Source organism: Carya illinoinensis, chromosome 10, assembly GCF_018687715.1.
Source record: "Carya illinoinensis cultivar Pawnee chromosome 10, C.illinoinensisPawnee_v1, whole genome shotgun sequence".
NCBI lineage: Eukaryota > Viridiplantae > Streptophyta > Magnoliopsida > Fagales > Juglandaceae > Carya > Carya illinoinensis.
In genome coordinates, this window is record NC_056761.1 from 13,181,768 (window position 1) to 13,307,969 (window position 126,202).

A 126,202-nucleotide genomic window follows, 5' to 3' on the forward strand; every position below is an offset into this window, starting at 1 on the left:
GGTAATTGGTTTGCAACACTTTGCAAATGAATAATCTTTTGAACCTCTAGATTACATTCTTTTGTACGAGGATCAAATTGGGAAAGAGCTTTATTTTCCCAAGTAATTTCTTGTCGTGCTTCAGGCACCGACTTCTCATTACACAATGTTTGTCATGCTTCAGGCACCGACTTCTCATTACCCATTGTTGGAAAAATGGATTCGTCAAAATGACAATCCTCAAAATGTGCCTTAAACATATCCCCTGTAAGAGGCTCAAGGTATCTGATAATAGATGGAGAATCAAACCCAACATATATCCCAAGTCTACGTTGAGGGCCCATCTTTGTACGTTGTGGAGGTGCAATTGGAACATATACAGTACATCCAAAAGTACGAAGATGAGAAATATTTGGTTGCTGACCAAATGCAAGCTGTAATGGTGAATATTTGTGATATGCTGATGGTCTAACTCGAATTAATGATGCTGCATGAATTATAGCATGTCCCCAAGCAGAAATAGGAAGATTTGATTTCATGAGTAAAGGTCTAGCGATTAGCTGAAGCCTTTTAATCAATGATTCAGCTAAACCATTTTGAGTATGTGTGTGGGCAACTGGATGTTCAACATCTATTCCTATTGACATGCAATAATTATCAAAAGCTTGAGATGTAAATTCTCCTGCATTATCCAATCGAATAGTTTTAATTGGATAGTCAGGGAATTGTGCTCGTAGCTTAATTATTTGTGCAAGAAGTTTAGCAAATGCAGCATTTCTAGTGGAAAGTAAACAAACATGTGACCATCGACTTGATGCATCAATTAAAACCATAAAATATCTGAACGGTCCACTTGATGGTTGAATAGGCCCACATATATCTCCATGAATCCTTTGTAAAAAAGATGGAGATTCAAAACCAACCTTTGAGATAGATGGTTTGATAATCAATTTACCTTGAGAACATGCAAAGCATGGATATTCATTGGGTAAGATAATCTTCTGATTCTTTAGGGGATGCCCATACGAATTATCAATTATTCGTCTCATCATTATTGATCCCGGATGTCCAAGGCGATCATGCCAAGTCATAAATATTTTGGAATCAATGCACTTCTGGTGCATTACAACATATGATTCAATTGTTCTCATTTTTGTATAATACAATCCAGATGAGAGGGCAGACAGTTTTTCTAATACGAGCTTCTGGCTCGAAATTATTTTAGTAATGAGAAGATACTCTTTATCGTCTTCGTTAATGGTTTCAATATGACAACCATTACGACGTATATCTTTAAAACTTAATAAATTTCTTCTGGATTGTGAAGAAAATAGAGCATCATCAATGCAAAATTTGGTGCCATTAGGCAACACAATATAAGCTCTTCCGGAGCCTTCAATTAGATTCGATGAACCGGAGATGGTATGAACATAGGCTTTACTCAATGTTAGATTTTGAAAATATTTTTTATCCTTAAGAATTGTGTGAGTTGTAGCACTGTCAGCCAGACATACATCTTTATTATTCATCTCGGAGATAGAAAGTTCATCAATAAGACTCATGATTCTACAAAATATATAAAACTTTCATTACTAAAAAAAAACATTACAGAATAAAAATATTTTACAATAATATAAAGGAAATACATTAATTAAAAAGGAACACTTCCATGATCAACTCTACCACTAGAATCCTCAAAGAAATCAGAAACATCAAGACTTGTAATATCTTCTCCATCTATAGAATTTAAAGCATATGATGGTTCAGCAAAATTTGTTTCAAATTTCTTTGTTTTTTCTTTTATGGAAGATTGGTATAAGTCAACCAAGTGTTTAGCTGTACGACAGGTACGAGACCAATGTCCAGTCATACCACATCTATGGCATTCATCTTCATATTTCTTTACAAATTTATTTTGAGGACCTTTGCCCTTTTCTGAGTTGAACCACTTCTGGTGGTACGGTGTATATCTATTATTTTCCCTTTTAGTGTGGTCACTTCTAGGACCTCCACTTCTATAGTTTTTCTTACCACGTCCACGCCCTCTTTTTCTTTGAAAAGATGCACCATTCGCTTCTGGGAATGATGTAAATCTAGTACCATTCACTTCAGGGAATGATATAGAACCAGTAGGACGTGACCGGTGATTTCTTAATAAAAGCTCATTATTTTGCTCAGCTAATAGAAGACAAGATATAAGTTCAGAATATTTCTTGAACTTTCGCTCTCGATACTGCTACTGCAGGAGCACATTCGAGGCATGAAAAATAGTATATGTCTTATCTAACAAGTCATCATCAGTGACTTTTTCACCACATAATTTCAATAGCGAGCTAATTTTAAAGAGTGCAGAGTTATACTCACTAACACTCTTGAAGTCTTGCAACCTCAGGTGCATCCAATCATGACGAGCTTTTGGGAGGATTACAGTTTTCTGGTGTTCATATCTCTCCCTTAAATCATTCCACAAAATAAGTGGATCTTTCACCGTTAGATACTCAGTTTTTAATTCTTCATGAAGATGGTGCCGAAGGAAAATCATTGCCCTAGCACGGTCCTGCAGGGACCCTTGATTTCCTTCTTTAATTGTATCTCCCAGGTTCATTGCATCCAGATGGATCTCAACATCAAGGATCCAAGATAAATAATTTTTCCCAGAAATGTCAAGAGCAACGAATTCCAATTTTGTAAGATTTGACATTTTCTACATATATAAATCAAGAACATAAGTATGTTTAGTATTTCATATTCATTTTGAAAACTATAAAAAAATATATTGAAAGACTTACTTGAAGTAGAGGACTATTAGCTTCAAGATCGTCAGAACTCTCGTGCTGATAACGTGTTATAAAACTATCGAAAGGTGAGAGAGAGAGAGAGAGAGAGAGAGAGAGAGAGAGAGATAAAACTCAGAGAAGTTATGAAACTTATGAATTTCTTAAAGAATTCAACGATATATATAGGCGTACAAAGGGAACTATGCAAGTTACTATGCAGTACTATGCTGGTACTGTGCATATTTACTATGCAGTACTATGCTGGTACTATGCACTGTGCGATGTCGGCCATTTACTATGCCAGTTACTATGCAGTACTATGCTGGCACTATGCGCACTGTGCGATGTCGGCCATTTACTATGCCAGTTACTATGCAGTACTATGCTGGCACTATGCACACTGTGTGATGTCGGCCATTTACTATGCTAGTTACTATGCAGTACTATGCTGGCACTATGCACTGTATATTTGACGACTAGCTCAAGGTGGTCATACAATTTTACAATGTTATTTTACAACAAATATGAAATTTTTAAACAACTTAACTATAGTTAGCTAACATTTAACTTTGGAATAAGCAAATCCAAATTTTACTCTAACACGGTTAACATGAAGGCGGCTTTTAGTAAAATGACACCGCCATATTCCTGTTCACATGCATCTTATTGGCGTGCTACCACTTATGGCATGTTTGGCTAGATAACCCTTTTGACCTTTTGTGTTTCTGTTGTGAATTTGGGAACGACGGAATTGTGAATTTGGGAACGATGGAATCCTGATCCTACTACTTACTTTACAGCACTAGCGGGATATTATCATCAACAGTATTATTTTCAACCAAACATGGCAGACGCTGTGCCACCGACCAAACATTGAGAATCAATACTAAAGTGGGGGATATTCGATTCGGACTCTTCACCTCACTTTCAGCACCATATATGAAAACAAATTAGGCAATAGCCATGCGTTTAAAATCATGGGGCTGACTCATATACGGTCCACATATCAGCACGCCACTATCGTGAATCTTTGGTACTCCCACAACCATGCACGCGGCTACGAACATTGGAATGAGTGGTGCTGTATCTTCCGAGGGTCACACATTCCAAAACAAGAATCTTTTAAAGAATCTATACATATTTATTATTTAAATATTTTAAAAAAATTAATTTATAATATTTAAATTTTAAAATTTTTTATATCTAATTATACCATACAAATATTTGACGAAATATATTATCAGTTCCGCTGCGGAGCGGTCCGACTGTTATACCCAAAATAGCAGCCTTCCACTCACAAGGCAACACGTAGGTAAAAACACAATAAAACAGTTACACCTTATCATATAGAATCACCTCTTTTCCATCACAGAAATCGTCTTCCCAATTCTAATTTCTATCGGTTTTATTTCCAAAACAGACAAAGAAAGCGTGTTCTCCATAATCAAGCCTGTCTCTTTGCGCCGCCGCCCAAGACAAAGCTCAGTTCCACCGCTGCCATCCCAGCCTGACGCCGACCATCCATTGTCTAGCTTGGCTGTGTAGACCACCTGACCCACACGAATTGAGCACCATCTCACCCACACGTATTTCAAACCACCATCACACCATTCCAGTCGGCAATTAAAAACCAGTGACCTTGGTGTTGTAGCTAGAGGCTGGTTGCAACGTTGATAGTTGGGTTGTGGCAAACTGGCAGCAAATGGTTGAACAGCTTGCCGAGAAGTTCCATGAGGTGCTGCTCTATTTCAGTTGGTATAAACAGGGCTCTCGGTGGTGGTGAGGCAGCTTTACAGCATTGGACGGTTGAGGAGCACGGGGCTGGAGGCTTAAGGGCAGTGGTTGCGGAGTTGAGAGGGAGGGTAGGCAGCGTGAGGTGATGACGATGTCGTTTGCTTCCTTTGGCCGTGTCGTGAGGAGATGTGGATAACTAGCTTTTCTAGAGTTGCTCTGTTTCAGGAATAGAAAAACAGAGAATAATTGTTGGGGTGGTGTGGGTCTATGGTTGGTGGAGAAAAGGCAATAATGAGCAAGGACAAAGTGGTTGGTCTGGGTTCACTTGTTGTCTCTTGGACGCTGGGAAAAACATGCAACACTGTTGCTGCCGTGTGGTAAAGCTGGACAATGAACCTTGGTGTTTAATGGTTCACGGCTAGGTGATAGAAAGGCTAAGGGCCCGAGTTGGCTGGTGACAGGGTGGAGGTCTTGGAGGTGAAAGGCTCAATAGCTGCATAATAACGAATAAGATAAAAGAATGAGAGAGAGAGCGAGAAAGATAGAATTGGTGAGGGAAACATAGAGGAGTTTGAGGGTTGCATAAAGAAAACAAAAACAACGTGAAATAAGAAGTAGAATAAGGACGAGAAAGTACCAAAAAGAAAATGAATTTTAGAGAGAGAGAGAGAGAGAGAGAGTACCATTTGGTCGAGCTTCATCCTTGCCACCGTCTGGGTCAAGCGCCGTCGGGGATGAGTGTGGTGTGAGATTTCGTTTGGATTAGGATGGTATGGAAGACAAAGGAGTGAGAGAACGTGGGTCTCTAATCAAGTGTATACAAGTGCATACTAAATATTATAAATTGCTTATGTGGCGTACAGCCATTGGAGGGCTGTTTAATGAGGGGGAGCAGCCGGACCGCTCCCCAGGTTTTCTCATATATTATACATACCGTTTTATTGATAACAATTTTGATAAATTGGTATTAAGCAAAAATCGGAAGGACAAAAGGATCCACTAGCTCGATGTTGATCATGAAGTGTTTTTAATATATTGACTAATTTTAATATTATGACTAGAAGTTCAAATTAATGCAGTTGCGCCTTGCCTAATCATGCCAGAAAATTAGTATTTTTTAAAAAAGTACTGCTATATACAGTCGTGAAATGCATAATTGTCGTGCAGTCATTTTAAAAAAGATTATAGTTTTATCATGTGAATCTCGTATTTATTCACTTTTTTCAAAATAATTATATGGCATTTACATAATCACAATTTCAATTACTCACACGCATGCATTATATTCCATTCAATTAAAGAGCCAGATCATTATAATCAATATTGGGGCCTATTAATGTTAAGCAATGCTAGGTATAGTTGTCAAGTCTCACGAACTTTTTTTTTAATAGTAATATATATATATATATTTATATTGATGAATTTCTTGTCTCAATTCCGTTAGAGAAATTAAATTTGTAGTTGTAAAAAGTAAAAATATTGCGTAATGAGTTTAAAAAAGTGAATAAATATAAAATCCACATAAAAAAATAATTTTCAAAGTGATTATGTAACACTTACGCACTTTACGACTACATGTAGTATTATTCATTCGGCCACTAATTGTACTTTCATCCATAGGGTATAAGACTAGTTCTTAATTAACTGACCACGGAGAAATAAGCCGCATTACAAATTTTTGCCTCCTTCCTTAGCTCATGTATTCGAAGGCATACATACGATACTACATATCCAACTCCTCTAAAAAAAAAAAAAAAAAAAAAAAAATTACTACATATCCAACAATATTCTTCTGTTTTAAGACAAATTTGTTTCAACGTAAATAATGAATAAATTCCATTCACGACATCTTAAAACTAATACATTCTTCCGTTAATTATACACCAGTTTTCCTATATATTTGCAAGCATCATATGTCAATATATACAGTGTATTTATTATGAAACCTATATAATTATAAAAATTTAAAATATTAATATTTTTTCATCTTTATAAGACCGACTATTTCAATACATGTTGAGTGCATAATAATTATTTTGTAAAATATAAAGTATTTTTTGTAACATCATCACTTATCTAAAAAATTTAAATGTATGAGTTTGAAATCATATAAAGATGTAGATTTAATTATTTATATCATAATCTTAACACTTCATCTTGTGTGTGGGGTCAGACTCTTCTTCAATGAGTGGTTGGCGCAATAGATCCTTGTATCAGAATTGATACCAATTAAGTGGCAACCACTCCCTATTCATACATATAAATTAAACTGGGATGCAGCTGCAGATAGGATTCAGTCTAGAATTGGGATTGGAGTTGTGGTATGAGACTATGATAGGAGGATCGATCATTGCAACTTTGAGGAAGAACAAGTGCCTATTTCCTGATCCTTTGTTGGCTGAATCATAATATGGTCCATTACAAGCAACAATTTTTGGTTTGGACTTAGGATTAAACAAGATGATACTTGAAGGAGACTCACTTCAAACCATTCAAGCTTTCAAGAAAGAGGATGTCCAGTGGACCTGTGTAGCAATGTATGTGTCTGAAGCCAAGAAGCAGCTTAGGAACTTTGTTAAATGGGATGTTTTTCATGTAAGAAGAGATGGAAATGTTATTGCACATGTTTTGGCAAAAGATGTCTTAGTCATTTATGATGTAATTGTTACTATGAAGGACTCTCCTCCATGTATTTCAGAATTGATTTAATGGAATGAGCTCCAAAGTTTTCGTTCAAAAAAAAAAAAACAAAATGAATGTGTCAAGCTCCATTTGGAATTGTAGTTGGAGCTAGCTATTTCATCACGTGGGAGAACTATAATGAATTAATAAACATGCATGTACTTTAGTCAAGTCATGACCAAGACTTGTATCTAAATTAATATTCTTTGCCTAGCTAATGCCTATCCCAAAAGGCCAAAAGTAAGTACAAGTGTCCAAAATTTCTGAAGATTATCCATCCCCTTGCACCTGTCCTTGTTGCGTGATGGTTTAATGTTTTCATGAACCACATATACTACTCCTCCATGTGACCATGTATTCTTCTTCCAATCATATAATTAATGCAAATCAAAACGTGCTTAAATCCCTATTTTCTTTTGTGAAAGTTGATGAGTATGGTTTGACGTATTTGCAACTTATGAGTTTAGTAATATTCGAAAAAACCAACCACTTTTTCTGATTAAGATTACCTTCAACTTAACTTCTTTTAATGGTAGAATTCCCAAGGTTTAGTACAAATTCAAACTTCTTTTAATAGTATAATCTTCGTCAATAATGCATATTGATTGTTGATATTATTTATCTCCACGTATGCCACTATCAGTTGTCGACCAAGTGGATCGTATCATGTGGCATCAAGGTTAGGGCTATAAATTATAAATAAAACCAATCGACAAGTTGTTTAAAGATTCAAGTTCGGCTCGACCATGCAATGATCGATGAGCCATTTGTATACACAAAATTAAGAATGATTATCATTATATAAATGCTACAGTTCATATAAAAGTACTCAACATGCATGACTTGTATATACTTGAATAATTTCAAATTTCTTACTATAAATATGTGTCCCACCACCACCTATGACCATTCATATGCAACTAGTAATGTTAGTGGTACTGTATGCCTGAGACACATCTGATGCTTAAGTTAGCAAAAAATGAATTATAGTAGTTTAAGAATACTCAATCAGATGATTAGAGGGACGTTATCCGTTATCTTTATATATAGACGTGAAAAATATTGGATGATTACTATTAATTGATCAAGTTGGTATAAGACTTAGCCATATAAGGCCTATCCCTGATATCACGGAATTATCTAGTCATCGTTCTATTGATCATATGCACAATGCAGAGGTCTATCCGTCCTAATAAATTAACAGGACGACTAGAGTCCATTCACGATCAACAACTCCTTTTAGCAGTTGTCTTTTACTGAAGATGGGCATTGGGATGTTCCTAGCTCGGGCCAAATCAATATTGACTCCTCCACTTACATATTATTATTTTTAAGTTTACAATGAAAATATTTGATATATTAACAAAGATAAGACAAAATCATGTTTCGACTAGCTAGTATTACACTTGCTAAACTCCATTCACGATTGACAACTCCTTTTAGCAGTTATCTTTTATTGAAGATGGGCATTGGGACATCCCTAGCTCAGGCCAAATCAATTGACTCCTCTACTTACATATTATTATTTTTAAGTTTATAATAAAAATATTTGATATATTAACAAAGATAAGACAAAATCATGTTTCGACTAGTATTACACTTGTTGTCCGAGTCCTCACCATGAGTGTAATCATTTATATAGAATAGCTAGTTATATAAGAGATAGATATATATATATATATATATATATATATATACACAAAAATACAAAGATTGTTTATCAAAAAACTTAGAAAAGGTTACAAAATATATATAATATAAATAGTTTATTTTATGAAAATTAAATAGAGGTTGAAAAGGGTTAAATTATCTCAAAAAATAAACTCCTTGATATGCCTTCGAATAAAAGTTAAAAAAAAAATAGATCAAATTTAGCTATCCACTAGAGTCTCAAATTCGACTCATCTATATATAGCCCTAGCTAGAGTACTCGAAGGCAGACAGCTGATCGGCGGGGCTGTTTAATAGAAAAGATTTTTTTTTTTATATAAATAATTAGACCGTATTTGAGTATATGTTTCTTTTTAATAAATATAAATTCTGATATAAAAAAGAAAAACATAGAAATAGCTCAAGAAAAAGAAGAAAACATCAAGTAATTCTATCATATCACTTTCATAAATCTACCACTAAAACATATTATTATTATTAATATTATTAAGTTGGTTTGAAATTGAATCTACTTATGAGTAGCTGCGTGCCCACGCAATTGTTCTTAATTAACGAAATACTAAATTGCGTGATCTGTGCCTTTGCTTGATATATTGTTTAGCGCCACAGACGTACATTGACTTGGTTTCTCCTTATAAATTACATCACTTTTATATAAAAATGGAGGAATCACTAGAAAGAGAAGTGTTATATTTATAAAGAAAAATGACATTTATAAAAATATCTCATAAATTAACGTGATTGATGCGATCTACTTTACAAGAAAATGAATTTTATATTAATCTAACCTAACTACCACGTTAAATTAGGTTATTTTTTTGTTTGGTTTTATAAGATTCATTTATAGGTAAAGTATATGCATGATATGATCCTCTACAAAATGTTCAGAACGGATACCATGCATTATCATGATGGCCGTAGTTACAATCTATAAGACAACGCATGCAAAGGATCGATCGAGCTTATCGGAATGGCAGTTCAACTAAATTTAGCTTAATTTCTGTAAAGGACTCAATATGTCTGCCCAAATATCTCAAGATGCCACACAACTCCATAGCACATGACAACTTGTCTCAATCTCCTATTGACATATTAGACATTGCCCATCCTCAGTGATCTTCCTTTTTAACAGATTCCCTTTAGTAGGTAGAGTTTCCCCTATTGCTTTCTATATGAAAACTTTCACCATATTTGGAACTAATAAGGCCCAATGCTGCTTCCACATCCTAGAATTACCATCTCTACTTGAATTGCCACTAGCTTTTGTCCTTTTTTCATCACAAAGTAGGAAATAAGATGACTTAATTGAGAACTTTCATCTTTGGAATGACCCCATATAAGTTTGTCTTCAAATTGTCTTCCACTCACTATTAGGCCCTTAATTACCCCTGCCTCATCAAACTTGAACACCCTACCAATGATCTCATGCTTCCACTCCCCCTTCTCATCAATCAATGCATTCACTTTAGCATCCTGATGCAATACAGTAATAGGAGATTGAATGGTATAAGTTATGGGATTTGGGATCCATTTATCTCCCCATAACTTTATCTTACCCTCATTCCCTACTCTCCACCTCAAACCCGTCCTCACCAAATCTCCTGCTTGCCATATGCTTTTCAAAATTAAAGAAGAACCTACCCCATTTTTATCTCTCAAGATGTCACCATGCTTAAAATACTTTTTAGACATAACCCTTGCAATTAGACAATAGGGATTAATCAAAAGTCACCAAAACTGTTTAGCCAACATAGCTTGATTAAAGTTGCCCTTATCCCAAAAACTCATCCCTCCTAACCCCTTAGGGAGACCCACATCACTCCATTTTTTCCAATGTACTTTCTTATTATTATCCAAATGTCTCTACCAAAAGCCTTCTAGTAATTGTAAGATCTCACCACACAGTTTATTAGGCAACTTAAACACTGACATTGAATAAGATGGAATAGCTTGCAGCACCGATTTGATAAGCATTTCCTTGCTTGCCTAAGTAAGAAACTTATTATGCCAACATTTAATTCTAATGCTGATTCTATCCTTCAAACTTTTGAAAGCTTTACACTTAGCCCTTCCAACCATAGTAGGTAGACATAAATATTTCTCAGCTACACTACACTCCCTTGCTCCTATCACTCTAACTAGTTCTTCCTTTACTTACTCATTAGTATTTGTGCCAAAAAGTAAGGAAGTCTTGTTCATATTCAGTTGTTGACCAGAGGCCTTTTCATACACTGATACCCTTGTAAAACTTTCCATTGACTCAATTTAGCCTTACAACAAATTACAGTATCATCAGCAAACATTAAATGGCTTATACTAGTGCCCCCTGCTCACTTCCACTCCCTTAACAGCCACTCTAATCTCATCCTCTTGAAGTACAAAAGTGATTCCCTCAGCACATAATAAAAATAGGTAAGGAGATATGGGATCACCTTGCATTAAGCCTCTAGTTGGTACAAATTCTTTGCCATTTCTTCCATTAACCAGAACTAAGTATGTAACAGTAGTCATAGAGGACATGATTAACTGAATCCACTTATTACTGAAACCCATTTTCTCCATAACTAATTTCAAATATGCACATTCAACTCTATATATGCCTTAGATATATCTAGTTTTATAGCCACCGTACCCCATTTTCCTTTTAATCTATGTTTCATCGTATGAAGAGCTTCATAAGCTATCATAATATTGTCTAAAATCAATCTATCGGGAATAAAAGTACTTTGGTTCAAAGAAATTATCTCAGGTAGCACCCTTTGCAGTCTATTTGTAAGCACCTTTGCAATAATCTCATATACCACGTTACAAAGACTAATAGGCCTGAAATGTGTCACATTCTCAAAATTTTCAGTTTTAGAGATCAACACTATATTAGTCTTATTGATCCCCTCTACAAAAGTACCCCCATTTAAGAACCCAAGCACTGCCTCAGACACTAAATTCCCCACCACCTGCCAATTATCCTGGAAAAAGCATTGTCCAAAACCATCAAGCCGAGGAGATTTTAAAGGGCCCATCTAAGCAAGTTCCAAATCTAATTCAAGCCTTGTAAATTCCTTATCTAGTTCACAGTTTCTAACATCACTGACCCTCTTCTACATGTTCTTCAACACCTCCTCAAGATCATAATTAGTAGGATTTGTCGAATTAAAAAACCCTCTGAAATGCTCTACAAAAGCTTGATGCACTCCTCTTTGTCAAGACTAGATTGTAGAAGTCCCATCTTTAACTACGTAAATCTGACTTTTCCTCTTCTTCTGGGTTGCACAGCGATAGAAAAACCTGGTATTACGATCTCCTGATTTATACCAGTTTTGCTTAGCCCTCTGCCGCAATTTTAGGTCCTCTTAGTCAAGTAACATATTTACTTCATCATTTAGATCTCTCATTTCCTGACTATGTTTCCCCCCCTCCCAACATCTTCTAATCTACTTAGTTGTTTAGTGAGCTCAGAAATTATTTTCTCCCCTCCAGATTGTTTGTTCCTACTCCGAACAGGTAAGTGTTTACTACATCTCCTAAGACCCCCTTGAATCCTCTCCATAATATGGCGGGATTTAATTTGGTAGATGAAATGAGATCTGATATAATCATTACAATTTTCTCAAACTCCACACAAAATATAATAAACAATTCAATTTTTTGCAATCTCAAAATGAAATTAATATTAAAAAAATCTATTCTAATAATATTTTGTTTAACTTTCGACTTTTATTTCCTTTCAATTCATCTCTATAACCAAATGAGTTCTAAGTCAATAGAACTTTAGCTAGTCATTGCTCTTTCAACTTCCATCGTTAACTCTCCATTGTGTTTGTTGCCATTTTGTGAACGTAAACGTTTTTAGTCCTTAACATAACTTATATGGTTATTCGCAACTATGTTGTATTGGATAAATAGTATAAATAAATTGCAATGACCTTTGAAGTTCAGTGTTAGTTTTTATTTTAAATATTTTAATAACCAAACTGATAAATTAAATTGGCAGCAAATCTATTATAATAAATTTATAATTAATAAAATATTCATAAATCTATTTGTAAATAGTAATACTTTATATATTTTTTAAAGAGAAAAGCTTTCCACCAGTCAGTTATCCCTTAAATAATAGCCCTCCAATAGGTGTTTGCTACGTAGCTTTTCCATTTCACTCTTATATCCCTGCATATAGTTGATAACTCCTAGTAACTCCCGTAAGTCTTCCCCTTCCCCTCTTCTATCGAAGCCCCCTACCCTCTACCTCTCCTGTGTGACCCACTCCTCTTTTCCCAAAACAAATGTTAGCGAGCTCCCTTGACCCCATGCTGCATTGAGCACTGATAGGTTGCATTTCAAGCTCTATTTTTAAAATTGGGGAATTTTTCAAGGTCTAATAGTATTATTTTAAAAAAAATATGAACCCACAAATCTGACACCTTAATGTGGATTTAATCTCATTGGTCTGGGACTAGAATGAAAGAGAAGGCTCATGGATTGGTGAAAGGCAATGAATTACAAAATATTAAGTAAGCAACACTATATTACATTTTCTCCTACAGAACCTTTACAAGAGATGTTCTAATAAATCAATATTTTATATTCACCACTCACTTCATACCTACAAAAATTCAAGCACATTGGTGAAGATCCTAAAACTTTTAGTAGCATGAAAGAATAGCTATGTTCAAGTTTTCGGCCTCATATTACAGCTATGATTCATGGTCAGTTACATGATGATTTGAAATAGTGCCCTCATATCCTTACCATCAGGCTGTTCAATCCGAAGGGGATCTAATTGAATTTTGCTAGAATCTCCACTTTCAGGACAGTCTCGTAATTTCTCTCCCGGACTTGAACTTCATACATTAAAAAGGTAACTCTGTGCAGCTTTCCTATTATCAAATCCTAAGCACGAGAGAAGTTGCTTCAATTTCCTCACAAAATCAATGACTCCTCCAATAATAGAAGCTTGATCTCCCTACTAATTATAGTACCGAGTACTTATGCATAAGATAATGAAGAAACATGTGTAAAATGGAGTCTTTGTTTAATTATATCTTTTATACAATTCAATACTCTTTGTACGTATGGGCCAGGCATAAGGGACCTTAGCACGCAAAGATGTTAATTCATTTGCTTCATTTTGCATCTTTCAACAGTGATGTGAGTCATCCACTAGCTCTCCACTTTCTCACTTGTCATGATTGTTCTTGGTCTTTTCCTCTTGTTCTTTGCTTCGAGTGTAGGGTTCTTTTGTAGATCTTTATCCAGAAACCTGAGTAGCGTGCACCGAGGAATTTCTGAGAAAAAACGTAAATTTTAAGAACTTCTGTTGGTTTTATCAAATGAGGCCAGATATATTATATCTAGTGTAGAATTGCATACGTGGCTTGTTTTGATTGGGAGCTGTTAAACGTGAAGTAACAACCAGACTGTTCCAAAGAGGAATTGTTTTTTAAATGAATTATACCATATATAAATTTTTTAGATGAAATAAAATCTTTAAACACAAAATATTAAGATTCGTAAAATATGAATATCTTCGTATGTACATATCGTACGTATTCTCACATCGTGTTTATTATATGAATAAAAAAAGAATAATGCTAGGCTTCTCGTTGTGGGCTCTTGCTAGAACTGTTTTTATTTTTTTCTACTTCGTGATTAAATTTTTGTTCAATGATATTGTGAATTAAAAAAAATATATATTTAAAAGTGATATAAAATACTTCTAGAAAAAAAACACTTAAAAATGTACTAACGGCTTCCCCGAGAGCTTCGGAGTAGCACCACCCATGAAAAAACTTAGGGATAAAATATATTCTTTTTGGATGACTCCCACGAGACCATCGGTCAGCTCAAACTTGCGTCGTCAACTCAAAATTGTCAGTATTTGGGAAGCTAGAAATCACAAGGTAAGACAAGGTCTCAACTATGGACCTAACAAAAGGCTTGGTTTTGCTTCAAGAGTACAAGTTAACTTCAGAAAATCCATCAAAGTACCTAGTGTTCAGGAGCTAGCCAAGGAACCCATCTCCAACATCCCACCCAACTACGTCCTAGATGATTAGGACCTTTCATTCCTCTCCTCTGAGTCATCACTTCCATCGGTGCTGGTCATCGATCATGAGAGGTTGGCTATTGAAGATTCCTCCAGTTCTGAATTGGAGAGGCTACACTCTACACTTAGCAACCTTAGATGCCGAGGGATATTCATCTTATATCTCAAACTAACAAACGTGAACATTGCATCCTCCAACAAACACGAATCCTTTATTAAGATCCAATTATCAGTATTGTGCCAACACATCGCAAGTTCTTGGAAGTGGGAAAGATCAATATGCCATTTTTTTTTATATGGTAGTTGGGGATGCAAGGTGTAGAATCCCTTGTGGTTTTTGGGGAAAAGTATATTATTGATAGTTGCCATATTTTCCAGATTCTCCAACTCTAGCAAATTAGTCACCTTAATTCTAGGAATTTGTCTAATTTGTCTAATTAGTCTACTTACCTTTTATACATGTTTTCATACTTAGTCTCCTGCACATCTATATATTTGTAAAGTGATACACAAATGAATATACATTTTTGAATGAAAATACTCTCCCTCTCACTTTTTAACATGGTATTAGCTTAACCGATCTGTACCCCTTGCCAATATGGCCAATTCTTTGCTTGCCTTGCTCGTGCCTTCGTTCCCCACCACCTCCTCAAATCCTTCAACCCACTTCCTTGGTAACACACTTTCCCCAGCTTCCTTCATTGGTTTTTCTTTTGATCAACACCACCACTGGGTGGTGGACAGCGGCGCAAGCCACCATATGTGCCACCGACATGATGCCTTCGTTGACTTGAAGAGTATTGTCTCCAAGCACAATGTGTAACTCCCTAATGGCCAATTGTTCCCATCAAAGGGATGGGAGCCTGTGTTCTCTCTCCCTCTCTCATATTACAAAATGTCTATTTTGTCTCTAATTTCTCTTTTAACCTTTTGTCAATTTTTCAAATTACCCTTCATAACTCTTGTGTCATTTTATTATCATCTAATACTTGTTTATCTCAAGACCCACAATCGAAGAGGCTGATTGGAGTGGGTGATCTTTGCAATGGGCTCTATTGGCTTGAATCTTCTCTTGCTTTAGCTACTCAATCTATTGTCATTAAGACCTTATGGCATCAACGTCTAGGTCATCCTTCCACTTTTATTATTTCCAGTCTTTTTAATTATTTTGTATTCTCTCTGATTGTGATGTTTATGCTCGATCTAAATACACAAGATTACCCTTTTCTATTCCTGCAACTAAAATTGTTTCTCCTTTTAATCGCATTTTTGGTGATATTTAGGGTGGCTATCATACTTCTCTATGTAGGGCTCATTATTTCCTCACAATCATTGATGACTTTTCTTGCATGACTTGGATATATCTTATGCGTTTTAAATCTAAAGCTTTTACTCATTTAACACATTTTTTTGCTCTTGTCCAAAATTATTTTAATACTACTGTTAAAATCATTCGTACTGATAATGGACAATAATTACTTTCTTATCAAATTCAAACATATCTTCAAACTCATGGCGTCATTCATGAATGTACCTGTGTTGAAACTCTGCAACAAAATAGCATTGCAGAACGTAAACATAGGCACCTTCTAAATGTTGCCCATGGTCTCTATTTCCAAGCACATCTACCTTTAAAATTTTGGAGAGATTGTGTCCTCACCGCTACATATCTTATTAATCGTACCTTCAGTTGCATTTTCCATAATAAGTCCACTTTTGAAGTTCTTTTCACTAAAACACACAGCTATAATCATCTTCGAATATTAGGGTGTCTTTGCTATGCACACACCCTTAGTGCTCACCACGATAAATTTTCTCCTCGTGCCACTATGTGTTTTTCTTGGCTATCCCAGCACTCGTAAAGTGTACAAACTCTATAATCTCGACACTCATTCCATCTTTTATTCTCATGATGTCACTTTCCACGAACACCACTTCCCTTTCCAACATATTCCTACTTCCTCTCCTTCTCATCTTGTCCTTTCACTATCTATCCCTAAACCTCCTATATCATCTCCTTCATCTCCAAAAACTCCTTCTCCAGACTCACCCAAGCGTCATCTCTCCTCACCTATGACTCCTCCTCTCTCTCATCCTCACCGCACCTTCACTCGGCCCGCCTATCTTCATGACTACATTTGTCCTACACTCCACACAGAGCCCACGACATCTTCACCTGCTACACAGGCCTCAAGTACTACTCACCCCCTGTCTGCTTTTCTTTCATATTCTTATTTTTCTCCCTCTCATCTCATTTTTTAACTGCTTTAACCACTTGTGTTAATCCCTCTTTTTATTCTGATGCTATCCGCCACTCTCATTGGCATGAAGTAATGTCTTCTGAAATTCGTGCTTTGGAGGATAAGTCCACTTGGACTGTTGAGACACATCCCCTGGGTAAAAAAACCTAGTGGTTGTAAATGGGTTTTCGAAACTCAGCTTAAGGCCGATGGCTCCATTGAAAGGTACAAAACTCGGCTGGTTGCCAAGGATTATACTCAGGTTGAAGGCCTTGACTATCATGAGACATTTGCACTAGTTGTCAAAATGACCACTATTGATGTCAACAATATCTTCTTACACGACGATCTTGATGAAGAACTCTACATGACACCACCTCCCGAATATTGCATAAAGGGGGAGACTCATGTCTGTTAGCTACGAAAATCTCTCTATGGCCTTAAACAAGCCTCCCGCATGTGTAGCCAAATAAATTAATTGTGGGTTTACTATTGTGTAATCTCTGTATGTGTAGCATTCACTTCTCTAGTTAGAGATCAATAATTCTTAGTAATCACTACTTTAAAATGTCATTACAATTAATTTCTTTTATGTTTTTATCACTTCATAGATTTGCAAATTAAGAGTTCAAGAAGTAGAACACTGTCCCAGATATTTAATCAATTGCTATTTAATTACCGGTAGATATTATAAAATGTCGCTCAGAGTCAAAGATCGTAATCTACATAGGATTATTATGTTAAATTAATTGAGTAGTTTTATAGTATATTGGATATTATAGTATACTTTCATCTTATTATCAAATGATGTCATGTTCATTAAAATTTGTCATGTGTATGCTAGTACTTTTATTTATACAATACGTTGTAATAAAATGTCACAGCTTGTATATGCACAAAAGCAGCTTAAGATTTTCATTAAAATATATGGCACTTTAACTAACCCATTATTAGGGCACTTCAATTAGCAGGCACCACATGGAATTTGGCTTTTTGCAGTGCTCAAAAACGTTGCAAATACTGCTTAAAAACGCTGCAATATCTCAATTGCAGCGTTTTTTAGTTCTTTGCAAGTTCGACACTATAATCCTTTTTTTTTTATTAAGTGCAATGAATATGAAAAAACGCTACAAATACTACTATTTGCAGTGAAATATTTTCGCTGTAAATTCCAAATTATCACGATGGGAATAGTCTACATCATTCCAAGTTGGATCGCTGCAAAAGACTTATTGCAGCGATATCAATTTTTGGAAAAGCCACACATTTCACTGCAAATACTTAAATAAAAGCAGCGTTATTTCTTTCGCTGCTTTGAATATTTTTGCAACGCACTTAAATCACTGCAAATACTAAAAAGCGTTGCAAATACTTAATATCAAAAGCAACAATTGCTTCTTTCGTTGTTGTTAGGATTATTTTCGATGAGTTTTGATCCTATTGTTTCCAGCAATATTTAGTTGCCGCAAATAATAAATTACAAAATTAAAAAAAAAATTACTACTGAAACATATAGTTTCAGTAGTAATTTTTTTTCTTGATGCTAGAAGATCATGAATTGTGAAGTCATTTGCAAAATTGTATGCCTAATAGATTAATATATTTAGGGTTGAACAAAAAAGCCGTATACCAATTCCATTCGAATTTTTGACCCAACTCGAATCGAAAAACATGAACCGTTTAGGTGAAAACGGAACCGGAATTAACCACAACCCATTTGCTTCCTAATCGGGTAACACCCAATACCCTTTTTAGCCGATTATATCCCTCACAGATCACTCTCATTCTCTTCCTCGCGGCTCTCACTCTCTCCAGAGAACCCTAGCGTCGTCCACTCCTACCATGTTCTCTGAGAACATCTCTTGGAGCTGTAGCCTACATTTCAATATGTAAGCTTGCTTGGTCAAAGTTATATTTTCTCCTTCTGTTTCCTGCATTTCACTTTTATCTGGGTTGTCCTCGATTCAAGAAGGAAACCAAAACTAAGCCACTAAACTAGCTCGTGCCAATGAAACTTCTTCATGTTCCCACACTATTCTGCAGATACTTAGAGATTTAATGGCCTTTAATGTTCTTGAAACTTATAGTTTTATGAGTTCTAATTCAAGTTGGCATCTTTGACTTAGTACTCAAACTCTTTAATTTGGGGCCGCCACAAGGTTGGATGTGTGGGTTGTTGTTGGACTTTGACAACTCAAAAGTGATTTTTCCATTGTCTTTTTATGCTTTGTTTGGTTCACTTTTCACCCACTCTGTTTTTTGTTTTAATGAAATTTGGGATGCAATATTTGGAATTGGGGGTTTCAAGGCTAGCTTAAGATGATTTGGACATATATATAAATAAAATATATATCTATATAGATTCCACTCTGTATATGTATCTTTTATAGATTCCAATGGTAAAATTTAGATTGCAAAGTACCTTATAAATAAATTAAAAAAAAAAAAAAAAGATTGCAAAGTATGCTGCATCCACCACTGTATCAAAGACATTAGAGTAATGGAGAAGAGTATTAGCATCGACCGCTTCTTTATTTGAAGGGAGAGGCTTGAAGAGTGCATAATCTAAGGGAATTACTCTATTTGATATGGTTGTGATATTGGTGGATGAGTAATGTGCTACAACATTGTGGGAGACCCAGTTAGCTGTAGTGGAATTTGATTGGCCAATTTCAAGGAGCCATTGTAAAAACGTTGAACATTTCCCTTCTTTATTTTGATGATGGGCCATTCAAGTAATGATTAATTTCCATTTGCAGTATTAGTATTAGAAGAAAGCTAAAGTTAGGAAGTAGTTTGGAACATGAACAAACAGATTTGTTTTTTGTTTCTTGTCTGTGTTCTAATGGATAAAACATGGGTTTTATTTTTTCAAATTGATTGCAACATCATATGACAGCGAATATATACCTTGTGGAGGACGTTCCTAGTTTTGCATGCTTGCTGGAGTTTGTTGTTTTGCTTCCTAGTTGGAGTTGTGCTCTCTTTGATGTTTGCAGTCTGTTAATGGTATTGTTAACCCATTGAAGCGCCATTTTGTTTTACATAAACCACATTTTCTACTAATTTAAATCTTTTCATGAAACTGTTGAAGAAGACCTATTAATATGCTTGAAGTCGAGTTTGAGATAAACCTTTGATCTACCTCGCCAAAATTATCTAAATGGTATAAACAATTAATCTTTGCTCCTGATTTCATTTCTGCCACTCTAGCTTCTTTTTAACAATTTTATTGATTTATGATAGAGACATGGCAGTGTCAAGGAACTAATACTGGAGCTACATTTTAACTCAATAAACTGCTTTGCATATATATAATGCTGCCATTTCAAAAAAAAAAAAAATCGGGTCGGAAACCCAAAAATTTTTCGAGACTGCGTCGAGCTAGGTAATCGGTACACCTTTATTTCGGGTCGGGTCGGGAGGGAAGCTTTTCGGGTTGGTTGAACAGTCGTGAATACATAAACCTATAATTCTTTATATTCCATTGCTATATGGCACTTTTAGTGTTTATCCAACACCCAATATTAAGTACTTAGAAATAGGAAACAGAAAAGACAACCCTGGAACAATCATTACACGCACTAATGAACATGTAGGTGAAAGTCTTTGAGCACCATTTTCATCTAATATAATAAATCAAACACATTCATTCATCCAAATCCAGTTGAAAATTCACATTAATGTAGTTATGGGCTATACATTGGGGTGGACCAATTGAAACCCAGAATCTACAAGTTACAAACTACTAAATATATATAACACATTGTTACTTCTAAACTATTTGAAAATGTGCTCATGCATTCAAATTGTTCAACTGTCCTGCTCCTCTATATTTAAAAATTATATCTAGTCAGCTATAACAATGTGCACCTGGGCATTGTGGGTTGGGTAAAACAGCATCATGTGGGAGGAATTCATTGTCGCTTTTTTTATATTTCGATCTCTCCAACTCTAATCTGGCAATGATAAATAAAAAGAGCCATTAAGTAAGCCGATTAATTCAATAGAGCATATAATCTGATAAACAAGAAAATAATACTCAAATGGTCGATACCTAACAAGAAAATTAATTAAAGAATGGTCAGTACCTAACTAGTTCAGCAAAAATTACTGCATGATTATTGTGACACTATTGTTTTTCTCCCCGATTTCATTTAAGAGGATGAAATGGTCAGTACCTTAATTAGTTCTATCTTCTTGTCAAGCTCATATTTCACCATACTTCCCTTTGTGATCTCAACAACCTGTATCATTCCAATTAGTAATACAACAAAGAGATACATTAGAAAATGTGCCTGAAGGTGGTAATGCCATAATCCTTATGTAGTCTGATATTGTTGCAGCCAAGATTATATACAAATCACTCTAGAAGCAAATGGCAGTCAGATAAAATACATTTCCTTTTTGTGAAAATAGAATTAAGGTGATATCATGGATCAAGAGCCCATGACAATACATGTGTTTCTTCCAAAGTTTCAAGAGGACTCAAATATAAACAATAGTCATTTCCAAACTTAGTGCAAAAATAAAACATAACATTATAATACAAAACATGTAATCTTCAAACTTAGTGCAAATACAAAACTTATACATGCCTTTTTCAAACTCAGTGCAAATATGGACTCAATGAAAATGTAAATCCAACCCACTATACATACCATTTCCAAATTTAACATTAGAAAACAAAAAGTGTCACTTTGGCTTGAAATATTGCAAATACAAAATCTGTCCAATTGTAGTATTTAACCAAAAGAAAGTCTATCAAATTTTTTAGGTTACCGAGAACTCACTTTACATGAAACTTGCATGTGTTTTATGAGTATTTGAAATACTAATGATATAAATGTGGTCCTTGGTAAATTGAAAAGAAGCTTATGTGTGTCCCTTATGCGTTTTAAGGTCAGGTGGCACAACCGATCACTTCATTAACAAATAGAAAGTATCAATTTAAAAAAGAAGCTTACGTGTGTGACTTATTATTCCAAACATCCCACAAACTTGGCCCAAGCATATCCATGACCTGTGTATGCTTGGGCCTCAGGTAGTTGGGCTAGGCACGGAGGAGAAGGGGGCTCTGTAGAGGATTGGTAATACCGTCGACGTGTGAGTGGTGACGAAAGGCGCCCCAAGAGATAGCGATACAGAGAAATTTGAGAGAGAGAGAGAGAGAGAGAGAGAGAGAGAGAGGTGAGGTGAGATTTGGAGAAAAGGAAATTTCCAGCATGGGGTTTGGGAGAGAAGGAGGGGGCGGACATCGAGGTGAGGTGGCAGTGACTTGGTGGGGTCGCTGGCGATGGGCTGTGTGCGGTAGGGTGGGTCGAGGGAGAAGATCGCTTGGGATCGAGAGGGGGGCGGGGGGCGGGGGAGAGGCTACTGGAGGGAAAAGAAAAGATGAAATCAAGGGAAAAAAAATGAAATTTGGCGCTCAGACTCAATTCCAACTATTATTTAAGCACTGCAATCATATTTTTACAAATATAGCGATCAAAATCGCTACAAATATTATATTTTTCACTATAAATATAAATATCATGAATCCTCTCAATTTTGAGGAAAAAATGAGCGACGATTTAACAAAACACTGTAATAGATGACCTTTTGCAGCGATTATTATTATTTTTTTTTTGCAACAATATAAAAATCGCTACAATAGGCCAAATTTCTTATAGTGAGGAAGCTTGCTTTAACTTTTGAGTTTTGTCAAACCATGTGGACGGACAATTTCAAGGTGATCGATCTTTGGGAGAAAGCTACTCATATTTCCCTAGGGATATATATGGAATATAAATATTTTTTTATTCAACATCTACAATTTTTAACCCATAATATTATAATATATTAATATTGGAATTGGATCGTATTATCAATTAATAATTGTTTTTTTGGGAGGGAGGGGGGGGGGGGGGGGGGGGAACTATATATATATATGCATGGACGTTACCATTAAATTTGTGGGGAAAACAAGACATGTTATCATGATTCTTAATTTTAGTGTTTAATTACATGCATCGTGAACATGACTTATGATTAATATATATGGATGGAAGAACCATTCTTTTTTTATTAACATACGAAACCCGATGATGATCAGTACTTTTCCTAGATATGATACTTTTTGGAATCTAAGAACTTTTCTCATTATGGCGTCAAAATTAGTTACCTTATGCTCGAATCATTGTTTGACCAACTTGGGGAGACAAAAAAAAATTGCAAAAGTGAATGCATGCATGTGTTCACTATCTGTTAAAGATAATATCAAATCAAGGATTTGATTGAATTATTACCTTAATTTAATTAATTGTTTTAAGATAAATGTTGATTTCACATGATATCATAGTAGAGGTTTTGAATTCGAATTTTAAATCTACACTATCAAGTTTAATAAAATATTCCACGTGTTAGATTCACTCATTGAATGAGAGTCTGGCCCACACGTGTAAAGATATTTTAATAATATAACAACTAAATCTACAATTTTCCATTAGATTAAACTTTTAGGATAAATGGTAATTTCACACTATTCATATTCCTTTTTCTCAAGATTGCATTTGTTTGAACCATCTCAACTATCTTCAAAGAAAAATTCTTCATGAAAACTTATTTACACCTGGCACATCCACCTACTCAACATGTAAGTTTTTTTTTTTTTCATTTTTATCTTAATGCTTAAAGAAAAATTCTATTCAATAGCCATACACTAAACACTTACATTTTATTTTATTTTTTATCATTTTATGTTTTTTTCTTCAGCGGATGTGTGCTATTGAGTTGTTGAGCATAATAACTCTATATGTGTGTTTAAATGAAAGAGTACAAATGACAAATCGCATGTTGGTTAGGTGGAGGTGTGTGGTGTAAGGTTTCCTTGTAATATTTCTCATCTTCAAAATAACAACTTTGGCATTCAATTCCTCTAGTTTTTCTTAAAAGTGGTAAAATAATTACTACAAGAAAAACAGATGTATGTGACCAACTATATGTGATCAAAATAACTATTTTTCATTAAACTGAATTTGTTCCTATCATAAATAATCATTTCATATCATGAATTAATGTTGTGTATTGTGAAGTCGTAAGATGTGATGATAAATGCATAAACTGAATTCCTCTTTTTAAACATGTGATGATAAATGCATAAATCTCGTGAGAAGAATCACAATAATTAATTACTCTGCTAATTTTCCACTTTATAAAAGCTTTGTACATGAGAACACAGTTCATTCATACTTAACCAAGCTGGATCGTGCCTAATGTTACAACTGTGGCAAAGACGACAGAATAATAATATTACGGTACGTCTGCCGGCCCTTTGACCACTACTATATACATGATATGATAATCATAGACAGAAGAGTAGTAGTACCTCTACTTCTAATTATTTGACACACCGTATGACTACCCATGAATTGCCATATTTCTTTTTTATTATTTATTTATGCTATAAACTATATATCAAAATTGGTAATTTATGCATACCGTAAACTATCAAGCTTTAGCAATTTGCATCCTCAGTTAAAATATGACCACTGAGATAATGTCACGCTCGAGCCTTAACGTTTTTCACGGATTCTTAATTAATTGGGATGCAAATTGCTACAATTCAATAGTACTTTAGGGTCTGTAAACTATCAATTTTGGGCATTGAAAATATGGTAATTCATGGGTGCAACTATATATACATACATATATATATATAGCTACATGACACGCGCATTATAATGTGATAGTCATTTAATCAGTATTACCTTCCCCAGTTTTTATCCTTAAATACTCCAAATTTGTCTTTCCTTTGAGATCACGAGAGAAGAAATCTTTGTGAAAATCTTCCACGGAAATCCTTCTAAATAGAGGTGGGCTTTGTGTAGTGTTCAACTGACATTTCAAAGGCTCAATCTCTGCCTTGGACTTGGGGTTGAAGAACACAGCGATCGATATCCTTTCTTTCTCTAAATTTACTGCTGCCCTGTGCTCAGCGCTGGTATAGGCCCCATTGCTCAAGATCTGCAAAGTGGTACATGCAGTAGTACTACATGACAACATATATACGGCACGCAACTGTACATGCTTTAGGTGTCTGATTTTTTCTACCATGAATATTTATTTAATTATTAGGTGACAACGCGTACATGTGGTTGTGATGTGTCTGTACTTTAGTGTCAATTTAATATCCTAGCTAGCTAAGGAATATAATTAGTCAAACGAGTTCACAATAAGTAAGTTTTGTCTTGATAATGTTTGTCATCTTGCCGGGATACGTAACTGGAGAGGGACAGCCCAAAGAAGTAAGTGTCTGTTTCATAATGATTTTAGATACCCAATGTTCCCACTTGGGCAAGCTTGGTCACGAACCAGAAATTGTTTCAGTCCAAAGCTGTTTAGTAATATTGGAGCTGTTGTACTTGCGACAGTACAAAAGATGGTATCTTTGTCCATCTGTCGTTTATAATAATCCCAACAAAATTTGTACACTAGGTCAACACCAGTAGTACTAACGCTACACATATCCTAACTTTTTTTTATTTATTTTTATATATAGGGAGGAGAATTTGATCCTTGTTTCTTTTAATGAAAAATTAAGATGTTTCTAATTGATCCAAATGATATTTTTACCACCCTCAAGTTAAATATTAAAAATAATAATAGTAAAACTTAAAAAATATATAACATAATATTTTCTTAAATTAACGTGATTTGATAGTATCTTTTATCTGAAAATTTATAAATTATTTTTATTATAAAGTTGTCATATATATAACAAATAACGTTAATATAAAAATTTTTTACGTAGACTAAGCACCTACCATATATAAAAACTAAAAGAATTGAGGATCAAAGAGATCGGAGTACCCTTCCGGCCGGCCCTTTGCCTCGCTAGCTATAACACTGTTGGGACTGCCACCTCTTGCACCAACAGAGGCAGCCCGAACGAAAATAGTTCGCTACACCATTGCGCACGGTTACCACTAGGGCTACGTACTTGTTGGCAACCCTTCCGTACAGGTGGGTGGCAACTCTACGGCCTGCATTAATGGCCACATATATTGTTGGGTAGGTCGAACTTCTGTCTCCTTTTTAGTTTTTCTAGATTTTTAGGTTTGACAAATATAGCTTGTTATTTTTTTATTAAAAAAAGAAAAGAAAAAAATATCATTTTTTTTAATTAATCTTACTATTTAGGTACCGCTTTCTAATATTTTATTTTATTTTTCTCAAAAATAGCTTTTCTAGTTCTCTTATAAATTCTACATGTGACATAATGTAATTAAGCAAAATATATATTGTATTTTTATTGGTACTAGCCGGCGTCATGATTTAATCCATTAATTAGGCTATGGATGTATGTATATTTGTGCGTTACTAGCTAATTAAAATCAGTATAGCATATAAATATATATATATATATATATGCACACACATGCATGCCACACACACACACATATAGATAGTACTACATATGTGCGTTCAATATATTATATACTACGTGCTTTTCTTTTAAAAGACGTTCTTAATTTCTAAAAGAGTCGGGAGAATCAATTAGAGGCAGACGATCTAGAAAGGTACGATATGACAAACCTCCATGATGTCTCCTACGTTGACAACAAAGGCACGAGGAAGGAAGCTCACAGGAATCCAAACCCCATCTTTCTTAATCTGGAGACCTTCAACTCCATTCACTTGATGAAGAATGGTGATACCAGTAGCGTCAGAGTGAGGAGGAAAGCCAACAACAAGCTCTGGTTGTGGGCATGGTGGATAGTATGTCATCCTCACTGATCTCATCCCATCTTCAAATAACTCCTCCATCTCTCTCTTGTCTATCTTCAGAGCTTTTCCCATCAACTCCATAAGTGTCATGGCTAGTTTCTGCAGCTCTGAGAAGTATGACTCTAAGGTGTTCCTGCAGAAAGCAAAAGAATATGATAAAATGTTTACATGAGAGAGAGAGAGAGAGAGAGAGAGAGAGAGAGAGAGAGAGAGAGAGAGAGAGAGAGAGAGAGAGAGAGAGAGAGAGAGAGAGAGAGAGAGAGAGAGAGAGAGAACCTCAAGGATGAAGGTAGCTCTGGGAATAAATATGGCTTTCTTTTGTGAATAGGGTTGATTGTCATGTAGAACCTATCACCCCAATCAAGGGTTTGAGCTTTGGGTCGGGGGACTGCTCCATAGCCTTCAACATCACCTGGCCTTACCTTGTATTTCATTTTCTCTTCCAAGGGAAGTTTGAAGAATTCTTCAACCTCGTTGTTCAGCTTGTTTACTAGTGAAAGATTTACTCCATGATTCACCAACTAAAAAACAATCAAACAACAACAAATTCTTGAGGATTATAATATTGTTTCAATTGTTTTTCATTTTCTTTTTTTTTTTTTTTTTTTTGTTGTCAAGAAGTGTTATAAAACAAGAAAAAGGAAAACAATAGACACTGTGCTTGGAGGCCAGGACTTTAATTTGTTCTCTTTTCCTTTTCAAATCTCGAGAGTTTTATTCGCAATAATCTTTCATAAATGAGAATTTTTCCTAGCCTTTGGTCCAATTCATGCAAGAGGGATCGGTTGATCATGAGTACTCATCGAAGGGAAATAAAGGCCACAACATAAACTACCTTTCTAGTTATGTACATAAAACTAAATAGACATTGAGATTCGTGAAGGAAAATCGTGTTAATTGTTGAAGAAAATTTGAGAAAAAACCTGAAAAAGGCCCCAAGCTTTGCAAACTGAATGCAACTTGTCTAGTTCTATGTCTGTGGTCTCCCCGATGACCAACTTTTCCATGTCAATTGTTGGAACCGTAGGCAAGTTAGCATTGCAGTCATGAGAGAGACCAAGTAGTACTGGCTCTTGATCTGGACAAATATAGTTATGAGGGATTGTTGTAAGTGGCTTTTTGGTGAGCTCCAAAACGCTGAGAATTGAGTTTGTGCTCAAAAAGTCAACTGCATCCATTGTTGCCCTTGCTTAATCTAGGTGATGAACCTTGTTATAGCAAAGTAGTTGATCAGTTTAATTGGCTTGGGGGAGGGGGGAGGGTTGGTTCTTATATAGGACGAGAACCTAGGGAATATTTTCTCTCTACTAAAATGGTGGGAGGATAACCTAAAGTGGCCATCCTATCCAAACGTGACCAAAATAACACCTTAACTATAATCGAGGGCTTGCGCTCTATTAAGTTAGGTTTGAGCCATAACCTAGACCCCATGCAATTCTATTATGAAATTTAAAGAATCATCATTTGGTGGCTAATATTAATAGCTTAGAATATTTGAAATTCTGAACTTAGAACATTGCACATGTCAAGTTACATGGGAGTAACCTAATTAGAACAATTAAGTGGCCACCACCCTTAATCATGCATGGTGCCCAAGAACGAAATTAACTTGATGGAAAACTAATTGTAATTTTTTATTTTTTAGATAAGGATGTATTTATTCAGAGTAAAAATATAAAGATATACAAGAAGCTCAAGCAAGCAATATTAGGCATACGTACAGTACTACATATCCAACAATATTCTTCTGTTTTAAGACAAATTAGTTTCAACGTAAAATGAATACATTCCGGCCATTCATGACCTCTTAAAACCAATACATTCTTCTGTTAATTATGCACCAGTTTTCCTATACATTTGCAAGCATCATATGTCAATTTATACAGTGTAGGTATTATGAAACCTGTATAATTATAAAAATTTAAAATATTAATATTTTTTCATCTTTATAAGACCGACTATTTCAATACGTGTTGAGTGCATAATAATTATTTTGTAAAATATTAAGTATTTTTTGTAAAATCATCACTTATTTCAAAAGTTTATATTTACGAGTTTGAAATCATATAAAGATGTACATTTAATTATTTATATCATAATTTTAACACTTCATCTTGTGTGTGGGGTTAGACTTTTCTTCAATAAGTAACTAGCTCAACAGATCCTTGTGGCAGAGTTGATACCAATTAAGTGGTAACCACCTCCTATGCATACATATAAATTAAACTAGGATGCAGCTGTAGACAGGACTTGGTCCAAAATTGGGATTGGAGTTGTGGTAAGAGACTATGAAGGGAGGATCAATCATTGCAACTTTGACGAAGAACAAGTGTCTATTTCTTGATCCTTTGTTGGTTGAATCATATGGCGCATTGCAAGTAACAATTTTTGGTTTGGACTTGAGATTAAACAAGATCATACTTGAAGCAGACTCACTACAGACCATTCAAGCTTTCATGAAAGAGGATGTCCAGTGGACCAGTGTAGTCATGTATGTGTATGAAGCCAAGGAGTAGCTTAGGAACTTTGTTAGATGGGATACTTTTAATGTAAGAAGAGATAGAAATGTTATTGCACATGTTTTGGCAAAATATGTCTTAGTCATTTCTGATGTAATTGTTATTGTGGAGGACTCTCCTCCATGTATTTCATAATTGATTTAATGGAATCAGCTCCAAAGTTTTATTTCAAAGAAAACAAAATGAATGTGTCAAGCTCCGTTTGGAATTGTAGTTGGAGCTAGCTATTTCATCACGTGGGAGAAATATAATGAATTAATAAACATTCATGTACTATAGTCAAGTCATGACCAAGACTTGTATCTAAATTAATATTCTTTGCCTAGCTAATGCCTATCCCAAAAGGCCAAAAGTAAGTACAAGTGTCCAAAATTTCTGAAGATTATCCATCCCCCTTGCACCTGTCCTTGTTGCGTGATGGTTTATGTTTTCATCAACCACATATACTACTCCTCCATGTGATGGTGCATGTATTGATCTTCCAAGCATATAATTAATGCAAATCAAAACGTGCTTAAATCCCTTTTTTCTTTTGTGAAAGTTGATGAGTATGGTTTGACGAATTTGCAACTTATGAGTTTAGTAATATTCGACAAAACCAACCGCTTTTTCTGATCAACATCACCTTCAACTTAACTCCTTTTAATGGTAGAATTCCCAAGGTTTAGTACAAATTCAAACTTCTTTTAATAGTATAATCTTCATCAATAATGCATATTGATTGTTGATATTATTTATCTCCACGTACGCCACTATCAGTTGTCGACCAAGTGGATCATATCATGTGGCATCAAGGTTAGGGCTATAAATTATAAATAAAACCAATCGACAAGTTGTTTAAAGATTCAAGTTCGGCTCGACCATGCAATGATCGATGAGCCATTTGTATACACAAAATTAAGAATCATTATCATTATATAAATGCTACAGTTCATATAAAAGTACTCAACATCGTGCATGACTTGTATACACTTGAATAATTTCAAATTTCTTACTATAAAGATGTGTCCCACCATCACCTATGACCAGTTCACATGTAGCTAGTAATGTTAACGGTATTGTATGCCTGAGATACCTTTGATGCTTAAGTTAGCAATAAATGAATTATAGCAGTTTAAGAATACTTAATTAGATGATCATTAGAGGGTTACCTGTTATCTTTATATATAGACGTGGAAAATATTAGATGAGTATTATTAATCGATCAACTTCGTATAAGACTTAGCCATATAAGGCGTATCCCTGATATCACCGAATTATTTCGTCATCACTCTATTGATCATATGCACAATGCAAAGGTCTATCCGTCCTAATAAATTAACAGGAGTACGGCTAGAGTCTATTCACGATCAACAACTCCTTTTAGCAGTTGTCTTTTACTGAAGATGGGCATTGGGACGTCCCTAGCTCGAGCCAAATCAATATTGACTCCTCCATTTACATATTATTATTTTTAAGTTTATAATGAAAATATTTGATATATTAACAAAGATAAGACAAAATCATGTTTCGACTAGTATTACACTTGTTGTCATCTTGATATGCCTTCGAATAAAAGTTCAAAAAATAGATCAAATTTAGCTATCCACTACAGTCTCGAATTCGACTCATCTATATATAGCCCTAGCTAGAGTACTCGAAGGCAGACAGTTGATCGCGCGGCTGGGCTGTTTGATAGAAAATAATTGTTTTTTATAAATAATTAGACCGTATTTGAGTATATGTTTCTTTTTAAAAAATATAAATTCTGATATAAAAAAGAAAAATATAGAAATAGCTCAAGAAAAAGAAGAAAACATCAAGTAATTCTATCATATCACTTTCATAAATCTACCATTAAAGCATATTATTATTATTATTATGATCATTAAGTAGGTTTGAAATTGAATCTACTTATGAGTGATCTGTGCCCACGCAATAGTTCTTAATTAACGAAATACCAAATTGGGTGATCTGTGCCTTAATTTGCTTGATATATTGTTTAGCGCCACAGACGTACATTGACTTGGTTTCTCCCTACAAATTACATCACTTTTATATAAAAATGGAGGAATCACTAGAAAGAGAAGTGTTATATTTATAAAGAAAAGTGTCATTTACAAGAAAATGAATTTTATATTAATCTAACCTAACTACCACGTTAAGTTAGTTTATTTTATTCGTTTGGTTTTATAAGATTCATTTGTAGGTAAAGTATATGCATGATATGATCCTCTACAAAATGTTCAGTCCGGATACCATGCATTATCACGATAGCCGTAGTTACCATAAGACAGCTAGCGCATGCAAAGGATCGATCGAGCTTATCGGAATGGCAGTTCAACTAAATTTAGCAAGATGCATGCATATATATATATATATATATATATATATATAATTATATAGATTCCGCACATGGGGTTTTTGAATAAAATTAATTCTGAATTTCAACATCCTAGCTAGCCATGTGAGGTAGCTCCTTTCTCCATCCATATTATATATTATACATGATCATGTTATGATCACGTTCTAACAGCCGGTTCTAACACTAGTAACAGGGGAACCCATGCGACTCATTTTAGCAAAATATATTCATTTTCGCTAGAAATAAGTAGTATCTAACAATTGTCTATTTTTCTTATTGCGATGCATGCATTAAGAATTTAAGATATTAACATGTAAAATGATAGACTTTGACGTACTACAATATTAGTGGACAGAAATGCATAATATAAGGTCCAACTTATAAGTGATTAAGATATTGGAACTAAAATAATAATTTTGTGTCAAATTATTCTCAAGATTAGGATAAGCTAATTAAGTTGCGACAAGTCAAATTTGATTAAAGTTTAATTTGATAAGCATGCACTCACCATTTCAAAACTGATCTACCATTTATTATATATTCCATGTTTGTGGGAGAGAGTCCATTAAATTAACCTGATCATCCTCTTTTTGATGTATTTTTTTTTTTCCTGAATCCGGGTCATGGATGGTCATAAAAGTAATCTCACGCACTATTGATGTGGTTAGATATTATGCGTTAACTTACTATATAACAAAGAAAAATGTTATAAGCACAAAAAAATTTTATAAAAATAAACTCACAGATTGACATGGTTATATAAGATACGTTATATGTATTTTATAATATAATGTATTACAATAAATCACTCAGTTTACAAATAAAAACAAGGAGATAAAGAGTTTGAAACTACCACATATCTTAAAAATATGGTTTTTTTGAACATGCATTGCAAATTTAATTTTTAAATTATTAAAATAATATAATATTCAATATCTTTTGTCGACCATTATTATATATATACGTAGCTCACGTTGTACCTATATATGATCTTGTCAATCAATATTACCATAAAGTAATGTAGACTTATAAGATTCAATGCATCAATAATATTATAATTATATAGTACTGCATTACAACAAATACTACTTTATGCCGGGAGGGTATGTAGTCGATCGGGAGAAGTATATGATAATTCAATGTCGAGAAAACGATCTCCACTTCGTTGTTCATGACCTGATCAAGAGATGACAAATTGGATTTTGAGCCCAAGAGGCCCTATTTAAAAGCCCAAAGAGACCCACTTATATGATGGGTCCATATTGACAAGAAAAAGAAAAGGTCCAAAACTCCAGCCAACCATCCCTAACTCCATCGATTTCCAACTGCTATTTCAAGCGATGTAAACCCTGAGGATCAATATAAGCAAAGATTTAGGTAAAGTTTGGTGAATGGTACGCTACTTTTTAGATTTTAGCCAATCATTTAAAACTTAGTTCTGAACTCCAAATTAGATTAGTTATCATTTTACTTTCTATGATAATAAAATATTATTATTTTTAAATTTTTTTATCTACATTTTCAATGCCTTTTTTAATTTATTTTTAAATACTTTTTTATTTTTATTTTCATAATTTCCAACAATCTATGCATCAAAACTACCAAGACCCTCAAGAAAATTAAAATAATGTTCAACAATCAAAACATCCTCAACCATACCATGCCGAACTTTCTTCTGAATTTTTTATTGCATTTATTACCATTTGTGCATTTCCTTCGAACATAACTTTGCTAAAACTCAAACTTGGACATAGCTCTACTACTTTCCAGAGTGCTAAACTTTCTGCCAAAATTGGTTGAGCCACCATTTGAAGTTGATCACAGCAGGAAGCCATGATTTCCCCTTCACTATTCCTGATTATGATGCCCAAATCCACTCTTTGATTTTCGGCATCAATAGTTGCATCAAAATTGGCCTTGAGAAAGTCCTCCCTTGGATTTTTCCATAGTTGCCTCTCTTTTCTCTTATCCTCACCACTTTGCTTTCCATGCATGCTTCCTCTTCTGAGCTTGCTTATACTCCTTTATGTTTGTTAAAGCAGTTTTGATTACCTGTGATGATTTTCAAAAAGATTCTCAAAGACTACTTTATTTCTTCTATGCCAAATGCCTCTCATACAGTTTCTTCTAGTTTTTCCTTATTCGGGTATTGACATAATTTATCTCACAGTTCCAAAAATCATCTCCAAAGAATATTATATTATTTGCCTAATAGACACTTATCAACAAATATGTTGAATTATTATCGCTAAAATCAAGATTGCCTATTTCAATGTAGATGAAAATAAGGATAACTTAGATAAAACATGGCTAACTACAACAAATGGCTATTCCAATGCCATTGCTCCCTCAATTAATCATTAAAATTGCAATTTTATGGTTTTCCAAGGAAAACATAAGCAAATGATGCAATGCTATTGATCAAGGACAATGATATGGAGACAGAGAATGGTGCCCCCACATTGTATCAGTAAGTGCAAATGTATTTTTTTTTTTCTTTTCTTTCAATTTTTTTTTTTTGCATATCTTTAAATCTTTTTTTAAATATCAATTTTTTTATTATTTTTAAATAACATCATCCTTCATTGCATTTAAATCAAGAGTCTAAAACAAAATTTTCTAACTCGATACAATGCATAATTTCAAAAGGACCTTCCTCAATCCAAACTACTTCATCAACAAAATGAAAAGCTAATTTGGCCATCATGTGTGCAGCTCGATTTCCACTCCTTGAGATAAATTGGATTTGTCTAGTTACCATGGAGCCAAAAAACTGTTACAAATCTACAATCTTTTGCTGATACCATGCCCAACTAACATCTTTGCTCTTTACTTCTTTAACCACATTAAGTGCATCCCCTTCAAAGACAATATGATGAAGCCCCAACTCACCAACCAATTATGTAGCTCATTCTAAGACTAAAAGTTCAGCCCACATAGGATCAGCTACATTAACCAACTAGCATAGGCTATTAGATCCCCAAGCCTATTCCTGATTACAATCCCCCTACCCATCACCTATTTTTCCATATCTAAAGCTGCATCCCAGTTCAACTTTAACCAATTCTCAACTAGAGGAGACCATTTCAAACTATTTAATTTGACACACTGTCCCTCATGCTGTACTCTTATGATTTCCTAAGCCTTTTGAAAGTTTTCTACCTTCATTCTTGCCCCCATGTCATACCTTACCAGGAATGTCACAAATACCTTGGAAGAACATCTTGTTCCTACGTAACCAAATCCTTCTAAACGCACTTGCAATCACTTCAAGTTTTGCTTTATTATTTTGCTGCAATAGCTTCTCCCACAATAGGCAAAAGTCACCTCCCATGCATTTAGCTTTTTGTAAAGGACTCAATATTTCTGCCCATATATCTCGAGTTGCCACACAACTCCACAGCACATGACAGCTTGTCTCAATCTCCTACTGACATATTAGACACAGCCCATCCTCAGTGATCTTCCTTTTTAACAGATTCCCTTTAGTAGGTAGAGCATCCCCTACTGCTTTCCATATGAAGACTGTCACCACATTTGGAACTAATAAGGCCTAATGCTACTTCCTCATCCCAGAATTACCATCTCTACTTAACCACCACTAGCTTTTGTCCTGTGTTGATCACAAAGTAGGAAATAAGTTGACTTAATTGAGAACTTTCCATCTCTAGAATGCCCCCATATAAGTTTGTCATTAGTCAATTTGACGTCAACAATGCCTACTTACACGACGACCTTAATGGAAAAGTCTACATGACACCACCTCCCGAATATTGCATAAAGGGGGAGACTTGTGTCTATCAACTACGAAAATCTCATTATGGCCTTAAACAAGCCTCCTACAACTAGTTTTTAAACTAACGTCTATGCTTCTTGATGCATGTTTCCATCATCTCAAGCTGATCATTCTTTATTTACTCTTGTCACCTCCACCAGTATTACTCTCGTTCTTATTTATGTTGATGATATCTTGGTTGCTGGTAACGATATCTCTCAAATCGAGATTTTCAAAAAACTCCTCTCCACCCATTTCAAAACCAAAGATCTTGGTTTTTTGAAATATTTTCTCAGACTTGAAGTTGCTCGCTCTCATAAAGGTATCTTTCTCAATTAGTGCAAATATGCTTTTGATATTCTTTCCAACAGTGGACAACTTGGTGCCCAAACTGGCCATTTTCCTATGGAACAACACTTGACACTCAACACTAAAGACGACGATATCATCCCTGATTCTTGCACTTACAAACGCCTAGTTGAACAACTCATCTATTTGACCATCACCCAACTTGACATTGTCTATGCAATTAGTTCATGCATGCTCCTCAGGTTCCTCACATGACTGCCGCTACTCGTGTTTTTCGTTACATCAAAGGCAATCCAGGCCAAGGCATTTTCTTCTCTTCCTCTAGCAGTATGCATGTCATATCATACACTCATTCTAATTGGGCTAGTTGTCCCACCACTCGCCATTCCACCACCAAATATTTCATTCAGTTAGGGACCAATCCAATCTCATGGCGTACAAAGAAATAGACTACAATAGAAAGGTCTTCTGGTGAAACTGAATATCTAGCTATGGCCATAACCACATGTGAACTCAATTGGTTGAAGCAACTTCTCACTGATCTTAGAATTTCTCATCCTAAGGCCTTTGCCTCCCTCTTAGTTTTTAAGATATATTTATTCCTTATTAGCGTAGCTACTCATGAAGACATGAATAAAGACAGTGCACTAAGCTCACCAACCATACACAACTTGATCGGAATAGCATGCCTCCAGGCCAAAAACACATGAACCTTGCCAAAAATTATGAGTGCTGCCATAACTTGGCCAACACTTGCCTTGCCCTTTCCACCCCTTCTCTCTCTCTCTCTCTCTCGTTTTTTTTTTTTTCAAGTCTAGCATCACTACTTTGACTGATTATCACTATTGTTCTTGTATTGTTAAGATCAGGTTGTAAACCATAGAGTTAGTACTTCCTTGCTAGAAGAATTCGAATTCAAGACATAAATTGAGAATTTTTTCAGACTTCCTTATGAAGAAAATAAGAAACTTTGGCAACAGACAGACAATCATGAGGGCTTTGGGTAGCTTTTTGTAGTTTTAGAGGATCAAAAGCTGGACTGGTCTGACATGTTCTATGCAACTACTCTTCCTTTCAATCTAAGAAAGAGTGACCTATTTGCAAAACTTCCCTTAAAGCTCAGGTTTCTCTGTACCTTCAGTGTGATTTTAAATGCACAAACATGATTTAAATTCAACTTCATATGATTGTTGCATAAACACCTTGCAAGCTTACTATATAGAACTACAAAATTTGGCCATGGAAATCTTAGGCCATGTGGCCAAATTTTTTAAGATGGATGCTGATGAAATGAGGGATCTGTTTAGTGATGGAATTCAGTCTATGAGGATGAACTACTATCCTCCATGAACCAGATAAAGCCATTGGATTTACTCCACATTCTAATGCAGATGCTCTAACAATTCTCTCTCAGCTCATTGAAACCGAAGGCTGCCAAATCTGAAAGGATGGAAGATGGGTTCCAGTAAAACCTCTTCAAAATGCTTTTGTAGTCAATGTTGGAGATATCATGGAGGTGCAAGTTTACTCTGATCTAGATATAGTAAAGCTAAAACCTGATCAAAAGAATCGTGCAGGAAAACAATTGTTAACTTACCCTTCTATGTTTTTGTAAGAAAGGGGCACCCATAGTGGGAACCCCTTGCTATTCATATGCCTAGAAGTTATACTTGGCATATTTATATGTGAATGGACATTTAAGCCCATTCATTGGTTACTAGAGGAGCGGCCTCTCCCCTTAATGAAAAATATGACTTGTAAGACAAAAAGTGAAAATCACTCTCTCACAAATTCTCTTTAGTCCCGACATTTAGGCTGTGGAATATGTTGGTATTGCTCTGGTCTTATCACGTAACACACTCCACCATCGATATGGGAAGATTGGATTAACAACGATGATGAAGAATTAGTGGAACAACTGCACTAGATCTAAGATATTTCTTACGAGATAATATCATTTTCGCAGTGTAATATTGTCATCCTAATTTACCAAAGGAAGATTATAACTTTGCCTACTAGGCCGAAGTGGGCCTTGAGCCCAACAGGAAGAGGCCCATGCAGCTACTGGGCACCAAAGAAAGGCACGGCCCGCTGGCTATGGGAGAGCCCAGTGTGCAGGGTACACATCCTAGCTCATCCACTTGATTCAAGGTCTATGTGGTGTTTTGAACCCAAGACCTCACACACAAGGGCTATATGCACAACTATTGGGCTAGAGCTTATTATTAGTATTTTTGTTGCTTTTATTTATTAATCAGCGTATTATTGTGACACATGAATATTTTTTTAAATATTATTTGTATGATTATCATTATTGAATTCATGCATGCCATGATATCATGAGATAATTTTTTTCACATTTGTTAGGCATTTTATTTTAGGTTATAAATTGCCTAAATTATTATTTTTTAGGTGAATAATAATTATTTGAATGAAATGTGATGTGATTATTTTTGTACATGTTTTGTGATTACATGTAATTATATGAGCTTATTTTATCACTAGTATTTGCTAGGCTAATTTTAGAAATTATTCTTTAAAATAATTTTTAGATGTGGTAAAATAGAGGGTTAAATAGTTTGAGTTTGTATTGTCCAAGCTTATGATTGGCTCAAAATGAGAAGACACTCTTTTTGTATGTGAGTAACTCGATAGGTTGCTTATCCTAGCTAGTGGGAGTATAGTTGAGATTAATTTGGAATTGATATCCTATTAGATACAAATTTGCATGAAAATTAAGTTAAAAATTAATAATTGGGCTTTGTGATGAAAAAGATGATTAGGAAGTATAGTGAATTTTTTATCTTGCGATGTGTCTTAGGAAGCATAGTGAATCTTTTATCTTAGATGTGTGTGCAATTTGATACGCATAGGTTAGTAACTTTGAGATAACCAAGAAGAAAGCCTACAGATTATTTATGCAACTTAATTATCTCATTAATCTCTTCCATGAGTAATAGTTGGAAACGAATGAAGATTATTATGAGTGTCACATAGTCTTAGACTATCATTATAGTATAAACCTCGAAAAGATCTAGAGAAAAATTGGAAGTGCACGTGGGACACATGCACTACAATTTTTTTAGAAGTTAGAGATTAACTATCAGATAGAGCTAAACGACTATTTTACCTTTGAAAACTTGTGGGTAATAATAGAAGTTGCGTGTTATTTATCTAGCGCAAAGATAGTGGGAGTATAGCTTTGAGTGAAGGTGTACCATTAGTGATAGTGACTTCCAAAATTCATAGAATATAAATATCCTCATAAATAACGTAGAAGTAATATATCAATATTATCTTGTTGTTTAGAGACTAGAAGATAATATTTGTAACTTAACTCCACTAAAGGCATTGAATTCACATAGTAGGAACCTTAACGTAGAATCTAAGAATCACTTCACATAGATGATCCAACCTGGGGTTTTTGATCTTATTGACAAAAGAAAATTGGAGTGGATTAAGGTATAAATCCATCTCTTGGCACTAATTGAGTTGCAGTTAGATAACCAATGATCACACATTTATTAAAATTTTTCTTGAAAGAGTCAAATAGTTGTGTCTCGTAGAAGAATTAGATGGTTAGTTTTTTTTTTTTATGTTTAGGCACAAAGTACTGTGAGCACATGATTGTTGCTTGTACTTTTTGATATAAAAGGCAAATGAATGATGTTGGTACTATTTACATGAAGCCTAAATGAACTATGCATTCAAATATACCCAATGTACCTAGTCATTTTTTTAACAATGTATTGAATAAAATGGGGTTCTTTGAATGCTGTTGACTATCTCAGAAAAATGTCCTCCTAAAAGAGTTGACGATCTAGTTGTCTTAGATTATTAATTACTGCCTAATAAGAGGTTTTCCATACAATGAGTTTTTTTAAAAAAGTAATAATAAACCCATCAGGGGGTGATTTTGTATTGAAACCTCACTAAAGGGGAGGGAACCACCATACAAGGCAAAAGCCAATTGAAATACATCTTTTGCACAAAAAAGAAACGACAAACTAACATTGCATACATGGGAGTCCTAGTTGGTCAATTTTCAAAATTCCTTTGAGGAGGTGAGGTAGGTCCCCAAACTACATCCACTCACTTTGTTGTGAACCAGGTAGCATGCAGGCTAAGAAGTCTACTGCTGCATTGCACTCTCTGTACACTTGCCTTGCCACAACCTGCATGTTAGAGATTAAGTCTTGGATCTCCTCTCAATACTCCTCCATGCACCAGATTCCAACTTGTTTTTTCTCCAACCATTGCACCACTAGCAGGGAGTCTAGCTCCACTTCCACCTGCATTAGGTCAAGTTTTCTACAATGCCTTAATCCATAAAGAAGGCCATTAGTTATGCTTGGTTGTTCATTCCATGACCTAGGCCTAAAGAAAAAGCTAGTTTCATTTTCCCATGGTCATCCCTTATAACACCACCGGCCTCCTGATTGAGCTGGAATATTGCACATTTTTACTATTTAAAACCAATGTATTTTAAATTCATCATGACATTATTATTGGTTTTAAATGGAAAAATGGTTAAAATGAATAAATCAAAATTGTGATTTTAATTGATTAAAAGCATGAATTTATGCTTGAATTCTACCAACTATTGATTACTGTGCATTCTGATCTTTTCCTCTAGAATTGAGAAACAAAATAAACTGAACTAGGTCGATAATGGAATGGCTTCACATGTCTTCATTTTCGTGATCAAAGTTCATTGGACACATATTTTTGCTCTTTGTGCATGAGTTATGAGTTCACATACTTCAAATAAATGTTTATTTTGTTTATCTTGCATGTTTGGTTATGTCTTTCTCTCCTATTGATTCTCTACTTTTCATTTCCATTTGTTCATGCAATGCCTATTCCAGGCCTTTGTTCTACAACAAAAAAATGTGATTTAATAAAGATATCATGGATCCAAGCATATATGGTGATGAATATAGGCTTAGAGCTTCAAAAGACCAAGTTTAATCAAATCCAACAAGAAGCTTTTGTGTCCACCGAAATTATATGAAGAAGAAGGCTGCTACTCTCCACCAAATTAAACATTAAAGAAGTCACAAAAGGCTGCTTCATTTCCATTGAATTAGACAAATCGAAATGAAGGAAGAAAGAGAAGAAAACATGTGACAAAATCAAAGGAAGAAGCCGTGCCTAACCATGAAGAAATCAAAGGAAGAAGCCGTGCCTAACCATGAAGAAATCAAAGGGAGTTTTGGCGCCTACTTAACATATATATATTGATGGATGGAATGGAGACATGTGCTGAATTGTGAGAGAATTTGGACCGGTCAAAGCAGTAGGTGAATGAAGGAACATGTGCTTAAATTGAATAACAAATTGAAGAAATAAAATGAGGAAGTCGGCAATGAAGAAATTGAACAAAGAGTTAGGCAAAAGTTAGGCAAGAGTTAGGCAAGAGTTAGGTAAGAGTTGAATAAAGAGTTAGGCATGTTGGACTTTGTTGTTTGGTTTGAATTACTAAACCAATTGAATAAAATAATTGAAGAGGAATGGAATGGAAGACACGGCAAAAGAAAGAGGAAGCAAGTGGCCAAAAATGAGTGTGAAAGCAAGATTGAAGACTTGGTTGTTGGGTGTGAATGCAAAACCAATTGAATGATGAAGTAGCCAAGATTTTTGGCTATAAAAGGAGGTGCACAACCGAATTTTAAAGAAAAGAATAATTTAGAGTACAATTGAGGACAACTCAATCTTAGAAAAACACTTGTCAACACACAAATTTTCTGCTATTTACTTTAAAAGAATTAGCTCCTTTTGTTTTAAGAAATTTTGTTTCTCTTTTAAGTTTCAAAGCTTTGTTGTTTTAGCATATTTTTTTACTGCATTAATATTTGTTCTAGAATTGTATTTCATTGAGTGTAATACCTTAATTTCCATTAAGTTACTAGTTTGTTTCATTTCTAGTTTGTTTCATTTCTAAATTGTTTCATTTCTAGTTTGTTTCATTTCTAAATTGTTTCATTTCTAGTTTGTTTCATTTCTAGTTTGTTTCATTTCTAATTTGTTTCATTTCTAGTTTGTTTCATTATTAGTTTGTTTCATTACTAGTTTGTTTCATACAATAAAAGGTATTGTTCTAGAGTTTTTATACGTAAGAAATTGTTCCTTTTCGTTTCGAATTTCAATTGAATCGTGAAAGGACGTTTTCGTTTAGACTTTTCATTCCCTATTTCATTTAACTTCAGTTTAAAGTTTATAGAATACTTTTGAGTTTCTGTTTACTTATTTCGTGTTATTTATTTTTCTTACTTCTTTAAGTTTTGTCAATTATTTTCTAATTTAGTTTAATGCTTAATTTAGTTTTATTAGTTTCTTAGTTTAATTTATTAGTTCTTTACATTCCAATCCAACAAACAAAAATTCAAAAGACATGAATCTAGTCCATGACTAGTACCTTTTTTCATCCATTGCATATACCATCATATTATTTTCTCTTTGTGAAGTTTTTTACATTTTTTTAACAAGTTTAATTTTAAGCAACTTTTCCCTGAGGAGACGATCTAGGAATTTATTCCTAATTATTACACGACATCCTCCTGCACTTGGGATAACATTAGTGCTACTCATTTTTGAGTGAGTCACCTCCATACGGCCTGGATTTCCTGGGCAGCTCCCATAGACGTTCAGTTTACACCATACACACTCTCTTCCTTCTTGGGGCTTTAAACAATATCGAAAAACCATTCAGTAGCTTCTCATCTCCAGGTTGCATTTTATTACCAGCTTTAAGTGGGAGTCCAATCCAGGCAATGACAGCATTGATCGGCTACTAGAGGGACTTGATTGGCATCGCAATTCCTTCCATTCGTGCTTTACATCTCCAAAGCCAAAGAGACCACGTTAAGATAGAGGGCATGAGGCCAATTAAGCAACCTTTTTGGGATGATCTGCCAGCACGCCTGAGCCATTGGTCAACTTTTTCCTTCCATTTTTCCCCTGGGTCGAAAGACATGCCCACTTGTGTTGAAGCTCTTCTCCATATTTCCTTTGCAACCTTGCCTATAGCCAGAACATGATCTTGGTCCTCTAAACACCCCTCTTCACATCATTCACATTTTGATACCTTGGGGATGCTCAGTTTGTGTATTCTATCATCGATGCTAAGACAACCATTTCTTGCCTTCCACGTAGTGATCAAATATTTTTTTGGAAGTACCACATTCCACATCCATTCTGCCCAACTCATTTTTGGTGATTTAACTCTAATGCATCCTATATGCTTTTAGAGGAGAATCCACCGTTCGCATTTGAAGTCCATACCAGCAGGTATGCCCCTTCTTTTTGTTGTCCAAGGCAACTTATAATCTCTTCTGACTTGTCGTCACCCACTAAGGTCCTGAGCATGGCCATGTCCCAGCCATTTTCCAGCCTACACTTCTACACTTTTAGATCAGGCCATGATATAATGGACAACTCATCAGCTAGGGGTCCATTTTCCATCCAATGATCATCCTAGAACGAGATGTTTCCTTCTCAAATATGCCATCTTGCATTGTTGAGGATAATCAGAAGACTCATCATAATGCCTTTCCAGAAATGGGATCCTCTACCAGTGGAATATGATTTGATTTTACATACTTGGCTTTGAAGAAATTCGTCCACACCGAGTTTTCCATTAAAAGTTTCCAAGCAAACTTCATGAAGAGGGATCTTTGTACTTCCTAGACCTTACGAAATCCCACACCTCCCTCTCAAGTTAGCCTGCACACGGAGGACCAGTCTACCCATTTCCTCTTTGTTTTTCCCTCTAAGGACCCCTAAAAGAAATTATTCATCAGCTGGTTTATTTTGTTGGGAAGTGTTTTTGGCGCCTACACCACTGAGAGTAAATGGATTGGCATGCTAGCCACCACCTACCTCAGAAAGAGTATCCCCAAGCCCCGTTTGACAAAATCCTCTATTGCCATCCTCCCAATTTTCCTCTGATGCTAGTCGCTAATTCATCAAAGTGACTCACTTTGAGCTAACCAGACACTATCAGAACCCCTAGGTATTTAACAGGGAAAGTGCCTTCCGTGTAGCCCATAATTCTTAGTGTTCCCCTCCGTCTACTAGCTATTTCTCCTTGTTGATTGCTTGTCCCAATCAATCCTCATATAGTTGAAATATATCCCTAATTTTTTTTAAGGGACGAGCAGATTTCGTTGGCAAACACCATAATGTCATCGGCATAGAGTAAGTGGGAGATAAGCGGCACTCCCCGATGGTGGCTGAATGGCTCTATTCTCCCATCTGTTAAGTTCTTCTTTAGTAACCTAGATAGGATTTCCTCTACCAATATAAATAAATATAGCGACAAAGGATCCTCCTAACTTAGTCCACGGCCACAAGGAAAAAAAAGCCTTATGTAGTCCCATTCATAGCCACCGAGAACCAAGAGGATGAAATGCATTGTTTAACCAAGTCACAAACTTCCTGAGAGAAACCAAATGAGCTCATAACATGTAGCAAAAAATTCTAGTCTATACTGTCTTAGGCCTTGACCATGTCAACCTTAATGAGAGTATTTCCACCATGAACCTAGTTTTTTATTTGGTGAACCATTTCTTGGACTAAGGATATGTTCTCAAATATGCTTTAACCTGATAGGAAGGCACCTTGTTCCAGACATACCAGTCTACACAATAAAAGAGACAGCCTCTTCACTATAATTTTAAAGCATACCTTATAGACGACCGAGCACAAGCTGATGGGTCTAAATTTTTTGAAGCTCATAGGATTTTTTTTCCTTTTGGGATTGGAACTATAGGAGAGGCCAAGTAAAACTGTAGGAGGGGGGCTCCACTAAGAATTCTCTGACAACATCCACCACATTTGACTCTACCCATTCCCAACATGATCGATAAAAGCCTGAGCCAAACCAATTTGAACCCAGACTGCTTTCTATCGAGATAGAGAACATACTTCTTGGGGACCTCGTGATCTTTTGATTTTTCTATTCATTGATCTCGGAATGGATATATTCAACTAGATTAGGGCCGGAGGGGGGGGGGGGGGGCTCTATGGCCTAGCTTCAAGAAGGTTTCTGAAATAATTCACCATCCCCAGATGAATGTCCTTCAGAGTTTTGAGGACACTACCAACCCTTAGTCTCATTTCCTGCAATGTCATTCTTGAATTTGAGGTGAAGGATATGAAGAAATGGGCCGAAGCTTCCCCATTCTCTATCCAATTTAGTTTTGCCTGTTGGGATAGCCTTGTTTCTTCTTGTTGGTTCCACACAGCCAGCTCTTCCCTTGTAACAAGCAGGTCCAGCTCAATGTCCTCCGAGAATTGATGTTGTAGCGGGTGTTCTAGACTTTCAATCCTCATTTCCCGACATTCTATGTGTTGCTCAATCCTTCCAAACACTTTGGTGTTCCACTCTTTTAGAGCCACTTTTAATTTTTTTAGTTTGCCCGTTAGCCAATTTAGTCCACTTCCTCTGATTGTTGTTGCCAAACTTCCTGCACCAACTTCCCAAACCCCTAATGTGACACCCACATTTGTTAGAATTTAAAAGTTGCTAGTCCATACCAGAAGACCTCCATCCTTAGCTCAAATACCATTGGCGCATGGTCCGAGGTTGTTCTTGGTAGGTAAATGCACCTCGTATATGGGAACAGAGAAATTGCCTTCGAATTGATCAATCATTGATCTAGTTTCGACCAACTACATGCCAAACCCATCATATCCCTTAGGCCACTTTGTTCAATAAAATCATTAAACTCTTTCATTGCCACCCTCAGACGGGGACTACCTCCATGCCTTTCATCATCCTCTCGAATAATATTGAAGTCCCCTAGGCCTAGCCATGACCATCATTTGGAATGTCCTGCTATAGAGACATTCGAAGCTCCTTGCGATCTTGATATCTGCACTTTGCATAAATTATGGATATGTACATCCGCTAGTTCTCAAAAGGTAAGGAGACCATGACATGTTGGGCACTGGCGTTTAGGATTGAAACTTGCAGATCAGCCCTACATTTTGGTTTGAGAAGTATGATTTAAAGTTTAACTTGTTCTGCAATAATTTCAGCCTTTCTTCATTGGCAAACGGCTCTGCCAACATAAGGAAATTTGTTTCATTTCTTTTCACCATCTTACATAGTCTCCTTCTTGATATCTCCAACCCCTTTATATTCTAATGAAGAGGCTTACACATTAAAAATTTAGACGTTAGGGCTTGCTAAGAAGCATGTTAGAGCTTCTTAAATTTCTCCTTTTTTTCTGTTCTAGCTCCTTTCTAGGCTGCGTTTCACTATCTGATGGATCCAACAGGAAACCTTTCTGAGCTCCATAATCCTGCTCACCTAGTCCTATATTTACTGTTTCATCCATCTTCATTAACAGACCGCTTTCTACAGCTTCTAAAGCACATACTTGCTCTACTGAATCACTTGTGATTAGTAATCCACTCAACAAACCTCTCATCAGCTATAACGAGTCTTGCACCATGGTGACATATTCTATCAACAAGGTGTCCGACCAAGTGCCTTCATTCAAAATCTTGTCTCCCAACTTCCTACTCGGCCCTTTGTGCTTGAGTCTCTTCCTCCTTTGTTTCTACTACTCTAGATGGTGACTCTTCACTCCCCTCCAACTATAAAGGCCGCATCTCTAAGTTTTCATTTATGCTCCCCTCTATTTCTGCATTGCTCCTCCCCTCCCCATTGTTACCTTGTACATTTCCTTTGGCTATCCCCTTCAACTTCCCCTCCTCCATTTTATTTTCCAAGTTTTCCTTCTCCCCTTCATGTTTTTTCCTCTCACCCTCGTTTTTTCCTCCCTCCCTCCAATGGCAAGTTTTTTCATTGTGGCACTATATATTGCATTTGCAGCAATATGCTGGTAGGGTCTCGTATTCAATCGCAACATACAAACTGCTCGGCTTATGGGGTATTCCAATCAAAATCCCATGGAGAGGAGCCTTAGCCGCGTCCATCTCCACACACACCAGAGCCCCATCTGTCCTAGTAGCACACTTTGTGGTGTTGTCTCGAATAAGAAAATACCAATAGGGAAAATAATGTTCTTCAGGAAAAATTCATGGTAGACATTCAGAGGTAAGCCCGGTAATACTACCCATACTAGCACAAGCGAAGGTTCCTTGTCCTCATTAAAATCAGGGTGCCAGTGGAAAGCCCTATATGTTACTCCATTGATGTCCATTACTTCCCTGGGCAGAGCCTTCAAAAAATTGCCTCATTTGATAGCCGAATGAAAATGTTTCTACGTCTACACATGGAAGAAACCATAGGTTGCAAGCCCAGTCCCCACCAATTCCAAATGAATGAGTGAATATTGTCTAGCGAAGGGCGTTGCCTCATGGACTTCAGCACCATCGAGAACTTGAACGGCTTAGTAGAACGTTCTATTTCCTCTTTCAAGAAAATGACACAAATTTCCCCATCTATTAGCTTGCTCTGTCTTTGTGGGACAAAAACCTCTGGTAATGGCTGAGGAGATTGTGCACAGACGCTCAGCTATCGCCTGGAGGCCCGGCTGGTCCTTGGTGGTAGCCATGAAGACTTCATAACTTCTCTCAAGTTTGAAAACCTAACAAAGCACAAAAGGGTAAAAACGTCTTAAATGAGTTTTTTTAGATATTTTCCATACCATGACTTTTTTAGCTAAGAAGACTTGTGAGACTGAGTATAAGAAAAATAGTTTTTAGGAGCTTTTATTCAAAATCCATAGACAATTAATAATGTGAAAAATACCAAAGAATCTAGTTTTGCCTTATATACTATTTGGTGTTTCCATTATTGTTTGCTCATAGGAGTTAAAGGTCGAGATTTTGTTAGGGGGTAAATGTAGCTTATTTGAATAAGTGAGTTTGTGATGCAATTGGTCAAGACATTAAAAGTAATTACTAGACTATTGTGATTGTCTTTGGGGGCAAAGGTTCTAATTGCTTTACCCTTAATAAAAAATAAATGATGGTTATCTCACATGCTTTTGTTGAGTATAAGAGATTCATATGAAACCTTGAAGTCGTAAATTAAGTTTGTTGAATGAGATTTGTGATCACCTTGTAGATTCTGAAAGTCACAAGACTTGCTGACTAGAATCTAAGGTTTATGTTGTGAGTTTAACCTCAATGAGATTCATGATTAGTTGTCACTCACTTCATGGCTGTGTAAATGACTTTTACATATAAAAATAGAGTCTCTTGGAAAGAGCATATGTTTTTACTACATGAAATTGTGCATAGAGAGAAATGGTCATTAAACACCACTTGAGAGTTGTGGTTTGATTATTTTTTAGCTGACCAAGTGATTTTCCTCCATCATGGTATTGCTTGTTGTGCACATGACACTGGTGTGTTCTATGATCATGTGGCATGGCTGGAAGCATTTTTTTGGTAAACACACATTCACCATAAATTTGGTAGTTATGGTGAAAAATTTATGTCGACAGACTTAGATAAGCTTACTCATACGAGCGATCGCCTTTGGCACTAGAAAGGGGTAGCGAGCAAAGATAAGACAATGTATCACTTAGTACTTGTCCAGAGAGAGATAAGTTGTAAGACACAAAATATATGTCACCTTAGTGGGAGCTAAGATGAGGTTCATCATATTTAAAAGACCGTGCATGGTTACCCACAATCCATGTAGCTTATGGTTTAGCCAGATGCTGGATCCTCTTTGGTGTTTTGGATAGCGAGCAAATGAAGGGACTGAGATAGTGACTAGACTAAAATTTGTATGATGTATTGAAATTAGATATACGTTCTTTCTTTCTTTGGAAAGAGAACTTCACTGTAGCATGTATTTCATAATATATGTGTTTCTGTGACCAACAGTAAAGGTGAGTGAATGAATCCATGCTTCCTCACCGTGTGAGTCCTGTAGGTCATAATTGATGACCTTAATTTATTTATACCCTTAGGAGACCTTTGACTATGTCATGAGGTTGATGTTTTAGTGTCTACTACTTTGGCATATTATGTACGACTATGAATGATACAGTCTAAAGAGAAATTGAGCATTGCTCTGAATTATTTAGACTCGAGAGGGTTTAGGGATGCTTAGTCTGATGTGATCAAATAATTCAGGGCATAACGAGACACTTTTATGAATGTTTCTATGCTGGCCTTCTCTTAGAGGGATTTGGTTAGTGCTCTCATTTTTCTTTTCCAGCTCTGCTCGATAGTCATACACCCTATTTGCCAATATGAACAAAATTGAGAACATATTAAAATATGCAAACTTGAGATCTTGCCCACTATATCCGAGTGGGAGATGTAAGAAAGGTGCACCCATAGTAGGAAAACATTGCTATTCAAATGCCTAGCAATTATGCTTGTATATTTATATGTGAATTATGACTAGACATTTAAGCCCAACCGTGGGTTACAAGAGGAGGGGCTTATAGCCCCTCTCCCCTTAGTGAAAAATATGGCTTGTAAGACAAAAAGTGAAAACCTCTCTCTCACATATTCTCTTTAGTCTCGGCATTTAGACTATCGAATATGTTATTGTTGTTCTGGTCTTATCACGTAGCAAACTCCATCATCGATATGTGAAGATTGGATTAACAACGATGATGAAGAATCCGTGGAATAACTGCATCAAATCTAAGATATTTTCCATGTACGAGATAATATCTTTTCCACAATGTACTTTGATCTACTATTTCTAACAGTTTCAACCTAACTGCTAGTGTGTAAAATGTAACCCCTTGAATCAAACCACTATGGCTAGGAGAATGTCTATGAAGTTAATCTGAATCATTTAGAATATGTCATTCTTGCACGTTGGCTGCCTCTTCCTGGGCCTGGATTTTGTTATATCCTGCAACAACAGAATACTCATTAAAAAGACATTCATGACTTCACCAATTACCTAAAATCTTATTAGACACTAGTTGGAACTTCATATATAATTTCTTTTCTATGTGAAGTTGACATTTGATATTAAAATTTTTTGTTAGCCCTATAGATTGTGACTAATATATGGCATTTGTCGGAGCATCGAGCATAGGGCAACAGAAAACTCCTCAAAAGAGAGGCTCTCCATTTTATCATCTACAATTTTAGGGTAATCTTTGGGAGAAGGCCACTCAAATTTCCCTATGGATATGAAATATAAATATTTTTTTATTCAACATCTACAAATTTTAACCCATAATATTATAATATATTAATATTGGAATGGGATCGTGTAATCAATTAATTAATTGGAAAAGAAAAATACTTTAGCCACAAAATGATTACATAAAAATAAACTCACAAACTAATGTGGCTTGAAGTGGTAAGTCAAAATGTAAAGTTACTTTTATTATAGAGTAAATCTAAAGGATTTCATGAAGCTACATCAATTTATGAATTTATTTTGCGTAATCTTTTTGTGTCTATAACAGTTCTCATTGGGAAAGGGCATTGATCATTTATTGGGAACAATAAGAATGTGCTGAGATTAATAAAGAAATCTTTTAAATGTTATTTATGGCCCTTTTAGATTATCAATCTTCATTTTATCATCTTTTAATGTGATATTGAATTATTGAAAAGTATATATTATTTTTCAATTATCTATCAATTAGTAATTGATTTCAATGCATGTATCGACTTGCAATAAAGAATTGAGAAATGCTTTTCTCAATAGTAAGTTGTATCAATCATCATGATCGGTAGTCACGCAAGCTTAATAATTATCACATTTTAAGTAGCTTTCTATTTAAATAATTAGTTTTAAAATTATTTAAAATGTGGCAATATATTTACCGGGACGGTGTTAGTGGAATAATGAGATTTAATTTAAGATGAAAAATAACATTAGGATTTTAATTAAAGAGTTTGATTCGATAGCTAGGTACGTAATTAGTTGTAAAAGTCATAGTTAATTTCTTAGTCTAATTTAACGTTTCATCCTAACAATAAATTTCATGCATGGATGTTACCATCAAAGTAGTGGTCATGAAAACAAGATATATGGATGGAAGAACAATTCTTTTTTATTAAAATACAAAACCCGATCAGTACTTTTCCTAGATATGATACTCTATCTCTGAAATCTAAGAACCTTTCTAAGAGAATGTAAAAACCTTTTCATGATATGGCGACAAAATTTGTTACCGTGTGCTCGAATAATTGTTTGACAAACTTGGGGTGAAAAGAAAAAAAGGAAAAAACAATTGCAGAAGTGAATGCATGCATGTTCTCACTATCTGTTGAGGATTTGATTTGATTATTATCTTGATTTGATTAAATTTTTGGGGATATAAGTGGTGATTTACATTATATCATAACAAATATCTAGGATTCGAATCCTAATTAGTTTACACTCTACTACATTTAATAAAATACCCCATGTGTTAGGCCCACTCATTGAGCAAGAATCTGGCCAGCCCACATGTGTGAGGGTGTATTAAGAATATAATACAAATAATTAAACTAATATCTTCTGATTAGTTTAAAATTTTGGGACAAATGGTAATTTCACACTATCCATATTCCTTTTTCTCAAGATTACACTTATTTGTAGGACTGTTCAATTGACCCGACCCGACGCTAGGGTTTTTCGATCAGGAAATTTCCAAATAACTGATTATCCGAACCGATTTGGGCTTCAAAATTATCGGGTTTTTCAGACCGACTTGACCCGTAGTCTTGCCTGCATAGTAACTCTCTAGTTGCATCCTCCCATCCCTGCATGACTTGGATTTGAAATTAAATGGAATCCAAACAAGCAGAGAGGACAAGGAGTTGTGAAATTAAATGGTGCTTTATAGGGAAGGAGAATTGTAGATATATGATAAAAAGAGACGAAAGAATGATAAGAGAATCTCATACATACCGGACAGACAAGGCATCCACAACAAGAGTAGCATTCTACACAAATCTAGTCATTAGAATTAGTATTTTGTAGTAGCAATTCTCCAAGCTACAAAATTGAAAAGACCATGAGCTCATAAGCAAAGAATCAACCAATTAAATGAACGAATGTTGAAGGAAGTATGGAAATAAAGTCTAAATTAATAGAGAGATACCAATACCAAAGCATGACTCTAGAAGCAACTGAGAGTTTGAGAAACTCCCAAAGTCCATAAAAAGCTTCCATAGAGAATCCAGACCAAGTCAACAGACACTCACCACACATAGTATAGCCATACAACCCAAAATCCAAGACCCACCATGAGATATCCAAAGAAAATTTTGCAATGGGGATAAGAAAAAAAGAGAGGCTAGAGAGCGAGAGAGAGGATTATTGCTCACCGTGCAAGAGGACAGCGAGCAAGAGAGAGGTGATGAACGGAAGCAAAACTTGGAGTTTTCAAGTTGCTATGAAGAGCCAAAGTCTAGAAACTTAAAGACACTGCCTTGGTGAATTACCAAACAACAAGGTTAGGCATAATGGTGATTCATGGTTGCATTTCAAAAATAGAAATTGGGTAATTACCCGATTTCGAACCATTTTTCAATAGTGGTTACGAAAATTTTGACTTCTGCTTAATTTCCATGCAGGTTGGCTATTTCAGGTTGAGTCAATCCGAAATCTTTGGGCCCATTCGATTACCAATTATTTTGTATTGCCCTATTTATTTGAACTATCTCAACTATCTTCAAAGAAAAACTCTGCACGGAAACTTTACACCACACACATACACGTAATCGACATATGATTTTTTATTTTTGTCTTTCTATCATATTAATGCTTAAAGAAAGACTCTATTCAGCAGCCCTACATAGCACACCTACTTTTATTTTTTATCTTTTTATGTTTTTTCCTTCAGCAAGTGCATGGTGTAGAATTCCTAATTAAAATAACTCTATGCGTGTGTTAAAACAAAAGGGTAAAAACAACAAATCACGTGTTGATTAGGTAAATGTGTGTGGTATAAGGCTTCCTTATAGGAAGAAAACTAGAAGACTTTTTACTCTAGTGACGTGGCTAGTGATTTTTCCACTAGGGATTTTACGTGCTTTTGCATGGCAACTGCAGGGGGCCCTGGTGGCCCCATGCCAACTACCAGACCACGTTTGTTTGCAAATCATTTATCTGCGGATCTTCATTCCATTTGGGATGTTCAAATGCCCTTAAGGGCTCCAAAAGTTTTGGATGGTAAATTGTATTTTCTCTTTTCTAAGGAGGAAATTCAAAAGTCTATGGAATCTTTTTAAGGCAATGGTGCTAAAATTTTTAAGGCAACGGCTATCTCTGGATGCGATCAGGTTGTTTATCAAAAACAGATGGGGCTTGGATACTGTTGCGATGGTTTTTCCTATGAGAAAGTAGCGTAACGTGTTTGTGCGGCTTATTTCGGATGAGGATTTCAGCAAAGCTTTCTATAAGGAGGCTTGTGATATAGATGGCATGGCTTATAGACCTTTCCACTAGTCTCTAGATTTTAACGAAGAGGAAGAGTCGTCGGTAGTTCCAGTTTGAATTTTCCTCCCAGGGCTGGCCCTGAATTTTTATCATCTTTCAATCCTGCATTGTCTAATGGCACTGATTGGCAATTACATTAGAAGTGAAAATTCTGCAAAATGTGATACAACAACGGATGGGGCAATGGTTTGTTTGGAGTTGGATGCTGTGAAGTCTCCTATTTTGTCATTTTGGATTGGTGCTCCTTCTTGGTCTTCAAGTCAATTGCAAAAGGTGGTGTATGAAACATTGCCAACTTGCATTCATTGTAAGCAACAAGGTCATAATGCTAAGACATGTAAGAAAGGGAGTTTAAGGAAGGAAAAGGAGAAGCAATCTGTGCAACAAGAATATAGGGAAGTGTGGAAAATCCTGCTATTCGGATCCTGCGAGCTCAAAAATAGAGAAAACTGCGGTTGAGGATCTGGGATGGGAAAACAAAGTTTTGGACTCAATGGCATTGCTCTGGGATGTTAAGCAAATTGATGAAAAGGCCAGGGAGGATGTGGTTAATTTACAAATGGTTGAATTGGCTTGTATGGAGAATCAAGATAGTGCAAAGGAACTGGATACTCAAATATAGGATTTGTATCCAAATATAGGATTTAGAAGAAGGACAATTCTTGCCTAACCTTATTCATGAGGAGTTGGTGCAAGAAGATCTTTTCTACATTGTGAACAGCCATGCAGTAGAACTTCAAGGTGGGGTTTCTATTGAGGGGGAACCTGTGAGATTGGAGCATGGGGAGGTTAGTAGAGATATGATAGACGATGGGTATAGAAAAGAAGTTGAGAATCTAGTAAGTTTATCAAATAATGAAACATTGGTGGAAAAATTGCATTCTGGCAAGGATGTATTATCTTATCCTTAAGTGTCGGATAATGTGAAGAAAAAGGGAGATGATTCAGTTTTGAAGGTTCGTAGTAAACAGATTATTACCCGATCCTTTAAACTAAATTTATGATTAGTCCAATTTTATATTGGAATGTCCAGGGGGTGATATCATCTAAAAGTAGGTTGAAAAAAATTGTGAGATTGTATAATCTGAAAGTTTTTGTTATTGTAGAACCTTTTCTACATGAAGATTTGCTGGATGATATTAAAAGTTTGTTTGCTTTTGATTATGGTTTGTCGAATCCAGCTTTGGAAGGAAAACTGTGGCTTTTTTGGATGAATGATGTCAATGTTACTATGATAAATTTTAGAACACAACATATTACAGTCCTCATTTCTGATGGGTTGATTGAATGTAAAGTATCTTTTGTGTATGCAAAATGCCAATATCAACAACATCAGGTGTTATGGTCAGAAAATTGGAAAGGGAGAGCAATTCAGGGGGCCCTTGGCTTGTTACAGTTGATTTCAATATCATTTCTTCTGAGTTGGAAAGAAGAGAGGCGAGGCCACATCCTATGGTGGCTATAGAGGATTTCAATTCATGGATCCATTATTGCGGCTTACTAGAGATGAAGTTTTTGGGTAAGAATTTTTCTTGGTGTAATGGACATAATGGTAGGTCTCGTAGCTGGACCCGTTTAGATCGTACATTGTTGGTTCAAAATTGTTTGGATGCTTTTCCTAATTCTGGCATGCGATATTTACCTCGTACTACTTTAGACCATGGACATATGGTTATTTCTCTTGTGAATAATGTGACAGCATATGGTCCTTCACCATTCCTTTTCCAACAAATGTGGGTGGACCATCCAGATTTTGATAGATGTGTGCATGACTAGTGGGCACAAGATGATTTTGGTAATGGCCTAATGAAGCTTGCGGTGATATTGAAAAGGCTTAAACAGGTGTTCATATCATGGAATGAGTCAGTCTTTAGTTGGACAGGTGTACATATTCAGGAGCTAGAAAATAGAATAGAAGTGTTGGAAGATAAATTACAAGATCAATATATTGAAGAGCTGGAGCAGGATCTTATTGCTTCAGAAAATGAACTAGATACTTGGCTACATAGAAAAGATGTTTAGTTAGCACAATGTACAAAAGTACGTTGGTGGAGGCAAGGTGATAAGAACTCTCACTATTTTCATGCTTTACTTAATAAAAGGAAGCAATCCAAGATTATGGAGATGAAGCTTTCGAATGAATTGATCTTAAATTCCCATCAAGAAGTTCATGATGGTACTGTGCAATATTTTACAGAGTTCTTGGGCAGTCTAGTCAAGTGGTGCTTCCAGATTTAGGAGACTTGGTTTCAGATGTTATCTCGAAATATGATAATTCGAGACTTTGTTCTTTGTCAACCAAAGAAGGGGTGAAACAAGTAATGTTTAGCATTCCCATTGACAGTAGTCTGAGTCCAAATGGATTTGGTTTGGATTTTTATCATGCTCGTTGGAATATTGTTCATTTGGGGGTTATGGAAGCGATAAGGGGGGTTTCTCTTCCTAGGTTACTACTTCTTTTTTGGTTCTTATTCCTAAAATGCCTCAACTGACAGGGTTTGATAAGTTTCGGCCTATTAGTTTATGCTCAGTGTTTTATAAAATCTGAACCAAGGTTTTAGTGGAGCGGCTTGCTCCTTTACTCTGTTCTTTGATTTCTTCAGAGCAATATGCTTTTATCCCAGGAATGAATATTTTTGATAATATCAATCTTATGCAAGAAATGGTTCATTCTCTTAATAAGAAGGCTATGGGAGGTAATGTTATTTTCAAACTTAATATAGCTAAGGCATATGATAGGGTGGAATGGGAGCTTCTTTTGTATGTCTTCGAGGCTTTTGCATGGTTTTTCAAGTTCTATTTGTGGTTTGATCAGGAATCGTATTTTTTTGCCTTGGTACTTGATAATGATGAATGGAACTTCTCGGAGTGGTTTTTAGGGAGGTAGAGGTTTGAGGCAAAGAGATCCACTTTCACCTTGCCTTTTTATTATTATGGAAGAGGTTCTATCTCGCTTATTAAAGGAGAATTTCTTGTATAGAAAAATTAAAAAAAAATTCTCACCCAATAGGTACCCCTCTTGTTTCTCATCGCCTTAATGTTGATGATGTAATGAGTTTTGCTAATGGTGATAAGAATTCAGTTAAGGAATTGATGAAGGTTATTGATACTAATGAGGCATGGTCTGGTAAAAGGGTTAGTAAGGAGAAAATTGTTGTTTATTTTGCTAAGCAATTTTCTTCAGGAAGGAAGAGGGAGTTACTACGTATTACTGGCTTTGTTGAATGGATCTTTCTTCCTTTTATTTACCTGGGTGCCCCTATTGTCACTGGTAAGCTTACTAATTGGCATGATTTGGATCCTCTTTTAAATCGGGTGAGGGATACAATTGGGGGGTGGAAATTAAAATGCCTCTTGGTTGGTGGAAAGTTGGTGCTACTGAAACATATTTTGTCAAGTATGCCTATTCGTCTAATGTCTCTTCTTTCTTCAATTACCACTGATGGTGTTGAAAAATCTTAACAATATGTTTGATTCCTTTTTTGGGATGAGAAAGTTGGAAAGGAAAAAAAGAAATGGATTGCATGGAAGTCTATGTGCAAGCTAATTGAAGAGGGGGGAGTTGGTCTTCAGAATGTTGCTGAGGTGCAATCTTCTCTTCACATGAAATTTGCTTGGAAGGTCATGATGGGTCATGATCTTTCGCCTCAGTTTTTCCATGCGAAATATATCGGAGATAAGCATGTCTCATTGTTAGTGCCTAAGAATGGGTGTCGATTTTGGAGGATGGTAGTGAAGTGCATTCCAGTGCTTTTGGAAAATTCAAAATGGAATGCTAGGGATGAGAATATTTTATTCTAGTGGGATCATTGGCTGGATGGAGGTCCCCTTGCAGTTAATCTTCCTATTATGGGTGCACTAAGTTTGAAGTTGGGTGCATTGAAGGTTTTGAATGATTGGAGATGCTAGTTGGTTTAGAGAAGACGGATGAAATATGTCGGTTTTTGGGCGCACATAAAACTGGTCAAGATCTTCTAGTTTGGCTTAATACTAAAGATGATCGTTTCTCCACAAAGAGTGCATCGCAGTGCATTCGTGTGAGTGCTCTAGTTGTATCTTGATCTTATTGGGTGTGGCATGAAGCTATGCCCAAAAAAATTTCAATCCTTATGTGGAAAGTTTTCCATAACTGTTTGAGTGTTGATGATAGATTGAGAAGAGTTGGGATTCCAATTACTTCTAAATGTGATTGTTGCGAGGGAGGTAGCTATGAGGATTTAAATCATGTTCTTGTTGCAGGTGACATTGCTTCTACAATATGGAAGAGGTTTTGTATTATTTTGCATGTGCCATAGGATCCAAATAGAAGTTGGTCTGAGATGGTGTTACTTTGGTTTAGACGTGCTTCTCGTTCTTCCCAGGTTGGTAGTATTTTGGGTATTCTTCCTTGTATTATTACTTGGAAGTTGTGGCAACATAGGTGTAAGGCAAGAATGGAAGTAAGATGTTTTTCGACTGAAGAGGTTTGGAGATCTGTACGTGTTTGGCTTGGTAAAGTGCTATGTAATCTATCAAAGTTTTTCCAAAATATCGTTTTCTGGTGAGGATTGATTGAAGGAACTGTGTACTCCTATCCTACCAATTAAACCAAGAAAGGTTAGATTGACTACTTCGGTGATGCCACTGCAGGGCAGATTTAAGTTGAATATTGATAGCTGCAGTTTAAGCAATCCTGGGAGGCTAGGAGTAGGTGGTATAATACGTGATATGCATGGGGATATGGTTCTTTCTTTCTCATGCTATATTAGGGATGGATCTAATAATCTTGCTAAGTTGAAGGCCTTATTAATTGGACTGCAATATTGCCATGAGTCGGGGTTACAACAGGTGGATGTCGAGTCAGATTCTCTAGTTTGTGTAAATTGGATTCATAATAGAGATATGGTGTTTGATATCTTGAAAATTTTTGGGATGAGGTTATGAGCTTGCTTAGAGGGGGAAATTTTATCATTAATCACATCTTTCGAGAAGGTAATGTGCCGAAGGATTATTTGGCAAAATTGGAAGATCAAGGCTTGTCTCAAGTTTGGAGATCTTTATTGCATGTTCCAAAAATTTTTAAAGGTTTGATACGTACTGACAAATTGTCTGTTCCTTATTTGAGATGTTCTTGAGCCGATTGATTATTGTTTATTTGGGGTTTTTGTCTATTTTATTGACTGTTCATGTGGTTGATTGGCAATAATGTTTTTATTGGATAAGAGAAATTATATTTGCAGTCTCCAAGTGAGGATTAGCCCTTTATTAAAGAAGAAAAAATATTATTCTAGAGGGGATATTTTAGTAATTTTAAAGATAAAATTCATATGCCTGCATGGCAGTCTTCAAATGGGGACTGTACGTAGCATTACTCGATAAAATAATTACTACAAGAAAAACACACACACACACACACACACATATATATATATATATGGGACCAATTATATGTGATTTCTTATGAAAATGAATCTGTTCTTACCGTAAATAATCATTTCCATCACAAATAATCATTTTTCATATAATAAATGTTGTGTATTGTAAAGTGTTAAAAACCAATCCTCTCTTTAAACTTATTATGATAAATGCATTAATCTCAGAAGAATCACAATAATTAATAACTCTGCAAATTAATTTTCCACTTCATAAAAGCTTTGTACAGAACATGTACAATTCATTCATACTTAATCAAGCTGGATCGAGCCTAATGTTGTTGTTTTTTTTTTTTTTATTATTAAAACGCATATTGCATTCATTTAAATTGGGCATTACAAACTGGACTTATAATTCTCACTACAAGCCAACTTAAACCTCTGAAAGATCCCCAGTACACACATGTAACTGACGTGGCCTAGCCCTTACTGCATCCTCACCAAACAATACTATTGTTTGTAAGACGAACAACACACTGTTTTGGACAGTGTGTAAACAGCCTCTACCCGTTCAACAAACCAGGTAGAACAAAAACCCTAGACTAACAATCCAAGGAAAACAACTCTTCAGACCTAATGTCTAAGAGACTTGTAATTTTATTATACTAAAAAATATTAACCAAACAGAGATTAAACTAAACAAAACCAAAAAATCAGATCCAAAGCACCGACAGGGGCTATAATAGGAGCGTGCGATTCACGCGCCGCCATTGGAGCATGAGACGACAGTCAGCTCCAGAGAAAACAGACGCCCCAGTCCTAGATAAGCCGCGTGTGGCGATAGAAAAGTATCCTAGGCAGTGGCATTTGAACTTCAATCACCCCGCTATAGACTGCGCGTGCTATCCACTCGCCGCTGCGTTCGGCGAACTTCCTCTTCCTTCCGACAGATCGGCACATTTGAAGGTCCGTTGTGGTGCGCGTGGAAGCGGTCGAACACCAGAGGCCAACAGATCGAAACATCTCCACCAAAAAATGCCGGAATCAAAACGGAAGAAAAAACTCCAGAAAACAAAGAGAAAATGATGAAGAGGAATAGAGGGGAAGAGGGAAAGGAAATGGAAGGGAGGAGTCAAAGCTCCTCCTCCTTAGATCGGCGACACTAGGGTTTGGAACCTTTTTCAGAGAGAAGATAAAGAGAAAAGAGAAGCGGCTGGTGGATTACAGTAGACCCTATTGGATCGAGCCTAATGTTACAACTGTGGCAAAGATGACTAGAATAATATTACGATGTCTGTGCCTATGACCACTACATGATGATCATAGCCACAATATAGTAGTAGTACTACTACTTCTAATTATTTGACACACCACTTCATGATGACCACCCATGGATTAATTACCATATTTCATTATTATTATTTATACTATAAACCATATATCAAAATTGGTAATTTATGCATACCTTAAATTATCAAGTTTTAGCAATTTGCACCCTCAGTTAAAATATGACCGTTAAGATTAATATTGTCACGTTTGAGCCTTGACGCGGTTTTTCACGGATTCTTAATTAATTGGGATGCAAATTAATTGCCAAAATTCAATAGTTTAGGGTGTGTAAACTATCAATTTGGGGCATTGAAAATATGGTAATTCATGGGTACAATTATATATACGTATAAATAGCTACGTACATACGTGCATTATGTGATAGTCATTTAATCAGTATTACCTTCCTCAGTTTTTATCCTTAAATACCCCAAATTTGTCTTTCCAGCTTTGAGATCACGAGAGAAGAAATATTCTTTGTGAAAATCTTCAACGGAAATCCTTCTAAATAGAGGTGGGCTTTGTGTAGTGTTCAACTGGCTTTTCAAAGGCTCAATCTGTGCCTCGGACTCGGGGTTGAAGAACACAGCGATCGATATCCTTTCTTTCTCTAAATTTATTGCTGCCCGGTGCTCAGCGCTGGTATACGCCCCATTGCTCAAGATCTGCAAAATGGCACATGCATAACTACATGACAACCTATATACGACACGCAACTGTACATGCTTTAGCTGTCTGATTTCTTCTTACCATGAATACTTATTTAATTATTAGGTGACAACGTACGTACATGTGTTTGTGATGTGCCTGTACTTTAGTGTCAATTTAATATCCTAGCTAGCTAATGAATATAAAATCGAAAGAGTTTTCACTATAAGTAACTGTAAGTCCTGGCTTGGTAATGTTTGTCATCTTGCCGGGGTACGTAACTGGAGAGGGACAGCGCGACCAAAGAAGTGTCTGTTTGATAATGATTTTAGATACCCAATATTGTTCCCACTTGGGCACGCTTGGTCACGAACCAGAAGTTGTTTCAGTCCAAATTTGTTTAGTAATATTGGAGTTCTTGTACTTGCGACAGTACAAAACATGGTATCTTTGTACGTCCATCTGTCGTTTATAATAATCCCAACAATATTAGTACACCAGGTCAATACCTATCCTATCTTCTTTTTTTTTTTTTTTTTTGGATATATTGGAAGGGAATTCGATTTTTGATTCTCTTACTAAAAAGTTCAAAGTGTTGCGAAGATCTAAAGGATCCTGGCGCGTGCTGCAGTTCACCTATCCTATCTTGGTTCAGTACGGTATCATCAAGTTAGAAAATAAAAATAATAATAGTAAAACTTAAAAAAGATATATAACATAATAATACTTTCGTAAACTAACGTGATTGGATAGTATCTTCTATCTGATAATTTTATAATTTTTTTTTTAATTTTTTATGTAGACTAAGCACTTAATTACCGTATATAAAAACTAAAAAAGTTGAGGATCAAAGGGATCGGAGTACCCTTCCAGCCCTTTGCCTCGCTAGCTGTAGCACTGTTGGGACTGCCACCTGATCTTGCACCAAGAAAGGCAGCCGGAATGAAAAGAATTCGCTACATGCACCATCGTGCATGGTTGGCACTAGGGGCACGTACTTGTTGGCAACCCTTACGTACAGGTTGTTGGCAACTCTACCTGCATTAATGGCCACCTATATATTGTTGGGTGGGTCGAACTTCTGTATCTTTTTTAATTTTTTGCAGATTTGAGTAATGTTATATACTATATTATCATCCCATTTATATCTTATTATATATGATGTGACATATTTACTGCCACTTGATGATAAAAAGCATGCAATAAATGATAATTTAAGGATAATAAATTTACTACATCTTACTTAATAATTAGATACAAATGAGATAATAATATAGTGTATAGAATTTTTCATGTATATTTGTGCGTTACTAGCTAACTAAGATCAATATAGCATATAAATATATGTATATATATGTGCACACGTGCGCACGCACATATATATATATATATATATATACAAGTACTACATGTGCGCATACGATCAATATATTATATACCATGTGCTTTTCTTTTAAAAGACGTTCTTTCTAAAAGAGTCGGGGGATCAATTAGAGGAAGATGATCTAGAAATTAGGTAGGATATATATGACAAACCTCCATGATGTCTCCTACGTTGACAACAAAGACATGTGGAATGAAGCTCACAGGAATCCAAACCCCATCTTTCTTAATCTAGAGACCTTCAACTCCATTGACTTGATGAAGAATGGTGATACCAGTAGCATCAGAGTGAGGAGGAAAGCCAACAACAAGCTCTGGTTATGGGCATGGTGGATAGTATGTCATCCTCATTGATCTCATCCCATCTTCAAATAATTCATCCATCTCTCTCTTGTCTATCTTCAGAGCTTTTCCCATCAACTCCGTAAGTGTCATGGCTAGTTTCTGCAGCTCTGAGAAGTATGACTCCAAGGTGTTCCTACAGAAAGCAAAAAAATATGACAAAATGTTTACATGAGTGAGAGAGAGAAACAGAGAGAGAGAACCTCAAGGATGAAGGTAGCTCTGGGAATAAATATGGCTTTCTTTTGTGAATAGGGCTGATTGTCATATAGAACCTATCACCCCAATCAAGGGTTTGAACTTTGGGTGGGGGAACTCTTCCATAGCCTTCAACATCACCTGGCCTTGCCTTGTATTTCATTTTCTCTTCCAAGGGAAGCTTGAAGAATTCTTCAATCTCGTTATTCAGCTTGTTTAGTAGTGAAAGACTTACTCCATGATTCACCAACTGAAAAACAATCAAACAACAATGAATTCTTGAGAAATATAATATTGTTTCAATTGTTTTTCATTTTTTTTTTTTTTTTGTCAAGAAGAGGAAAAAAAGAAGAAAAAAGAAAAAAAAAATAGACACTGTACTTGGAGGCCAGGGCTTCTATTTGTTGATCTCTGTTTCCTTTTCAACTCCTGAGAGTTTTATTCACTACAATAATTTTTCATAGATGAGAATTTTTCCTAGTCTTTGGTCCAATTCATGCAAGAGGCTACGGATCCATCGATGAGTACTCATCGAAGGGAGAGAAGGCCGCAAGATAAACTACCTTCCTAGTTATGTACATAAAACTAAATAGACATTGATATTCATAAAGGGAAATCGTGTTAATTGTTGAAGAAAATTTGAGAAAAAACCTGAAAAAGGCCCCATGCTTTGCAAACTAAATGCAACTTGTCTAGTTCTATGTCTGTGGTCTCCCCGATGATCAATTTTTCCATGTCAATTGTTGGAACTGTAGGCAAGCTAGTTTTGTAGTCATGAGAGAGATCAAGTAGTACTGGCTCTTGATCTGGACAAATATAATTCTCAGGGATTGTCATAAGTGGCTTTTTTATGAGCTCCATAACGCTGAGAACTGAGTTTGTGCTCAAAAAGTCAACTGCATCCATTGTTGCCATTGCTTAACCTAGGTGATGAACCTTGTTATAACAAAATAGTTGATCAGTTTAATTGGCTTGGGGGAGGGGGGAGAGTTGGTTCTTATATAGCATGAGAACATAGGGAATATTTTTTCTCTACTAAAATGGTAGGAGGACAATCGAGAGTGGCCTTCCTATCCAGATGTGACCATAATACTGCCTTAACTATAATCGAGGGCTTGCGTTCTATGAAGTCGGGTTTGAGTCATAACCTAGACCCCATGCAATTCTATTAAGAAATTTAATGAATCATCATTAAGTGGCTAATATTAGTTTAGAATATTTGAAATTTTGAACTTAGAACGTAGCACATGTCAAGTTACATGTATGGGAGTAACCTAATTAAACGGCCACCACATTTCATGCATGGTGCATGCCCAAGATAAGGATTTATTTATTCAAAGTAAAAATATAAAGATATGCAAGAAGCTCAAGCGAGGAACATTTGAGACCGGCCGTAGTCTAAATGCACATGCCAGCCTGCCGCCAACTCTTTTAATTATATGCTAGCTAGCCTAATCTCTTCCGAGGAGTCACAACCTCTAATACGTGATCTAACTCGGAAAGAAACGTTGTAAGTATATAGTAGGCCAGTAAAACGGGTACCAAACAGGACTAGTTCGAACCAAACCAGACTGGTAAATATATATTATTTTTTTTTTAATTTTATATATTACATAGAAAATTTATTTTTTATGATTTATTTATATTATATATAATTTTTTATATCATATTACATTATATATAATATATGCTAAATTACTAATTAATTAATATATTCTAAAATTTTAAAATCTTATTATTCATGTCTATTAATTTTATAATATAACGTTAATATAACATTTGAGTATGATATAACATAAATTAATCTTATGATTTTTAATTTAACATTTGAATTTTGATATAACATATAAATTTTAATTTTATAACATAAAATTAATATTATATGAAATTTTAATCTTAAACATAAATATTAATATTAAGTTATTAATATAAACTTACTTTGGGTTAATCACTTGGTAAAGTTTTATTGGAGTATAATTTTTTTTATCCTTAAAATCAAAAAAATGGACCAAACCAAAACTAGAAAAACTAGAAATTCCAGTTTAGGTGGTGAATCAGTCCGCTGTTGGTTCTTAAATTTTCAAAACTAGTATATACCAACTTGGTTCTAAAAAATATCTAAAATCAGACCGAGCATAACCAACTACACCCCTAGTTGTAAGTAACCTACCTAGCTCATAGCACATGATTCACCTTAAGAAACAAAAGTAACCACATACACATAAGTATAAGTTTGCTCCATAAGAGAAATAATTTGTAGAAATTTCAAATACATAAATCATGCATGGACGTTTATAAACAAGTGAACTTCATCTCAAAAAATTATAAAAATATTTTTTTAGTGCGACCCACTTTTATATGAAATTATTGGTATATGATTTGTCTATTTAGATTTTATACATAATATTATATAAGCATCATAATAATAACGTAATTGTGCCAACACGAAGTACTCAACATCTATGGAGAGATTTAGATAGTGAGTTTAAATGAGATAAATTGATATGAAAATAAAAAATTAGATAAAATATTATTAGAATATTATTTTTTTAAATTATTATTTTAAAATTTAAAAAGATTAAATTATTTATTATATTTTATATAAAAATTTAAAAATATATAATAAAATGAAATGAAATGAAAATGTGATACATCGAAAGAGACGGACATAAAGAAGATGGAACGTCCAAATTCAAGCTGCGAGCGGTTACCTCAACCACATGGAACATGTGGAACAAATAAATAAGAGTTTTGCTACTCATAAGCCGCACACACCACACACCTCATTTTTTTATTTTTTAAAATTTAAAAAAAACATTTTTGAATTTATTTTTTTAAACTAATTCAAATTTGCTATTTATTATTCATATACCAAACATTTGGTAAAAGAACAAAATTAAAAAAATTGAAAAAATAATTGGTGTGTAGTGTATGGACTTATATATAGAATTTTTCAATAAATAAATCAAGAATCTAAGATCTAGATTTGAATTTTTCAATAAATAGCGTTCGAACGCGTTTGAACGGTCTGGCATTCCGCCGTTATTTTAGAACGAAATTCAAATTTCGTTTCAAAATCTCACTTTTTGGGACGATTTTCAATTCGTCCTAAAGTAATTTGGTTCCAAAAAATAATTTTTGTTATAGTGAATCCAAGTCTCGTGGGTATGTGAAAGATCCACGCGCGGCGCGTACTCAATCATGTATAATATGGTATATTCACAAGTGATATATGGACGTGGTCCTCTATCAGGCACGAACTAGCCATGCGCTTAGAATCATAGGGCCTGACTCATATATGGTCCATGCCAGCACGCCACCATCGTGAATCTTTGGCACTCCCACAACTACATACACGCGGCTTCGAAAATTAGTATTAATCACACACCCCAATACAAGATTCTTTCAAGGAATCTATACATATTTATTATTTAAGTAAGAAGATTTAACTTATAATATTAAATTTTTAAATTCTTTTTAAATTAAATTATACATATAAATACTTGACGAAATATATTATACACACCAATTTATTAATTAAATTTTTCATAAACCGGTGTTATGCAAACATCATAGGCACAAAAGGAACAACTAGCGATCTTGATCATGAAGTGTTTTTAATATTCTTTTTCCGAGTGATCAGATGAGCTCCATCGAGATAAAGTCTCATCTTGACTTAGTGTTATGATACACACACCTAAAAATCCATTTACATATGAAAACCTAGTTTTCATTTCTAACACATGAATATGTATGCAATTATACGAAAATTCAGTTTTCCTTTACAAACATGAATATGTGTGCACTTATGCCATGTATGAAAAGACACAAATATCCAACAACCAACAAGTCCCAACATCAACCAATCACACAAACAACTCCATTCTCCAATCCAACCGACCCCCAACTCATCAGACTCAATGTCCGGCAAAACCAACCAAAAGTATTTTTTTTTTTTTTTAAGAAGAGCTGGAAGCTACCCACATTGCAGCCCCAGCCCAATTTTATTAATAAACCCTCATTTATGACAGAGGAATACCGTGGTTACAGCCCGAGGCCTGGGGGTTACAAAGAAAAACCAAAACCCAGACCTCCCAATAGAAAAACCATGAAAACACAACCACAATACATAAGACTCAAAGAAAATAAAAACCACACGCAGCAACCTGTAAAAAACCTACACAACCAAAGAGTAAGAAAAATAAAGGACACAATGCAATTAGAGACATTCCTGGAGAGAACCCAAGCCTTGCAACATCAACCAACCACAAGATCACCAAGTATTTGTTAATGCAAAATATATTTAAATCTCAAAGGTTATTTGGAAAATACTTACAATGCTAAAAGGCACTCTGGAATATCAAAGGTCACGCCAAAATTGGTGGAGCAGTGGCGGGCAACGGTTTCTAAGCAATGGTCGTGAGTCTCAAAATACCTAATTTTGAATGGGGTCAAACGAAGACTTGGAATAGCTAGGGAATGGCTTAAGGGTGTTGGTAAAATTAATGGTAGTGGTGGTTGGGTGGCGGCCTGGGCTGCAGTTGGAGGCCAAAATACTCAAATTATAAATGGAGATGGTGGGACTTCAAAGGTGGCTGATTAAAGCTGAGAAAAGATGGGTTAGGTAGCTGGGAGGCTGGTGGTGAAGTGGTGAAGAGGTGGTAGCGTGACGGCTGCCCATGAGCTTAAGAACCAAGCAGCTTGGTGGGCTTCGTCAGAGTAAACAGTTGGAAGTTAGAGGCTAAGCTTGGTGAAGGATGATGGTCGGCAGGAGGGGAAGCCATGGTGATGGTGGTGGCACCAAAGGCCAGTGCACAGTAGAGCAGAAAAAGGCACACCCATTTGTGCTACACACAGCCAACGGGGAGAGAGAGAGAGTGCATGAGGAAGGAAGGCTGGTTCCGATGGAGTGATGGTCACTGGCGTGAGATGAGGATGGTGAGGTGGGCAGTGACAACCAGCGGCACATGGTGGCTAAGCTTGCTGGAGAGAAATGCACGAAGAGAAATGAGAGGGGGCTGGTCGTGGATGCGCTGTGAGGCACGAGAGGGAAAAAGGAAGGAAAAAGGAAAGAAGAGAAAAAGGGGAAAATAGAAATGGAAGAAAATAAAAAAGAAAGAAAAGAAATAAGATCCAACGTTTTCATCTTGGGTCTAAAAATTAATCCAACCAAAATGATTTCAAAACAGCAATTTAAATAAAACTAATTTAAACACAATGACTAAGTAAAATAAAATAATAAAAATTCAACAATAACATAATTTAAAACAAATAGCATTTTAAATAATAAATAATATTTTAATAACAATAAAACACATCAAATTAAATTCACTGTTAAAAGTAGTAAAATAATACCATGTAAATCATCTAAAATTTAAAATAAGAAAGCTCATAATCTTAAAAAAAATGGAATAATTAGTTAGTCAAAATACACGTAAATACGGGGTATCACATCCTCCCCCTTAAGATAAATTTCGTCCTCAAAATTTGTGAGGTCAAACATCAGTGCCAAGCAGGATACAAGATACAACTCAGAACACATTTGAGAAAAACATACCATCACTGACACCCAAACAATTATGGGTACCACTCTCTCATGTATACTCCTATTGGTGATTCCATCATAATCACATTAGTCTCCTAGTGGCACATCAAGTCTAGTACTCCTAGGATGGCCATGTAATCCAAAATCTCCATTCCCACAAGAACCTTAATACAACACCTAGTAAATTCCAATGATTATTATCTTCACATAATAAACTGTGCTAACTTCAATTGACTCCTATGCTATGTAACCTCCAAGCCTTCATTGTATACTACACCTTCGTAACCTTATAGCCACTCTCAAAGTTACCCATCCATAAACAAATTTTGCACAACCAAATGATTAATCTCCAATTACAAGCATCTTCTCAAAATTTTGAGCCACCTAATTCCTTAAAATCAGCATAAATTTGAACTCCTAATTATAACACAAAATATCACGCTCCTGCTACGCATACTGATAATTCACCAACATGCATAAAATTAATCCTCACAAAAATAACATCGTCACATACAAGGTGGCTCAATACCTACTAACCAAAGAACTCTTAACACATTCTGGTAGAAAATCCTCTATTTCCAAAAATCATGAATTATCACTTATATTCCTCAATTAGCTCCCGCTACCTTAATTAAAATCAATATTCTGAAAAATATCTCATGATCATTGACAAAAACCAAAACCAATCAACCTCAACATTCCAAATTGAAAACAAGTATCATCATCTCCAAAAATACACAGGCTCCATCTGAGATAAAGAACAAACCCTAAAAGGCTCGAATCCATCACGACCAACTAATAAAAGTGCCTATAAATTTCTACCCAACAACCTAATACTTACAAGCTCATCACCTAAATTTTGAATACCACATAATCTGGAGGTGACTAGACTTAATACGAACTGTCATTGAACTCACCAAAACATTCTTGAAACCTTCTTGGTAGCTCACCCACCTACTTCTACTCTTATAAGCTCTAGTACTAGTACCACTAATTCCTTCAATAGCGCATCACAATTAAATCTCAAGGTAGGCCATACTACTCAAATCTTCAATTCACCAAAAACTATTGTACAACACTGATGGATCCTAATGCTTTATTAGCTACCAGAACTGATTATGTTACCCATTGTTGATGCCTAAGCTTCAACTTCCCAGATTTTATCATACACTGTACATGGTGACCCAACAATCTCTCTCCAAGTTAAATGACAATGTCCATAATTCTTCCAACTGGATACTCGATCTCTAAAGGAAAGTATAGCCTCACAAATTTAAATTCTTATGTGACCTCAAATCACAATTAATTCTGAAAGATGATCACAACAATTGTTGCCAACCATCATTCCAATGGGTAACCTGCTTCAACTAAACACTCCGATCAACTCACCAAAAACTCAAAACCATGATCTCTTGAATTTAACTTTATTGCACAAATTCCTCTTTAACTCCTACCAAGCCAAAAATAAATGAGACTTGAACTAGCACTCTTTGAAATACATACACACTCACCACTACTACGCATCGATCTCATGCACTCTTAGCCGAAACCAATAATCATTCACACATACAAGTGATCCATTACTATCATTTCCACCTTCTGGACTTATATCCTCAAATCAACAAGAATCATTCCTGAATCTACTCAACTTATATCTTAAATTAGCAACTAGCTATTGCTTAAAGTTTTGTACCGAGAATGACCTTAAACCTACTAATAATCCATTTCCAAAAGTCTGCGGAACATATAGCTTCAAATTCAATCGCATTCAATATCAACACATAATCTACTATTTCCAATACCCTAATGGACCTATACCTTTCAAATCGATAAAAATCATTTCCTAAAATCTGCTACTACAACCTCAAGTTTTTTCTGAACTAGATTGATATCTTCAATCCTTAGAGAAACATATGAACTAGATCATTGCCTTCAATACTCAAAGAAATGCACTCCTGAAAAATTTCCATATCAATAACTCAACTCTGATTAACCCCATTTTAATGGTTCCAAACTAATCAATCTCCAGAGTAGATCAAGCTAACGCACCAAGTTTGCAAAACTAAGAACTCAAATCTTATTATAGCTCAGTCCTTCAACTCTGCAATTTCAAAACCTTAAATCAAATAAGATTCATCTTCCAGAATTTGTAAGATCAATGAACTTGTACCCCAAAATAAAACAATCGACTCCCAAAACATTCAAAATCTAAAACATTAATGGATAATAAATCATTTTTCAAAATCCTCAAGAGCTATGAACTTAGATCTAAAAACAGTCCCTTTATAAAGCTTGTAAATTTTAAAGCCCCATATGTTATCAAATTGCTCATCAAAGTCGGCAAGATCTAAAACTTCTAATTTAAGTAATCCTTCAAATGTTTGTCGAATCTATCACCTTAAATTCCATAAATTTGTTTCATAAAATCTATAGGCCTCAAACCTTAGATGAAATTTGCATAAATCTATCCTTGAAGTTCGTTGAACTTACAACCTCCAATTCTAAGAACTCTTTTAATAAATTCTACAGAATTCAAGACCTCAAGTACCCTAAACGATTTAAAGCTATCTCCCCCCTTAGTGCAACTTGAGTTCCTACTCCACAAAGATCACCTAAACCATGTTGTTACCTTCAAGCCTCGATATTATAAAAGCAAACCACATCGATAAAATTCAAACCTACTACACTAAATATTCATACCTACTAATGGCATTCTAGGTCATACCATCTTCCTGCCATAGCGTAACTCTTAACCCACTTTTCAACTCCGGACAAAACAAAACAAAATAAATTCTATAAATAGAATAACATAATTTCAATTCAAATAAAATAAACTCAAATTAATTAAAAACAATTCAGATTAAATAAATAAAATAATTCACCTTTAAAATTTTATGGTACTTTACTTATGGGACATATGGTTTTTACCTAGAGCCGAACTGCTCTAATACCATCTATGACACCCCCAACTCCTACATACAGACACTTGAAAATCGAGGCATATGGATGATGACAACCCGGGGTACACACCCCAACAACAAGTGCTAAATGTGTGCACATGCAACACATGTAAGATAAAAGATGCAGTAGATAAATCAAAGTCAATCAACTAATACTAGAATTTGTTAAATACTGAATTCCAAAATAAAATGTCTTTAAAAGTTATATAGTTATCCAATATAAATATAATACAAACCAAACACAATAACAAAAAGTGGGAAATAAATCCCAACCCACAAGAAAGTGATCCCAATCACTCCTCCGGCAGAGCAGCATCCTCAAGCTCTGCATCCTTATCTGCATCAAAATCTACGGCACCAAAAAATGATACCGTAGGTAAATAATAATCCAAACAGCCCACAAGATAAAAATACATTCATGCAACCAACAAAATGCATGCATATGATGAAATATGTATGAAACCCAAAATATCATTTTCACCGAAAATGAATATTTTCCAACATGCCAGAAACCCATTTTGGCTCAAAAACATATCCATTAAAATATATCCACCATTTTCCAAGAAAATGGCGCAACATAAGTTCCACCATTTTTCCAGAAAATGATCCACATAAATTCATTTATCAAATCTTGCCATTATCCCAAAAAATAGCCCATTATCCATTTTACCATATGCACTATGATCTCCCCTAGGGATCATCTACACACCTTGGCTCTCATCGCCACACCGTAGGTAACGACCACGCAAATGACTTTGTAACGACTATACTCAGCTCTGCGCCCAGTGTGTACCAGGACCAGGTATCCTCTAACCCCCACCAGTAATGCGGCCACAAAGTCGATACGATAGCTTTATCATATCATCTAAGCCTGTTGTCACCTAGTGACAACCAAGGAGACGTCACTCAGTATATTCCACTCCCGAGTGACCAGAGGAGCTCCACCGAGACAATGCTTTTTACACAGCGACCTTGATGAAGAAGTCTACATGACACCACCTCCCGGATATTGCATAAAGAGGGAGACTCATGTCTGTCAGCTCCAAAAATCTCTCTATGGCCTTAAACAAGCATCCCGCAACTGATTTTTTAAACTAACCTCTATGCTTCTTGATGCAAGTTTCCATCAGTCTCAGGCTAATCATTCTTTATTTACTCTTGTCACCTTCACCAGCATTACTCTTGTTCTTGTTTATGTTGATGATATCTTGGTTGTTGGTAACAATATCTCTTAGATCAAGGTTTTCAAAAGACTCATCTCCACCCATTTCAAAACCAAAGACCATAGTTCTTTGAAATATTTTCTCAGACTTGAAGTTGCTCACTCTCATAAATATTTTCTCAGACTTGAAATATGCTTTTGATATTCTTTCCAATTGTGGACAAATCAGTGCTCAAATTGTCCCTTTTTCCTATGGAACAATCTTTGAAACTCAGGATTGAAGATGGTGATCTCATCCCTGATCCTTGCACTTACATATGCCTAGTTGGATGACTCATCTATTTGACCATCGCCCAACCTGACATTGGCTATGTAGTCAATATTGTCAGTTAGTTCATGCATGCTCCTCATGTTCCTCTCATAACTGCCGACTCATGTTCTTTGTTTCAAAGGTAGCTCAGGCCAAGGCATTTTCTTCTCTTCCTCTAGTAGTATGCATGTCATAGCATACACTGGTTCTGATTGGACCAACTATCCTACCACTCGCCATTCCACTACCGGATATTTCATTCAGTTAGGGACTAGTCCAATCTAATGGCATACAAAGAAACAAATTACAGTAGCAAGGCCTTATACTAAAGCTAAATATTGAGCTAGGGCCATCACCACATGTGAACTCACCTGGTAGAAGCAACTTCTCACTGATCCTGGAATTTCTCATCTTGAGTCCTTCACCTTACATTGTGACAACCAATCCGTTCTCTACATTGCGCATGACCCCGTGTTTGAGGGTACCAAACACATTGAGATTGATTATCACATTGTTCGTGATAAGATTCACTCAGGCCTCCTTACAACGGTTCTTATTTCTTCCACTGAATGAGTTGCCACTACAAGAAAAGCCGTTTTTTCCCAGAGTGTATTTTCATGGGTAAAACTATGAATTTCATGGGAAAAATTATGTATTCACAAATTCTTTCCGTGGGAAGTTCATGGCATATAAGTCACCAGAAAAAGTATTATATCCCACGAAAACATTAATTCGTGGGAGATATATACTTTTCCTCATGGTGCATTCCGTCACAAAATCCTTCCAACACTCATGGCAAAAGGCAATTCAATTTCCTTTTGGCTCATGGGAATTGGGGTCTTCCCACGAGAGATGTTTGTGGATTTTATTATTATTTCCCACGGATTATTTCTGTGGGTAATTTGTGGTGACATACGTCTGTGCTACAAGTCGTATGTTTTAACCCCACCGAATTTCTTTGTAGAAACTGTGTAAAGCCCATGAACGGTTACCTTGGATAATATGAATTTCATCAGAACTGGTTTCATTTTTCATCATACACGATACTCGTGAAAAATATGTAATCTCCAAAAAATCCTTCGGATGAGAAATACTTAATTTACATGGAGGTGCCTCGTGGCAAATAGCTTTAATGTAAGGAAGATTGCTACCTTTTTCCACCAACGTTTTTTCCTGGGTAAAAGTGTAAAAGGGAGTTTTTTATTACGTACATTTTGCATCAATTTGTTTTGTACTTCTCAAAAAAACCTGTTTTATGACTTCAATTAGATTAGATTCTAAGGCAAATATACTACAAAATACAGTCAGATAAACTATAAAATAATGTTGCATTCAAGATTTACAACATTGGATCATGTTCCACTGTCCATTTGGTTAATTGGAAATACCTTACAAAATGTTTACAAATTGGAGAATGGCAAGAGGGCCGTGATTAGCATGAAAAGGATTACAGTTATATTTACTTTCCAAATGCACACAACTTGGCTCTAAATAATCTTCCATAATAGCTTCATAAACATTCTTGTATTTTGACCAGGTGAACCTAATCTGCCCAGATGAACAAATGACTTTGTTTCCTCTTGTGCGCACATTTTAGATGGCTTAGAAGAACCTGAATAAACATAGTATAATTTGACTAGACTCAGCTATCAATAAGCTTAGATTCACATACAACAACAAATCTCAAAGAATGCATATTAAATCTATTGATGTGTGTGTGTATATATATATATATATATACGAGACAGGGATACTGTTAATGATATTTGGACCTTATGCATGTATATGGTATTTTGATGCATCAAGTTAAAGACTACAAACCTGGGTAGTATTGATATATTGTCCATAAAAACTGAGGAATATAACTAGGTGGTTTATTACCCACTCCCTGCCAATACATTTTTTCCATAGAATTGTGTGAAATTGTCACAATCCTGTTATGACACCTCCTGATCTACCTAGTATATATTAATAGTACACCACAATCTAATCTCTCACCCTGAAAGGATGTGCATGTTGTGTAAAGGCCAACTTAAAACATATCAATACTCAAATTATCATTTTACTAAGAAGTTACAAATATACAAGTGCACGTGATCATAAGCTCTACCCCATTTGCAACTTCTTTGTTTGGATATCTATCTCAAACAATGCCAAAAATTAGTCCAACTTAATTTTGACCAACTATTCAAAACATTTTACGCTAGGTCCTTGCAGGTGGAATTTCACAATGCAAGAAAAAGCTACAATTATAGTACTAGCCCTCAGGAACCAGAGATACAAACGCATAGAAATCTCTTCCAATAGGCAGAGAGAATTACCAAGGGGAGAGAGAGAGATAGAAATTTGAGAAGAAAAATTAACATTAGGAAAAAGATGTAAGAGAGAGATTACCTTTTATTCGAGAATCCACAAAAAGAACAGCGTCGGCATGAATGGCGGCAACTGGCTACAGTGAGGTTCTACGGGGCGAAGAAACGAGAAACCACCACTGGAGTTTCCCAGAGAATATGTAGTGTTGAAGGGCACAATTTGGGCTACGGGGTATTCGGCCGCAGATTTAAGAGAGAGATTTGCTGGATTCGAGAAATAGAATCAAAGTGAAATTGATTCTGGCCGTTCGTGGCCGCAACTGGCGGTAGTCAAGTTCTACGGGGCCGTTTTCCAGAGAAATTTCTCACGGATATTTCCCCAAATGATGCGGGGTTGAAGGGCACGATCTGGGCGTTAGGGATCTATCAGGTGTGCACAGTTTTGAAGGCAAAACAATTTGTTTGGGAATGTTTTACTATTATCAGGAAATATTAACATATATTAGAGGTAAAAACCATGAATTTATTAACACAAATACTATCTCCTCACTTTAATAGGTCTTTGGCCATGACTTTTCATCCGTCGCTCGTTTTTTGGTGATTTCCGTCAATACCTATTGCGACGGAAGGGATTTGTCCTAACAGCTAGTATTTCCCACAAGCGTTAGTCACGGGATAAAAAAATCGTGTGAAAAAAAGGCTTTTCTTGTAGTGTGCCAACATCTTCACCAAAGCCTTAGGACGGAAACTTTTTCATCATTTTGCATGCAAGTTAGGCATTACGGATCTCCATGCGCCAACTTGAGGGGGAATATTGATAGTTGCCATATTTTCCAGATTCTCCATCTCCAAAAAATCAGTCACCTTAATTCTAGGAATCTGTCCAGTTTGTATAATTAGTATACTTACCTTTTGTACATGTTTCCATACTTAGTTTCATGTATATCTATATATTTGTAAAGTGATACACAAATGAATATACAGTTTTGAATGAAAATCACTCTCTGTTGAACCCAAGGTTTCAAGTTTCATGTAATTATATATCTACACATTGATTTTGATGATAACAAATAAATTCAAAGAATAAAGGAGTCTCAAACTCAAGTTGTCTGCACAATGGAGTCAAGCACATCAAGGAACAAAGCATGAGTAAGAAAGGAACAAGTTCACATTAAAACTCATAGAGTAATATTGTAAATCTTTTAAAATTTTGAAATTAGGATTAAGACTCAAAATTAATATTTTATCATAAAGTATCAAAATACATTTTTCACATATGTATGAATATTTTAAAAATTAAATTTGAAAATTTTGAAAGATGATTGATTGTCATCTTTCACATGTGCATACTTTATTTGAATATTTTCAAAAGTGATTGATGATCTTTTTGACTTATGCAAAAAGTAGATAATTTTGTTTGAAAATTTTGAAAATATTAAAGATGATTGATTGTTATCTTTCACATGTGCATGCTTTATTTGAATATTTTCAAAAGTGATTAATGCTCTTTTTAACTTATGTAAAAAGTAGATGATTTTGTTTGAAATTTTTGAAAAGTAAATAGTACTCCTTTTGTCATATGTAAAAAGTAAAAAAATTATGTTTGAAATTTTTGAAATGTGAATGTTTTTGACAAGTGAAATGGAATAAACTTTTATTTGAATTTTTTGAAAAAGTGAATAATGTTGTCTTTGACATGTGAATATTTTGAAATTTGAATATGAAATCTCATATGCCTATAAATAGATCATTTGAGAGCTTCACATTTACAACACTAAGAGCATACAACATTCATTCAAAGCTTTCATTCTCTCTTCTCTAAACATTGAGCCTTAAACCTTGCTCATTTTGAGAGAGATATAGTTTGCGTTGTATTGTTCTTATTTCACTCATTGAGGAGTGTTATCTGATAACCTACCCACTATCAGCTCTTGTATCAGTAAAAGGGTGTGTATAACCCTTGTGTGTATAGAAAGTGTTCTACATAAGGAATAATTAAATCACTACATGTAAGGTGATTTTGCAAGTGTAAAGGGTGTTCTACATGGATCCTTTGTAACGGTGTTGTTCAAAGGTGTAATAGGTTTCTATCTCCACCTGAAGGAGGTTAAATAATGAATTTGGAAATCCTCAAGGAGTAGCTTGAGGCGAGGACGTAGGCAGTGGGGCCGAACCTCGTTAATATACTAAGTTCGTTTCTCTCTTACCCTTACTCTTTATATTTATTGCTGCTTCATATTTTTTTTATAGTTTATATTGTGTATTTGATTTATAATTTTAAATTTTTAAATACAATTCAATTCACCCCCTCTTGTGTTAGTCATCTGGGCAACACTCTCCCTCTCAGTTTTTAACATGTATTTATTCTTCATTAGCGTAGCTACTCATGAAGACATGAATAAAGGCAGTGCACTAATCTCACCAACCATACACAACTTGATCTGAATAACATGCCTTCAGGCTAGAAACACATGAACCCTACCAGAAATTATAAGTGCTGCAATAACTTGGCCAACACTTGCCCTACCCTCTCTCTCTCTCTCTCTCTCTCTCTCTCTCTCTCTCTCTCTCTCTCTCTCTCTCTCTCTCTCTCTCTCTCTCTCTCTCTCTCTCTCTCTCTCTCTCTCTCTCTCTCTCTCTCTCTCTCTGTTTGTGTTTTTTGTATTCAAGCCTAGCATCACTACTTTGACTTATTATTACTATTGTTGTTGTATTGTTAAGATTAGGTTGTAAACCACTGTGTCAATACTTCCTTGCTAGAAGAATTCAAGATAGAAATTGAGAATTTTTTTAGACTTCCCTATGAAGAAAAGAAGAAGCTTTGGCAACAGCCAAACAATCATGACGGCTTTGGGTAGCTCTTTATAATTTTAGAGGATCAAAAGCTAGACTGGTTTGACATGTTCTATGTAACTACTCTTCCTCTCAATTTGATAAAGAGTGACCTATTTGGAAAGCTTCCCCTAAAGCTCAAGTTTCTCTATACCTTCAATGTGGTTTTAAATGCACCAATTAGAGTTATAACCCACAAAAATGATTTAAATTCAACTTCATATTTGTGTTGCAAAAACACCTTGCAAGCTTACTCTATAGAACTGAAAAATCTGGCCATGGAAATCTTAGGTCTCATGGCCAAATCTTTGAAGATGGATGCTGACGAAATGAGGGAGCTGTTTATTAATGGAGTTCAGTCTATGAGGATGAACTACTATCCTCCATGCCCTGAACCAAATAAAGCCATTGGATTTACTCCACATTCTGATGCAGATGCTCTAACAATTCTCCTCAGCTCATTGAAGCCGAAGGTCTCCAATTCCAAAAGGATGGAACATGGGTTCTAGTAAAACCTCTTCAAAATGCTATTGTAGTCAATGTCAGAGATATCATGGAGGTGCTAGTTTACTCTAACCTAAATATAGTATAGCTCAAACCTAATCAAAAGAATTGTGTAGGATAACAATTGTTAACTTCCCCTTCTATGTTTCTGTAAGAAAGGGACACCCATAGTGGGAAGCCCTTGCTATTCATATGCTTAGCAGTTATGCTTGGCATATTTATATGTGAATTATGGCTAGACATTTAAGCCCAGTCACGGGTTACAAGAGGAGGGGCTATTATATAGAGCCCCTCTCCCCTTAATGAAAAATATGGCCTGTAAGACAAAAAGTGAAAATCTCTCTCTCTCACAAATTCTCTCAAGTCTCGACATTTAGGCTGTGGAATATGTTATTATTGCTCTCGTTTTATCGCCTAGCACACTCCACCATTCATACGTGAATATCGGATTAACAGCGATGATGAAGAATCTATGAAACAACTGCACTAGATCTAAGATATTTCCCACAAGGTAATATCGCTTTCACAGTGCAATATCACCATCCTAATTTTCTGAAGGCAGAGTAGAACTTTGCCTATTGGGCTCTTTTTGAATTTTAAAAAAAAAAAACAAAAGAAAAGAAAAGAAACATACACCGAAGTGGGCCTTGAACCCAACAAGAAGAGGCCCACACAGCTGTTGGGCCCGAAGAAAGGCACAGCCCTCTGGCTGTGGGAGTGCCCAATGTGCAAGGCGCACATCCTAGCTCATCCACTTAATTCAAGGTCTATGTGGTGTTTTGAACCCAAAACCTCACATACAAGGTCTATAAGAATTCCTAGAGGCTTAGAAGTAGGATAGTCACTCGTTCACTCAGTGATATTATTTCTCAGGTAGAGAAATGATATACTGAAATGTGTCATGAAGGCATAGGATGATGGGTGTGAAGCTTGAGAAATTGAAGTTTCTTTTTCTTTTTCTCTCGCTAGTGAGATCCCTCTCCTTTATTTAGTAGAGTCAACAAGGAAAGGCAATATAAGAATTTTCTATGTGAAAGTTCATATACATGTACACTAAGGACATGGATAATAAAAATATTGTTTCATCGTATAATTGTGATTCAATTTTTTCTGAGGAAAATATATTTTTTAGTTAAAATATTTTTTCAAAATTGCAATTGTATGAGTTATATGATGAGAACAATTATCTCACAATTTAATGACTCACTAAGAATGGAGTTATAAATGAATTATGGTACAAAAGAAGTTGCGGCCTTAATTCTAAATTGTCATCCTTAGATCAAGTTCATTCACCTTTGAGAAAAGCTGAGTGACTATTTTGTACAAACGTAAATTCTATTAAAAATCTAGATGATCTAAGCTTGATCATTTTTTGGTTGAGTCAAGAAAATTACTCGTATTTTTGGCGAGGGTGGGGTATTGAGATCCTTTTTTTTATGATACTTATTTTTTGAAAAGAACGTTTCATTATGTTCCATTCTACATTACCTTAAATTAAAATCTTTTTTATAAAAGATCACTGAAGATAGTGGGAATAATTCAACAACTAGTGAGAGTATACCTTTAAGTGAAGGTGTACGATTAGCGATAGTGACTTCCAAAATTCATAGCATATAAAGATCCTTATAAATAGCGTGGAAATAATATATCAATATTATCTCGTCGTTTAGAGACTAGAAGATAATATCAGTAACATGGCTCCACTAAAGGTACTGAATTCACATAGTAGGAACCCCAATATAGAATCTAAGAATCACTTCACATGGATGATCCAACCTGGGGCTGTTGATCTTATTGACAAAAGAAAAGTGGAGTGGATAAAGGTATAGATCCATCTCTTGGAACTAATTTAGTTGCATTTAGATAACCAATGATCGCACATTTATTGAAATTTTTCTTGAAAGAGTTAAATAGTTGATTCTTGCAAAAGAATTAAATGATTAATTTTTTGTAATGTTTAGGCACTAAGTACTATGAGGGCATGATTGTTGTTTGTACTTTTTTATACAAAAATCAAATGAATACTGCTAGTACTATTTACATGCGGCCTAACTAAACCATCCATTCAAGGATACCCAATGTACCTTGACTCACTCAAAAATGAATAGCACAAATGCTATCCCAAGTGTAGAAAGATTTCGTGTAATAAATAAGAATAAAATTCTTAGATCGTTTTCTTGGAGAAAATTATTTAAATCCAAACTTTTATAAAATGGTGAAAAGTATCACAAACAAAAATGGTGGTATGTACAATAAATGAAAAAATGCAATGGAAATGAAAAAAAGAAAAAAGCATTAGTTATAGACTAGATTCATATTTTTGAATTTTTGAGTGTCGAAATGGAATGTAAAAGACTAACAAACTGAAATTAATAATTAAGGACTCAACTACGCTAAACAATTTTTAATTAATCTGAAAATTAAATAATAAAACTGAATTTATTTAAGTCCTAATTAACCTTTAATCAATCTAAAATGCAATTGTAATGCATATTTAATGGAAGGTTAAAGAAACAACAAAAATAACTAACATAAAATAAAATAAACAGAAAATAAAATGCCCGAACTTTTAAGCCCAAAAATATCAAAAATACACCATAAACTTCAAATTGAAATTAAATAAAAAAATAGGGAATGAAAAGAACAAGCCAAATGGATAGAGATGGAAAGCAGTAGAGGAGAAAGCTAGAGCGGCTGTTGGACCCCAAGGAGCTCTTCAAGCTACGACGTGAATGAATCCAGAGGAAAAAAAAAAAAATGTGCGGCACTCAAATGCCCTGAATGAAAATTATTTGTTTCCATCCAGGTCAAACCGTCAAAGTCCCAATAGAAAAGTAGTGTGCAGCGTGTAATTCCCCATCACATAAAAAGTGTTGCCATAAATAAAATTGAACCTAAGAAGTCTCCCAGGTCGTGCCCTAGGTCAAAGTCAAATCCGAATATCATTTATTTCCTATGTGGCCTTGAAATGAATTGGGCTGAACCAAAAAAAAAGTCCTTGTTTTGTACGGCATGCAATTCCTTTTAAATCCAAAAAGAGGCCCTGTGACGTGCAAAGACTCAATATGAAAATGAATTCCCTCCATATCCCAACGTATAACTTTTAATAACTCCTCCCTTCCATTTATTTTAATCACTGCATATAAATAAAGATAAATAAAATAAAATAAGAAGAATAAAATATATATATATATATATATTATAACAACTCACATTCATTAAACAGAGTCATAAGGAGAATTACATACTGGCATCATGCCAAAAATGTGGAAAATACACTCGGGAACTGAATCCCACCAAACTGTTAAATCCTCTACAAACCGTGCTAGTTTTCCCAAACCATTAGCTGCTGCATTGTGCTCTCTATTAACATGTTGGAAGCTTACTCTTGGTATCTGTTTTGAAAGGTCGTGAATGGAGTAGATCAAATTGCCTTGGGGAGACATGGACTCCCCTTCAGTTGTTATGGCCTTAACACTGAGCATTAAGTCAGTCTCCACAATTAGCTCATTGATACCCAACGGGATACATAATTGTAGACCCCTCAAGATGGCAAGTAAGTCCACTTCCATAGGATCAGAGAACTCTGGCTCTTTGTGACACGCAACCAGCATTACTTTTCCCTTCTCATCCCTCAAAATAACTCCCACTCCTGTTCTGCAACACCCCTGGAAAAGAATAAAATATATATATATATATATATATAAATATGTGTTGTGTATATAAAAAAAAAAAGTGCTCAGTTAAATCACAAGTTCTAAAGTTAAGCATCAACCATGCTATTAACTAATTTAAATCACAATTTGGATTTATGCATTTTAATCATTTTTTTCATCTAAAACCAATAATAATGTAATGAAAGAATTAAAATATATTGGTTCTAAATGAATAAAATATGCAATATTTCAGTTCAATCATACCTAGTCATTTTTTTAATGACATATTGAATAAAATGGGGTTCTTTGAATGCTATTGACGACTTTACAAAAATTTCCCCCTAAAAGAGTTGATGATCTGGTTGTCTTAGATTATTAATTATCGCTTAATGAAAGGTTTTCCATACCAAGAGTTGATCGACATGGATTTGTGGAAATTAGCTAGGACTTCATATCTTGTGAAACTATGTATAAGAAAAGCTCTTATTCAAAATCCATAGACAATTAATGAGATGGAAAGTACCAAAGAATCTAGTTTTGCCTTATATACTATTTGGTGTTTCCATTATTGTTTGCTCATAGGAGTTAGAAGTTGAGATTTTGTTAGGGGGTAAATATGGCTTACTTAAATAAGTGAGTTTATGATGCGATTGGTCAAGTCATTAAAAGTAATTACCAGACTTGTGATCTTCTTTAGGGGCAAATTTCCTAATCTCTTTACCCTTAATGAAAAATAAATGATGGTTAGCTCACATACTTTTGTTGAGTATGAAAGATTCATATGAAGCCATGAAGTCGCAAATTAAGTTTGTTGAATGAGATTTGTAGTCATCTTGTAGATTCTTAAAAGTCACAAGAATTGTTGACTAGAATCTAAGGTTTATGTTGTGAGTTTGACCTTAATGAGATTCGAGATTAGTCGTTGCTGACTTCATGGCTGTGTAAATGACTTTTACGTATAAAAGCTAAGTCTCTTGGAAGGACCATTCTTTTTGGAAAGTTACTACATATGAGATTATGCATAAAGAGAAATGGTCATTAAACACCACTTGAGAGTTGTGGTTTGATTATTTTTTAGTTGACCATGTGATTTCCCTCCGTCATGGTATTACTCGTCATACACATGACACTAGTGTATTCTAGATCATGTGGCATGGTTGAAGGCATTTTTTTGGCAAGCAGACACATTCACCATAAATTTGGTAGTATGATGAAAAAATATGTCGACAAGCTTAGATCAGCTCTCTTACATGAGCGATCACCTTTAGTGCTACAAAGGGGTAGCGAGCAAAGATGGAACAATGTGGCAGTCGGTATTTGTCCAAAAAGGAATAAGTTGTAAGACATGTACAAAAGATATGTCACCTTAGTGGGAGCTAAGATGAGGTCCATCATACTTAAAGAACCGTGCATGGTTATCCACAATCCATGTAGCCTATGGTTTAGCCATATGCGAGATCCTCTTTAGCATTTCAGATAGAGAGCAAATGAAGGGACTCGGGTTAAGTGCTGACATAGTGACTAGACTAAGATTTGTATGGTGTATTGAGATTAGATATACGCTCTTTCTTTCTTTGGAAAGAGTAGCATGTATTTCATACTACATGTGCTTTTGCGACCAACAGTAGAGATGAGTGAATGAATCCCATGCTTCCTCACCGTGTGAGTCATGTAGGTCATAATTGATGATCTTAATTTATTTATGCCCTTAAGTGACCTTTGACTATGTCACTAGGTTGATGTTTTAGTATTTGATACTTTGGCATGTTATCTATGACTATAAATAGTGCGGTCTAAAGAAAAATTGTTGGGAAAGCGATTGGAATGAAACCGAATGATATGAGGGTAAAGGGAAGACTATTTAGTAACATATCGATAATGGTGTGTAGTCATTGACGACAAGTTATGTTGCTTCTTGGGAGTCGTGATGTAGCTGTGAGTACATAATGTTTTATGGAAACTGAGTATTGCTCTGAGTTATTTAGACTCAAGAGGGATTAAGGATGCTTAGTCTGATGTGACCAAATAATTTAAGGTATAACGAGACACTTTTAGGGATATTGCCATGTTGGTCTTCTCTTGGAGGGATTTGGTTAGTGCTCCCATTTTTCTTTTCCAGCTCTGCTCGATCATCACACAGCCCATTTGCCAATATGAGCAAGATTGAGAATATATTAATAGATGCAGATTTGAGATCTTGCCCACTATGTGTGAGTGGGAGATGTAAGAAAGATACCCCATAGTGGGAACCACTTACTATTCATATGCCTAGCAGTTATGCTTGGCATATTTATATGTGAATTATGGCTGGACATTTAAGCCCAACCATGCGTTAGAAGAGGAGGGCCATATAGCCACTCTCCCCTTAGTAAAAATATGGCTTGTAAGACAAAAAGTGAAAATCTCTCTCTCACAACTTCTCTCTAGTCCCGGCATTTAAGTTCTGGAATATGTTAGTTTTGTTCTAGTCTTATCACGTAGCACACTCCACTGTTGATACGTGAAGATCAATCTTGTTCATATTGGAAAATAGGTTGTGCGACCATCAAACAAAATTGTAAAAGAAAAATAGGAGCATATTGAGAAATGCAAACCTAAGATCTTGCTTACTATGTGTGAATGGGAGATGTAAGAAAATGACACCAATGGTGGAAACCCCTTGCTATCCATATGCCTAGCAGTTGTGCCTGGCATATTTATATGTGAATTATAGCTGGACATTTAAGCCCAGTCATGGGTTACAAGAGGACCCCTTAATGAAAAATATGGCTTGTAAGACAAAAAGTGAAAATCTCTCTCTCACAAATTCTCTTTAGTCTCGGCATTTAGACTGTAGAATATGTTACTGTTGTTCTGGTCTAATCACGTAGCATACTCCATCATCGATATGTGAAGATTGGATTGACAACGATGATGAAGAATCCGTGGAACAACCACATTAGATCTAAGATATTTTCCACGAGATAATATCGCTTCCGCAGTGTACTTTGATCTACTATTTCTAACAATTTCAACCTAATTGCTAGTGTGTAAAATGTAACCTGTTGAATCAAACCACTATAGCTAGGAGAATGTCTATGAGGTTAATCTGAATCATTTAGAATATGTCATTCTTGCACGTTGGTTGCCTCTTCCCGAGTCTGGATTCTATTATATCTAGCAACAACATAATACTCATTAAAAAGACATTCATGACTTCAGCAATTAACTAAAATCTTATCAGAAACTAGTTGGAACTTCATATATAATTTCTTTTCTATGTGAAGTTGACATTTGATATTAAAATTTCTTGTTTGCCCTGCAGATTGTGACTAATATATGGCATTTATCGGAGCATCGAGCATAGGGCAACAGCAAACTCCTCAAAAGATAGGCTCTCCATTATATCATCTACAATTTTAGGGTGATCTTTGGGAGAAGGCCACTCAGATTTCCCTATTGATATGAAATAGAAATATTTTTTTATTCAACATCTACAAATTTTAACCCATAATATTATAATATATTAATATTGGAATGAGATCGTGTTATCGATTAATTAATTGAAAAAGGGCATTGAGCATTTATTGGGAACAATAAGAATGTGTTGAGATTAATAAAGAAATCTCTTAAATGTTATTTATGACCCTTTTAGATTATCGATCTTCATTTTATCATCTTTTAATGTGATATTGAATTATTGAAAAGTATATATTATTTTTTAATTATCTATCAATTAGTAATTGATTTCAATGCATGTATCAACTCGCAATAAAGAATTGAGAAATGCTTTTATCTATAGTAAGTTGTATCAATCATCATGATCGGTAGTCATTCAAGCTTAATAATTATCACATTTTAAGTAGCTTTCTATTTAAATAATTAGTTTTAAAATTATTTAAAATGTGGCAATATATTAGCCGGGACGGTGTTAGTGGAATAATGAGATTTAGGATGAAAAATAACATTAGGAGTTTAATTAAAGAGTTGGATTTGATAGCTAGGTACGTAATTAGTTGTAAAAGTCATAGTTAATTTCTTAGTCTAATTATATTTAACGTTTCATCCTAATAATAAATTTCATGCATCGACGTTGCAAAAACCTTTCCACGATATGGCGACAAAATTTGTTACAGTGTGCTCGAATAATTGTTTCACAAACTTGGGGTGAAAAAAATAAAAAAGAAAAAAAAAATTGCAAAAGTGAATGCATGCATGTGCTCAGTATCTGTTGAGGATTTGATTTGATTATTACCCTTATTTGATTAAATTTTTTAGGATATAAGTGGTGATTTCACATTATATTATAGCAAATATCATGGATTCAAATATTGAGCCTACACTCTACTAGATTTAATAAAATACTTCACGTGTTAGGCCCATTCATTGAGCAAGAATCTGGCCAGCCCACGCATGTGAGGGTGTATTAAAAATATAATACAAATAATTAAATCTACATCTTCATGTTAGTATAACCTTTTTCGGACAAGTGGTAAAATTTCACACTATCCATATTCCTTTTTCTCAAGATTGCATTTATTTATAGGGCTGTTCAATCGACTCGACCCGACCTGAAAAGCTTCATTCCAACCCGACCCTACGCATTTCCAAGTAGAAAATTTCTAAATAACTGATTACCCGAACTGATTTGGGCTTCAGAATTATCAGGTTTTTCAAGCTAACTCGACCAGTAGTCTTGCCTCCATACTAACTCTCGAGTTGCATCCTCCCATCCCTACATGACTTGTATTTGAAATTAAATGGAATCCAAACAAGCAAAGAGGACAAGGAGTTGCGAAATTAAATGGTGCTTTACAGGGAAGGAGAATTGTAGATATATGATAAAAAAGAGATGAAAGAAAGATAAGAGAATCTCATACATACCAGATCGACAAGGCTTCCACAGCAAGAGTAGCATTCTGCAAGAATCCAGTCATTATAATTAGTATTTTGTAGTACCAATTCTCCAAGCTGCAAAACTAAAAAGAACATGAGCTCATAAGCAAAGAATTGACCAAATTAAATGAACGGGTGTCAAAGGAAGTATGGAAATAAAGTCTAAATTAATAGAGAGATATCAAAGCATGACTCCAAAAGCAGCTGAGAGTTTGAGAAACTCCCAAAGTCCAGAAAAAGCTTCCATAGAGAATCTGGACCAAGTCAAAGTACACCCACCACACACAATATAGCTATTCAACCCAAAATCCAAGACCCACCACAAGATATCCAAAGAAAATTTTGCAATGGGGATAAGAAAAAAAGAGGATAGAGAGTGAGAGAGGATTATTGCTCACCATGCAAGAGGATAGAGAGCGAGAGAGAGGTGACGATCAAAAGAAAAACTTGGAGTTTTCGAGTTGCTATGAAGAACCAAAGTCTAGAAACTCAAAGACGCTACCTTGGTGAATTACCAAACAACAACGTTAGGCGTAATGGTGATTCATGGACGCGGTTCAAAAATGAAAATCAGGTAATTACTCGATTTTGAATTGTTTTTCAATAGCGGTTACGAAAATTCTGACTTTCGTTTAATTTCCATACATATTGGTTATTTCAGGTATGGTCGATCCGGAATCTTTGGGCCTATTCGGTTACTAGTTATTTTGTATAGCCCAATTTATTTGAACTATCTCAACTATCCTCAAAGAAAAACTCTGCATGAAAACTTTACACCACGCACATACACCTCATCAACATGTAATTTTTTATTTTTGTCTTTCTATCATATTAATGCTTAAAGAAAAACTCTATTCAGCAGCCTTACACCGCACACCTATTTTTATTTTTTATCTTTTTATGTTTTTTCCTTTAGCAAGTGCATGATGTAGAATTTCTGAGTATAATAACTCTATGCGTGTGTTTAAAAAAATGGTAAAAATGACAAATCATGTGTTGATTAGGTAAAAGTGTTTGGTATAAGGCTTCCTTATAGGAAGAAAATTAGAAGACTTTTTACTCTAGTGACGTGGCTAGTGATTTTTCCACTAGGGATTTTACGTGCTTTTGCATGGCAGCCGCAGGGGGCCCTAGTGGCCCCATGCCAACAACCAGACCACGTTTGTTTGCAGGTCTTTTATCTGTGGATCTTAATTTGATTCCGAATGTTCAGATGCCCTTGAGGGCTTTGAAAGTTTTGGATGGTGAATTGTATTTTCTCTTTTCTAGGGAGGAAATTCAAAATTCTATGGAACCTTTTAGGTTTTCAATGGTGCTGAAATTTTTAAGGCAAAGGCCATCTCTAGATGCGATTAGGTTGTTTATCAAAAATAGATGGGGCTTGGCTGGTGTTGCGACGGTTTCTTCCATGAGAAAGCAGCATAATGTGTTTGTCCGGCTTACTTCAAATGAGGATTTCAGCAAAGCTTTCTCTAGGAAGGCTTGTGACATAGATGGCGTGGCTTATAGACCTTTTCACTAGTCTCTAGATTTTAACAAAGAGGAACAGCCGTCGGTGGTTCTAGTTTGGATTTTCCTCCCAGGGTTGGCCCCGAATTTTTATCATCCTTCAATCCTGCATAGTCTAACGGCACCAATTGGTAATTACATTAGAAGTGATAATTCTACTAGATGTGCTACAATGACGGATGGGGTGAGGGTTTGTTTGGAGTTGGATGCTGCGAAGTCTCCTATTTTGTCATTTTGGATTGGTGCTCCTTCTTGGTCTTCAAGTCGATTGCAGGAGGTGGTGTATGAAACATTGCAACTTGCATTCATTGTAAGCAACAGAGTCATAATGCTAAGACGTGTAAGAAATGGCGTTTAAGGAAGGAGAAGGAGAAGCAGTCTGTGCAACAAGAATATAGGGAAGTGCGGAAAATCCTGCCTGATTCAGATCCTGCGAGCTTGAAAACAGAGAAATCTGCGATCGAGGATCTGGGATTGGAAAACAAAGTTTTGGACTCAATGGCATTGGTCCATGATGTTAAGCAAATTGATGAAAAGGCAGGGAAGGATGTGGTTAATTTACATATGGTTGAATTGGCTTGTATGGAGAATCAGGATAGTGCAAAAGAACCGGATACTCAAATACAGAATTTAGAATAAGGACAGTTCTTGCCTAACCCTGTTCATGAGGAGTTGGTGCAAGAAGCTCTGTTCTGCATTGTGAACAGCCATGGAGTAGAACTTCAAGGTGGGGTTTCTATTGAGGAGGAACTTGTGAGATTGGAGCATTGGGAGGTTAGTAGAGATATGATAGACGATGGGTATAGAAAAGAGGTTGAGAATCTGGTAAGTTTATCAGATAATGAAACATTAGTGGAAAAATTGCATTCTAGCAACAATGTATTATCTGATTCTAAAGTGCCAGATAATGTGAATAAAAAGGGTGATGATTTAGTTTTGAAGGTTCGTAGTAGTAAACAAGTTATTACCCGATCCTCTAAACTAAATTTATGATTAGTCCAATTTTATATTGGAATGTCCGGGGGTTGAGATCGTCTAAAAGTAGGTAGAAAAAAATTGTGAGATTGTATAATCCGAAAGTTTTTGTTATTGCGGAACCTTTTCTACGTGAAGATTTGCTAGATGATATTAAAAGTTTGCTTGGTTTTGACTATGGTTTGTCGAACGTAGCTTTGGAAGGAAAACTGTGGCTTTTTTGGATGAATGATGTCAATGTTAGTATGATAAATTTTGGAACACATCATATTACAATCCTCATTTCTGATGGGTTGATTGAATGTAAAGTTTCTTTTGAGTATGCAAAATGCCACTATGAACAACGTCGGGTGTTATGGTCAAAAAATTGGAAAGGGAGAGCAATTCAAGGGGCCCTTGGCTTGTTACAGTTGATTTCAATATCATTTCTTCTTAGTTGGAAAGACGAGGAGAGAGGCCACGTCCTACGGTGGTTATGAAGTGTGACGCCCCTAACTCCCACGTACAGACACGTGAAAATCGAGGCATCGGGATGATGACAATACAGGTCACGCATCCCCTCACCAAGTGCTGAGTGTGTGTACATGCAAAACGTGTACATAAAATTAACGCAGCAATAATAAAAATTCTTTCAACTAAGTACCAAAATTTTGTTTAAATACCAACTCGCTTAAAACAAGTGCAATAAAATATTACAAGTTTAACACTATCTCAAATTCCAAAATATCCAATAAATCTTAATATCAACCAACATACAAATAACTCCAACTCAATACTCTGGCAGAGCCGCCTCTTCAGGCTCAGCGTCCTCTCCTCATCTGCATCAAAGTCTATGGTGCCAAAGACGGTACCGCAGGTAAGTAATGATCCAAACACCACAAGATAAAAATATATTAAATTCAACAATATGCATGAACAAATGCCAAATGCAATGGTCTGAAAATCACATTTCCAAAATATTCATTTAAAACACTCATTTAAAACATGTCCTCGCCATTATCCTAGATAATAGCCCAAATCAAGAAAACCACCATTGTCCCAGAAAATAGTTCACAATAATCCTCTTATAAAACCTCGTCATTTTTCCAAAAAATGGCTCATATCCATCATCTCAAACCAGTTCCAATTTAATGCATGCACCATGATCTCCCCTAGGGATCATCCGCACACTCTGGCTCCTATGCCACATCGTAAGTAATGACCACGCATGTGACATCTAAACGAGCGATACCCAGTCTCGCACCCAGCGCGTACTAGGACTAGGCATCCTCTAGTCCCCTCCAGCCGAGGGACCATGGAGTCAACACGACAACGTTACCTTATCATGCGAGCCGGTCGTCGTCCAAAGACAACCCAAGGATGTCACTTAGTATTATCCACTTCGGAGTAATCAGAGGAGCTCCACCGAGATAATGTCTCATTCCGACTTGGGGTCATGATACACACACATCCAAAAATTCATTTGAGCATGAAAGCCTAGTTTTCTATATCCAACACATGTATATGCATGCACCATGCAATGCAAATGATACAACACAAAATATCTAACAATTCAAATCATCCAAACATAATTAACTCCATCCTTAAATCCATCCGACCCCCAACTCCTCAGACTCAGTCCGGAATAACCAACTAGTCACAAAATTATGTAAAAGTAATAATATATTTAAATCTAAAATGAAGTTTGAAAAATATTTACAGTGCTATAAAATAATTTTTGAATGATCAAAGACTGCAAAAAGGCGAAGAAAAAACAACGTAACAGTATAAAAACATTGTGGTCATGGGTTGTAAAATATCCAGTTTTGAATGGGAACGAACCAAGGCTAGGGATTGATAGGAAATAGCTTAGAGGTGTTTATGAAACTAGTGGAAGTGAGGGTTGGCCGTGGGTGGCAGCAAAAAAGGCGGTGGAAGGCCAAAAAGTCCAAAACGGAAAGTGAGTTTGGGGGGGGGGGCTTCTCCGACGAATCGAAGCTGAAAATGGGTAATTTAGGTCGGCAAGAGGTCGGTGATGAAGTGGTGAAGAGATGGTGGCCGGAGGTGGAACGACGGCGGCGCTGGAGCAAAGTGATGTTGCGGCTTGAAAGAGCTCGTGGTGGTTAACGGCAGCTCGGATGGAGGTGAAATTTGGTAGGGATGATCACCAATCGAATGGGAAGAAAATGGGGTGGGCGGTATGCTACAAGCCGGCGCACGACGGCGGACTGGGCAAGCCAAAGGAAAGCGACAAGATGGAGAGGAAGGGAAGAACGCGCATGCAAGGAGAGAAAACCGGAGGAAAAAGTGGGAAAAAAGGAAAGAAAAAGAGAAAAGAAGAGAGATGAGAAAAAGAAAAAGAGAAAAATAAAAGATGGGGAAAATAAATGCGATCCAGTCCTCACATCTGGAGTCTAGCAACTGATCTAACGAAAATAACTTTAAAAGCTATAAATTGAATAAAATAATTTAAACACAATATCTAGCTAAAATATAATAAATAACTAGTAAAAACTAACAACAAAATTTTAAATCCAAAAAAATAAACTAAAATAAATTAAACAATAATTTAAACTCAAAATAATAATTAATATTAAGAAAGCTCTACTAAATAAACTTCACAATTAAATAAATCCAATTAAAGTTCGATAAAATTTAAAATAAAAGAATTAATATTTTAATTAAATTAAAATACTCATTTACTAAATAAAAAAACACATAAAAATTGGGTATCACGTAAAGGATTTCAATTCATGGATCCATTCTTGTGGCTTACTAAAGAAGAAGTTTTTGCGTAAGAATTTTTCTTGGTGTAATGGACATAATGGTAGGTCTCGTAGCTGGGCTTGTTTAGATCTTACACTGTTGGATCAAAATTGTTTGGATGTTTTTCCTAATTCTGTCATGCGATATTTACCTCGTACTACTTCAAACCATGCACATATGGTTATTTCTCTTGTGAAGAATGTGACAGCATATGGTCCTTCGCCATTCTGTTTCCAACAAATGTGGGTGGACCATCCAGATTTTGATAGATGTGTGCGTGACTCGTGGGCACAAGATGATTTTGGTAATGGCCTAATGAAACTTGCAGTGAAATTGAAAAGGCTTAAACAGGTGTTCAAATCATGGAATAAGTCAGTCTTTAGTTGGATAGGTGTACATATTAAGGAGCTAGAAAATAAAATAGAAGTGTTGGAAGATAAATTGCAAGATCAATATATTGAAGTGGTGGAGCAGGATCTTATTGCTTCAAAAAATGAAGTGAATACTTGGCTTCATAAAGAAGATGTTCAGTTAGCACAGTGTGCAAAAGTACATTGGTGGAGGTCAAGCTTTCGAATAGATTGATCTTAAATTCATGTCAAGAAGTTCATGATGGTGTCATGTAGTATTTTACGAAGTTCTTGGGGGCAGTCTAGTCGAGTGGTGCTTCCAGATTTAGGAGACTTGGTTTCGAATGTTAACTCGAAAAATGATAATTTGAGGCTTTGTTCTTTATCGACCAAAGAAAGGGTGAAACAGGTAGTGTTTAGCATTCCCATTAAGAGTAGTCCGAGTCCAAATGGATTTGGTTTGGGTTTTTATCATGCTCGTTGGGATATTGTTCATTTGGAGGTTGTGGAAGCGGTAAGGGAATTTTTTCGGGGGTTTTCTCTTCCCATCTTTTATACTGCTTCTTTTCTAGTTCTTATTCCTAAAATACCTCAGCTGACAAGGTTTGATAAGTTTCGGCCTAGTAGTTTATGCTCAGTGTTTTATAAAATCTGCACAAAGGTTTTAGTGGAGCGGCTTGCTTATTCACTCTCTTCTTTGATTTCTTCAAAGCAATGTGCATTTATCCTGGGAATAAATATTTTTGATAATATCAGTCTTAAGCAAGAAATGGTTCATTCTCTTAATAAGAAGGCTATGGGAGCTTATGTTATTTTCAAACTTGATATAGCTAAGGCATATGATAGAGTGGAATGGGAGCTTCTTTTGTATGTCTTCAAGGCTTTTGCATGATTTTTCAAGTTCTGTTTGTGGTTTGATCAGGAATTGTAGTTCTTTGCCTTGGTACTCGATAATGATGAATGGAACTTTTTAGGGTTTTTTCAGGGAGGTAGAGGTTAGAGGCAGGGAGATCCACTTTCGCCTTACCTTTTTATTATTATGGAAGATGTTTTATCTCGCTTATTAAAGGAGAATTTCTTGTGTAGAAAAATTAAAAAAAAAATTCTCACCCAAGAGTACGCCTCTTGTTTCTCATCACCTTTATGTTGATGATGTAGTGAGTTTTGCTAATGGTGATAAGAATTTAGTTAAGGAATTGATGAAGGTTATTGATACTTATGAGGCATGGTCTGGTGAAAAGGTTAGTAAGGAGAAAACTACTGTTTATTTTGCTAAGCAATTTTCTTCAGGGAGGAAGAGGGAGTTACTTCATATTACTGGCTTTGTTGAAGGGAGCTTTACTTTTATTTACATGGGTGCGCCTATTGTCACTGGTAAGCTTACTAATTGGAATGATTTGGGTCCTCTTTTAAATTGGGTAAGGGATACAATTGGGGGGTGGAAATTAAAATGCCTCTCAGTTGGTGGAAAGTTGGTGTTGCTAAAACATATTTTGTCAAGTATGCCTATTCATCTTATGTATATTCTTTCTTCAATTACCACGGATGGTGTTGAAAAATCTTAACAAGATGTTTAGTTCCTGTTTTGGATTGCATGGAAGTCTATGTGCAAGCTAATTGAAGAGGGGGGAGTTGGTCTTCAAGATTTTGCTGAGGTGAAACCTTGTCTTCGCATGAAATTTTCTTGGAAGGTCATGACAGGTGATGATCTTTGGTCTCAGTTTTTCCATGTGAAATATATCGGAGATAAGCATGTCTCATTATTAGAGCCTAAGAAGGGATGTCGGTTTTGGAGGATGGTAGTGAAGTGCATTCCGGTGGTTTTGGTAAATTCAAAATGGAAAGTTAGGGATGAGAATATTTCATTTTGGTAGGATCATTGGCTGGATTGAGGTCCCCTTGCAGTTAATCTTCCTGTTGTGGGTGCACTAAGTTTGAAGTTGGGTGCATTAAAGGTTTCGAATGGTAGGGACATTGTAGTATTGGAGATGCTAGTTGGTTTAGAGAAGACGGATGAAATATGTCAGTTTTTGGGTGCACATAAAACCCGTCAAGATCTTCTAGTTTGGCTTAATACTAAAGATGGTCGTTTCTCCACAAAAAGTGCATGGCAGTGCATTCATGTGAGTGCTCCAGTTGTATCTTAATCTTCTTGGGTGTGGCATGAAGCTATAGCCAAAAAAATTTCAATCCTAATGTGGAAAGCTTTCCATAACTATTTGAGTGTTGATGATAGATTGAGAAGAGTTGGGATTCCAATTACTTCTAAACGTGATTGTTGTGAGGGAGGTAGCTATGAGGATTTAAATCATGTTCTTGTTGTAGGTGACATTGCTTCAACTATATGGAAGAGGTTTTCTATTATTTTGGCGTGTTGTATGATCCAAATAGAAGTTGGTCTGAGATGGTGTTGCTTTGGTTCATACGTGCTTCTCGTTCTTCCCAGGTTGGTAGTCTTTTGGGTATTCTTCCTTGTATTATTACTTGGAAGTTGTGGCAACACAGGTGTAAGGCAAGAATGGAAGTAAGATTTTTTTCGGCTAAAGAGGTTTAGAGATCTATACGTGTTTGGCTCGGTAAAGTGCTATGTAATCTATCAAAGTTTGCCAAAATATCGTTTGCTAATGAGGATCGATTGAAGGAACTGTGTATTGCTATCCTACTGATTAAACCAGGAAAGGTTAGATTGATTACTTGGGTGAAGCCAATGCAGGGCAGGTTTTAGTTGAATATTGATGGCTACAGTTTAAGCAATCTTGGGAGGTTGGGAGCAGGTGGTATAATATGCAATATGCATGGGGATATCGTTCTTTCTCTCTCATGCTATCTTGGGGATGGATCTATCAATCTTGCTGAGTTGAAGGCCTTATTAATTGGATTACAATATTGCCATGCGTTGGGATTACAACAGGTGGATGTCAAGTTGGATTCTCTAGTTTGTGTAAACTGGATTCATAACAGAGATATGATGTTTGGTATCTTGAAAATTTTTGGGGAGGAGGTTATGAGCTTGCTTAGAGGGGGAAATGTTATCATTAATTATATCTTTCGAGAAGGTAATGTGCTGACAGATTATTTGGCAAAATTGGGAGATAAGTCTTGACTCGAGTTTGGAGATCTTTATTGCATGTTCCAAAAATTTTTAGAGGTTTGATATGTACTAACAAATTGTCTTGTCCTTATTTGAGATGTTCTTAGGCCGATGTATTATTGTTTATTTGGGATTTTTGTCTATTTTATTAACTGTTGTGGTTGATTGGCAATAATGTTTTTATTGGTAATGTCATGTAACTACGGTATTCTTCCGCAATAAGTGAGGGTTTATCAATAAAGCTCGGAGGTTTTGTTAAAAAATAATAATAATAATAACAAATTTTTTAAAAAAAAAAAAAGGAAAAAAACTTCCTTGTAGCATTTCTCATGATATTCAAAATAACAACTTTGGCATACAATTGATCCTCTAGTTTTTCTTAAAAGTGGTAAAATAATTACTACAAGAAAAAGCTTATATATATAAATATATATGAGACCAATTATATGTGATTTCCTATTAAAATGAGTATGTTCCTATCATAAATAATCATTTCCGTCACAAATAATCATTTTTCATGTAATGAAGGTTATGTATTGTTGTTGGAATATAGCCTCAAGGATTGAACAAATGGAGTTAAAATCTAAAGCTACACGTGTCAAACTGGAAGAGGAGAAGAAAAGTTAGTTAAAACAGTTAGTCTATTATTTCTTACTTTGCCTTGTATAAATATAGTCAAAGTACTCTGTAATTATCAATTCACTTTCAAGCATTTTTCTAAGTCAACAATTATGCTTTCGTCTCCAATTCTTTCCTCACAAATCAGAACCTCAATTCATCTAAGATTTGACATGGTATCAGATTGAAAAACTGTGTGCTTCCGCAATCTCACAAAGATTTTGTTCTGAAATCTTTGTACTCCTTTCCTCTATTTCTTGCATTTCTTCTACATACTTTCTTGCATTTCGATCTCACAAAGATTGAAATCTTTTTCTTCTACATACTTTCTTCTATTTCTTGCATTTCTGGCAGTTCTTGCAGAAATTCTTGCATTTCTGGCAGTTCTTGCAGTTCTTGGAGAAATTCCAAAAATGACTTCTGATGATGAAAATTCTATCAATTCTCATACTTCTCCTTGCACAATCAATCCTTCGGATGATTCATCAAGTCCATTCTTCTTGCATCCAAGTGACAATCCTGGTGCATTACTTGTTTCAAAAATCTTTACTGGTGACAACTACATCATATGGAGTAGATCAATCACCATTGCTCTAACAGTCAAGAACAAAGCAGCATTCATTGATGGTACAATTCTTGCTCCTCCTGTTAATCAGCGTGTTCTTCACACTGCTTGGCTACGTGCCAATAATTTGGTTCTCTCATGGTTAATGAATTCTATTTCGAAAGAAATAAGAAATAGTCTTCTTTATGTTGCATCTGTTGTTGATCTTTGGAAAGAACTGAAAACCAGATACTTAAGAAGCGATGGTCCTAGAATTTTTCATCTTGAAAAATCTCTAAGTTCTATTACTCAGGGTTTTTTGTCTATCACTGAGTATTTCAGTTCTTTCAAGACCTTAGGGGATGAGTATGTGAATTATAGACCATTTTCAACTTGTAGCTGCGGAAAGATGGCAACATGTACCTGCAACTTGTTTGATTTTTTGCTTGCTAGACAGCAGTCTGATTATGTGTTAAAATTCTTGGTTGGCTTAAATGATTCTTATGCTTCAATTTGAAGTCAGTTACTTATGGCTTCACCATTGCCATGTATGGCAAAAGTATTCTCTTTACTACTTCAAGAGGAAAGCCAAAGACAACTCAACAATTCTGTTAGCAATGAAACTCATGCCTTTCTTGCAAAACAGAATAGTCAGCCATCTATTCCATCGAAGTTTCTCAAAGATAAACAGAAGAGATCATCTTTACATTGCACTCATTGTGGGTACAATGGACATACAATAGAGAAATGCTTCCAACTTCATGGTTACCCTCCTAGCTGGACTAGACCAAAAGGGAAGAGAAGTTCACCCACTGCTCATGCTACTATATCAACCTCTGAGGTCTATATTCAAAACAGTAACGAGGATCAAAAGTTTTCTTTAACCTCTAAGGAATTCAATAAATTGCTAGCACTTGCAAATTCTAACTCATATCCAATACCTACTCAAACACCTACACCAGCTGTAAACATTGTTACTTCTCAATTTTCTGGTAAACCTTCAAACCTTTGCTATTTTGTTTCTTCATCCTTACAATCTGTTTCTTCATGGATTCTAGATACAGGTGCAACAGATCATATGATCTGTTCACCACTATTATATTCCTCACCACCTAAGTCCATCAATACTTCTATAAATTTGCCAAATGCAAACTCTGTTCCAGCTTCACACATTGGCAATATTTGTCTCACAAACACACTATAGTTGCATGATGTGTTATGTGTTCCCAGTTTCTCATTCAACTTACTTTCAGTTTCTAAACTAACAAAGCAGTCTAATGTTTGTGTCTCTTTCTTTGACTCCTATTGCCTTTTACAAGACCAATCAACAAAGAAGATGATTAGGATTGCCTTTGAGAAGCATGGACTTTACCACCTACCTCAAGCTACTTCAAAAGTTGCCACCTGTAATAAACCCAAGTTTAATTCTTCATCTTTTGTCTCAACTATTAATCAAAATCAATTAGATACTTGGCATTACAGATTAGGCCATGTTTCTAACTCAAGATTACCTTTTCTTAGACAGTTAGAGTCCTCTATATCTTTCAATTCTACCAATGTCTATGATGTATGTCAGTTAGCAAAGCAAAGAAAGCTTCATTTCCTGTATCTCAAACTAGTTCAAATAAAATGTTCGACTTGATCCATTGTGACATATGGGGTCCCTTTAATGTTGTTTCCTACTCTAGTTTCAAATACTTTCTTACTATAGTTGATGACTATACACGTTGTACTTAGGTATACATGCTCAAGCTAAAATCTGAAGTTCCTTCTATCCTCAAAAATTTCTGTAAAATGATAGAAACTCAGTTTAGTATTCCTATCAAAACAGTAAGATCAGACAATGGACCTGAATTCCTTTTGACCCAATTCTATAATGATAATGGCATCATACATCAAAGAAGTTGTGTGGAAACTCCACAACAAAATGGAGTTGTGGAGAGGAAACATCAACATTTATTAAACACTGCAAGGGCTTTAATGTTTCAATCAAACTTGCCTCTAACCTTTTGGAGTGAATGTGTGTTAATTGCAGCACACATTATAAACAGAATTCCTACTCCCCTTCTCAAAAACAAAACACCATTCGAAATGTTATTTGGTAAACCACCTAATCTTTCTCACCTCAAAGTATTTGGCTGTTTTTGTTTTGCATCAACTCTCACAAATCATAGACATAAATTTGATCCAAGAGCTACAAAATGTCTATTCTTAGGTTATCCTTCTGACATAAAAGGCTACAAATTAATGGATCTTAATACAAATAAGGTATTAATTTCCAGAAATGTAGTCTTTTCTGAAAATGTTTTTCCTTTCAAGGCTTTTCCATCCAATCTTGAAACACATACCTTCCTATTTCCACCAACAAATTCTGTTTCAAATTCCTATTCTCATTCTTTTGATATTCATTCTGATCAAAACCTTAATTCAGATCAGACTCACCTCACCTCAGATCCTAATCTCACCTCAGATCCTAACCTCACCTCAGATCAGAATCATACAAACCCTCAACTATCTTCAGACCAGACTCTTGCAAATACTCAACTATCTTTGGAAAATGAATCTGTTCCTCAGATAGCTTCACAAACTCTTAGAAAATCCTCAAGAATTAAACAAATGCCAATTTACTTGCAGGATTATTATTGTGGTACTGCTTCACAAGCTCCAAATGCAACTCACTCATCTTCTATTGATGGTTGCTCTCATAATAAACGTATTCTATATCCCATATCTAATTTCCTTTCTGTACATCGATTGGCCAGTTCTCATAAAGCTTTTCTAGTATCTCTTTCAGCCTCTCAAGAGCCTAAAAGTTATAAATTGGCTACTAAAATTCCTGAATGGCAATCTGCAATGCAAAATGAAATAAATGCCTTAGAGTTAAATAAAACTTGGGAACTTGTTACTCTTCCTAAAAATAAATAGACCATAGGTTGTAAGTGGGTATTTCGAATCAAGTATAAGGCAGATGGAACTATAGAAAGACACAAAGCAAGATTGGTAGCTAAAGGCTACACTCAACAAGAGGGATTAGACTTCTTTGATACTTTTTCTCCAGTAGCAAAGATCACTTTCATTCGGCTACTGCTTGCTGTAGTTGCTATTAAAAATTTGCATATTCACCAATTGGATGTTAATAATGCATTTTTACATGGTGAATTGCATGAAGAAGTTTACATGGAGTTGCCTCCTGGTTTGGTTGTCAAAGGAGAAAATAAAGTTTGTAACCTTTTAAAAAGTCTCTATGGTTTGAAGCAAGCATCTAGGCAATGGTTTGCTAAACTCTCCACAGCATTGCTTGATTATGGCTTTACTCAAAGTACTTCAGATTGCTCTTTGTTTATCAAGAAATCTGAATCATCCTTCATAGCCTTACTAGTCTATGTAAATGACATTCTTTTAGCAAGTGACAGCTTGCTTGAAATACAATTACTCAAGACTTTTCTACATGATAAGTTTACAATTAAAGACTTGGGGGAACTCAAATATTTTCTTGGATCAGAGGTGGCAAGATCTAAAACTGGCATATGAATTTGCCAAAGGAAGTATGCTCTAGACATACTTGAACAAGCTGGAGTTCTTTGTGCAAAACCTACAGCTTTCCCAATGGAATCGAATTTGAAGCTCACTGCTTCAGATGCTGATTTATATGAAGATCCTTCAGCCTACAGAAGATTAGTTGGGAGGTTGTTATACTTAACAATAACTCGACCTGACCTTGCCTATTCAGTCCAAGTTCTTAGTCAATTTCTAGCAAAACTAGCTGTTAGTCATTATCAAGCAGTCATTCGAGTTCTCAGATATTTAAAGGCAACTCCTGGACAAGGTTTATTCTTCCCAGTTTCATCAGAATTGCAGATCAAGGCTTTCTCAGAAAGTAATTGGGCAGAGTGTGTTGACACTCGAAGGAGTGTAACAGGTTTTGCCATCTTTTTGGGTGATTCACTAATTTCATGGAAGAGTAAAAAGCAAGCTACAATAAGCAGATCCTCTGCAAAAGCAGAATATAGGGCCCTTGCCTCAACAGCTTGTGAGATTCAATGGCTCCTTTATGCACTGCAGGACCTAAATGTTAACCACAAGCAGCCAACTTTGGTTTATACAGACAGCAAATCAGCATTATCCATTGCAACAAATCCAGTCCAACACGAGAGAACAAAGCACATACAGATAGACTGTCATCTTATTCGAGAGAAGCTGCAACAAAACATCATCAAGCTCTTTCATGTTCCTTCAAGACTACAACTAGCAGATATTTTAACCAAGCCTCTAGGCTCTCTTCCATTTCATCATACTTTCCGCAAGATGAACATCCTAAATATAGATGTTCATCTTGAGGGGGGGTGTTGGAATATAGCCTCAAGGATTGAACAAATGGAGTTAAAATCTAAAGCTACACGTGTCAAACTGGAAGAGGAGAAGAAAAGTTAGTTAAAACAGTTAGTCTATTATTTCTTACTTTGCCTTGTATAAATATAGTCAAAGTACTCTGTAATTATCAATTCATTTTCAAGCATTTTTCCAATTCAACAATTCTGCTTTCGTCTCCAATTCTTTCCTCACAAATCAAAACCTCAATTCATCTAAGATTTGACAATTGTGAAGTGTTAAAAGCCAATCCTCTCTTTAAACTTGTGATGATAAATGCATAAATCTCAGAAGAATCACAATAATTAATAACTCTACAAATTAATTTTCCACTTTATAAAAGCTTTGTACAGAACATGACGTACAGTTCATTCATACTTAATCAAGCTGGATCGAGCCTAATGTTACAACTGTGGCAAAGACGACAGGAATAATATTACGATGTCTGCCCCTATGACCACTACATGATGATCATAGACACAATACAGTTACGATGACCACCCATGATTAATATTTATACTATAAACCATATATCAAAATTGGTAATTTATGCATACCTTAAACTATCAAGCTTTAGCAATTTGCACCCTCAGTTAAAATATGACCGTTAAGATTAATATTGTCACGTTCGAGCCTTAATGAACATTTTTCACGGATTCTTAATTAATTGGAATGCAAATTAATTGCTAAAATTCAATAGATTAGGGTGTGTAAACTATCAATTTTGGGCATTGAAAATATGCTAATTCATGGATACAATTATATATACGTTTATATAGCTTATGTGATAGTCATTTAATCAGTATTACCTTCCCCAGTTTTTATCCTTAAATACTCCAAATTTGTCTTTCCATCTTTGAGATCACGGGAGAAGAAATATTCTTTGTGAAAATCTTCAACGGAAATCCTTCTAAATAGAGGTGGGCTTTGTGTAGTGTTCAACTGACTTTTCAAAGGCTCAATCTCTGCCTCGGACTTGGGGTTGAAGAACACAGCGATCGATATCCTTTCTTTCTCTAAATTTACTGCTGCCCTGTGCTCAGCGCTGGTATAGGCCCCATTGCTCAAGATCTGCAAAATGGCACATTCAGTAGTACTACATTACAACATATATACGGCACGCAACTGTACATGCTTTAGCTGTCTGATTTTTTCTTACCATGAATATTTATTTAATTATTAGGTGACAACGTACATGTGTTTGTGATGTGTCTGCACTTTAGTGCCAATTTAATATCCTAGCTAGCTAATGAATATAAAATCAAAAGAGTTTGCTCTAAGTAACTGTAAGTCCTGGCTTGGTAATGTTTGTCATCTTGCCGGGGTACGTAACTGGAGAGGGACAGCGCGCCCAAAGAAGTAAGTGTCTGTTTGATAATGATTTTAGATACCCAATGTTCCCACTTGGGCAAGCAAGCTTGGTCACGAACCAGAAGTTGTTTCAGTCCAAATTTGTTTAGTAATATTGGAGTTCTTGTACTTGCGACAGTACAAAACATGGTATCTTTGTACGTCCATCTGTCGTTTATAATAATCCTAACAATATTAGTACACCAGGTCAACACCTTATATCTTATCTTTTCTTCTTGTCTTTTCTTTTTTTCTTTTTTCTTTTTTGGTTTTTTTTTTTTTTTTGGGGGGGGGGGGAGGATATATAAGAAGGGAATTCGACTTTTGATTCTCTTAATAAACAATCGAAGTGTTGCGAATTGATCCAGATCGAGGATCTTGGCGCGCGCTGCAGTTCACCTATCCTATCTTGATTCAGTACGATATCCTCAAGTTAGATAATAAAAATAATAATAGTAAAACTTCAAAAAAAATATAAAATAATAATACTTTCGTTAACTAAAGTGATTGGATAGCATCTATTTATAAGTACTACATGTGACCGTACGTTCAATATATTATATACCACGTGCTTTTCTTTTAAAAGACGTTCTTTCTAAAAGAGTTGGGGGATCAATTCGAGGAAGATGATCTAGAAATTAGGTACGATATATATGACAAACCTCCATGATGTCTCCTACGTTGACAACAAAGGCATGTGGAATGAAGCTCACAGGAATCCAAACCCCATCTTTCTTAATCTGGAGACCTTCAACTCCATTCACTTGATGAAGAATGGTAATACCAGTAGCGTCAGAGTGAGGAGGAAAGCCAACAACAAGCTCTGGTTGTGGGCATGGTGGATAGTATGTCATCCTTACTGATCTCATCCCATCTTCAAATAACTCCTCCATCTCTCTCTTGTCTATCTTCAGAGCTTTTCCCATCAACTCCATAAGTGTCATGGCTAGTTTCTGCAGCTCTGAGAAGTATGACTCTAAGGTGTTTATGCGGAAAGCAAAAAATTATGACAAAATGTTTACATGAGAGAGAGAGAGAGAGAGAGAGAGAGAGAGAGAGAGAACCTCAAGGATGAAGGTAGTTCTGGGAATAAATATAGCTTTCTTTTGTGAATAGGGCTGATTGTCATGTAGAACCTATCACCCCAATCAAGGGTTTGAACTTTGGGTCGGGGGACTCTGTTGGGAATTTGGACCTCCAAATTCACCCCCTTAGGATCTACCCTTTGCAGGAATAACAAGAAAAATAGAGAAATAATAACAACACAAAAATTTTACGTGGAAACTCCAAAATAGGAGAAAAACCACCAGACCCAGAGAAGAAAATCCACTATGTGAAAAATTGTTACAATCACACAATTTTTCTCCTCACCACACCTACAAAGCTACCTCACTAGTAAAACTTTAACTTTACACCTCTTCCCTTTTCACAAAAGGCTAATAGAGGAATTTAACTAAAGTCAAAAGTTACTAGATAAGCTTTCAACTGGTGCACTTAAACTAAGAGGCTTAGCCTCCTATTTATAACCTAGCCTAATGCATAATTTTTAACATCCCACCGGTGTGGGACTAAAAAGTTGCAATTAGTCAACAATCTCCACCTTGCGACTTTGACTGGTCCCACAGCCAAGCTCCACCTTAATGAAGATCTTCATAGCTTCCACTATCATGTTTCACCATAAAAGCATACCTACTCAGAATAAACCAATTCTAAGCATTTCACTTCGGCCCATATCGAAAACAACCTTGCTGAAAATTATGGTGTAACTTCCACGTTTGGCTCTCCTGGAAGTTCATCAGCCATCGACATGAATTTCCACCACACACCTTGCATCAATGCCAAACCAATGCCTGTGTGCAAACTTGTGGACCCGCTAATATTAACACATCCTATATCATGGCAACTTTGGGAATTAGCGGCATGCCATGAGAATGTACATGTCTCTTTTTAAAGATCGAAATCTTCCATGGAGAGAGACACAATATTAGCATCAATATCAGTATCTCCATTTACTGACTTGGAGCCACTTGCCGAACCTGCTCCAGCTCTTGGACAATTTTTCTTGACGTGCCCAGATTGTCCACACTCCCAGCAGACTACTTTCTTCTTCATGGAGTTCTTCATCTTCCCATTTCCAGCTGCTACCATCACTAATTTCTCATGTGGAACATTACTTCCACTACTTAGTCTTCTCTCTTCAGAAAAGATTTTACTGGTAACCTCTGAAAAAATTATTTTCTCCTTCCCATGTATCAAAATAGGCTTCATGTGCTCATAGGAAGGTGGAAGAGACCAGATGAATCTCAAGGCTTGATCCTCATCATCAATTTTAACTCCAATAGTTTCTAGCTCAGCGACAATGCCATTGAGAACACTTAAATGATTTGAAATAGTTGTACCTTCATTCATCCGCAGTGTATGAAACTGCTCCTTCAGGTACACACGATTTGAGACGCCCTTCGTCTGATACAACTCTTCAAGTTTTTCCCAGAGTTCCTTTGCCGTAGATATTCCATGCACATTTGCAAGAACATTTTTGGCCAGGTACAGACGTATCGCACTTGCTGTTCTCAAATCCAGATCCTCCCAATCTTCATCGCTTATTTTATATCTGCTACTTTCACCAGTCACACTAGTACCAGTGCTGACTTCATGTGTTGGTCTGCCCTTCAATGCCTTGTGTAATCCTGATTGAATCAAGACATCCTTGACTTGTACTTGCCACAAGCCAAAATTGATTCTCCCATCAAATTTCTCCACATCAAATTTGACAAGATTTGAAGGCCTACTTCCTGACATTGCTTTGATGAATTTACTGTAGAAATGAATAGTACCTCACTAAGTTAGTTCCCAGGAAAGATTAGAGGGTCACACTAGACACACTTAAAATTTCCAATCTCCTAGACAGAACCTCCTTAGACTGTACGTATCCACACTACCACACCAAAGCTCCACCCCACAAAAAGAGCCTAGTGGCTCTGATACCAATTGTTGGGAATTTGGACCTCCCAAATTCACCCCCCCTAGGATCTACCCTTTGCAGGAATAACAAGAAAAATAGAGAAATAATAACAACACAAGAAATTTACGTGGAAACTCCAAAACAGGAGAAAAACCACCAGACCAGAGAAGAAAATACACTATGTGAAAAATTATTACAATCACATAATTTCTCTCCTCACCCCAAACGCACCAGTCAAATGCTTAGCTAGTAACTTTTAACTCTAGTTAAATTCCTCTGTTGTCCATTTTTATAAAATGGGAAGAGGTGTGAGTTAGAGTTTTCTAGTGGGGAAAGCTTTGTGGGTGTGTTTGGGGTGAGGAGAGAAATTATGTGATTGTAATAATTTTTCACATAGTGTATTTTCTTCTCTGGTCTGGTGGTTTTTCTCCTGTTTTGGAGTTTCCACGTAAATTTCTTGTGTTGTTATTATTTCTCTATTTTTCTTGTTATTCCTGCAAAGGGTAGATCCTAGGGGGGGTGAATTTGGGAGGTCCAAATTCCCAACAGACTCTTCCATAGCCTTCAACATTACCTGGCCTTACTTGGTATTTCATTTTCTCTTCCAAGGGAAGCTTGAAGAATTCTTCAATCTCGTTATTCAGCTTGTTTAGTAGTGAAAGACTTACTCCATGATTCACCAACTGAAAAACAATCAAACAACAACGAATTCTTGAGGATTATAATATTGTTTCAATTGTTTTTTGTTTTTTTATTTTTTTGTCAAGAAGAGGAAAAAAAGAAGAAAAAGAAAAAAAAAATAGACACTGTACTTGGAGGCCAGGGCTTCTGTTTGTTGATCTCTGTTTCCTTTTCAAATCCCGACAGTTTTATTCACCATAATAATATTTCATAATTGAGAATTTTTCCTAGTCTTTGGTCCAATTCATGCAAGAGGCTACAGATCGATCGATGAGTACTCCTCGAAGGGAGATAAAGCCGCAACATAAACTACCTTCCTAGTTATGTACATAAAACTAAATAGACATTGAGATTCGTGAAGGAAAATCGTGTTAATTGTTGAAGAAAATTTGAGAAAAAAAACCTGAAAAAGGCCCCATGCTTTGCAAACTGAATGCAACTTGTCTAGTTCTATGTCTGTGGTCTCCCCGATGACCAATTTTTCCAGTTCAATTGTTGGAACCATAGGCAAGCTAGTGTTGCAGTCATGAGAGAGACCAAGCAGTACTGGCTCTTGATCTGGACAAATATAATTCTCAGGGATTGTAGTAAGTGGCTTTTTGGTGAGCTCCATAACGCTGAGAACTGAGTTTGTGCTCAAAAAGTCAACTGCATCCATTGTTGCCACTGCTTAACCTAGGTGATGAATCTTGTTATAACAAAGTAGTTGATCAGTTTAATTGGCTTGGGGGAGGGGGGAGGGTTGGTTCTTATATAGCACGAGAATGTAGGGAATATTTTTTCTCTACTAAAATGGTAGGAGGATAACCAAGAGTGGCCTTCCTAGCCAAATAACGCCCTAACTATAATCGAGGGCTTGCGCTCTATTAAGTCGAGTTTGAGTCATAATCTAGACCCCATACAATTCTATTAAGAAATTTAATGAATCATTATTAGGTGGCTAATATTAATAGTTTAGAATATTTGAAATTTTGAACTTAGAACGTAGCACATGTCAAGTTATATGTATGAGAGTAACCTAATTAGAACATTTAAGCGGCCACCACCCCTAATGCATGGTGCATGCCCAAGGTAAGGATTTATTTATTCAAAGTAAAAATATAAAGATATACAAGAAGCTCAAGCGAGGAACATTAGAGACCGGCCGTAGTCTTAATTAATGCACATGCCAGCCTGCCGCCAACTCTTTTAATATGCTAGCTAGCCAGCCTAATCTCTTTCAAGTAGAGCACGACAATACAATATTGATGATAGTCACAACCTCTAATACGTGATCTAACTCGGAAACAAACGTTGTAAGTAGGGCTGTAAAAAGAAGGAAGAGAACCGGCCCCCGGGGGGTAGAATCGGCCCCGGGGGGTGGAACCGGTGAATGATCAGTTACAAAACGGTTTAATTAGTCCGGTCTAGTACTCCTTTTTATTTAGTAAAATTGGTCTAATTCTAATTTTAAATTTTAGAACACTAGTTCGAATCAAACCAAACTAGTACATATATATGATTTCTTTTAATTTTATATATTACATGGAAAATTTATTTTATATGATTTATTTATATTATATTATATTATATACTGTATATGCTAAATTACTAATTAATATATTATGAAATTTTAAAATCTTATTACTCATATATATTAATTTTATAATATAACATTAATATAACATTTGGATATAATAGAACATAAATTAATCTTATGACTTTTAACATAACATTTGAATTTTGATATAACATATAAATTTTAATTTTATAACATAAAATTAATATAACATGAAATTTTAATCTTAAACATAAACATTAATATTAAGTTATTAATATAAACTTACTTTGGGTCAATTACTTGCTAAAGTTTTATTGGAGTATAATTTTTTTATCCTTAAAATCAAAAAAATGGACCAAACTAAAACTAGAAAAACTAGAAATTCCAATTTAGGTGGTGAATCAGTCCTGTGTCGGTTCTTAAATTTTCAAAACTAATATGTACCGACTTGGTTCTAAAAAATGTCCAAAATCAGATCAAACTAAACCAACTATATCCCTAGTTGTAAGTGACCTACCTAGCTCATAGCACATGATTCACCTTAAAAACAAAAGTAACCACATATACACATAAGTATAAGTTGTTTTATGAGATAAATAATTTGTACAAGTTTCAAAGAGATAAATCATGTAAAAAAAGTGAACCTCATCTTAAAAAAGTATAAAAAAAATATTATTTTTCGTACGACCCACTTTTATATGAAAGGATCGGTATATAATTCGTCTATTTGAAACTTATACATAATATTACATAAACGTCATAATAATAATGTAATTGTGCCAATACGAGGTACTCAACATCTATAGTGAGATTTAGATAGTGAGTTTAAATTAGATGAATTGAGATGAAAATAAAAAATTAGATAAAATATTGTTAATTAAAATATTATTTTTTAATATTATTAGTTTAAAATTTGAAAAGATTAAATTATTTATTATATTTTATATAAAAATTTAAAAAATATATAATAATTAAATAAAATAAAATAAGGTAAAATGAAAATGTGATACATCGAACATGCCCAAAGGATGAAACATCAAAAGAGACAGACATAAAGATGATGGAGCCAAAGTCAAGCCGCGAGCGGTTACCTCAACCACATGGAACATGTGGAACGAATAAATATATCGAGAATCTAAGATCTAGATTCTAATCCAAGTCTCGTGGGTATGTGAAAGATCTACGCGCGGCGCGTACTCTATCATGTATAATATGGTATATTCACAAGTGATATATGGACGTGGTGCTCTATCAGGCACAAACTAGCCATGCGCTTAAAATCATAGGGCCTGACTCATATGTGGTCCATGTCAGCACGCCAACATCGTGATTCTTTGGAACTCCCACAACTACATGCACGCGGCTACGAACATTAGTATTAATCACACACCCCACTACAAGAATCTTTTAAGGAATCTAATATCTATACATATTTATTATTTATTATTTAAATAAGAAGATTTAACTTATAATATTTAAATTTTAAATTAAATTATACATATAAATACTTGACCAAATATATTAAACACACCAATTTATTAATTAAGTTTTTTATAAACCGGTGTTATGCAAACATCATAAGCACAAAAGGAACAACCAGCGCTCTTGATCATGAAGTGTTTTTAATATTCTGATTAATTCTAATATTATAACCGGAAGTAATTCACATTAGGCTGGATTTGAATATAAAGATGGTTTTAACTTATCTCAATTTATCTTATCTTATCATTATAATTTTTTTAAATTTTTATATACATAAAATATAATAAACAATTTAACTTTTTCAAATTTCAAAATTATCTTATCTCATCTTACTATTCAAATCTCACTTTGTGCATTGCCTAATCCTCCCAGGTAATTATTGTTCTTTAATACCATGGTAGAGCCCATATGTCTTTCTTTCTGCATTATCTTCGAAAAAACAAATGGATGTCCAGTGGACCAGTGTAGGCATGTATGTGTCTGAAGCCAAGGAGCAGCCTAGGAACTTTGTTAAATGGGATGTTTTTCATGTGAGAAGAGATGGAAATGTTATTGTACATGTTTTGGTAAAAGATATCTTAGTCGTTTTTGATGTAATTGTTACTATAGTGGACTCTCCTCCATGTATTTCAGAATTGATTTAATGGAATGAGTCTGAAGCTTCCTTTCAAAAAAACAAAATAAATGTGTCAAGCTCCATTTGGAATTGCAGTTGGAGCTAGCTATTTTATCACGTGGGAGAAATATAATGAATTAATAAACATGCATGTACTTTAATCAAGTCAATACCAAGACTAATATAAATTAATATTCTTTGCCAAACTAATGCCTATCCCAAAAGGCCAACAGAAAGTACAAGCGTCCAAAATTTCGGAAGATTATCCATCTCCTTGCACCTGTCCTTGTTGCGTGATGGTTTAATGTTTTCATCAACCACATATACTACTCCTCCATGTGACCATGTATTCTTCCAAGCATATGGTTAATGCAAATCAAAACGTGCTTAAATCCCTATTTTCTTTTGTGAAAGTTGATGAGTATGGTTTGACGAATTTGCAAGTACTTATGAGTTTAGTAATATTCTACAAAACCAACCACTTTTTCTGATTAAGATCACCATCAACTTAACTCCTTTTAACCCTGAGGGGTAGCTCAGTTGATTAAGACTTGGATTTGCTCCCCAATGTCACCAGTTCAAGTCCCTTCAGATCACTGGAGGTTTACCTAACAGTTAACTTCAGGGTCTCATAGGATTAGTCGAAGTGCGCGCAAGCTGGTTAGACACCCACGGATATTAGGAAAAAAAAAACTTAACTCCTTTTAATAGTAGAATTCCCAAGGTTTAGTACAAATTCAAACTCCTTTTAATAGTATAATCTTTGTCAATAATGCATATTGATTGTTGATATTATTTATCTCCACGTACATTGGATGGATATCATGTGGTCAAGGTTAGGGCTATAAATTATAAATGAAACCAATCGACAAGTTGTTTAAAGATCCAAGTTCGGCTTGATCGCAATGATCGATGAGCCATTTGTATACACAAAATTAAGAATGATTATTATTATATAAATGCTACAGTTCATGTAAAAATACTCAACATGCACAACTTGTATAAACTAGAATAATTTCAAATTTCAAATGATGTGTCCCACCACCAGCTATGACCTTTCACCTACAATTAGTAACATTGGAGGTGTCTAAGGCAATGTGTGCCTGAGATAGCTCCAATGTCTAAGTCAAAAGGTTATATGTTTGTTTTATATATAGACGAAAAGAATACTGAATGAGTACTATTAATCGATCAACTTCATATAAGACTTAGCCATAAGAAGACCTATCCTTGATATCACAAAATTATCTGGTCACCATTCTATTCATATATATATATATAAATGGAGGAATCATTCATTAGAACCTGACGCGCTTAGGCTTTTAAGCTGTATCCTTGATATCACAAAATTATTTGGTCACCATTCTATTCATACATGTATATATATATATATGTATATAAATGGAGGAATCATTCATTAGAAAGATAAGTGTTACATTTATAAAAATAAGGGTCAGATTTATAAAAATCTCACAAATTAACGTGATTGATATGATAATAAGCTATTCAAATCTACTTTACAATAAAATGAATTTTATAATCTTACATACTAGGTCAAGTTACGTAAATTTATTTGTTTAGTTTTATAAGATTTATTTGTAGCTAAAGTATATGATATGATCCTCTACAAAATGTTTATTCCTTAAAAGATACCATGCATTATCACGATAACCTTAGTTACCATAAGACAACACATGTAAAGGATCGATCGAGCTTATTGGAATGGCAGTTCAACTGGGCTAGTTTGGTTGTTTGACTGCACTGAGATCAACTCAATTCAGTCTAATTTTTAACTAAGCTAACATATAAACACAGAACTCTCAAATTACTGAACTCATCTCAATTCATAATCTCTTTATACTTGGGACCCATAACCTTTTTTAACTCAACACCTCTTTATATGTGGGACCCACAACCTTTTTCAACTGAACATCTCTTTACACGTAAGATTTATAACCTTTTTCAACTTTCTATAAATAGTACTAAACTCATCTTAACATATAAATATATCTAAAATTATCTTAGATGGGCTCCACAAAATTCACTATGCCATCTCAACCCACTATAAATTAAGCTCAGCTCAACTTAACATCCAAACACAGTCTAAATTTAACATGATGAATGCGTGGGCAGAATATATTATTTATTCTTTATATATATATATAGCACATGGGGTTTTTGAATAATAAATTTAATTCAGAATTTCAACATCCTAGCCGGCCAGCTATGTGAGCTAGCTCTTTTCTCGATCCATATTATATATTATATATACATGATCATGTTAAAATTGCGTTCTAACGGGGGAACCCATGAATTAAGAATTTAAGATATTAACTTGTAAAATGATAGATCTTGATGACGTACTACAATATTATTGGACAGAAATGCATAATATAAGGTCCAACTTATAAGTGATTAAGATATTGGAACTAAAATAATAATTTTCTGTCAAATTATTCTCAAGATTAGGGTAAGCAGCGACAAGTCAAATTTTAATTTGATAAGCATGCATGCACTCATCATTATATATATTTAATATCTAATTAGGACCATTTCAAAACCGATCGCGATCGCCCATTAATTAATTATATATTCCGTGTTCGTTGGGAGAGGACACTTATAAATTAAGCTGATCATCCTCCTTTTGAAGTTTTTTTTCCTTCTTCCTGGTCATAGATGGTTGTGGCCAAGATTCTTTATGGACAAGTGCAAAAGATATCACAAAAGTAAACCTCACGAACTAGTGATATGGTTGGATATTATGTGTTAACTTACTATATAACAAAGAGAAATGTTACAGATTATATCTATTTTACAATCTAATATATTACAATAAATCACACAGTTTAAAAATTTTAATTTATATATATGCGAATAAAAAATTAGTCAAATGAAAACAATGAGATAAAAAGTTTGAAACTACCACTGTATATCTTGAAAGTATGGTTTTTTGACACATTGCAAATTTCTTTTTTAAATTATTAAAATAATATAATATTCAATATCTTTTGTTGACCATTATTATATATATACGTAGCCGACATTGTACCTATATATGATCTTGTCAATCAATATTACCATAAATTAATGTAGACTTTAAATACGTACTATAAGATTCAATCCATCAATAATATTATAATTATATAGTACTATACTACAACAAATACTACTTTATGCCGGGAGGGCATGTAGTCGGGAAGAGTATATGATAATTCAATGTCGTGAAAACGATCTCCACTTCGTTGTTCATGACCTGATCAAGAGACGACATATTGGATTTTGAGCCCAAGGGGCCCTATTTAAAAGCCCAAAGAGGCCCACTTATATGATGGGTCCATGTTGAAAAAACAAGGTCCAAAACTCCAGCCAACCAACCCTCACTCCATCGATTTCCAACTGCTATACCAATGGGGGCGGAACGACAGATGTAAACCCGAGAATCAATATAAGTAAAGTTTTCTTAAAAATATATATATATATATATATATATATATATATATATATCTATCTATAATAATAAATGTCTATCATATTGCTACAGTAATAAACAGTAAATTCTAATTCCATTTTTTTTCCATGTACATAAAGATTTATACTACTTTACATTCTGTGTAAAGATTTATACTACCTTACATTCTGTGTAAAGATTTACACTGCTTTATATTCCGTACAAAGCAATCGCAGTCGTTGACCACATGAACACCGTCGTACAACCGCGTCATGCACACCAAAGAGAGATCTGAGGCGATGAATTTGGCCATCGATCGCGCGAGGCTGAGGATGAACAAGGTGTTGATGGCTTTGTTACTGAGGCTCGACTCAGTGCCCGGTGTTGATCCGTCGTTGAGGGGCGCGAGGAGGAAGGTGAGCCGTCGAATCGTGGGGTTGCAGGAGATATTGGATGCAATTTCAGAAATTTTTCATCAGAACCCACGAATACGTGGCAACAGAGGTCGCGTCCAGTGGATCGCACCGGAACGCTGTTGATTGGTGGACAAAGAACCGGTCCAACGCCTAGGATCGAAGCATGGAGCCTCCGCCATCATTGTGTCGCGTGAGGGAATGAAGAAGAAGAAGAAAGAGAATGGACTAATAACAAGAATGAAGAAGAAAGCAACGGGAATGAAGAAGAGAAGAGAAACGGCGCAGAAGAGAAGAAGAAAAAGGAGCCCTAATGTCTTCTAAACAACGCCGTTTTGGAGGGATCTACTGGGCCTAGTTTAAGTTCTACGGGCTGGCCTAGGTTTGAAGGGAATTCAGCCCAAATCACAATAAAAACCCATTAAAATAAAGCCCACTCAGAAAATAAGATTCTAAGAAAGTAAAAAGGCACAATAAAAATAATTAAAAGCCAAGTAAAAACACTACAACTCTATATTAATAAAGTAAAATATTTAAAGTCCAACAATAGAATATTTAAAAGCATAGAGTAATTTAAATGCGAAATAATAACTAATAACAAGAAAGCACATTAAAATAATTTACACTACTTAAAATCATAAATGAACCCAACGAATAATACATTAAATTTAAAACAAAAGAGTCATAAACCATAATAAATAAAATAATCTTTCCATACAAATACACGTAAAAAGAAAAATACACAATAAAATAAATAAATAAGAGCCAAATAAACACACTACAACTCAATATTAATAAAATGAAATAATTAAAGTCCAACATTAAACTAATTTAAAATAAAGATCAATTTAAATGCAAAACAATAATTAATACCAAGAAAACACATCAAAATAAATTTTACAACTTAAAATTCATAAAATAAATTTTTTCATTCCTACAGTTTCTATACTATACATAAAATATTTCAACTTTAAATTATAATAAAATACTAATTATTTTTTTATTTTACTTTTTTGTAAATTAATTATTTACACATTTATTCATTCTCTAATCTCATTAAATATTTAACATATAGGAGCATCTACCGTTTATAGAGACTGATGCAGTACAAGTTAAAAAAAAATAGTAGATGATTCAACTTGCTGCAGATTCAAAAATATTCAATCAACAACAACACAAAAATTTCAATGTTCTCTCTATTGACCATGTGTAATATGGCTGAGAACTACAATGATCATGAAAAAAAAAAACACAAAATTCTGTTTGTATTTCTGTTTTTTTGTTCAAATTTGCTCTGAACAAATTATTATTTAAAACAATCAAAAAACACAACTAAACAAACGTGCAGAGCACATTTGGCCTCCACTAGTATATATATATAAGCGAATTTTTAGGTAAAGTTTGGTTAATTGTACGCAACTTTTTGGATTTTAGATAATCATTTTTTTTTTTTTTTTTGAAAGGAACACTTGTATTGATTACAAAAGAGAAGCAATACATAAAGGAACATCCTCAATGTCAACAAGGGCATCATTGATGTGTAAAGCATCTCTATCTAAGCAATGAGCCAAACTATTACAACTTCTAGGAACATAATCAACTGAAAAAGATTCAAATCTCAACAGCAACTGTTTGATATCAATAATGATCAAACCAGTATGTTTCCAGCTATCTTTGTTGCCTTTGATGTCATTCACTACATTCATAGCATCCCCTTCAAGTTTGATCTGTTTTAGTCCCATGTCTAGAGCCAGTTTGACAGAATGTAGAGCTCCAATAGCCTCAGCCAAGTAAGGGTCAAGAAATAGAGATATGCACATCCCCATGCAAGCAATCACCCTTCCTTCCCAATCCCGAATAATAGTCTCCACACCCACTTTGCAATTCACTTTATCCACTGCAGAATCCCAGTTGATTTTGTACACATCAACAGGTGGAGCACTTCATTGAATCGACTTAGGTATGATTGTAGGATTAGTTGTCTGTTGAGAGAAAAGAGCATTGAGATCTTCAAGTTTCTGATTTGCCTGTCTCACAATCAATTGAGGGGAGGAAAAAGTTTGGTTAAAAACCAAATCATTCATTCTTCTCCAAATTTTCCATGCCACAACAGCTACTTCCATTAAAACTTCATCTTTAAGATCCTGCAACATATGCATCAACAAGCTTTTGAAAGAAATCTGGTTCATACATTGTTTCTGCAGTTTTGATGAGCAAAGACGCCACACATCCCTAGCTGCCTCGCACTCCCATAAGACATGTTCCACAGATTCTTCATGGTGATTGCAGATAGGACACCAAGGTTCATTTACAACCTTTCTCTTAAAAAGATTTAGTTTTGTTGGAAGGCTATTATGATATGCTTTCCACAAAAATAATTTCTCTACATTTGGAACTTTAATCCTCCAAAGCTTGTTCCAATTTTCACTATTAACAAGAGTTTGAGAATGCTGGCCTTTAGCTCTCTGATGAAGCTCAAGTTGAAGATGATATGCACTTCTAACAGAGAAAATTCCATTAGAAGTACATCTCCAAATAACTTTATCAAGATTGTTGCATAAACTTATAGGGATCTGTCTAATTATTTCAGCTTCCCTCCGTAGAAAAACTTGATCAATTAAATCTGTCTTCCAGGTTTTGGCTTCATGGTCAATAAGTGTAGAAACAAATTCCTCAGGATCAAAAGAAGTAATAGGACTTTGAACTTTGAAAGAAGTTGGAATAGGTAGCCATTTATGGTGCCATATCTTAGTGCCTGCTCCATTACCAATACGCCAAAATAAACCTTCTTCCAACAAAGGTTTAGCAGCCATAAGACTCCTCCATACAAGGGATGAGTTCCTTGGAATTGTAGCATTTAGGAACTGGCCATCAGGATAATATTTAGAGGAGAGAACTTTTGCTGCAAGAGAGTGAGGGAAATAAAGTAATCTCCATCCTTGTTTAGCCAACATTGCATGATTAAAATGTTCAAGATCTCTGAATCCTAAAACCCCCCACTGCTTTGGCCTTAATCATCTTATCCCAGTGACACAAATGCATCTTTCTCTCCTCAGCTTTTTGACCCCACCAGAACTGTTGAGTCAATCGACCAATTTCTAATAGGAGAGACTTAGGAATCTTAAATACACCCATGCAATAAGTAGGGATAGCTTGGATAATGGACTTGATAAGGATCTCTTTGCCAGCCTGAGATAAAAACTTCAATTTCCAGTTGCTAATCCTCCCTCTAACTTTGTCAATAATACTTCTAAAGGCCTTGGTTTTTGATCTTCCAATCTCCACAGGAAGGCCTAAGTATTTGTCATAAGGTAGAGAGGATTGAATTCCTGCCACTTGAGTGATTAGATCTCGAGCTTCATCATTAGTATTTTTGCTTAACAGAATTGATGTTTTTTCCTTATTGAGTCTTTGACCACTTGCCAGCTCATAGGTGTCAAGAAGATGAGATAACCTGGCCCATTTCAATGGGTTTGCTTTACAGAAAAGAAGACAGTCATCTGCAAAAAACAGATGGCTTATTCTCACCTGATTTCTACCCAATGGAACACCTGTAATAGCGCCAATCCCTTTAGCATTTTGGATCATTCTACTTAGAGATTCAGCACAAATAATAAAAAGGTAAGGAGACAAAGGGTCTCCTTGCCTTATTCCCCGAGAAGGAGTAAAGGAGCTTTGAGGAATTCCATTTAAAAGAACAGAATAAGACACAGTAGAAACACATTTCAGAATAACATCAACCCATTTAGAGTCAAATCCCATCCTTAACATGACAGCTTGAAGAAATGACCATTCAATCCTATCATATGCCTTGCTCATATCCAACTTTAAAGCCATGAACCCTTCTTTCCCTCTGATCTGAGTTTGCATAGAGTGCATAGCTTCAAAAGCCACCACTACATTATCAGTTATCAACCTGTTGGGAACAAAGGCACTTTGAGGGTTAGAGATCAATTGAGATAAGAATAGTTTAAGCCTGTTGGCCAGAACCTTAGCCAAGATATTGTATATTACGTTAGCTTATAGGCCTAAACTCAGTTACTCTTGAAGGATTTTTCACTTTGGGGATGAGAGCAATATAAGTTGCATTGAAGTCCTTAGGCCACTCAGCAGCTAGAAAGGCATTCTTGACAGTTGAACATATATCAAGACCAATCACACCCCAATGATTTTGGTAAAAAATAGCAGGAAAACCATCAGGTCCTGGAGAACCAAGACCATTCATATTAAATACAGCCCCTTCAATTTCTTCATTAGAGATCCCTTTTGTAAGAACTGCATTCATTTCTTGAGTGACCATAGGTTGTATATTCTGGAGGCATTCTTCAAAATTGACAGGCTCTGTAGAAGTAAATAGATGACTGAAGAAGGAATGAAATAAGGAGCCCAATTCTTCTGGATTTTCAACTATACGCCCCTCATCATCTGTTATTCTTTTGATAGAGTTGACTTTCCTTCTTTAGGAAGCACATTTGTGAAAAAATTTAGTATTTCTGTCCCCCTCTTTTAGCCACTGTTGCTTTGCCCTTTGCTTCCATCTTAAGTCCTCTTCTTCCATTAATGTGTCAACTTCTCTCTTGAGTTGATAAATCTCAGAATTTCTGTCTCCTCTATTAATACTTTGCAACTGTTTAATTTGGTTTCTTTTGGATTGGATCACATGCTTTGTACTTTGGCTAGTAGTCTTACTCCACTGGGACAGTTCCTCACTGCATCTTTTCAAGCCTTGCATAGATTCTTTAATCCTTGAATGCTGTAGTAATGTATTTCCCCATGCTCTTTTAATCACTTCCTCACAACCATCTCTTAAAAACCAACTGGCTTCATAACTAAATGGTCTTGAACCAGAAGCTCTAATTAAATTTTCACTGCTAAATAAAAGGAGAATAGGTGCATGATCTAAACATTGAGCTGCAAGTGTTGATACAGAGCAATCAGGAAAACAATCAAACCAATCTTGATTACCCAATGCCCTATCCAGTTTTTCTTTAGTAAAAGAATCCCCTTCCCTTTCATTACTCCAAGTAAAGAAATCACCTTGGAATGGAACTTCTCTCAAAGCACAATCTTCCATGGCAGTTCTGAAATCCTCCATCAATCTGAAAGGCCTGTCTGCTGCACCAAATTTTTCATAACTATGGAGGACTTCATTAAAATCCCCAATACAAATCCAGGGCATATTAACAGTAGGCTTTATGGCCCTGAGAAGCTCCCAACTAGCAGCCCTTCTAGCAACTTCAGGAAACCCATAAAATCCTGTTAGTAAATAAGGACTTTGCTCACCCTCACCAGACACCTTTAATGAGATATGATGCTGAGTATAAGTCAATAATTCCACCTCCATTTGATCTTTCCACAAGAAACAAATCCCACCACTTAATCCCCTACTCTCAATAACAAAACTGTGCTGGTAACCAAGTTTATTCCTAATACTTTCCACCTTATTCCTGTTACACTTTGTTTCCATTAAAAAAATAAAGTTTGGGCACTTAGAGCACACTAGGTGGTGCAACTCACGAACTGTTCGAGGGTTCCCAAGCCCTAGACAGTTCCAACTTATGCAACTCATTAGATAATCATTTAAAACTTAGTTCTGAACTCTAGTTAGATTAGTCATTAGTTTACTTTCTATAATAATAAAATATTATTAATTTTAATTTTTTTTATCAACATTTTTAATGCCTTTATTTATTTATTTTTAAATACTTCTTTATTTTTATTTTTATAATTTCCAAAAATCTATGCATCAAATCTACCTAGACCCTCAAGAAAATTAAAATAATGTTCAAGAATCAAAAACTAAAGAGAGAAAATAAGAATATTATATATTTATATTGAAATTAAAGAACTGCTTTTATTCATGAATAATCAATCAGTAAATAACATTTATGATTGAACCATATTTGCTATATCCACTTGTCCGTCCTCTATCAAACAATGCAAACCTTCAAATAATATAAGCCAATTTGGCCAGATGGTGTACTACCCGTCACCTTCTCTCCTAAAAGTAAAGTTGATCTTCCAACTAGCCATAGTTTTGAAAACACTCTTAAGAGCTTGGCAATGGCTTAAGAGCATAAGCCATTGCCAAGTCTAAAATTTAGCTAGAATATTGTGTTTTGGCCATAATATGAATTTCTAGCTAAATTAGTCCACATTGGACTAGCTATCCCCAAGTCTGAAAAATAATATAATATTATTTTTTTTATAATATTACCAAAAGAGTCTATTATAACCAAAACAGTACACTATTACCAAAATAGTCCACAAATTAGAAATATAGTCCACTAATATACTCCAAAACAATCCAAAAATTACCAAAATAGTCCACTATTATCAAAACAGTCCACAATCCTACCAAAAACAGTCTAGAAATTTACAAAACAGTCCATTAATTAGTAGATTAATTTAGTTGCTACCCAGCCACATGTTTATCCAGCCTACATGTGGCTGGGCAGCCACTAATAATCTCAAAAAAAAATCAAAGCTACCAACATTAGACACCTCCATAAGGTGTCGAAGGAGATGTAGATGTACCCCCGATATCCTTCCTCCATTCCTCATAAATTTTCCGTTAAATATAGCCAAAATATTCTTGTTGCATGGCATTCAGGCCACTTAGATCTAGCAACTTCATCTTTGCCTCACATTTCCTTTTTTTAAGTTCAAATGCTGCTGATCTTTCTAGGTATGCCTTCAGGGTCGCATTTCTACGCTCTTCCATAGTCGTCGCTCGATCCTCGGTCATTTTGGCCAAAGCAGTCTTGATCGCACTATTGTTGCCTTCCATGAACTTCCGCTTCCTCTCCCTTTCTTTCTCAGCTTTTTTGCCTGGAGGTCTCTTAGCAAGAACCTCTATGTCCTCCTCAGCTTGGTCAACATCAACAACATTAGTCACTTTTTCAGGTGACTTTCTCTTCTTACCAACGGTAGAGATGTATTGCTGCCATTTTGGTTGGTGTCTGTGTCACAATCCCACCCTATCAAGAGCGAGACTATGATCCCGTACCTATTCTTTTTCCTATTATAACAGTAAATTTATTTATAAATGAATTCCCATATTATTATTAGTATTATTATTTTATTAATTTTTTTTAAAAGATAATGCATGACGATTCAAACAGATCACGCATAAATTCTAATTTCTAACTAAAAGAAACATCTAATAGACATACCTTTACATTCCTTTACAAATGACTCTCAGAGTCCGTCATCCATTTATTTAACATAACTACTTTAAACAAAAAGGGACCCAGTCCCTTCAGTCTTTATAAAAGAAAACTAACTTAAAGCAGGAGGAGTTTCCATTACCCCACTATATACTTTATACCCGAAGGTATCTTGTCTAGGAGTTAACTCAATAAAACATCCCCATGTGGGGTCCAGTATTAAAACGTAAGAAACATATATCTTCATAAAAAGAAACTAAACTACCCAGGGACTACTAAACGTCGGCCCCTCCCTCCTCAGTAATACTCAACTCCTCAGTAGATTCGTCTGTACTTGGACGTTTAAAACATAAACACAAAGTGAGTCTAATACTCAGTAAGTAATACATCATGCTGTTAACTTAATAAGCATATAGTACTTTCTTTTGAAAACATGCATCCATAAACCAATACTAATTCTGACAATACTTCCATGCATATGCTTTCTTTATAACACCATGCATACACTTACCTCTTAATTTCATGCATATACTCACTTCATTCTTTCATGCAAAATCTTTATTTCTTATTTTCATACATACTTATATATCATATTTTCATGCATACACTTCATTTAATCTTTCACTTTCTTGTGGCCAACACACTATTACGCCCCATGTGTTGGGGTTAGCGGTCCTATTGGACCTGGATTCCACCCGTGGCTACAGGTTAGGAACCCCTTTCTGTCAGGGAGCAGCACTGGGTGCACTACCAGTACTACTTACCCGGCATTGCAATCTACCCATTTCTTTGATATCATTTCCTTTCATGTGGCCATTACATATTTTCATATATTAATTCATTCCTTTTCTTTCTTTGAAATCAACATTTTCAGTATCTTCCTTAGTCTGATGAATATGCATTTATTTTGGAAAAAAAAAGCATTTTATGTCATGCTTGCATATAAATAAAATTTTAGTTATTTCAAGAAGCATGTATAAAAATTTCATGACTTAGGATCTACATGTATGCATTACCATATACACATACAATCAATTATAATCGATAGAATACTTAACAGGGGCTACCAAGAAAGGCTTGTTCATAATATAAACCCATTTATTCTTTAATTAGAGGAACGTTTGGAAAGAGATAGAGATATATTCTTCCACAAGAGAACTTGGCGTGGGCGCATGGTCATAGCTACTTACCTCGATCCGCTGCAACCCTTTTAACTTCAGAAAATCCTTAAGCTCCTAGATTCTTTCAAGAGGTGAAGTGAAGGTCCAAAGTTTGAAGAAAATGAGAGGAGTTTGATTTCTTGAAGAGGAGAAGAAAAGAGGGAAGTGGCATTGACTAGTATGGAAGAGAGGTGAAGAAGACTTGTTCTTCATTTGTTAGGTGTAAACCGACAGTTTGAAGGGGAAATTCTTCATTTGTTAGGTGTAGACCGATGGGTTTGAAAGGAAAATTCTTCTTTTGTTAGGTGTAGACAGATGGTTCATAAGAGAAGAAGGCTTAGTTAAATTTTTTTTTTTGTCAATAAAAACTTAAGGAAATGGAGGGTTAGGATCAGATTTAGAAAGATAACTATTCCAACTACCAATCCAATGGTGGGAATCATTTGTGCTCTTTTATAAATAATAAAATTTTAGAGTTTAAAGAGAAAATACTATAAGGCCTTAAAAATCATGTACTTAATTTATTTTAACAACCCACATAAAAATAAAAACACACCCATCTAAAATAAAATAATAAAAATCTTTACATGAACATATTTAACTTAAAAAATAAAATAAAATGACGTAAAGACTCACGTAGTAAGACTAGGGTATTACAGTCTGCTCCATTGTGAAATTACTTCCAACAATCTCTTTGTATAACACCTTCGCTTTCTCAATCTACAAAAATTTATTAATTTCTATTAGTTCATAAGTAAGTCCACAAAATAATTAAATGAAAAAAGGTTTTAGGGTACATACCTTGTCTTGCTCCGTTGCACCACTTGGGTGCAATGACTCTACCTATGCTATACATGCACAAAATTTATTGGTCCATTTTTGAATCGTGGACCACCGATTCATCAAAGACCCTTCAGAACGATTGGCAATGTTCGGTTTTTTATATTCATGATAAAATGTGGTAATTCTTTCCCACATTTGAATGGACTTTTGATTAGTACCCCTTATCGCATCGATGCTAATATTAAGCCAAGCTGAGACGAGGAGGTTATCATCTTCAACAGTGAAAGATGCACTTCGTTGAACTTTTTTTGAAAGATGCCTCTTTTCACCATCATTTGGAGTTGCTTGGAAAACAACATTATCATGTTGTGTTGGGGTTCTATCACAACCTCCTCCTCCACTTTGCAATAGAGTGGTGAAGAATGGGTCATCATCAAAATGTGTGTCCATCTTTGAAAAATATTAATATTTCAAGGAGTCAGACAAGTTGCCCAATACTCAACATCATATTGCAACTGATCAGTACCCCTTATCATTTAAAGTGACATCATTTTGTAGAACCAAATGAGAACATCACTTTGAGATCAAATGAGAATTTCATAATTGATACAACCAAGACATTATCAGAAACATGGCCAGAAACAGAGAGTTTTGAAGAAAGAATACTAACTAAAACAAGGAAAGAAAGAAAAAAAAAAGTAAAAAAAAAAAAAAAAAAACTGCAAACTGACAGAAAACAGCTTATGCATTATTAGAAACATGGCCAGAAACAGAGAGTTTTGAAGAAAGAATACCAACTGAAACAAGGAAAGAAAGGAAAAAAAAAAGAGTAAAAAAAAAAAATAACTGGCAGAAAACTTCCGCATGCATTATCAGAAACATGATACAATTACAAACATCAATGAAGGATTCAGAAACATATAGAAAAAAGTACAAGTATGGAAGAAAAGGCAAAAGCTGACACAACTAGCTTCCAAAGTCGAAGCTTCCCAAAAATATCCTATCACAATAATAAAATGCTTTCAAATGATAAAATGCTAGTTGCAACAATGACATACACTCCCACCCTTCAGCTTCTTAGAGTAGGTTACAGGAACTAACTTCACGAGAGTTACTGTTGACTATAACTTCAAGGGAGTTACCATATCAAAACATATTTAAAGAAGCATGGGAAATGCCTCTCCATATATTGTCTACAATAAAATTTTTAACATCTCTAAGTTTTCATGAAAAAAAAAAATCCATAAAAATATATCGTCAAACAGAAATCTATCCTGGGGAAGAAACTTCAATTTCTAACACCAAAGAGGAGCATATGTACACAACTCCACAATGTAAAAAAAAAGCACAATTATAACTCATACTGAAGCTCCACCATGCAATGGTTCACCCTTATATTTCTATACTGAGCAGACCTCCCTTTGCAATGGCAATCCTCAACTGCCATCTAAGGCATTAATTGTTGAACCCCATGAAGAGAATACTATCAATATTGGAGCCAGTGGGCTATGGACCAAGTAATGCGCTCAGACCAATCTGACTTAGTGTGGGTGCTTTCTAGCCAGGATCCTTAGGCAGCATATGCTTACTAATGATATGATTTTGGTGGGTGAGCTAGGGTGTTATTTCTTAACAAGTAAACATTTCTCCCACGTTGATGATATAGAAACAGAACCTTGTGGGATTAATTTCCAAACAATACCAAACAATCAACAAGGACTACCTCAAAAATAAATCAGCCAACCCATGGTATATGGATGAATTGATCTAATGTGATAAAGCAGATGCACGGATTAAAAAAAAAAAAAAAACAGATGCACAGATTACTTTCCCAAAAGAAAAGGCAGAGGGATTGGGTTTAAGTTTTTTATGCAATTGGCACTTGTTAGGGAAAAAAAAAAAAGTGATTTTGCAATTGGCATCTGATGCCAATTTTGTCACTCTAATTCAAAGATCTCACACATGAGTTCTCACTATTTGTGTTATTACAATAATGCTGCACTTAATTTCAAAATTTTTTAAGTAGATCCAGATTCTTTGTTTTCAGCAATTTAATTTCAGACCAGAACAATAGATAAATTAAAGTACATACGAATGAAAAAATACAATAGATAATTTCCACAAGGCAGGAAAAAATACAAGCAAAAAGCTGTTGATACCATTTCATCTTCAAAATTAAAAAACAAAAAAAAAAACTATTTCTATTACCCAAATAGGGGCAACGGTACGTTGGATTCGTGAAGGAAGAACCGCCGGTGTGAATGGTGGAGCAAATCGATGCCTTCAAATCGTGGAGCAAGCCGATGTTCGGTCAAGTGATTCGATCTGGCTGGGCAAAATAGGGCATGAAAAAATATTCAGTAAATCGGAGAAGACGGAGAGAAGAGCGAGGAAGAGAGAGCAAGAGAGACTTACCGTCGACAGCTCAGAGACGATGGCGTCTGCTAAAGAAGGCAACCGGTGGACCTGATTCGAGGCTGCGGGACGAAGAAGGCCGAATAGGGGGAGCACTTCGTTCGGGAGAAGCCAAGAGGAAATATTGTGATTTTGGGGAAAACGATAAACCGAGGGAAAGAAGAGAAAGCCGGTAGAAGAAAAATAATAAACTAATCTATGGACTCGGTATAGTAGCTCTTCAAGTCTGGCGAGGACTCAACAATTACTGTAGCATTTATGTCAAACTTTTAAAGTTTGACTAGGCCATTGCAGATAATTATTGTGTAAATGCTGGCTATTTTAGACTTGCATATGGCAATGGCGAGGCCATTGCCAATGCTCTAAGCACTCTCAATGAATTCTTCATTCTATACTTTAAAATACATCATTAAAATCTATTTTTTCTATTTTATGTATTAACTTTTACAATATATCATCCATCAGCTTATCTATTTTTTCTCTATATCATTAAATATTCTTTTTTAATATTTTTATTTATTTCAAATATTTCCTCTAATTACGATTAAATTTGCAATATCTTCGTATCTTTTGATATTTACAATATCTCTCCATATACAATATTATATAATTATGTCATATTTCAAGATTAATCCAAAATTAGTTTGAAGAGGCAAAATAGAGGATGTTCGGGGCACTCCAAAATTATATAATATTCTCAACAATGGATTGTACGTATGCACTAGCAGGGATGTCACTAGTTGCACTAGCGGTTATGGTTGGGTTTAAGTGTTGAAATATGTTGTGAATAGTAGTAAAAAAGTAGGTAAAAAATAATAATATAATATTAAATAGTAGTAAAAAGTAATGAGTAGTAATAAAAAATAGGTGAAAAGTAATAATAAAGTAATGAATAATAGTGAAATATTTTGAGAATACCAAAGTACTCTACCCAAACGTAGCCTAAGACTTTGCAGAATGCCATAAGCTTTATGGGTGAGAGAGCAACTGGGAAAATCCAAAGGCTAGAGAAAATAATTTAAAATATTTTAGAAGTGTGAACAAGATTCTCTACATCTAAAGGATTACTGTGGTCAAATGTATAATAAAGATGAAAATACAAAATCCATTTGAATGTACTTTTGACTAATTTTCTTTATATTTTACAGAAAACTATATTTTACAATAGACATTGTGAGTGCTCTGAGATCCTCAATAATATGACCATACCAAGTCCACCTTTCTTCTGGGTTTTTTATTGCATTTATTATTATTTTTGCATCTCCTTCAAACATAACTTTGCTAAAACTCAACCCCAGACATAGTTCTACTGCTTTCCATAGTGCTAAACTTTTTGCCATAATTGGTTGAGTCACCATTTGAAGTTGATCACAGCAAAAAGCCATGATTTC

At 35.3% G+C, this 126,202-nt stretch overlaps 2 protein-coding genes and 3 pseudogenes across 2 annotated transcripts; 2 read left to right on the forward strand and 3 right to left on the reverse strand.

Moving 5' to 3' along the window:
- Positions 1 to 24,295: 24,295 nt before the first annotated feature.
- Positions 24,296 to 28,119, reverse strand: LOC122278941 (protein SRG1-like). Its single transcript, XM_043089161.1, has 4 exons — positions 27,818 to 28,119; positions 27,171 to 27,415; positions 26,703 to 27,027; positions 24,296 to 25,130 (listed from the first exon to the last, which is right to left on the reverse strand). Exons 1-4 carry the CDS (start codon positions 28,070 to 28,072, stop codon positions 24,861 to 24,863), a joined length of 1,095 nt encoding a protein of 364 aa, XP_042945095.1. The 5' UTR covers positions 28,073 to 28,119; the 3' UTR covers positions 24,296 to 24,860.
- Positions 28,120 to 36,068: 7,949 nt separating this feature from the next.
- On the forward strand, positions 36,069 to 49,898 carry LOC122278440 (annotated as a pseudogene).
- A 5,227-nt stretch (positions 49,899 to 55,125) lies between these two features.
- LOC122278441 lies at positions 55,126 to 63,351 on the reverse strand (annotated as a pseudogene).
- A 14,535-nt stretch (positions 63,352 to 77,886) lies between these two features.
- On the forward strand, positions 77,887 to 85,124 carry LOC122278442 (annotated as a pseudogene).
- A 16,463-nt stretch (positions 85,125 to 101,587) lies between these two features.
- On the reverse strand, positions 101,588 to 106,467 carry LOC122278443 (protein SRG1-like). The gene is made up of 4 exons (XM_043088628.1): positions 106,189 to 106,467; positions 105,656 to 105,787; positions 102,805 to 103,095; positions 101,588 to 101,863 (listed from the first exon to the last, which is right to left on the reverse strand). Exons 1-4 carry the CDS (start codon positions 106,441 to 106,443, stop codon positions 101,588 to 101,590), a joined length of 954 nt encoding a protein of 317 aa, XP_042944562.1. The 5' UTR covers positions 106,444 to 106,467.
- Positions 106,468 to 126,202: the final 19,735 nt, after the last annotated feature.

What these genes read in the sequence shown, in the direction of transcription:
- LOC122278443 (XM_043088628.1), bottom strand. Translation starts at nt 106,443, where the DNA reads ATGGATGCAGTTGACTTTTTGAGCACAAACTCAGTTCTCAGCGTTATG. An exon ending in ATGTTGAAGGCTATGGAAGA is followed by an intron (nt 103,096 to 105,655) that starts GTCTGTTGGGAA and finishes TCAGAGCTGCAG; the next exon opens with AAACTAGCCATGACACTTAT. An exon ending in ACGTAGGAGACATCATGGAG is followed by an intron (nt 101,864 to 102,804) that starts GTTTGTCATATA and finishes GCCATTTTGCAG; the next exon opens with ATCTTGAGCAATGGGGCCTA.
- LOC122278941 (XM_043089161.1), bottom strand. Translation starts at nt 28,072, where the DNA reads ATGGATGCAGTTGACTTTTTGAGCACAAACTCAATTCTCAGCGTTTTG. An exon ending in AAGCTTGGGGCCTTTTTCAG is followed by an intron (nt 27,416 to 27,817) that starts GTTTTTTCTCAA and finishes ATTGTTTTTTAG; the next exon opens with TTGGTGAATCATGGAGTAAA. An exon ending in ACGTAGGAGACATCATGGAG is followed by an intron (nt 25,131 to 26,702) that starts GTTTGTCATATC and finishes ACCACTTTGCAG; the next exon opens with ATCTTGAGCAATGGGGCCTA.